A 141032-nucleotide genomic window follows, 5' to 3' on the forward strand; every position below is an offset into this window, starting at 1 on the left:
GGGATTTAAATAAATCTACTTTTAACATCTCCATTGACACTCGAGGTCTTGTCACATAGCAACTGTTCCCTTCACCAATTGACATCTTCCTAACGCTATGAGCATGTTCTCGGCGCCATGAGTCCGGACTCAGTGCCCTGAACCGGGTTAATCATGGATATTGTCCATCGAAATAGAGTATCCTGTATAATAAAATATACCCTGGATATTTATTTATTTACTCGTTTATGCGTTTGATTCTCGTTCTTTCTTTCTTTTTACTTTCACTCTTTTTTTGTCCATCTTTTTATTTCACTTAATCATGTATCATTGCTCCCTACTTCCTCTCTATTTTTTGTTTTTGTTTAGAATGTTTGATTTGTTTAAATTATAGTGATTTATTTGTTTTTAAAACATCTTAAAACAATATTACGATGAATTAGCATGTTTTATTTTTACGAGGATTCTTATTTAAAATAATCATAAACCAAGTGATAACTTAATATTTTTGGGTTCAATCAAGCGTATAAAGATATGGTAAGTTACCAGACCTTGTATTGTTAGGCTCGGCCAAACATTGAGCCTACACGCATATATAGATCTGGTCTTTTGATAAAATCATAGATATTTTCTATGTAATAAGTTATAAATATTTATTGTATATAGGTCTCATAACATTGACATTATATATTAGATATCAACCATTAACTATCTACAGTAGAAAGAATGAATTAGATTGTTATAATAAATAGATTAATCGATTATCCAATACACAAGTTTTGTTCTTAAATTCTTTAGATTTTTTTAGGATTTCATAACATTATTTATATTTTTTTTATATAAAAAATCAGATTCACTCGGATAATTTCTTTAATTTCATGATTCAAATTTAGACTCATTCAATTTCGAAGTCGTACTTTGTATCACAGTACGCGGTTAGGTACCAAGTTGCTCTTGTAGGATTTGAGTTTACCACATCTGAAATCTTTTAATTATACTTTATCGATGGTTTAATCATGTCAATAGGTCAGCTTCTTAATATAGATCAACTTCTTTGAATAAATTAACAGAAAAAAGTGATATAAATTTGTTTTATTTCCCTTGACAAGGCCCTGATCAACCAAGACACGTATCTTACTTCCATCCATTGGTTCATGATTTATATATTACGTACGTAGAGTCGAGAATCTCCCTGAGTGAGCAACAGAGATTGTTCCTTCGACCGTGAACTGCAAATAAAAAAAAAGAAACCTGAACAATATGCTCTTCCACTCAACATTAACAATTGAATTTCTGACTGGGGTCTGGTGATGGCCCGAGCACTGGTTAGCCGAGCCAGGCAATTAAAAGTTTAAAAACTGGTTCAGCTGATGCAACGAACCCACTAGGGTGACTTGACTGCCACTGTTGCTCTCCACTACTCCATTAAATATCTACTGGAATATTATACAAATAGCGAATTGAAGCTGCCATGAAACCAGCCGAGAAAAGAAAAGGATAACATCTATTGTTGACTCCGGTAATACCTCCATTTCCCCGGTCTTTGTCAGTTCAACCGTCGACATCAGCAAGGAAAATTGAACCTCTCGAATTAGACAAATCTCTCAGTTGAGAATATAGCCCGAGGCATCTCTAGTTTTCTTACCTGTTGAATAAATCAAGCTTCACCTCAAGCTCGCGTCCGTTTGTCTACTACGTGCACAGTGTGTAAAACTGTGTTTCAAAAAAAACAATGTTTTTTTTTATTCGAACCAACACTAATAGTCCACCTGTCATTGTGGTAGTTTATGTTTTTCAAATTATTCTGTGTTTGGAAAGAATATTAAAATACTTATTTTTAAGTGTTTTTTATTTTAAATTGAAAAAAATATGAAAAATTATTAGTTTAATATATTTTTAATTGTATTTAGTTTGAAAAAATATTAAATGAATATTTTTATGCTTTTGAAATTAAAGTTAAGATTAAAAATTATTTTAATATATTTTTGAAAAACATAATTTCAAGATAGGCTAGATCGGGTGAAACGAGGGTAAAATAAACTTTCTAAATGAGGCACTAGTTACGCCTAAGACCAACCAATAAACAGGAAGCTTCATGAACTTGAAAAGTGTCCAGTTCAAAAGAGTAACATTCACTCGGAAGAATTTAAAGAAAGAAATGATGGTTATTAGAAAATTCAGAAAAGAAAAAACAAGATGTTATAGTACTAGCCATCAAGGCATCGAATTTGGGACCCAGATAAAGACACCGTGACTGGCGTGATCATAACTAAAGACTCGATGCTCGCCGTTCAACAAACAAAAAGATGCCTTGAGGATTTTAATATTTTTTATATCTTTAAACAAATAGGATGAACTACGCTTTAAATTTTATTATTTAAATTGGATGATGAAGGTAAAATATTTAAGTATTTATATTAATTTGATCTTCATCATATACATTAAATTATAATCGTTTAATTTAAATTTATTAGATATAGTGACTATATCCTCTTAGAAATAAATAGAAGATTCGCACGCATGATGATTTGATAATCCAAGATCAACTTTTATTTGAACATAAGCTTCTTTACGACTCTCGACCACGAGTTCCTCGTGGAATGGTTCATTAGGAAGGACCAACGACTCTTCGAAAGTTCCTGTAACTCTCCCTCTCGACATGCAACTATGGATTGTTATTTTATTTTTTTCAGTTCATATCCTCTCTTTTTTTAATTTCCTTCAATTTCATCTTTTTTTCTTATCAATTTAATATTTATTTAATTTTTTAAATTATTTTTAAACAAGTCAAGTTATTTAAATTATATTAGGATAGCTTATCAATTTAATTTTTAATTTTTTTAGATTACTTTTAAATCAATCAAGTCACTTACACCCAGTTTAATTTTAAATTTAAATTAGCAATAACTAATTTGATCATGTTTTATCTCAATTTAATTTTCTAGTTTTTTTAGTCGGTCGGGTTCTCTTGAACAACTTTCATACAAATTAATTTCAATCTCAATTATTTTTTTTAATTTTATATTTATTTATTTTTACCATCAATCATGCTGCCTTTGAAGAAAAAAAACAAAGTTGATTAAATTATATCTAGTTAATTCTTATATTATTTAATTTTAAATATGAGCTAAATAAAAAAATTAAATCAAGAAATTTTAGTATTAATTTAATTCATTAAATTTAATAATAATATCAAATATTTCTTCACAACCTAAATATATTTTATTATATTATAAAAACAATTGTCCAACCCATCCAATGATAAATTAGGTGAGACACAAAAGTTCAAACAACAATATTAAAATCCGCAAAGGAAAACCCGAGTCTGTAACCAGACCCAGACCACTAATCACACTTTTTACAAGCTCTGAGTTACAAAGATATTTACAGTTTTTTTTTTTCTTTTTTAAAACTATGCATTTTTTGATCGTATGATTACATATGGGCATGTGGTTGCGACACTTATCCTGACACCTCTGACGTTCTGGCAGCGGCGGCGTTACTGGATCTTGGTTGCCGTAGAAGATCGATCAATGTCTCCGCCTGTCCATAATCATCCAGCACAAACCGACACCAAAACCCATCAACAATAATGCAAAGCGAAAAAATAAAGACAACGACAGACAAAATATTGTTTATTTGATTGCAATAACGTAATTAATTTCAAAATATAAAAACGAAGCTCAAAACCTAATTGAGGTTGAGTTTTATTTTAAAAATATGTTTGTGATAAAAGTGCGGTTAGTTTTATTTTATAGGATTCACATAAAAAAACATAACATATATATGTTTTTATTTTTATAAAATATAATTTATACTTTAAAAAAATTGAACCTTAAAAAAAAAACCAATCATACCTCTAAATCAAACACACATCCATAATTAGAAAAATTTTATATTATATAAAAATAATTAATGCTATGAGGTCAATAAACATATTTTAAGATGAACATGTTTTTATTTAATTTTTTCTCTCTTCTTTGTTTTTTTATAAATAAACTCAATAAAATAATTAATAGAATTTTACTACTCCATTAACAACATGAAATTAATTATGAGGTTAACTTCTATTTTTTTTATCTAAAATAATATTATTTTAATTAAAAATATGATATAATATTGTTTTAAAGTTAATCCAAAATTCTAATACCTAAACCAGATCTAATAACTACATAAACAAACTAATAAAGTTAAATATTTTAAGATAAATGTAAAAAAAAAAGTGAGCGAGGAGAAAATAAAAACCAATTTCATTTTCTAAAAAGGAGAGTGAAATTAAAGAAGTGACTGACGTGGCAAACTAATGATGTACTACCTTCAAAAAGATAACCAACAAAACGACATTGATTCCCAAAACAAGCATGCCACGTCAGTTGCAGCAGAAGTAGCAGACATGAGGTCTTGAACAACCGGAAATTTAGAATTAGGCTCACCTTCTGCTTGGCGCGATTGGTGCCGGACTGTGTCAAAGCCACCAACGCCGGAATCGCTCCTTCTCGAGCCACCATAGCTCGAAACACTAGATTATCTTCACAAATCTGCAACAATATCGACACCGCGATCTCCTTTTGCCTCTGCGACCCGACTTCAATAATTTCTACCAGAACTGGAATCCCTGCTTCTTCAACAACAGCGGTTTTAGCTTCAGGAACCGTAATCAACAGGCTCAAAACGAACGCTGACTTATCCACCATGTTAGACCCAAAATCAGCCATTAATTCCACCAGTGGTTTCATTATCCCAGCTTGGACAGCCCTGATTTTATTTTCCTTGGCCGAACATAACGAATATAGAGCAGTTGCTGCGTCTTTTTTCCCTCGAAATGCTCCGGTTTCGAGGAGGTTTACTAGCAATGGAATCGCTCCTGACCGGCCGATTGCGACTTTATTCTCTTCCATTTGTGATAAACGAAGTAGAGCGCACGCAGCGTTTTCTTTCGCCGTCGATGTACCGGTTCTCAGAGCCCTAACTAATGGTTTGATCGCGCCTGATGAAGCTATCAACTCTTTATTCTCGTCACAGAGTGACAGATTCAAAATCGCAGTGACACCGTACTCTTGAAGCTGAGAATCAGACGATGAAATTAGCGAAATTAAGGGCTTAATTGCACCAGCTTTGGCGATTTTGAGGCGATCCTCTGGTTTGTTCTTGGCGAGGAGCCTGATCTCCATGGCTGCTTGTTTTTGCTCGTCAATCGAACAGGACTCGAGATCCGATACCAGCTGGCGAATTAGATCATCGGGATTCTCCGCTGCGCAGGCTAGTAATAACAGTCGATTTTGAGACGACGCCGTTTGGAACTCCCCTGATCTGTCGCTGTTACAGTCACTGAAAGCTGAGGAATCGTCATTAACACTCAATTTACTGAAGCTCCTCCCCGTATAGTTGAAACTCCCAGAATTCTCCTTCTCCATGGCTATAATTCTGGTATATAAATTCGGGTTGGATTGGGATTGGGTCCGAAATGGATATTTGGGTTGGGTTGGGTCAGTGGTGGCTGGGGTTTGTTTGGGGACGGTGGAGAGAGCTATGTTAGTTAAGAGACGAGGGAAGGTTATAACTATGAGCGTGGAAGAGATGATAACACCTGGACAAGCGGGCGGGCGTCCTTGGAAGGTGGGCTGACACGTGCACACTTTTGACCACACCAAATCCTAGTCAGCTCTGAGCACGTGCAAAAGATCACTCTTTAAACGCGTGCATGGAAGGCTCGCTTTCCGATAAAGCTCTTCGGACGGTTTTTTTGGGTGAGTAATAAAGCTCTCGGACGTCGAGCTGACTTTGAGTGTTTTGTTTGTTGTTCTTCCTTTGCATCTAGCCCGGACTCAGTGGTACGCGTGTGATATGGTATTGGTATATATTTTGCTCAAATTATATATTTAAAAATATTTAATTACTTAATATGCATTATATTTTTATCTCAGACTCCCTCTTGGGATTTTAGTAAGGAAGAATATGATTTATAGTTTTTTTAAATCTATTTTCAAATATAAATGTAAATGTAAAAAATATTACAATATCAAACATATATTTAATATTGATGTGGATATTGATCATGATTATTGTTAAACAATCCAAAAAAATAAAAAGAAATACAAAAATAAAAAATGAGAAAGCTAAGGTTTTATTAACACTACATGATTACAATAATCTAAGAGAATAAGTTTAATCTAAATACAAAAAGATTATATACAGGCTAATCTGAAAAGAAAAGAGAAATATTATTTTACCTTTAAAAAATAAAATAAAATAACCATGTATTTCTTAACATCTTTCTTAAAACTCACGATGCAGCAACTACAAGTATCAAGAGTTTATCAATTAAAAAATAAAAACAGGAAATAAAATGCTACTTGGTAGAGAAATATGTAATCTACAAATAAAAAGAAACAAAATGCAGAATAATGATGTCACGTTTGGGATGATGACAAGTAAAATGACAATCGATTTCAATATGCTTAGTTCATTCATGAAAAAACAAGCTACAAACAATATGAACAGAACTATGGTTGTTACGATATATAAGAATTAAGTGAGAAAGGGAAACTTTTATATTTGCAAGTAACTAACGTAACCAAACAATCTCTTTGTTAGTAGATGTCATAATATAATATTCTATTTCGGTTGAAGATTAAGAAACAATAAATTGTTTCTTATTCTTTCAAGAAATAAGAGAGGCTCCTAAAAAGATACATAAACCAGTAATATTCTTGCGATATATGGAATCACTGTCATGGTTGGCATCAAAGTATGTACACCGCTCCAATAAAGAGGTGGGAGAAGTAAAAGACTCTAAAAGACTGTACCTTGAAAATATCGTCAAATACAAAAAACAACTGTCCAATTAATGGTAGTAAAAAAAAAGCAACAAATTGACTAAAACATAAACAACATATGCAATATTTAAACGAGTAGTAGTGAGATATAACAACCTCTCAACAATAGTATGGTATAAAGTAGGATATAACAAAGGTAAATCATCAGAAGAAAAATACTATGTGTTAATCTCAAAGGGAGTATCTACAATCTTATTATCAATAAGTCTAACTCACTTAAAAATATCTGCAACATATTTCAAATGAAAAATAAGATAATCTCTATGTGAGTAGGCTACCTCAATACCCAAGAAATATCATAGGGAACTCAAATCATTCACTTCAAACTATCTAGCCAACTATATTTTCAAAACTAAAATATTATTATTGTCATCACCAGTAATAATAATGTCATCAATATATAAAGATAGAACGTACAACTTGCTTTTGTGCACTTAACTACAAAACATAATCATGACTATTAGAAAACAAATCCAATAAAAAAATTATAATAACAAATTTCTCAAACCAAGCACGAGATGATTGTTTGAGATTATATAACACTTTCTTGAGCTTGCAAGCATGCTCGGAGTCATACAAAACACCAGAAGGGGGTGCCATATAAACTTCTTCTTAAATATCTCCATTCAACAAAGCATTTTTAACATCAAGTTGAGAGATATGAAGGTGAAAGTTATATGCAGTGGTTGATTGTGGAGTGGCCGAGATTAAGAGAGGATAGGATGTAGTGTGTATGTGTGTGTGTGTCAATTGAACCAGTAAAAACAATCATAAAATCATGATTTAACTTGATTTTTACGAGACGAAACGACTTGAATATAGTTTCAAGTTTTTAAAGCTATCATATGCATAATAAATATATTTTAACTCGCGAAATCATATAATTTTGACGAGTTAATTTATAATCTTAACAATATCAATTTAGTGATTCTAATTACAATCTTAATTAAATTTTATTGTAAACTATTTTATATATTAATATGATTAAACTTAGATGATCCAAAGAATTGACATGACTGGATGAACTTTAAAAAATTAAAACAACTCCATTTTAAACAAAATAATTCATCTTAATTATCCATGAAATGATATTATACCCCCCAATAACTTGGTGCCTCGACTGGGAGACCCCCTCCCACCTTCAATTTTCATTTTTTTTTTTTGAAAACTGGTCGATGAGGGGCCGTATTACCTTTAATATTAATGCTAGTATTGATTATTGTTAATTATTAGTCACTATTATGGTACAGTGAGCACTGTTAACAGGGCACGTCTAGGTATTCAGGTGCTGTTGATTGAGAGAAGCATTTCGGGAAAATTCTTCCGTTAACCGCTCGAGCTTTCCATCAATCATGGAGCATCGATACAGGCAAGGCCATGCCAGGTCAACCATAAACTCCGCTGGGTTTGTCTTGAAAATGGAGCTCTTGCCCGTTGTTTGTCTCCCTAAGGGCCTAAGGTCACTGGTGAATTAATATTTTATGCAATTAGCTTTTCGGTCTGATTTATTTGTGTATTTGGGTCACAAAAAAAACCCAGCAGGAAACCTCTTATTTGATTTTTTTTTCTCATGATAATATGATTTTTTTTACGTGTCCTTGAATTTTAATACACGAGGAAGCTAGTAGCCATGCCTGAATCATTAGCCATGTACTTCAACAACTAACCACTTTGTAATTTTTTTAAATAATATATTTTTAATTAAGAAAAATATCTTTTCATTGAATTATACCAGATTGAATCTTATAACAACAATTTCAATATTCATCTTAAATAATATATATATATATATATATATATATATATATATATATATGATACATGCAACTTTCATGAGCAACTGAGATTGTTGCAAGGTGACCGCCTGATATTTCCAGGGAGGGCTTGGGCCTTTTGGTTTCGTTTCTGCTAAAATCTTAATGGGCCCACTTCAAACTATAAAAAATTATTGAAAGAATAGATCAGAGGCCTGGCTTGCCTGAATGGGTCCATTGACCGCATTGTGATATTTATTTTTTTATTTTCTTTTAGCCTTTTCCGATTTTATTGCTTTTCTTTTGACTGTAAATGCTTTTATGACCTCACTTGTTGATTGATTTTTTTAAAAAGGAACAAAAATTTATTGCTTGATAATTCTTGCAATTTTGAATTATTATTGTATTTTATAAAACACACTCGTGTATTCTCTTGGTGTTTTAGAAAATAAAATATTAAAATAATATATAATTTTATAATCATAATTTATATTTAGATTAACTGTGACACCTAAAAAATATTGATAATGATGAATTCAATAACATTGTCAATTGTAGGGATCAAGTCTTGATTGTCTAGATTGATTGAACATGGCATTACGTTACACGTATGATTTTAAAAAAACATATTTTTTAATTTTAAATAATGTTTTTATGTTTTTTAATTATTTTGATTTACAAATAAATTTTAAATAATAAAAAATATATTATTTTAATATATTTAAATGAAAAATATTTTAAAATAGACCAAAATCACAAACAAATGAAATCTCATCTTAGAGGAGTTAAAAATCAATGATTCTAAATAGTTGTTAGATGATTTTCTAAATTTATTAAACAATTTTAAATATTTTTTATTTTTTTATACCATTTAATTTTAGTTTTAGAATCAAAGAACCAAATAAAACCAAACAAGGAATGAACCCATAATAAAATGAAGACTAATCAAATTAAATGTGTATTTGATATTGTGATGTAAAGTATATTTTAAAAATATTTTTTATTTAAAAATATTTTAAACAAAGACTGATCAAATTAATATGTATTTGATATTGTGGTGTAAAATGTATTTTAAAAATATATTAAAATAATTTTTTTATTTACAAAATCAATATATCAAAATTATAAAAAATACTAAAAAAACCATCAATTTAATACTTTTTTCAAATGAAACACTCTTTAAAAAAAAAAAAATATTACACTCTCAAACACTTACTTAAACCTATTAAAAATAGCCAAGCCAAAAAATCCATGAATTTAAATAAAATTATTTGGTTCTTAAAAATGTAAAATTGAATCAAACTGAATGTTTAATTTTTTTTTAAATACTCAATCCAATTAAATATTTTAATTTGAAACAATCAGTTTAGACCCGTACTCACCTCTGCGAGCCGCTACTCCTACTATTCCCATTGGTTTTATTTGCATTCTCTATTTCTTTTCTTGGGGCCCAAGAGCAAAAATATCGGAGGCTTGCAAGAAGTGGCCCCTTCTCCTGGCTTATTGCAGAATCCAAACAAAAATATAGTGTCTGGTGGGCGTAGCAGGCTCTTATAAACCCCAGTCTTCTCCCGTCAAAACCCCCTCTCATTTCCGTTCTTCCTCCCCAATTCGCTCCTCTCCCTGTCTGCTTCTCAGCAATCATGAGCAAGGGACCTGGACTTTTCTCTGATTTCGGCAAGAAAGCCAAAGGTAGATCTCACCCCCCTCTTTCTCTTTCAAATTAAGCTTCTTATATTGTACTGTTCTGCAGATTTGCTCAACAAGGACTACAGCCCCGACCAGAAGATAACAATCTATTCTTCTAGTTTCTCTGGGGTGGTTCGTTTTCTCATCCCTCTGCAATCTTTTATCTTATCTCTCAACTTGGACGAGCATTAGAAGTCTATTATTGTTTTTTTTTCTTGCTGCTTGGATCCAGCTCTGTATGTTGAATGCTTGCACGACTCATTTAGTTTCCGCTAAGTTCTTGGATTTGTATCTTTGATTAGGACCACGATTATTGTGCTGCTTTCATTGATGTTTAATCTCATCACATTCACGTTTTTTAAAGATTAATCTCATTGTAGTGTTACATTTGTAGTCATATGCTTGTCAGTGCTGTTGTGTACTGCTATGCTTAGTGTTCATCACAAGGCAGTAAATGTTTACGATTTGCTAAATCGAGCAAGGAGAGTCAATGCTGTGTAATGAGTTGCAGGGACTATGTACTGTCTGCTGTTCTAGCATGGCAACTAACTGACCAAGGATGTAGTTTGTAAACTCGTAAGGTAACTTGATATAACACGTTTGGAATAGCCAACTAGCTTGATAAATCAGCAACATTGAGATTTTGCATGATATTTTTTAAAAAATAAAAGAAAGTGTCAAATTTATTTTTCATAGAGGAGTAACTGTAGGATTTAGTATCTAATGGATTGTGTGACTGGAAATATCTCGCATGATAATGAACAGAAAATATCTGTGAAATAAAGATGGCAGACACTAAAATGTAGTTGTTTGTGTGCATAAAATGGATTAGGTTTTCTGCAAATCGGTATACTGCCTTGTGTTTTCTTGTTGATGTATAGGATCATCTGATGGTTCTATGTCATCTGCCCTTTTCCTCCGTTGTAGGAGACAGAATGCTCTTTCAAATTAGCATTAGGCAAGTTCAAAAACCATCCTGGGAATTACTCTGGAACAATATATTTAGTAACATTTACTTTTTTTTCTTCTTCTTCTTAATGATTGCCTAAAGTTTGGTTGAAGATCTTTCTTTCCAAATCACATATTCGTGCTGGTGCCAACGCCCAAATTTATAGTTTTACTTGTGTGTCTCCAAGGTGTTACCATGCGTTGCCAATGTTAAATGACAATTGACTGGGCCTTGTCTTTTCCTTTCTCTGTGAGTAAAAGAGCAATGATATTATATCTTTTATCTTCAGGCTCTTACTTCAAATGTGGCTAATAAAGGAGGCCTGTCTTCTGGAGACGTGGGAGCACGTTACAAATACGAGAATGCTGAATTTGATGTTAAACTGGAAACAGAATCAAATGTAACCCCCACACTGTTTCTTTCCAAAATCCAAGTTTCACAATATCGTTTTTCTAACAATACTCTGTTTCACATAACAGATTGTAACAACTCTCAGTGTCACAGATTTTCTTCCATCCACAAAAGCTATTGCTTCAATTAAACTGCCTGATTACAACTCTGGCAAGGTACTAAAGTTCACATGGTTTATATTGGACGTAAACATGATCTCGTAAATGTTTATTGCTTATTATTATTAAGCTGTCTGTCCTTTTCTATCACAGTTTGAGGTGCAATATCTACATCAACATGCTAGTTTCACTGGAGCTTTGGGTCTGAACAAGTCCCCCACTGTTGATTTTTCAGCAGCAATCGGTACTCCTAGCATTGCTTTTGGTGCAGAGGCAACCTATATAACAGCTTCTGGTGAATTTGCAAAGTACAACACCGGTGTGAGCTTGACAAAGCCAGATTCCAATGCTTCAGTGATTCTGTAAGTCTCAATTTTTATGTTCATTAACAGAAAATAAGAACATTTTGAGATACACTTCGTGTGGAGAGAAAATGAAGATGTGCAAATCACAAAAATCAAAATTGTTCCATAAAGGAATCTTGTTCCCCAACATTTTACAGATTAAGAGAAATGATTTTCTCGGCTTTCTGTATGCTAATGAAATGGCTTTCGCTTTCTTATCTATCTTTTACTATTCTTACATGGTACATCTTATACCTTGGAATTTAGATTTGTTACACCAAGATGCATCAGTACTCAATAGTTTGTTGGAGTATAAAAGGGAAACACCATGAAACAACGGCAAGGATATTTTCAAGCTTGAAACAAGGCAATATCAGTTAAGTGTTTTCTTTTCTTTTGGCAGGGCTGACAAAGGAGACTCAATAAGGTTTTCCTATTTACGTAACCTAAATCAGCTGAATGGAGGAGCTGTGGTGGGAGAGATGAGTCGTAGGTTCTCTACTAATGAGAACACATTAACTGTCGGATGTTCATATGTAGTTGATCCACAGACACTGCTGAAGGCAAAGCTCAACAACCATGGCAATCTGGGGGCTCTTGTACAACATGAGCTCATGCCCAAGTCCTTCCTGACAATTTCTGGTGCCTTTGACACCAAAGCCTTGCAGAATACTCCCAAGTTTGGGTTGGCACTGTCTCTTAAGCCTTGATCGGCCATTTTTGTTTAATGGTAGACATGATACAATCAATTTCTTTTGTAGAACTCTTAATTTCTCTCTTCACTTTTCTACCTTTTGGCATTCTAATAAACTACAGTTTTTGTAAACACCATTTGGATAGCATATTTTGCTATAGAAAAATATTAGCTGCAGATTGCTTTCCTCTAGAGTGTTGCACATATTTTTAGGTGACTGGATGAGTCCATACTTGTATATCTATTGCAGCCTTTTTCTTTTCATGCATCCTTTGCCTTAAGCGATGGTTGAGCCTGGCTTACCATGAACATTATTAATATTAACATTAAAAAAAAATAATTTTTTCTTCCTTATTTTTTAAAATTTTAATTTCTTTATTTAATATTAACAATTTTTTTTTTTTAAAAAAGAGGATTTTACTGAACTCTCCTGACAAAAAACTATTTATTGAAATAATATCTGTTTTCTTCATTTTGTTTTTTTTTTTAATTTTAATTTCTTCTTTTAATATTAATTTATTAGAGATTAAGTTATGTAATTTTTTATAATTTTTTTTATGAAGTTATTTAATCTCATGATTCAAACTGTAGGTTTGAAAAGTTAATTCAGTTGATTTGAATTTTCCTTTACCTTTTTCTAGTTTTTTTTCTTTTAATATCGAGTTGATTGAGAATTAAGTTACATGATTTATTTTTATTTACTTTTTATAAAGTTATTTCCATTTCATGATTCAGGTTATATGTTTGGCGAGTTAATCTTAATTGATTCAAGTTATTTTTTTAATTAAATCTTTTTTTTTGAACTTATATTTCAACATTGGATTAATTGGAAATTGAACTTTATATTTTATTCTAATTTTATTTCTATTAGGTTATTCCGATCTCATGATCTAATTCTCGAGTTTGGTATATTAACTTGGGTTGACTTAGGTTTTTTTTTTAATTTCATTCTTTAACATTGGATTTATTAGAAATTGAGCTTCATAGTTTCTTTTGATTTACTTTCTATAGGTTTTTATGGTCTCATGATTCGACATGCTGATTGACAGGTTAACCCAGGTTGACCTGAATCGATCCAATATGTTGTTGTCTCAATATTTATAAAACAAATCTCATTTTGAATATTTATTTTCAGTCAAATTATGTTTTTTATTGGTCATCTAAGTTGTCTTTGGACCAGTTAAATTGATCAGGACACATCAGGTTAATTCTCACATGGTTTTTAATAACTTTTCTAATAAAAAAATATGAGCAATGCCTATATATATATTTTTTATATTAAAAAAATTAATTCGACCCGTAGCGAAGTGCAAGACAATAATACAGTGTAACCACTAAATCAATGTGTCTCCATTTCAGGAGTCCTCGAAGTTTCAAGTAATCTTTATAATACTAGTTATGTGACTCGTGCTCGGTTGCGGGTCAGATATTTTTATTTCCTATAAAAAAATTATATATGCAAGTTTTTTCAATGTATTTCTATAGTTCAAAAAATCTAAGTTCAAATTAAATTTTTTATGCATACATATAATCAAATAAATCGAGAATTATATGTGTGAATAAATACATAAAAGTCATCAATGATACTTAAAAATAAAACTTGAAAAATTAAGAGATGGATGTAGATTAATATATTTAATTTTAAAAAACGAGATATTTACCTGGTTGTATTTGCTAAATTTGTTTGTTAAAATAATTTTTTTATTTAAGCAAACAATAATAAAAATAAAAACACAAATTAAATTGATCCAATAAAATAAAAGGAGAAAAAAAATCATGCAGGGCTACACATATTAAAAATAATATCTGAACATATTTTTTTTGTTTTCAAAAATAAAATTCATCCATACTAAAGATAAAAACAAATATAGATGAATTAGGAAAAACTCTTTAAATTTAAATGTATAACTTAAAAAGTAATTGTCATTCAAAAGAGACTCTTCAAACAAAATAAAAGATATAAAGCATACTAATTTAAATATAAATTAAAAAAATAAAGAAAAAACCATAAAAAAGAATCATTAATTGAAAAAAAAATTAGAAATAAAAAGGAAAAGGTCAAGCAATGCTACGCTTGGTCCATTTTGTTAGGGCCTGTGCGCAGCCTTGCCCTGGCAGGCCCATATAATTGGGAAATGTTTTTTGAAAATAATTATGATGACGCGTCGTCTAATTTGTCCAGAATTAGGGTTTAATTTTTTTTTACCAAAAAATATGTTTTTCAATTTATTTTTGACCCAAAACACCTATAAAACATCATAGAATTGTGATAAACCTATTTATGGTATCAAAAAATCAAAATTAACCCGATCTCAGATATGTTTTTTCATAAATTTTATAGGTAAAAAAACATCTAATATAAACTCTTATCATCAAATGGAATAATTTGACACAAATATCATTTGTTTTGGTGGTCTAAATTTGTGTGATTTTTAAAATTTAAGAACTAAAGTGCATCTTTTGTGAAACTTATGGCACGTCACCCATGTTTGATGTCATTTTCATTTCATTTCCTATTCTTTCAATCCAACTTTTTTATAAAAAATAAAAATCATTTGGTATTCAATTAGGACTAAATCATTGAAACAAAAAGTTTGAGGACCAAATCGATAAAAAACGTGAAATCTACAACTCATCCATAGTAATGGATGAAAGAATGAATAATTAAACTCACGTAGTGAAACTCACGTATTTTAGAATAATACTTAATATTTTGCAGTGATATCACTATATTAATCACTCATTATATATAGTAACGAGCTGGCTCCATCTTTCTGTGTTCCACCTAATCAAGTTGACTAGGTATAAAATATGATAGAAGGCTGTGGATAGTTTGAATCATTCCTGTTATATACTGATAGATTATACTCTTCCTGAACTCTCGAAGGGTTAAACGAATAGATTATGAAGAAATGGGTAGGGATGGCCATTGCACAACATGATCACGGCCAGAGGTAGATAGCTCATCTGACCTATTTTCTTCTGTAGATTAATTATGGCTAACTTGATCTTCCTAGTGTTATCTGTTGAAAAATGCAACCTTTGGTAAAGATGATGACAAGAACTGCCCCGTCCCGGATGCCCCCCAGCAGCTACAGAGATGCATGTATCATGTTAGCAAGGTACAGGTTGCCATATGTTCTGTATGCGTCCCTGTATTCCAAAAAACTCTCTAATTTTCTAACAAAGTGTTGATTTTAAAGCGGTTAACTGTGGTTAAAACTGTCCGCGTAATGAAAATTGTTGAGGGAACTATGGTAATCTGCTTTGGGATCGGTTGTTTATAGTCATTATTGTAAAACTTTCAAAACGCACAAAATTAACCCATTCGGCAGCGGGTTTAGCAGTTCCTTCCCTTAAAATCTGAGCCAGCTTTTCATCTGATGTTATACTGATATAATATCGTTGTGGTCAATGTTTTGGTCATCTCATCCGCACCGAGACAACTTATCATCATAGTTTTGAGGCTTGATTTCAGAAAGAAAAGAAAAGAAAAAACTTAGTTTATTGGGCGAGTTACCTTACAAGTCAGTCATTGAATCAACTAGTTTTATTAAAAAGATAACGTCTTATTTATTTATTTTTACGTTGATTCAACCAAATTTGAAATGAATTTGTTTGAACAATCAAATTATTGTATAATATAGTTCAACTTGAATTATATCAAACTTCAAGTCTTGAGTATCTTGCTGAGTTTAACAAGAACGCACACCAATATAATATCTTGTTTTAAATTCGAGTTCTCTCCTTTACTTGCTTCCACTAATGCCTGGATAGGCGTCTCTAGTGATCTATCATTAAATTATGCAGATTGGAATAAAGTACTTTTAAAATGCAATTATTTGCTACATCTCATCTGCATCGAAGACATCACACCAACCTAATTTTCATACTCAATTTCAGAACTCACCCAGAAGAACCTAAGATTATTGGATGGATTAACTTGCAAGTCATTAAATCAACTTATGCAATCAGATTTTATAAAATAATATCGTTTTATTCTTTTTTTTTTATGATCACGTTAATCAACTTTTATTAAATTGATATTTAATTTAATTCAACTAGAATTATATAAGCTTTTAAGTCTTGAATTTATTGCTGAGTTGAACAAGTATGCACACCAATATAATATCTTGCTTTGACTTGTAAGTTCTGTCCTTTACTCGCTTCTAATAATGCCCGAATAAATGTCTCGAGGGATCTATCATTAAATTAGGGGGAGAGAAATAAGCACTTTCAAAAAACAATTATCGGCTCCATGGATGGGTTTGGCAGATATAAAAATAATTCCAATGACTAAGACAGGTTCTATGACTGACTGCACAATGTTTCTTGTTTTATTAGACTGGGTCCTGACAAAAACCTCGTTGACAAAATGGTGTTTCACACGATTTTAAGGTTTTAAAATCCCAGTGGTCCTTCAAGTGTAGACAGTTGCAGCCGTCTATGCACAGTTGAGACATGGTGAAACTATGATTGAAAATGCAACAACAAAAAAAACAAAAGATATTTTGAACTTTCTTGATATCTAGATGTCTTCATCCTTGGAATTTTCCAAGGCACGAGTATCACAATCACCAACGCCAATCGCATAAAACAGTAAAACAATCTCAACATTTCAACTAAAAAACTAATATTTTTTGTTTTTTTATAATTTTTTTTTTATGGATTCCACGTCCAAACCTCCATTTCCACCACTAAAATAAACACCCTTGAAATCATCAACAAAACACCAAAACAATAACTCAAAACACTAAAACAATAACTCCATTTTGATGACAACATTAGCTGTTTCAAGTGAGTTTTACTTCGGCTCATAGTTATTAAACAAAACATTATTATTTCAATAAAAACAGGTAATCCAGTGATTACCAATAACCTAAACCCTTTTCTAAATATGGGCACTAGGTCGCATTATCAGATGAGCACTAGGTAGCAAGGAAAGCCCGGTGCTTCAAATGTGGGCAGCAAATGCCCGTAGCCGACTTTAACTGCTGTACAATGTAGTTGGGCAACGTTAGTGCCTGGCTAAGCAAGCTCTTGTCCACTTATTATAATCGTTATCCCACACAGGTGTATCAATAATAGCCATTTCACAACAATCCAATCCAAAAATCAGATTCCTGAGCAGAAACAAGAACAAAATCCCAACAGAACAAGTCTCATTGGCACAAACTTTATGTACACACAAGCAGGATCTGACAAGTAATAAAAGAAAATACAATTCCAGAAAGATTAAAAAAAAAAAAGAGCCTCACACAGAGACAAAGAAACACCGACAAATGCTTCAAACTAGAGCATACAGCTCTGGAACAAAAGAAAACCACCTGAAGCCACAGCTCCACTTCTCAGGCAATGAAGGGCATTTAGGGAGCCAATGCCAAGTCCTCCTTGACACCTTGTAATACAATATCTCTGGCCATGTATAGCAGCAAATACAGATCATCCCCTCATGCAAAAAGCAGTAAACACGCTCGTAGTTGTGGTAACAAACTGATAAAAACTTCTTACACATCATTTCAGGCAAACTTTCTACTTCGATCCAATTCCTTTCACCATCCAATTCCCACAATTTCATGCTTCTTGAAATCCCATTTCTCCCAACTCCACCAATCAAATAGAGCTTCTTCTCACCATCACTCACCAACCTAACAAATGTAACGTCCTCTGGCAATTCATTGTCTAATCGCCCCCACCTTCCACTCTCCAAATCAAAGCACACTATAGAAAATGGCTCTGAGGTGGTAAAATACAACGACCCTTTAAAGAACACGCCTTCTTGACGATAATTGTCACCTAAAATTGGCTCAAAGCGATCGAACTTTTGCCAAGAGTGGACTTTTGAATCATAAACAAAAACAGAATTTGAAGAGAACTTCGAACATAGCACAAAAATCTTGTATCCAAATGACATGGACACGAAAACAAATGACTCAAAAGTAAAAGGATGGCTTGGGAATTCCACAATCCTTGAAGATTTAGCCACGAAGTTGCACACAAGTAATGAACATGAACTAGGAAGAGAGAAACAAATGAGCCCGTTAGATGATGAAAGAAGTGTACAAGATGGTGAAACATTAGAGCCAGTACCAGGTAATAAAAGAGAGAGTGATAAAGCCAAGTTTCGCCAGGAGCCAACAATAGAATCATACAGAGGGAATTGCTGGAAAAACTGAGGGTGAGAAAGCAAGAGAAAAGAAGAGAAAGGAGAGCCAGAAGCTGTGTGTTTGGACATGAAAGAGGGAGAAAACAGAAGAGACTTGAAATGCTTACTAGTTGATCTCAAATTCAAGAACGTTTTTAAAGGTAAGAAAGATAGAACATGCTCCAGTAGCTCCTCCGGTAGACGGCTCCAGATTGCTGGATCCATCTCTGGTAATCTTGATGGAGACTGTAGACTCTTAGGCATCATGGGCTGGTGTCAGATCTTTACCAGAGGTAGCTAGCAACCTAATCCCAGCTGTTTTGGCCTTCTGAACTAAAACGGGGGTTAAAGACAGGTACATAAGCAGGTTAGTGTGCTCCGAGGTCTCTGTACTGTCAATGAGATCCCTCATTTTTCTAAACTTTCTTTTTAATCTAAGCCTTTTACTATTTCTTTGTCCATATCTTTAGTCTCTGTCATTAACAACGTTATTTACCCATTCAATTTGAAATATAATATTTGATGCTTGAAAAAATTCATAAAAATAAGAAATGAATATATATAATCATAATAAAGCATAACAACAAAATCTTAAAAATTATGTCTTACCAATGATTCTTTCCTCTCACATGCAATTATAAGATTAAACTAATAAAAACATAACATTAATAGCATAATCAATTTACATTAAAAAAGTAATAAAAAAACATATATAGACTTTTGTATCCATATTTTTCATGCAAACCAGACTATTACAAACCAAGAACACAGATTCTTATGTCTTTGATTTAAAAAACTCAAATTCATTATGTAGTTTTTAGTTATTTTCTATTTGATCTTTTATAGAGATGGTGGTTAGATAATGAAGAGATCTACTATCGTTGAAAATTTATTTAGGATTTAATTGAGTTTAGAGATGGAGGTGTGATAATGCATAGATTGTAGCAGCGATGATTATTTTTTATTTAATTAGTTTTTTTTTATTTCTTTCCACTCAATTTAATAATTATTTTTTTATATAAATTTATAATAAATAAATATGTAATTATACATCAAGTAAAGAAAAAAAATCTATGGACATGCTTTTTTATTTGGTTTCTTTATATATATATATATATATATATTTGATGATTAAAGCTTTTTTTTTATTCTTCGTCTATTTCTTATTTCTTAAATTTTTTTCAAATATATAAATTTTTTTTCTAAATCAAATAATACACCTAAAAGATTAAATAACACCATTGATTGATGGCGAGCGACTAATATAAGGGAGAGATTTCAAAACTGTAGGACCTTATTGAGATAAAACCAATAGTATAGGGACTTCCAAAAGCTCATAAAAGCTGTCTTCTAGATGTGCGCGTGGGTGTTCAATTAGTGTCTTTGGCTGCTTCGGCAGGCAAGAAAGAGAAGGGTTTAGCCATAGACTAAAAACAGAGGCATAAAACCCATTGACTAACTAAGCTGTTCATAGTCGTTGTTCTGATCAATTTGAAGCACAGTGGTAAAGGATTGGTTGAACCAAAAAGTGGGTGTGTTACTGGCAAGTTGGCTCTCTAATTTTGCTGATAGAATCGGTCCACTCTTTGCTTACAGATTGAGCATTTGTAGATAAAGAAGAGCACCTACTATTGACCATATTAGCGAGGACACTCCTAGACGCTTTCACCCATCTTCATGACCTTCCTTTTTCTCTCCTAAAAATGGGACCGGCCACTCGGCCATATGCATATCTACTGTGTTTGACAATGGGCCATGCGCTGCAACCAGAGCCAAGACCGAGCCGAGACCTGCCAGCCAAGTCTCATAACTAGGGTATAAGTTTCTATTGTTTCAACTGTTCCTCAATTCATGTACAATTTTAACTCGGGAGTCAATATACAAAGCCACTAAAGAAGGTACTAAAGAAACAAAAGAAAAGTCACTAGAGGAAGATAAACTAGGGCACGTGCAAAATACATAAAGGTCAGATATCCAGTACAAATCGATGCAGCAGCAGATGTCAATCGCTCCAGTTATCTTGATCCTCAGCTGGACTTGCATCCTGCATGTCCATGTCAAAACTCAGTGAGAAAGCAGCAACAAATGCTTAATATCAATATAACCCTCGATCTGAAGCAATAGTTGATAACTTAATCTATACAAACTAAACCAGTTCAGAAGGTCTATAACCTCGTTGGGAATCAATCTGGCCGGGGACCAAACTAGAATTTGTCTATCATTGCCACCTGTGTACAGTTCCTGGAACAATGAATCACCAATCAAGTAGGTGCTGTTGTAATATATAAATAACCAGTGAAGTGCATTTCTTACATGTAAAATCCAACAAGATCCTGCAGCATTGTATTGTACTAGGAATGCAAGGCACATGAAGTTTTTTCAAAGTCTTAATAGCAAGTGAGAAATCAGGTATCACAAGCCTAATTTATGAACACATTCCATGTTTCCAGATGAAATTTTGTTTTTCTATTTTTTAAGAGAGCTGTGCTACAATCTTATGCAGTCTATCACTACCTTGTCGTTCTCCAATATTAGAAACCCCGCTAACCTGATATGAGCACGCCACAAGTCTCTCCCTAGTCTCAGTATACTTGGAACATGTAATGCTTAAACTACTCATTTTGACTTCTGGATACTATGACTGCATGAAAAATCTAACTGGTAGCATGATAATTAAGCTGATAAAGCGATAACTAGAAAAACCTTGGGAAAATGTACAAGAATAGGATGAAACCTGATCTTGAGAACTAAACCAGCAACAGTTCACATACTCGTAATGGCCACGAAATGTCACATACGTCTTACCCGACCAAACATCAAATGCCTAAAAAATTCAACGGAATATATTAGGTTTCATTAAAGGGCAGTGTCACATTTACATTCACAATTAAATAGAAAACACAAGGTACATCAGGAATGTTTACTTTCACAGAGGTCATGCATGGAACAAAAACGAGATTTGAATCCTGAGCTGTGGCCAACTGAATTGGCTTGCTAGTTTGTAAGCGTGCAGTTTCAAAGTTCACAAGGGTATTGCGGCCTGATTCGACATCCCACAACCTTATTCTTGAATCTGATCCTGCAATCCAGAAGCATCATGGAGAGAAAGATGGAGTCAGATAATAATTAAAAGAAAAAAGATAACTTGACATGTACATAAGAAAAAAAAAAACTCATAAGAGTGATTGGTTACCAGTATTAATAAAATGTCCAGCATGGGTAAAGGAGCCTTAATTGATCCTTAATAACTCGTTCGCAGAAATTTTTTTTAGTTTAATGATTTTGCAAATACTAAGATCATTTTCCAAAGAAACTTCTTCAGTGACTTTCAAGAAGATGCATCCTATTTTAGCTCATTGAGTCAACACAAACACCTTCTTCAGCCACCCATCAAAACAGATATGTTAAAATACTTTAGACAACTTGAGGAAATCTTGAAGGGGCAGTCATTATGACACAAACAATATTGCTCAATTCCCTGATTTGGACAACTTCTATTGGACAAATTATAAGACCCATGACTTTATATCTCCTATCTGCAGCATCATAATCAAGGCATGAGTTCTACGTGGATCTTTCTCAAATTTCAAGAAGCAAATTAGCAGTACAAGTTATAACCAAATCCCACAATTATATCAACGAATGCAAGCTACCTTATACTCAACATGTACAGGTTCAAATTTCATGAAGCAAGCTACCTTATACTCAACATGTACAGGTTCAAATTTCGTGAAGCATGAGTTCTACACGGATCTTAATTTTCAAGCAGCCCATTAGTCGTACAAGTTACAACCAAATCCCACAAATATATCAACGTTTGCAAGCTACCTTATACTCAACATGTACAAGTTCAAATTTAATGTAAACTCTCACTTTTAAAAAATAAAACCATATCACAAAATGGTCTGTTATTAACTTTAGGTAAATAACACAACTCAACCTGCACTTAGAAGATACATGCCATCTTCAGTTATTTTTAAACCAGTAACAGCACCATAATGTGCAGTGGCACGATCCTGACTTGACAACATCCCTGGATGTAATCGTTGCTTGAGATATCCCTTGGCTGGAACTTGACCAAGAGGTGAATGCTTTATTCCATTCCCACCACCAGATTTCTTTTGAGGCATCCTTGGTTTTCCAAGGAGATTTTGGCCTTTAGATAGTGCCTTTGAAGTTGAAACCTGAGTGATAACACCCAGATATTGTTAATAGAAGAACAGGCAGAAACATTAGTCAAAGGGTTTTCCTGTTGCAAACAATTATATACAGGTGGGGAAAAAGAGAAGCAAAGACGAGAAAACGCTTCATCAACAATCAGAACACGTGCAAGAATTACAACCCTGTATTGAGTTTTCTTGGTAGCGCGACGTGAGCGTCCAGAACATATGGAAAGAAATATTAATGAAGTTGAGTGGACGATAGCTTGCAGCATGAAAAAGCTTTGTCAACTAAGGATTTGTTTTTGGAGAATCTAAAGAAGAGCACAAGAAAACAACCTTACTCAAGGCAGATCGTGCAAGCACAGGTGGCCGTCTGCCAAGCTGAGACTGGGACTGATCCAAAACAAGAAAACATCCAGCACGCCTGATATCCCAAAACCGTATGGCACCGTCACATCCCCCAGTAACCAGAACCCATTCACTTGAAGTAGACCATTCCACTGTCATAACACCATCTGCCATTAAGGAAAATAACAAAGAAGCACATAAAGTATGCATGACATAATCAAAATAAATTGAATTCATACAGCACAGATACATCAAAAAAACAGACAAATTACAAACCATAAACTGATAAACATACCACGATGACCAGATAGCGTATGCGCAAATGCCCCCGAAGCAATATCACAGAGTCGAACTTGAACATCTTCAGTTCCAGCGGCTATTAACATATGAGAAGTTGCCAACGGAGACATTGCAGTTCTATACACTTTTCCAGGCAATTTGAAATTGATAACCATCTATACCAACATCAAATACAACAATTCAAAACCTCATAATCATAACAAAAACAATCAAGCTCAAGCGTTTGGCACTAGCATAATATACCTGGGTGGAATTTGTATCCCAAACTTTAATATAATGATCATAAGAACCAGTAACAAATAGGCCCGTGTCAATTGGATACCAAATAGCAGAAGATATGGCAAATTTATGACCATTTTGATGTTGCTTGTCAATATTAATTAAAGACTTGTGCTTGGCAATAAGAGCTCCTTCTCCTCCCCCTTCAAAATCCGTGGCATGTTGAATATCAAAAACAGAAGCTGATGCATCTGATGCCCCGGATAATAAGTATCTCCCCTCTGTCAAATCAACCTGATTTTTCATTTATCAAAACAAAAACATGCTGCAGCAGCTTCCTCCAAAAATAACACTATATCATAGAAATTAATTGGTTTAAAAAAAGAAAGAAATTTCGGGTGTGGTAAGTACCTGAAGAGAGTTGATGGAACCTCTGTGAGGGGAGACAACGTCTTTGTAATTGGAGAGTTGAAGATTAGAGATCCTGGAGGAACTGACCCGGTTCCTGAATGAATTGGGGCGGGTTTTGCCCGCTTCTCTGTCTCTGATTTCCCTCCACATTCTCGAAGCATATCTTCGGCCTAAAGAAGCACGGCCTTTCTTGCTTTCTACCTTCGAAGCTTCTTGCTTTATAATTTAATTGAATCTTCGAAAAAATTAAAGTCCCAGTTGCAAAGAGGGGGACAGAATATTACTCCTAACTGTTGGTTGTCCAAGTTGTTTGCTGAACAGTAGCGTGGCGTGGAGTTGTATCTGGGTGGAAAGGAAGATTATCCAGTGGCTTGGTTTTGGACATGTAGTAGCCCAGTTGTGAAAATGGGCATCCACTTCGCTGTTGGCCTCACCGTGGTTGTTGCCCTTGAGGAGAGGTCATGGGGCGGCAATGGCTTTTATAATCAATTCGAGGTTTGGGCTTGTAAGAACCCGAGCTGGCCGTTCTGTTGGCCTTTTCTTGCTTGCAGGCCTTAAATAGTGGTAAAAACAATTCTGACTTGGAAAAGCTTAATGGTATATGTTTATCAACATGAATGGATCAGGGGGGAGATTGGAAAGATCGACGAGGCACTGGGATGATGGAGACCATAGCTATCTGACTCGGTAAAATATTTGGGTCATTAGGTTAATTTATGAATAACTAGGTTAACACAAATCAATCATTTCTTTTTTAAATGATATTATTTATTTTTTAAAAAAAAATTACCGGCTTTAATTTGTGGCCAATCGATTCGAGAAGAGCCAATCCACTAAGTTATTTAAATTTATTCGTGTTAATATTAAACCAATTTAAATTAAAACCCAACATAATGCATTCTACTTAATTAGTTGCAATTTAATTTGGATTTCATTTAATGTCACCTACATATCTTGGTGGAATCCATCTTAACTCTGATTAAGATGACAATTGTTATTTCTAAGCTCAACTGCTATCAAGGATCCTCCAATCTCCCAGGTCAACATGGCTCCTTTTTTTTCATTGTTATAGGACATGACTCGAGTCTGATTTGGTTTCAAGACTGGATCGAGTGGATTCAGAGTTGATTTGTGGGTTAAGGGATTTACTTTATATTTTATTTTTATTTTTTAAAAATAATAAAATAATATCATTTTAGATTTTTTTATATATTGTTCAAGGTTAAAAACAAATAAAATAGAGGTTTTTAATTTATCTTAACCAGACCAAATCTCATAATTAACCTACAAAACCAGACCGGGTTATATAACAATGCATTTCCCCCCTCTCCAACACTAATGAAAAACGTCGTGTCTGCGCCTTCCAAGCTTTAATTCAGGCTTTACAATCTGTCCAGGGGTGGCATGGAAGAGGTTGGGTGGTCAAATCAGCCATTAATTGTGGATTTATGGTTGAAAAGTACTTTTTTATTTAAAGATATATTAAAATAAATTTTTTTATTTTTAAAAATTATTTTTAATATTAATACATTAAATACCTGAAAATATATAAAAAATAATTTCAAATAATATTTTTTATAAAATATTTTTTAAAAAAAAAACAATTTACACGGCGTCTAAACACACCCTTAAAAAAATATTAATTAGCTGAAGGATTATACACGGTGGGAAATTAATATTCGAGGTGACATAAGATGATGTGTGACTTGGGAGCGGACGACGACGACTTCCCTTTTCTTTTTCTTTTTTTTTCTTTAAAAAGTGAAGGACTTCCTCAGAACCTGCAGATGGAAGAAATATTGGGAGAGAGAGGTCAGAGACCCTCAAGGCCATGGCTCAATCTTGACAGGAATTCCTGAATTAAAAATGCACAACACGACAACAAAAGGCATCACAAACATCTGTGCTCCTGCTTCCCATCAGTCCCACTGAAACTTATTGACAGGAGAGAGGGAGAGCACGTGATCCGTTTGTTCCTTTCTGAACCGATCTGCCTTTTACTTTGTCTTTCTAATCTCGCAACGTCACTGATCCGAAGGCTTTCCCAAGCTTTCGCACAAATCGTGTTAAGGCTTTCAGGCCACTTCTGCGAAAATGTTTAAAGCCTGTCAAAGTACATCTATGGACCATGTTTCTCAGATGAATGTGTGTGCTGTTGCATGCAGTTATGACTCGTGAGCTGTGCTCAGTCATTGAAATCACCATAATCTGGTGTTAGCGATCTAGTCCTATCGAGTCAAGATCTGGTACAGTTCATTAGAAATCTAAGTTAGATCAGGTTTGAAATGCAAAGTTTCTTGAATTAACTTGGTGTTGAATACTGTGGCATCGCAGATTGCCCGTTTACCATGTGTCAATACTTTTTTTTTTTTTTGTTAAATTTGAGAAAACTTTATTTTCTGGAAAGTGTATTTTGTGAATCCAGATAAGTAAGTAAAATTTCGGCTGTCCCAAACTCTTACAAGAAATGCATGTCCTAACTTGAACTTGAGATCTGCTGTGCAAATCTCAAACCCTTTATCATCACGCCACGTCTCATGAGGACTATGTGTCAATACTCCTCTAAGTTTCCGACTTCCTTCCGAAGAGTGGCTCTACATCTCCGATCATCCTTTGTCATTGGCTGCGCCTGTCAAGTATTTGAAAACTAATCGCTATGGATATCAAATTTCCCACAATCCGCCCTCTCTCACACAGTGCGACACAGAATGCACCTAGAAGTGCTCAATGTATGTTGACGGGGTTAATTAATCAGATTAGATCAATTTGAATCCATGCTCAGCATATTATATAAATTCATTAAAAAAAAATCAATTATTAAACCGTGAAACTAACCGTAAGATTCAAAGTCAACATTTTAACCTCGATGATTAAACCAAGTTAGGTTTTATTTTGATTTGAATATTAATATGATTAGATTTGAATGACCCAATCAAAATACAAATAAGTTAATTTTGAGATTTTTTTTTAATTTTTTTATTTAATATGATATTATTTTAATTTTTATTTATGATGATATTAATTTGGATTGACATGATGATAACTATGATTATAGCTCATATCATTAGATGATTGAAAATTTTCAAATAAGACATGAGATGGAATAGAATAGTAAAAACATGCTTTCACTAATCCGCCAATCATGGTGCTTGAGATTCGGATTAGTTCCCTGCCAATTTCTTGAGCACCGTGGAGGTGCTAGAGTGATTACCGGCTGACTTAGAATTTTGAGGCAATATAATGCCTTTTGAAACCACTCAAAAAAGGGGCGACATTACCACCTAAACTGGTAGATTTTTTAAAAAATCCAGTGCATAGCTTGCTAGTAGCTTGTTGCATAGTTAATCAGGTTACAGGTCAAATGTTAGAAAGGTATTTCAAGATTAACTCTAGTTCATTCTGTATTTTAAAAAAAACAAAATAATATTATTTTAATAAAAAATCAACGAGTTGAAAATTAAATTTTAAAATAAAATCAGATCGAATTCCACTATATTAGTTTAAATTTTTAATTGAATTAACAAAGTGTATTTTTATTTTTTCTTTAACTCAAACCATTCAAACCAGTAAGTAATCCAGTCGAGATCTTATAACTTTGTTCTCAGCAAATTTCTTCTGTAGAGTAAAGTTTTTGGAATGTTTGTCTCTTGCTGCTGAAATCAAGGTTGTCAATTCCGTTTCGGTAGGTGTTTTGTTTTTTCAATTGGAACGAAATGTTTCAGTTTCGAAGTGTTTCGGCATGCCGTTTCGGGATTGTACTGTTCATATATATATATATATATATATATATATATATATATATATATATATATATATATATATATATATATATATTCAACAAACATAATTCAAATTCAAGATAAATTAATTATAAATTATGCAATACAAACGCAATGCCAAATAAATATAATTTCAAAATTTAAAATATTTCTAAATAGTCAAGATTAAATAGATCTTTAACTTAAAGTAATTCAACTTAAACAAAATATCAAAATATTATGAAAATAAAATGTTTTAACACAAATATTTTAAATATAAAGTTAGGTCAATGTTATTAAGGCTAATGAAATCTAAAGCATCCATTGTTTTGCTCAAATTCCTACAAAGTACAAACATGAAAAAAACAACATGAATATAAACCATATATATTAGTGATAAATCTAATTTTAAAAAATTAATATCATTGTTAATGAAAATAGTAATAATAATTTTCAATGTTATTATTAATATCATTGTTATAGAAAATAGTAATAAAAAAGAGCTTTCTATAACTGGGTGGTTTAATTAATTAAATTGAATAAGGTTCAATTTGATTCAATAACTTTTCAAGAGCGGAACGGAACATGTGGAATGGAACTGGAACGTTTCGGGCGGAATTTAGTCGAAAAATCCGGAACGGACCGAGATTTAAAATGAAATGAAATTTGTTCCGTTTTGTTTCGTTTTTTGAATTGGTATGGAATGTTTCGGTCATTCCGGGTGGAACGGAACGGAATTGACAACCTTGGCTGAAACAGGTCACCAAAGCAAAAGCTAGTAATTAATATATATATATATATATATATATATATATATATATTACCAATTATATTTTTTCCTGTTCAAAACTATATATTATCGCACTGTTCAAAGCTAGCATTACAAGTAATATAGCATTATCTTGGCTAAACAAAACCTCCAATCTCGAATAGTGAACTGGAGACCACCTCCAACCACGAATCGATGACAGTACTCGGATTGTAGGGTCATTAGTGGGTCGTTTTATTATTAATTAAAAAGACGACTTTTTGGTCAGTTGATAAGAAGTTGTTTGTTGGGAAACGCGGTTAAAATTGCTTTTATTTATATTTTGATTTTTTAATATAAAAAATAATTTTTTAAAAATAAAAAAATAATTTTTTAAAAATAAAAAAATAATTTTAATATATTTTTAATAAAAAATACTTTAAAAACCAAACCCCACAGCTCTCCGAACATCATCAGCGAAGGGTGTTCCGGGGCCCAGTCATTATAGAAGTGCACGTTTTTTCAGAGTCAAAATAAATAAAAAACGCCAAAATTGTTTGAATTCAAAATTGCATGTGGATTTTGTGTTCTGTTTGGCGGTTAACTTATTTTTTAAGATATCTTTTATCTAAAAAATATAAATTAATATTTTTTAAATACATTTCATTAATTTTAATACATTGATATAAAAGATGAAAATATATATAAAAATATTATTTTAATTACAAATTATTTTAGAAAAAAAATACCTCGTATCCCATTACTGATAGAACACAATTTTTTATTTGAAAAAATATTTTTTTTTTGGTTGCGCGGGCATGAAAACTTTCCCTCAATTTTATTGTAAAAGAGGACCCTTTCTTTCCAGAAAAGACACAATAAGGGCATGTTTGGAGTTCCGTGGGATGTATTTCCCCAGATCAAGGAGTGCTCCCAATCCCTGTCCACTTAAGCAACGTTTATTTTTGTTTTTAAAAGAATTGTATTTGTATGTGTTTTAATAATATATTTTATTTAAAAAAATTAATATTTTTTTGTTATTTCACAATGCTAATATAAAAAATAACAAAAAATATAAGTTTTTTAATATATTTTTTAAAAAAAACTTTTTTAAAAAACACTTTGTATCATAATATTAAATATATATAAAAATAAAAACACAAATAAAATAAAATACAATGAAGAGAGAGTACCTGGCACTAACGATGCCCCTGCAATACAGGTCTATTGGCCCATACCTGCACTGCCAAAATCAACCTGTAACCGTAACACCTATCAACCTCAGCAAAATAAACAAATACTACTAGTAAAAAAAAAAACTTGATTTATTAAAGAAAATAGGAGCAACTTGACTTGACATATCAACTCATTGCTAATTCGATTTTTAGAATTTGTTCAACGCCAGATTTCACAATGATCTGGTTAGAAATCCAGATTCACCGTGTTAAAATGATCTGGTTTTAAATTTTATTTTTAAATTGACAGGGGCTGGTCTACTCGATTATTATGACCTTGGTTTGAAATTATAATTGAAATGTATTTTTGATATTTTTAAAAAATATTTTGAAAATTAATATTTATTTTGCTTTCAAACATGCACTTGAAGAATGGTCAAAATGAAAAGGCATAAAAAAATTGATGATTCCAACCACAGTTTCACGTTGGCATGGACAAACAGGCCTCAATTAACTATGGTATAAAAATAGCCGCAGCTTTGAAATGAAGGCTGTAAATGAACAAACATCACTGGATTGATTCTGTTTATTGGTAAGTTCAAAGCTCTGCCCTCTTGTATGCCTCGCCCCTTTCATTTCCTTCTTCTGTATTTAATTTTTTGTTGTTTTTTATATGCACTGGTCTCATTCTTGCTTGTCTCGTTCAATGCTTTCTCTGTCCTTTTGGGAGCATTTGTGGGCTTCTTTTGCATTGCTTTGTGTTGTTGGGGATCTGTTACTGAATGGGTCATCTTTGTTTGCTAAGGATATGTATGCATTGTTGTTTGAGAGAGACGTAATGTCGTGTGCCATAAATGGCATGGTTATAGCTTGAATAGTGTGTTTTATATTTGAAAGAATTGGGTGAGGACTGATATTTTTTCTTCAACTTAGCCAAAAGAAATTTGAATTTCGCCGTTGGATTTGGAGAAGATGTTGTGTGCTTGCTCAGGAGAGCAATTCAAACTTGATGAACCACCGCAGTCACCGGAGTCGCTGGCAACAAGGGATTTCTCGGCGAGTGGGCTTTCGTCGAGGACAACCGGAGACCGGGATTCTAAACTTGAGGATTTCCAAGTGGATGAAGCTGAATCTACTCTCAAAGAGGCTCTCTCATTGAATTATGAGGTGCGTGTGTTATAACTTTTAACAATGACTTCCACCAATAATACAAAATTTCTCTTTTAATGTTCTCATCTTTAAATGTGATATAGGAAGCAAGGGCATTGTTAGGGAGACTTGAATATCAGAGAGGGAACTTTGATGCAGCCCTTCAGGTATTCCAGGGTATTGACATCAGTGGTTTGGCCCCCAAAATGATTAAGGCAATTGTTGAAAGAATTCAGTATAGAAAGCCGCGTTCCAAAGGTGAAATTGTGCCTCCAAGTGTGATGTCTATGCATTCAGTGAGTCTTCTTGTTGAAGCAATCTTGCTAAAAGCTAAATCACTCGAGGAACTTGCGCAGTATAGAGGTATAATTTTTGTTGTTGTTTTTAATCTTGTTAGCAAGCTAATGTTATATCTCAAATGGGAAAATTTGGATGGGCTAAGTTATGCAATTTGAATTATTGGATGCTTTGTCTTTTCATAACTTGTTTTTGGCATAAAACATATCTTGACCCCACACATGGGACTTCATTAGAGGCTGCAAAGGAATGCGGAATTATTTTGGACATAGTTGAATCAGCACTACCCAATGGCATTCCTGAAGGCATTGGTGAAAACTGCAAGCTGGAGGAGATGTTTCACAAAGCATTAGAGTTGCTACCTGCTCTGTGGACAAAGGCGGGCTTGCTCGACGAAGCTATTGCTTCATATCGTAGGGTTCTCATCAGGCCATGGAATTTGAACCCACAGAAGTTGGCTGGAGTGCAAAAGGAATTAGCTTCTATGTTCCTTTATAGTGCTGTTGAAGCAACACTTCCCCCTCAGTTACAGCTACAGGGTCTTGCTAGCCCCCAGAGTAACATAGAGGAAGCAATTCTCTTGTTATTAGTACTCATGAGTAAGGTGGCTTGTGGGGAAATAGCGTGGGATGAAGAAATCATGGACCATCTGACTTATGCACTCTCAATTGTGGGGCAATTTGAGTTATTAGCTGAGCATGTGGAGCAGGCCCTTCCAGGTATCTATAACCGAGCTGAGAGATGGTACCTTCTTGCTCTTTGTTACAGTGCTGCAGGTCAGAACGAAGCAGCTCTGAACCTGCTAAAGAAAGTTTCTGGTTGTTCAGAATCAAAGAACAAACCACATATCCCTTCCTTTTTGTTGGGAGCGAAGTTGTGTTCCCAAGACTCAAAGCATGCCCATGAAGGCATAAATTTTGCTCGTAAGGTTCTTGACTTGGCTGATCATCAAAATCAACATTTCATTGGTCAGGCACACAAGTTCCTTGGTGTTTGCCATGGGAATGCTGCAAGAATTTCCTTGTCTGATTCTGAAAGAGTTCTTTTACATAAAGAGTCTTTGAACTCTCTAAATAATGCAGCATTAAATAGGAAGGAGGATCCAGAAGTGATGTACAGCCTTGGGCTGGAAAACATGCTGCAGAGGAACCTGGGTGCTGCCTTTGAAAATGCAATTGTGTGCACTGAAATGATGGCTGGAAACCCAGTAAAAGGTTGGAAGTTACTGGCCCTTGTAGTTTCCGCGGAGCAACGGTTCAGAGATGCTCAAACAGTTGTGGAGATTGCTTTGGATGAGGCTGGGAGGATAGATCAATTTGAACTTCTTAGGTTGAAGGCTATACTACAAATTGCTCAGGAACAGCCCAAGCAAGCAATAGAAACATATAGAATATTGCTGTCTCTTATTCAAGCACAGCGGGATAGCCAAGCCAAGAACCCTGAACAAGCGCATATCTTTAATTCTGAGGTATCTCTTCTTATGTCCTTTGTCATCTCTCATCTCTCATCTCTCATCTCTCATCTATAGTAATGAGCCAGGTTTGATATTTAAGGTCGGATGAATTTAAGAAATATAAATGTCACAAATTTAGCAGTAGTATACCAAGTTTTGGATATGCATAGATAATGTTAGTTTGTGCCATATGTCAACTTTGAAGATTTATCTCAAATCATCCCGACATCAATTTCACTAGCTTTAGTGATGCTACAATTTCAGGCAACCAACAACTCTGGAGGAAAAATGTGCTGAATGTTGTCCTCCTTTGCAGGCACTTGCAGAAAGAAACTTGGAACTGGCAGCATGGCAAGATTTGGCAGACATTTACACAAAAATTGGCTCATGGAGTGATGCCAAAATTTGTGTGGACAAAGCCAAGTTAATGGAGCTTCACTCTCCTAGAAGTTGGCACGTGACAGGTTGGTTACTGTCTCTGTAACTTAGGCACGTCAAGCACAACTTTCTATAGACGTCTGTCTACACAAAGAATGTCCTTAAACATGGTAGCTTTTAAAAAAATCGATTTCTCATGATTTTGCAGGAATGTTATTTGAAGCTCAATCACTGCACAAAGAAGCCCTTGTTTCCTTCTCGATTGCATTGTCGGTGGAACCGGATTATATACCAAGCATTGTTGCAACAGCAGAAGTCTTGATGAAGCTTGGTACTCAGTCATTTTCCATTGCCAGAAGCTTTTTAATGCATGCGTTGAGATTGGACCCCACAAATCACGAAGCATGGTTAAATCTTGGGTTGATTTCAAAAATGGAAGGCTCTTTAAAACAAGCGGCAGAATTTTTTCAAGCTGCACATGAACTCAAGCTGTCAGCTCCCATTCAAAGTTTTCTGTGATGTCTATTTCAATTATTTTATGCAGCATATCTGGACAAGGACACACTGGCCTAGCGACTCATGCCTAGCGCTTATTCCACTCATAGTTTAGTTATCAACCCATTTGATTAAATTGTATAGCAATCCTGCTGGATCCTCGAGCGACTTTGTTTGTAGCAAAGTTTATCTAATAATGACTTCAATCGGTTCAGAGGAATGAGAATACATGGCTAAAAATTTCTCCTTTACCCTGTGAATTTGATCAAATTAACCCTCCTACCATAAATTGGACCAAGTCATAATGACAAATTGAAAAGCAAAAATCTCAACGAGGAAACTAAAATATTCAATGGCATGAAGACATTATACTCAAGATTTCAAGCAAAAACAAACCCATTATACTCCAATAAGAGCTCAACTAACTGTTATGTTCTTCAGAAAAGGAGAAAAAAGATTTTTGTTATCCGATATAACAACATAAACATCACGGATGATCTACTATCATGGTATAATCGAACCATTCCACATTACTTCTGTACAACATATGTCATCATCAGAACAGTAAAAAAAAAAAAAAAACTGGCGATAAATATTGACATTTGGGATGCAGCATCTGTTGCAAAGTTATTGACAAAGCGCCTTCAGAAGGTGAGAAACTGGGAAGGCAGAGAATGTGGTTGAATTCTATCAAATGAACTGCACGGTTGAAAACACTGATGAGAAACTAGGAATCAATTTTCAGAACTATAAAGAGAAACTCCTTGTTTTGTAAAAAAAAGAGAGGAGTAACTAAGATTGTGTTTGGTTAATGTTCCAAGACAAGAGTAGATTCTAAAGAGACAGAAACGTGTGGTTGAAGAGACAAAAAAACATAAATAAGCATGTCCCTAAGATAGTTTTGAAGTGAATTTCAAGATAATTTTGAAGTAAATTTCTACTTTCAAAAGAAAGTACAAGAGACATGTCCTCTCTGTCTCCTCTATCTCCATCTTTTGACAATAACTAAATGCTATCTAATAGAAATAATTGAGGTGATATGCTCTAGAGAAGATTTTATAAAACTGCAGCCAGTATGCTCTCATGGACTAAGAATTTCTCATGGAGGATAACATGCTAGTCACAGGTAAACATCAAAATCAGAAATTCTAAACAGGCCTTGCTCAGGTCCATATTATCACCATTTAACTCCCCAATTCTGAGACTTCTCTTCATAGATTGCCCGTGACTTAGACTTGTATTAATAAATGATGCATGCCAAGGAAACAAAAATTCATCTATATGAGGAAAGATCAAACATATAATGTTTATATTCATAAAAATGTCCCTTAAAACCTTCAAAGTTAGAATTGACTTACGGAAAAAAACCGCAGCTGTACCAAGAACAGATTCTAGCTTCAACTCATCTGCCACTGCATCATTATCACCAACCAATGAGATGGTCAAACTTTCATGTTGTGTTAGTTCCCTTGACAAAATAGAATTATATCAACTGGGTTAAGAACCCATTTAAAGATTCCATATCAAAGAGCAAGTGCATCTTGGCTACAGATTAAGAAACAATGGCATTAAAAGGGGAAGCATCAAATTCCTCAATGTCTCTGTTAGGGGTTTTTGAAATTTAACTCTATAGCATTACTGTCATTTATTACAACCAACCAAGAAAATGAAAAACATTTCAAACATAAAACCTTTAGAACCGGTTCGCCTTTGTTAGAATTTGCAGATTGCTTTGCCATCCCCTGTAGCTGCGCTCGTGCAGCTCTTCCTGCTGCAGATTTTTCAAATTGCTCTTGCCTGCTAACAAGGTAATAATCTAAATGTTATAAACGAAGGAAAAATACCCTTCTAAGATCATTTGAATTGCTTCAAGTTCATTTCTTAGCGAGATTATCACCAATGTTTTCCAAGCAGCAAAAAACTTGCCTTCCAGTAGTATGGATAATCACAACATCCTAGAGAAAATCCTACCCTCATGTGCCAACTAGTTACCAATGATTGGAAGCGCTAAATCAAACAAGATTAAGTCTTTACTATTGTCACAAAGCAACACACTCAATTGAAGCATTGCATAGATCAGAAATAGCCCAAAGCAATCCATATTTTTGGCCAACAACACTTTTTTTATTATTATTTAAAACAAAACTCCGGCTTCAAATCCTAAAATACAACCCCCCATTGTTTTACACCACCTGATTTAGAGTCCAACTCAGAATCTGAATACAGGAACTAGTACAAATTTCTGAACTTTAAGCATAAATTCATAGGAAAAATTTTGAATTGGCATTAATAGCCCACTACTTGCAATTGAAAAATTAATTAAAGCATCTAAATTACATATAAAATCCACCAAAACCAGCCAAATTTTATGCAAATTGTTCATTGAAACGAGATAAAAAAGAAGATTAAAAAATGGAGTCGAGGATCCAACGAATACCAAACAGTATGTATCCAATAGGATCAGTTGAGATTACCGTTTCTGGGCAGCTTCGGCTGCTTTAGCACGAGCTTCTTCAGAGGCCAATCTCTCTTCTTCTCGTCTCTGTTTCTTGTTTCCTCCGTCGAAGCAGGCGAAGCACGATATCCCCATCTCTCCCCTCCCTCTCTGCCGAACCGAATGTCACTCTGTTTTTACAGTTTTCGCCCTTCTTTGTAGATTGCGGATAAGACTAGTTTTATTCAGGCTTTTACCGGCAATCACCGCGTGCCGCGTTTTTAATAAGGGACCTCCTTGTCTTTTCATATAGTTACCAGGTTCACGCACACGTTTACTTGTCGTCACCTTAATTGGGCTGATTAAGCCCGGCGTGAGCCCATTTATAGAGTACCGAAACGGTGCATTTTTTAGGCAATAAAAAAGCACTATAAAAAACAAGAGAGACAAAATCACATATGAGAAAGAGAGATGACAAATTTAACTACGGATACTAAACCCAACCAACCTGAAATGGTGTTTATGGTTGGATTTAGTGTGTGTGTGTGTATAAAGCTAAAACACATGTCATTTTTATTGTTCAAAAACACCATTTGTCATTTCACATTTTAGGATTACAATAGTGTAATTTTTAAAAATTTTCAATTTAATCTTATAATTTTTTATTTTGCATAATTAAATTATTTTGAGACCAAACTAGAGCCTGATTGCATGTTTTTTTTATAAGAAAGGGTTGAGTTGAAAGAAAAGGGACTGAAGTGAAAAGAAAGGTAACATAAATGGCACATTGAGAATTTCTATTAAAAATTCATTTGAGTCCTCTATATTTTTTTATCTATTAATTTATTGGTCCTTGAACTTTTACAAAATTCAATTTTAGTAGAGCTTCATTTTACTTATTTTTCAATCTTTTTATGGTTGGACGAGAGAGAAGAGGTCATCGGATTTGGGTTTAAAGAGAGAAAATGTTTGTTGGTAAGGAATTTAGCCACCAAAACGGTTGTTTTTTTTTGTGTCAAATGGTTCTATATGATGAGGAAAATTAAGATTATGTGTTTTTTTATCTTGAAAACATCTAGCAAATCAGATATGAGCTTAAAAAATATTTTTTTATTTTGAGTGGATTTCAGGTTTTATGGTAGTTTTTTAATGTTTTTTGTAATTATAAATTGATATAACAAGGTCTCTAGATTGTTTCCTAAGTGTTTTAGACTAAAAATGAGATTTTAAGTAAAAAACAAAGGGTCTTATTTTTTTGACCATCACAGTGCTCGGATTCAGGGGATGAATAAACGACACCTCAATTTATTTTTTTGATGCACGGGGAGGATGTCGCGTCGTCCTTCCTATTAAACTTAAAAAAAATATAAGCTTGTGCACGAGCCGTTGCTTGATTGGGTCGGGCACTAGGCCTGACTTGATTCCTTTTTATTATTATTATTATTTTAAATAATGCATTAGTTGATATTTTTTTCAAATAAATTTTGAGTTTATATTTTAATTATTTTGTGATGATTTTTTTAATGATATTGATTATGTTTAGTTTTAAAGAGGTAGGAATGATTCATCGTAATTTTTTTTAATTTTTATATAGATTAAATTTATGTTTTTTTACATTGATTTTTTTATAAGATTCTTTATATGGGCAGCCTTGCATTTTTTTTGTTTTTTTTCAATAAATTTTATGTGTTTTTACGTTTTTATTATATTTTTTTATATGTTTTTCTATTACAAATTATTTTGATAGAGAAATTCATTAAACACAACAAAGATAAACTAACTAAGTAGTGATGTTAAATATTTTGATCTTCACTTGCCACCTAATTTTTTACAGCATCTTAGTATTAAAGGCTGGTATTTTATTTTGTGATTGTATATTTGTTTATTATTGTAGTTAAATAAAAAATATTTTTGAAAAAAATAATTTAATTCCACTAGAGTCCATAACTCGGTTCATGGGTTTGATGTGCTAGCTTGTATTACCCAATTCATAATTTTAATGAGTTCATCTACTGGCTGGATATGTTTTTTTGGTTTTTGATAAGTTAATTATTTTTAATTAATTTTATTTTTTAATATTGAATTGGTTAAAAAATAAAATACATGACTTTTTTGTTTTTGCTTTCTTTAGAGTTATTATTGTCTCAAATAAGTTTTTAGTTTTAGGTTGATGCTCAATTTTATGAATACATATTTTTATTATATAATTTTTTAAAAAAATATTAAATTTAACTGTGTCTATAACACAATTTACTTGAAAATTAAGTTTGATCTAATATGTTGTTGGCTCAATAATTATTATTTTTTTAAAAATTATGACCTTGGAAGTTGCCTCTTTCCACTCACGCAGTAGGGTTCCAAATTAACATGTTGCTGAGGATGATGATCAAGGTAAGGATGCAGACGAGAATAGAGAGGACATATTTTCAGGCCTCCGCTGCAAGATCGTGGTTAAGTTTGAGAAGCACATGGACTTCTATAATGCTCAAAAGGTCTCATGCGGGCGCTCATTACAGAGGGTAGGAACTTGGTTTTGTCTGCGTACAGTTCGGTTGATGTTTTAGGAGTTACGTCATTTTTATTTCATCTCCTCTCCATCCTTTCTGGGAATATACTCCTGACTCTTGCCTACCTGTGCTATTACATTTTATTTTTGTCGAGGTCTTACACATCAAACAGTACCATTGTTGGACTTGTGGCGTACATATTGCAATGGTTGGAACTGCATTTGACAAATTTGGGCAAAGTGAAAACATCAATGAGATAATTTGAGATCGTATTTCACTCATATACGTTTCCCACATGCAATCCTCTCTTTTTTTTTGTTCTGCGCACGGAACTTTTATTTGTTCATCTTCTAGAACATGATAATGGAGGTGGAACTGTTTTTCAAGTTAAATTATCAGTTTGAGTTGAATTATTGCATCTTTTGGTTCTCAAAAAGCACTCCTGATAGAATGTCGTCACCTTTTCTGTAACATGCCACACTTTTTGTTCAGCAGGGATCTCGATCGAAGGCCGATTATGAGATCACCTGGGCGAGGATGGCTTCTTCCGGAATTCAAGAAGTCAAGTACAAGAAAGTAGAAATTAAAGGGGCGGCGGCGGCAGCAAGGGGACACTACAGAAATGGAGCTCCCAGGCATGAACCTGACGTCTCAATTCAGAGCTGATGATGATACACGCCGGAAAAGGTTCAAGGTCAGAGAACAACAACTCTGTTATTGGCTGTATGAATTAATGGTTCTCTAGAGTGAATTACGCTAATAATTAATATCGGAATATTTTGCTCCACCGGCTAATATAATAACGTTGACTTCCTTTCATCAAACTTTAAGTCCCTTAACTGTAGCTGCAATCAAAGTCAGTGCAGGAGTAATGGGGACGCCCAACGTTGAAAATTATCTACATATCGGGTAGAGAACTAGCGTCGTCATACCACGAATTTATAAGTTTTTGTTCCCTTCTCCAATATATTTGTACCATGTAATTGTTATTTGGAATTGCATTATTTTTAAAAAATAATTTTTTATTTAAAAACATATATATATATATATATATATATATATATATTTCTTTTACATTATGTTTTTTCAAGCCAAAAATATTTTTAAATAACAACTAAAAATAAAACATTGGACATGAACCCAATTTGCTTTACGCACAGTTAACACCATGGTTATAAGATCAGACTTGTAATGAAAATCAATTAACCCAAGATTCAAGTTAAGGGATGATCTGAATTTTATAAACATACACTATTAAGTGAGCTATCATGTTACTATGATTTTACTTACTAAATTTATTTTAAATATTTTAATTCACTCAAATTAAAGTTCCAATGAATTGAAATAAAACTTGATAAATATTTATATTAAAAAAAAAGTTAATGAATTTGACATTAAATTGGTAATAAATAAATTATTAATTTTTAGAATTAATTTTCGAGTTTTTAGAAGAGATTAACAGTTTTTTTTAGTAACATTCATTCATTTAATTCATGAATTTGACATTAAATTGAAAATTTTTGTTGTCAATATTTTAGAAGCATGAAAGTTCTTTAAATTAAAAAATTATAAATATTATTTTTAAAAAAATTAAGACCTTTTATGATTATCATGCATAATTTATAAAAATAAAATAAAATAACTTAATTTGGCAGTTTCTCATTTAAACATTATGTTTTATTTAATCCAAATCCAACCCAGGAATATTTAGTTTAATTTGCATCCTAAATCCCAATCTTTTGATTTCAATATTATTTTTAAAATTCTCCAACATAATGCCTCAAGTGGCCAAAAATATGTATTGTATACGATTTTACGAGGAGAATTTAAAATAAAATAAAATATTCAAAATAATAATAAATACTAAATATTAAAAAGAAAAGAGCACCTAGGCTACTCCGCTATGGGCCCACGTGCATAGGCTAGCAAGCCAAGCCCTTTAGGCTTTATCACGTCTGATGCCTGGCCTAACAGTCTAATCTTTTAGGATACGTAGCGATAGATCCGAATTATTACACAAGGAAGAGAAATCATTGTTTTTAAGCATATATGTGAGGCTAAGCCAGATTTTTTTAGTGTTTTAAAAATATTTTTTATTTTAAATTTATTTTTAAATTTTTTTTAAATTGTTTTGTTGTGCTAATAAAATAAATAAATTTTAAAAAATAAAAATAATATTATTTTAATATATTTTTAAATAAAAAACCATTTAAAAGGTAAACACTATAATTATTTAAAATTCAATGGCAATAAATTTAATATTTTTATACCTAATTCGAGAAATAAATACAGCAATCCCGATCAAGTTTCAACTTAAGCCAAATAAAAATTGGTTAGGTATAACTGAGATCAACTCGTCAACCAATCTACGATCTAATTCATTTAATCAAAACCCGATCAAATTCAACTGATGACAAGGATGAAAGGGGAATTGATTCGCAACCCGCTGGGTAAAAAGCTGAAAGAAGAATAACCTAAAGAACAGCCGCTTGACTTTCTTTTTTTTTTTTCTTTTTTTTAGAATGACTTAGTCTTTTTGACCTTAGCCACGACCACTAGTATACGAAGAAGATTGGAATTAATTATTTGATTAGTTTCATTTAAATACTCGATCGCTCGGGTCAAGTGTTTTGCAATGACTTGTCACCTAGGCTAAATCAATCCTTCCAGACCAGGGAAATCTTTGGCTACAAGGAACCGTGTCTGCACCTCACAAAATTGGAGACCGTTATTTCTCCGAAGAAAATACGCAGAACGGCTCATAATCAGGTATTGTGCTTTTGAGAGATCGTCAATGGAGGTCCCATGTTTAACTTCAACTGATCGAGAGAAAACAAGAAGTTTGAACTCTTCTGCGCGCGGGGGATTCTTTGACGATCGAGGCAACACAGAGTTTGGCCTAGCTAGCTAACTGGCTTCATAAATGTAATTGATGGCTGTACGCAGTGACTTGATCCAATAGCCAGCTGATCATTTATTTCTAGAAGTGATAAACAGCCTCATGCCATCTTCGGGATCTCTTATCATGGTCCTCTGGGTCTGTTTTCATTTCTAGTTTTCTTTCATTTCTTTTCTGGTTTTTCTTTCTCAATAAAAAAAAAAGAGAGAGATTTATGTTTATTTATTGAGAAAAAATGATTTTTTATAAAAAAAAATTAAAAATACATTAAAATTATATTTAATCTTCATAAAAAAATTAAAATTCATAATTTACAATAGTCATCATCTTGATATTTTATATCCGCGCTAATCTAATTTTAAAATATCAATATAATTTTATTTAAATTAAAGATTAATTATTATGAAAAATTATATTTTAACTAAGAAATCATTATATTAGATTTATAAAAAAATTAAATCTATGACACTAGCTAAATATGAAAAATTTTAAAAATAATTTTAATTTTTCATATTGCTAAAAAATTGCTTGTATATGTATTTTCTTCAATTAAAAAACAGTGAAAAATCTTTAAAGAAAAACTGTGGAGAAAATCTAAAAATCTAATTTCTAAATTTACTATGAATTTGAAAAACTACTTTTTCAGTGTTATAAATGAAAAAAAATAATATATTTGAATATGAAGTTTCAATTAAAGTATTATTCTATTTCTAAATAACTTTTAATTTTTTTTCTCTAATTTAATAGTTAGGTGTTATAGTAGTGTAGCTAGTTTGTTCATACTTTCTGCTGGTACGCTTTCCGGCTCGCAACGACTCAAACGGGCGGAGGCTCTGTATTTGCTTGCACTGCCGGCTGTTCTCCTTTAGTTAGAAGTAGAAGTTGCTCTTTGCCCCCACACTTCTAAAAAAGTATGGATTAATTAAGTGAGGAAAAAAAACTTGGTTAGGTAAAGTTACATCTTCAATCTAATAAAAAAGATTAAACAATCGACTTCGAGATTCAAGAATTCAGAAAAAAAATGCATTTTCATGGCCTGATTTAGCTAGATATTGAAATTAACAGAACAGATTGCAGACCCGACCCGTTTGCTAACAAGACCAGCCCTCAAGTCTCTGGTCCTTTGAGTGAGTGTCAATGTTGCAGTATTGATGATCAATGTCTCTACAAAGCAGTGATTTTTGCTTGAATGAAAATCAAACCTATGGTTTAAGTTAAAAGTGGAGATGACCATGTGTATAGAAGTACGTACAACACCATGCAATCCAAATACAAAGAAACATGCGGTATGGGAGCTCTACATTTTCATCAACCTAACCCTTAATACTAGTGGTATTTAATTTACAATTATGGAAAATTCCAAGGAGGGTTTGAAATTAACTTCCAAACACATCTAACATTGGAACCAAAAATTCTGTGCATCTATTAACAAAAGAAGCAAAATCTAAACCCAAAAGGCAAATAAAAGAAAAAATGGAGAGATGAGGTTGATCGATCGAACCGAACCATATTCAGAAGCTTTTTCGCTGCCCATGTCGTCGAGGCCATTTATCGGCCGAAGAGCCAGTACTCTTTCTCGCTGGAGAAGATATCCCATGATTAATCATCATCTTGGGCTCACTTAATCTTCTGACATAATCTTTCTTCTGTGATGGCTTTTTTGTACTCAATGCAGGGACTATATACCAGGCAAGAGAGGTCAATAATATAGCAACTGAACGCCCAAACAGAACCACCAATAACAAAATCAAGATGAGAGCAACTGGCATATAATAATAAGGTCTTCGCCATCGGTGCAACTTCATGTTCCATGTAAAAGATTTCTTCTCAGTCTTTTTAGCAGCTTCCAATCTTGGTTGCTCGACTTGTTTCTCTTCAACTGGTGCCTCTATTGGCAACTTATCCAAGCCTTCATTGTTGCGAGTGTTGGGGTTTTCTTTGATATCATTAGCGCTACTGATCCTGGGTTTGTCTTGCTTTTGATCTTTAACCTTGATTATAAGAGGAATACAATCATTTGAACTTGAGTAGACGAAACGAACCATGGGTACATCTTCAGGCCCCATCTGTGAATATATCTTCTGCTTTTTCTCTTCAAGTTCCGCTAGAAGTGCAGAGAACTTGTCAAGGCCACGGGACGAATACGGGTTCTTGCTATTCTTGCTAGTCTTGGAACTCTTTCTTGATTTTCTTGGTGTTGCAGAAGGGCTTGATCTTTCTGGTGTTGCAGAAGGGCTTGATCTTTCTGGTGTTGAAGAAGGGCTGTTCCATGATTCCTCTTCTACCTCCAATTGATTCTTAAAACTGCCACAGATGAATGAGCTCAACATCTGATCATAAATTCTGAATCCTGTTTTGGTATACAAGGTGTGTTTTAGATTGAGAGGTAAGCTTTGGATTGGCTATATTTTATGTGGATTGTAGTGGAGAAAGAAGGTGTCGTCTATAGTTAAAGGGATGTTAAAGAGGACCAGATCCAAGCTGCTAGCCATGCCATTAGTCAATTAAAAGGTTTGAACAAAACAAAGCCCCACAGAAGCTTCCTTGATCATTTAATTTCGTGTCGTTTGACTTCGTGGAGAGGGGGTAACGCATGAGTTATAATTTATTCCTTCCAAAGCAGGATGGAGAAAATGTCGTCTGAAAGAGAGGTATATATTGATTTCTACCTTGATGATTCCGGTGGGTTGATCCAATGAATTCGAGTTTAACTAATACCTTGTTTTATTTGAATCGATTTTAATATTGACATGACTAAACTAGATAATATGATGATGGAAGTTAACACTAAGAAATCCAATTAGATTAAAATCAATTTAAAAAAATTAAAACAATATTATTTTAAATAAGAATAATAGATTTAAATTAATTCTATGAATTGTAAATTAACTTAGTAATCTATACAATCCAATAAGATGAACCCTTTTCTAGGTCAAAATCTGGGCAGGGTTTGAAAAATATAATATGAATGGTTAAAACATGATTGCTTGGGAAAAGGGAGATTGAATTCCAGGTACAATATTAGAAGTATGACAGAACGTGATGCGATATATATATATATATATATATATATATATATATATATATATATATATATATATATATATATATATATATTATGTGGGAGAGAAATAATAATTGCAGTTCAAAGTATATTTTATTTTTATATATTGAAATAATTTTTTATTTTTAAAAATTATTTTTGACATTAATATATCAAAATAATTTGAAAAAAAATATATTAATTTTAAAAAAATATAATTTTAGTTGCATTTTCAAACATTACCTAACCATTTGAAAATATAAAAAATAATTATTTTTAAAAAAATTTAAAAAATATAAATTCAACTGTGTTCTCAAGTATTACCTAATTAAAAACATATATTATCTTCTCCATGGAATGCTACAGCATTGTTACTCGAACAACAACTATGAATTGACAAGGAGAAAATATAAAATATTAGAGTAATGAAATTATTAACAACGAAAAACATTGAACTTAGTGTGGAATTGGATTATGCTTTTATTTATCATTATTGTAACATTGATTTTTAATTTTTTACTTATTTTCTCATGTTAATTGCTTATCTCATTTCAACTACTACACGCGCGTTATACACCTTCAAAATATCTCCTCGCCCGGGGCCTTGTTAATAATAGTCAACGTTGCTAGCATCATCTCCTCAATTATATATCAAGAGTTTCTTTCTCCACAATCCAAGATCAATATGCGCCGCAGACGTTTCAATCAACGCTTTCGTAGTTTTAACCATCCTGATTCCTGATTCGAGCTAGCTGCCTGATTTTACAGGTTTATTAATTAACTAATCAATACATAGCTGCTAATTAATATATATTGGCCCACATGACGTAATATCTTTGGTAAGCATTAAATCCCCACTAATCCCATGATATGAGAATTATTAAGAAATTAAGATGGATTACTTGAGAAACAAGCATACGGTTTAGTCAACATGTCAAATAAAACTCATCGAACTTCTCTAATTGTATATGTAAATATTTGTAATATTCATCAAGTTGGACTTAGCTTCTTCACATGTGTGTCTAAATATATAGTCTGACATTTGCAAACTTCTATGTTCTTGCTGGTGAAAAATATATGAGAATGCTAGAAACCCTTTATAAATAAAAGCAATTAGAAGCGAATGGTCAGAGAAGTGACGCTTGTTTTAAATGGATTAATTCTTGTAATATGCTTGGAATCTCATTTGGTATAATTTTTTGGTAACCTATATATATATATATAAAGAATTTTATTTATTGTGATAGAAAACTAAAACATCTTGGTTTTTGAAGGGTCATTAAACTAGCTTGGTATGGTCTGATGAATTGATTCGGGATATAGTTTCTGTCATTGTCAAGTTAAAAAAAATAAGGTGGAAGTTAATTTTATAAAACATGAGTGATCGATCGAAACTAAATTTAATTTTTATTTTATTTTAAAAAATAAAAATATATTATTTTAATTTTTTAAAAAATATATTAAAATGATACTATTTTAAATTATTCTGATAAACCCACCTAACCTCTGACTAAATTTTTCATCTGAATCCCGAGTTTTACATGCCCGGCTAACAACTTTGTTAGAAAACCGTGAAACTCTTTATATGTGTTTAATAATAATAAAAAAAAGGTTCAATCACTTTCATAAGATCCTCGCTGCGTTGGCGTAATCAGTTGCATCAAATTGCTGTAGGAGTAGAAAATATCATAAATACAAGATCCTCGTGATCAATATGCAGCTAATTAGTACGGCCATAATACTACTGGATGGATGGTTGGATGGATAATTATAATTAGTGAACCATCGTCTACATGATTCCCCTTGATATATAACCGGATTATTATTAAGAATCAATTTAGATTGTATTCCAAAAGAAATTGTAATTAATTTATCAACAGAAAAGATCATGGATTGAAGATTGAATTTATTCTAGCTTGTTTGTTTTTATGTTTTAAAAATATTTTAAAAAAAAATTAAATTTTTTTTTTTTCAAATTAATATTTTTTTGTATTGTAGATCATTTTAATAGACTAATTTCAAAAATAATTTTTTAAAAATAAAAAAATATATATTATTTTGATACATTTTCAAATAAAAAATATTTTGAAAAGAAATCACAATCACACTTTTAAACTGGTTATTTAAAGCAAAGTTAGACATGTTTTGTTATTTTATAACAAGTAAATGAAAGTAATATTTTTTTATAATATTTTTTTAAAAAAATCAAAATATTTATTAATTAAGTTTTATTGAATCAACTCAATTTTTTTTTAATTTTTTTTTCTTCAACCTCCCAAATTGGTCCAGGCTTCACAATAGTTCTTAGGAGGTAACCATCGCTGCCCTAATACTATTTGGTTTGGTGAGAAAAGGATAGGAGAGGGTAAGTAAAGGTCAGGTACGGAAGGGGAAGTAAAGGTGGGATATTAACCATATTTTTTATCTGAATATAAATAAAAGAAAATGAAAATTATGAACCCCGTATTTGTTTAGCCAGAGAAAGAAAGGTAGGGTTTAATTTTGTGATTACTAAAGTATGAGCTATAATATACCTTAATAAATTAATAGTCTCAATTAAATAATACTTTTGTTCGATCCAAATAAATAATATTTTAATTAATAAATAATATTTTTATGGTCCCAAAAAAATAATTTATAAAAGTTTAACTGTATATACACTTTTATTTACCCTTCTAATTAAGTAGAAATGATACATTTGGGATTAGATTAAAAAAAAAGTCAACAAAAGCAAAAGAATTATGAAACTTAAACCATTCCCTCTAAAGATTTTAACTTGGCTTCGAGATTTATAGAAAGTCCTCCTGTCCCCCCGCAAACCCTCTCGTTCCCTTCCCTCTCTTGAAAAGTACTTGCTAAATAGAGTTTTAGGGTTCAAGTATGGAAAATTTGTTGACTTTATGAACTGTGAGGGTTCAAGTCCCTCTAGACTCTCTAATTGCTTATTTTATCCTCTCGTTTTCTTATCAATGGCTGGCCATAAAAAATCTATTAAGCATATATTAAGGTATATATTAGACAGCATTAAAAATAAAAAAATAAAGAAAGAAAAAAGGGTGAAAAGTTAAGATAGACTTGAAAGGCCGGTCACGGGACGGAAATGACTTTTACGTCATCGTCAAGACAATACGACAACGGAGAAAAACGTTTTGAGAGATATAAACAAGAACAACGACGCTTTGTTTGCTAGCAGCCTGTGCTGCCTACTTTGGCCCACTAATTAATTGCCAAATAATGACAGGAAACATATAGTTAGCTCCAACATAATTTTCAACCTAAAATTGATTTTCTGACCTGCTTTGCTACCTCACTTGTCTTCGGGTTTAATCCGGTTCAAAGTCGGAGTCGCGAGCCGGCTAAATCAACTCGCAAATAGATGGATCAACCTGTTTATTTTGTAAATAGTATTGTTTTGATTATTCGAAATGAAACAATATTGTTTTTGAAAAAAAAAATAATCATATGAGATTATATGGATTTCCATGTCAATTATAAAAGGCTAGCTTGCCGTTGGAAATTTTTTGCTTCGTCATTTTTTGTACTCTCTCTAGAAGGAGCCCGTGTATCAAATTTCAAAGAAAACAAAACCACGCGCTCTCTCTAGAAGGAGCCCGTGTGTCAAATTTCAAAGAAAACAAATCCACGCGCTCTCTCTAGAAGGAGCCCGTGTATCAAATTTCAAAGAAAACAAAACCACGCGCTTTAGGGACCACAAATAACATTAAATACACGCGCTTTAGATAACTTGAACGACGAGGCAGAAACTTCTTACAGATACGATGCATTGTCTCCTGGAAAGATGCACGTAAATTGTGTTAGGATAGATTTGTGATTCGTCATGTATAATATTTTTTTATTTTAAAATATATATTTTTTATTTTTTACATCAATACAATATCAAAACCATAAAAAAATTAAAAAAATATATCAATTTAATTTAATTTTCAAACCAAAAAAACTTTTAAAAAACAAATAAAACAACAATAAAAATGCTGCCAAACACTCATAAAGAATGGATAACCATAAAAAACAGGAACATGTTTAACTAAAGGAATGGAATTAAAAATATAAAAATAAATATATTTATTTTAGAATAGAAAAGATATATCAAAATAAATTTATTCTTTTCGGAATAGAAAAGATATATATGGATATGTATTTTCTATCCCAATCATTAATAATTAATATATCATTATCTACTTCAACTGCATCTCTTATCCCAGCCATTAATTAATATATCTTAGTATATCCTTTTCTATTTTTAATTATATCTTTTAGTACTATCACAAGAAAATAACCTAACATTATTATAGAATTATTTTTGTTATGTAGAATAGCTGCAACGTGGATGGTCTTAAAGTCTGTTTGTTTTTTAATTTTAAAAATATTTTTGAAAAAATTTAAAATTTTATTATTTTTATTTTTTAAAAATAATATTTTTTTGTATTCTAGATTATTTTAATATATAGATTTTAAAAATAATTTTTAAAAATAAAAAATATTATTTTAATATATTTTTAAATAAAAAATATTTCAAAAAAGAAATAGAAAAGTGACCTTGTATCATCATCCCAAGTCCAATTTTACATGTGATGTCTATCGGGAAAAGCTGACCGACGAGGATATAAATTAAAAAAAAATTAGAATACGAAAATTCTTAAACGAAAGAGAAAAAATAGTTTACGAGCAAGCCATTTTGGCACCGCATCTCTACGGTTTGAATCTCACACTAGCTTCTTGCAAATGGCGTATGCTTTTCCGGAGACCAATCGTAGTTTTTGCCGTCCTTGTGCTCATCACTGCATAGATATTCCGTACTATGAAGCAGGTTTATTATATTTTTATTTAGAAAAATATATCAGATGATACAAGTTTATTTTAAATTTTTTTTTAATTATTTACTCGAAATCAGAAAAAATTAAAAAGAAGTAAAAAAAAAGTTCGCGTCAAACCTGATAAATCTGTTAAATTCATGACCTGATATATGATATTAGGATAACTCTGTAAAAATAAAAGGTAAAAAAAAAAGAATACCAATTTCTTAAAACATAATTAAAAAAATAAAATTTTTTCAGGTATTGCCTCAAATTAAATGTCAAATGATAAAATTAATAAATTTAATTTAATTAAAAAAATTCCTTTTAAAGAAACAAAATTGAAAACAATTCTTAATTTAATTACTATTCTAAATAATAAAATTGTAATAAAGAGAACATAGATGAAATTAAAAAACACCTTTAATTTCATAAAGTATTCTAAATTTTAAAAACTGTAATAAATAGATTAGGGATGAAAACTTAACTATAAAAAACTTTAGGGACTAATTTGTTTTTTTAATTCCAACACAAAAATCAAACGCTGCTTATATGTGGATGTGACGCCAAGATGCTTTGAAGCCGTCTTGGAATCATGGTTTTTGCCACCGGACGAAGCAACACATGCCACTCAAAGACGGCTAACACTGTTCACCAAATTTTTTTTTAAAAAAAATTTATTTATTTATGAAATTAACCTACTGTCTTCAAGAACACTCAATAATTATCAAATTACCATATGTAAATTACAAAAGGCTCCTAAGTCAAGACAATTGTTTTAAGGTTAATAAAATTACTTGCTTGTATAAAATCAAGTTAAAGACTAGAAAACCTCTTCATCTAAGTGATTTTTTTTTGTTTTTCAATGACACTCTGCAAAGAATATACAAAAATATCATCTAGCCTCTTCCTTTCAAATAATAACCAATGTACCCCATAAAAAATAACATTATACCTCTAAAACCAATACATGCTATTTTGCCCATCAAGAGAGAAAATCAGCAGTGAAAAGCTTATGACTTTTAGTATAGAGTGTAAATAATAAACAAGTCTAGAAAAGGTAGGCTGTGGGTTCAGTTCCTCCTGATAGGTTAAAGAAAACGAATTAAATCAATCATACAAATAATACTTCACTCTAAATTGGATTATGTTTGATATGATTTTTATAAATGATTTTAAGATTACTTTTTTTTTTTTACTTTCAACTTAAAAAATTAAAGATTTATAAGTATAACTGTCAAGAAATAACTCTAACTTGAATAAGAAATTTGTTACAGAACTAAGGCAAAATTTTGATTTACTGAAAGTTTAGAATTTTGAACTTTTAACTTATGAATTACAACTTATACTACATTCCGAGTAATTTTTATGAATCATGTTTTTAACATTTTAATTCATTTTTATCATAAATTATTTATGAAAAACAATTTTTAAATTACAACTTAAAAGTTAAAAATCATAATTCAAAAATCATGCTAAATTAACTCTTAATACGTTGAACTACCTGCTAATTGCTAGCAAAAACAAAAGCATTACAATCTCAATGACTAAGAACATATTTATAGTGAAGACAACCGTCATAGATGGTTCCTTTTACACTTCCAAGCCAGAGTTCTGCTGCTGCATGTAACAGAGGATTAAATTGTACATTCCACAAAAAGGTCAGTTCCCAGTTTTCATTATGTACACCATGCATGGATGATAGTGGAGGGAGGAGGAAGTGAACGTCCTGGACCTGTGTTTTATGTATCTCTTGTCAGTAAACAATAGAATTGTAGCTTACCCACTGATAAACCTGAAGCACCTGCGACAGCAGCCAAAAACTTTCTATAAGAAACAGTCACAAGCGAGATAAAATTGGGACTGATAAATTCAATATCCAGATAATTATCTCACCAAACTAGGTTTTCAGATGTCATTGCCAAAATTTTCATCATCCTTCATGTACTTCTCTTGCACTGCTGCAACTGTGGATTGCTTGGTCAAGGAAAAATGCTCATTCTATGTCAATAATTTACTGATTACTGGGGCCATAACAAAAACTTGTGAATTATTGATGCGACCAGATCATAATTTCTAATAAAAAATGAAAATTTCCTAACTATTAAAATAGAGAAGCACAATTATATACATAATGAATATGCATGGGATTTACTTGAGCCTACAAGTTGATGAGATTCAGTAAAAATTGATGATGTAAACAAGGCAGGGTCACTAACACTTAATAGAAAGCACAATTAAACAAGAAAAATACATGTCACATAACTACATCTAATACAATAAACGTTAACAACAATAAGGATATCTGTAGTAATCCCAATCAACAGGGCGAACTGCAATCTTGCTGAATTCAACTGCACTGGATTCCACACCAGCAAAGATGTAACCATTGGTCCTGTCTATCAACTTCACAAGATTCCCTACACTCTCTTTGTCCTGAAAAGAAGTGTCCAACTAAGAACACGCTATGAACATTTCATACAAACTTCAAGTAGTGGAGAGAATTCCCATGCCTGAATGTCCAAAGTTGTAAAATCGACAAGACTGAAGTCCTGTACTACATCACACAACTCCTTTGTAAGCTTCCTGCAACAAGAAGTTTAAGAGCTTGCATTTAACAACTAAGCAGGTATTTACACCAATATGATTATCAGAAGTGACAGTATTCTCCTGTCAATGGTGCAGTAGTTTATAGACCTTCAAATAGCCTAACATAGATTGATGATCTCACAGACTAGGTTCTGAGATTAGGAACCATTATTCCTACAAAGCACCATTTTATGTATTTTAACACATGGCCAGATGTCAAATCAAACTCTTTGATGGGTATTATCTTATGTTTAAAATAAATACCACCAACAGAATCACACACTATTTTCCACAATGTCAAAGATTATGAAAATCTAAGTAGAAAAAAAAGTAAAAGGGTAGGATTGCTGGCAAGGTAAAACTCACACATTCAATGCAGCAAGCATAAGTGGTTTGAATAATTCAGGAAATGGATTCTAGAAATATAGACCTGTACTTAGCAGCACGAGGATCCTGATCAAGTTGGTGCTGCAAATATGATAAGTCTTGCACGTCTGTATAGAAATCGAGGTTAAAAGCTGCAGCACATTAAAAGACATGCAATCAGTGCTTACAGTTTTTTGTTAAAATAACATAATCCTCAAAACAGGAAAGGAAGAAAAGAGGCACACCTAGCTTGCCATAGCTCTCAATTAGATCAATCTTAGATAAGACATTGATATGTGGGAGTTCCAGATGAAGCATTGTCGATAGTGACAAAAGCAATGCGCTGACATATTTTCCAGGATCACTGCAAAGATGGGCATCAACTAAATGCACGGCAGTCAACTGCATAAGATGAGAAATTCAATTATAGTATCAAGATCACATAGAGCGGTTAACAAATTAAAATAATATGAAAGCCTTGTAAATTAAAGCATACCCTAAGGTTCAACTTCTTAATGAGTTTCATGATAACATTCTTGGCATTTGAATGGAGAAAAAACAATTCCACCTGGCCCGGAAAATCAAAAAGAAGGTAGTGATCTGCAACAGAGTCAACATTTTCAACACTGTAACCAGACCAAACATGTCCTAAACAAAGCAAAGCATGAAAAACAGAACGGCTGACGCCTATAATGTACTGCATTAACCTTTCAACAGAGGTTCCAATTTGGATTGCAACCAGTCAATATTCTTCTCCAAATAATCCATGCAATAAACAAGACCTGGTAAAAAAAGCAAGTGATATCAGCATTAGGCAATTACTAGCAGAAATTAATGACAAGGGTGTGAAATAAATAAGCAGGCTGACCTCCATTGGGACCAAGGGAATGCTCGTTCATTACATCACTTAGTTTGATAAGATCTTCAATGTTAACAGCACAATCATACCTGTAAAGGAAAATAGCAATGACCAAGTATTTCTACAACAGAAAGAAATATTGTAAATGGGTTTTCAAAGAAAGAAAGATTACGGCAATGCATCGTTTGCTGGATCCAAATTGATAACGGCAACCTTCCTGCATAAAGTTATTAACATGAAGAAAACACTATTATTAACATCACCGTTTCTTTTCTAGCTATTGGAAAATTGAACGCAAAATCTACCTTCCGATGAGGCTTAAGAATTGAGACATGCCATTGCAGTAGGTGGTTTTGCCTGATCCCGGTGGACCAATCACCACTTGCCCAAACGCCATTCTTTTTTATTTATTTTGTGCTTATTTTACTCGGAGGACAGGAAGATGGGGTTAAGGAGTATAAGGATTTCGTTGCTCCTCTGGGGTTAGGGTTTTAGCTTGAAAATTACCTTACTCGGGGAACAGGAAGATGGGATTAGAGAGAAAGGATTTCGTTCCTTCTGGGGGGTTAGGGTTTTATCTTGAAAATTACCAAAGAAAGGTCTTTTTCAAAAATAAAATAAAATAAAATATGGGCAATATGTATAAAAAATCAGAAGAAAGGGGCATTCCGAGAATCGAACTCGGGACCTCTCGCACCCAAAGCGAGAATCATACCACTAGACCAAATGCCCGTTTGCGAAGCGTCTCAAAGACTTACATATTTAAATATTTAAAACCCACTGTTCAATTTGAGATTTTCGGTAACAACAGAGACAAAAAAAGAATCAAATTATAAGAGAAATTTTCCCTGATAATAATTATAAAGTTGGTTAATAATCCTGAAAATACAAATCTAAAATAAACTAGTGCAACTTGTTTGCAAATTAAAAATACAGGTAATGAGGATTTTTAACCAAGGCTGCATGGGTCCCCGAACCAACCTGGACCTTGGTTTAAGCTTTAGATCAAAGTGGTCCACCTGATTATTTAGGGCACACGGTGATTAGACATGAGAATTATTCGATTAGTATTTCACATGGGAATTATTCTGTGAGGACCAGGCTTAACTGGATATCATATGATTCGTGAATCGTGAGTGCATGTGAGTGCACTCAACGACTCTTTTCTAAATAGATAGTTGGGACCAAGTGAAATCTTTAGCCCTCTTTACCCGTTGGCATGCAGCCCAGTGTGAAGGCGGGCTTCTATCATTTCGGCTTGGTGGGACGAGGAGTTGAAGAAGCAGAGCTTGGGGAAGAAGACTGTGGGGGCATCCATGCATTTCGGGATTGCGTGGCATGGGAAGTCTCTTTTATGTCTCCACACCCATAAATTTAAATCTAGATCATATATAGTTATAAATTCAGTCCAGTAATTTTTGAAATGTTTTTGATAAAAAAAAAACTAATTTAAACTAAAGTCTAGTTCAGATGAAACTCCAATACCCAACTAGGTTTTATTATCTTAGACTCTTGTTTTAAATTAGTTTGTTCTTGCATTTTAAATTATTTTTTTGAAAAAATTTGAATTTATTCTTGAATTTTTAATTATTTTTTAAATATTTTTACGTCGTTTTAATATAATAATATAAAAATAAATTTAGAAAAATAAAAAATAAATATTATTTCAATATATTTTTAAATAAAACATATTTTAAAACACATCACAGTACCAAACATGGTTTATGAAAATTAATATATTACATGTAATTTTTGTTATTTTGCACATTTTTTTTAAATCAAATGATGGACCTAGCTAGAACAACCTATACATTAATGATTTAACCACATTTTTATTAGCGTAACGTGGTCACGACAGATATTTCAATTTGTAAAGGATTTTTTCTTCAGGCCTACCTTGTTCAGAAGCTCAGACATTCGCAGACGATATAATAGAGGGATTAAAATGTGAGATGCGAGAAATCCAGCTAGATATTTGATAGTGAAGTGCTGGCGTGGGAAAGCCGTGGGACCCTCTAATTCTACAAGGCAATTACTTTCTAGTTTCTTCTTCTAAAGGGGAAAAAGGAGAAGAAGGTTTGAGTTAAATTCTTAAAGAAGAGTAGCGGAATATATATATAAAAAAACTCAATATATATAAATCCCAGTTTCCTAGATGGAAAATATTGTATTTGAATAGAAGTTTCTAGGGTTTTTTTTTCAAACTCCAATTTCTTAAAAGAGTGAGATATTATTCTAATTTTAAACCGTTCAAAAAACAATTTATAATTTATTCTGTCAAGGGCAAAAAGGAGAAGGTCTAAGTTCAATTCTTATGAAACCTTTATTAAAACACCCTCTGATTTTTATGTTATTTTCCCTGTTCTGTTTTGAATTGTATTTCAAATAGTATTTTATAAAAATTAAAAAAATATTTTTTAAAATTATTTTGATATACTAATATCAAAAATAATTTTTTTAAAAAATAATATTATTTTAACTCATTTAAAAAAAAATTTAAAAACATCTACACCTACACGTTGCTTTTGAACTTGAGGATCGTGCTTGAACAAGAGTGCAAGGCCATTAGCACACCCTTTTGTTTTCCCTGTTGGGTCAATTGTCAATAGCGCTGGAAAATCAAGCAAAATAGGCTCCTGAATTCTGAAATAAAATTGAATTTTCAGCATACGACAAAGTTGTATGCTACCGTGCAGGACCGGTCCAAGACTCCAGCTTTCATGGTCCCCTCTCCTTTAGCTTTCAAATTTTAAACGGAGAGCCAAACCCTAATCCTGTGGCTCATATCGGTAAGACAGCAAGGATATTTGTAGGATAATATTAGCAGGGAAGAAGTCCAACTATTACATTCAATTCATCCATCCATCTAACAAATAATTAAAGGTCATCTAAGCGGGTTAGTGCATGTATATACTATACTACTTCGTGCCTCGTTGAATTTGCATTTTACATTTTTTATAATGCAGCAAGTCTACTGTTGAACAGTTTATGACAGCCCACATACACCCTTGCTTGTGCATTTTAACCACATTAATAACACCACATCCCTTGTTATTTTTTTATTATTATTAAGATGGATGTTTGGGCTAGTTGTGCACGCCTCAACTAATTTCACGAGCCTTGAAATTAACAATCATGTAAGCCTTCAATGACTCTAAGGTTTGTGGAACTTGAACTGATAATCTCTAGAGGACAAACTTAAAACATAACCAGTTGAGTTACAACTTTTAGAATTAAATTTCTTGATTTTTAAGTGATAATCTCTAGAGGACAACTTAAAACATAACCAGGGAAAAATTATTTTTGATACATTCTGAAATTTGATAGCTTATTAAAATTATTTAAAAAATAATTTATAAATTATTTAAATGGGTGCTAAACTAATCTGTCTAAGTAAGACTAACTTAAATTAAGATTTGAAAACCTGACTAGAAAAGAAATATGAAAATAACTAGAAATTAAGAATAAGAAAAATCCCAAGCAACAATTTCTAAGCTTAATTTAAACATGAAAATGATCTCGACCCATCATAGAATTGAGTTTATGAAACTTGTTAAGAAAATATGAGTCTGATCCAATAATAAAATTAATAATTACTCATGTTTTTGTGATAAATTTCTTACATTAATTAATGCATATCAAAACGGCTCTTGAATTATTTGCTAAATATTGCTATTTGGCTATTATGCCTTTGACATCACAAACAATAAAGGAAAATCTCGACAAGACATTTCACCAAATGAGGGTAAACATTCGGAGAAAATCCAACCACACCACCAAAACAAAGTTAGGATTTCAGATTTTCACCGGTTTATTCACGAGTGTTAAGAGTACAGGCAAAAAAATAAAAAAAATCTATAGACAGCGGTAGTTAGGTGCTTCAAAGTTGGACAAAATGATTGCCATTTGCCACTAACTTCAATTATACAACACTGCTTTTGGTCTCAGCAGCATCCTGCAGCCCACTACACCTGTTCATCATTTCTCTTCCTCATCTTCCCCTCATCACTACTCTTCCACATTAGTCCCTAAACGGAAACAAAACGAAGGGAGGAGATAGAAGCATAGAGACTAAAGTTGCATCTGGGTGAGAATTCTGAAGCCATGGCATTTGCAGGAACAACCCAGAAGTGTATGGCATGTGACAAGACTGTCTATCTTGTCGACAAGTTAACAGCCGATAACCGTGCGTACCATAAGGCTTGCTTCCGATGCCATCATTGCAAAGGAACCCTCAAGGTATGCTGTAAGAATTTTGATAAGAGATCAAAAACTTGGTAGATCCATGTATTTTAGCAAATGTTAAAGTTGGATGCCTAGTTGTTTCTACTAAATACAGATTGAGCTCCATGTATTCCCAGCATTTCTGTAGCTTCTTGGTTCTAGTTTTGTCCTCCCGGTCTTAGCTATCCACCCTTCATAATTGCATACCGACCTCGACTTGTCCTGTATCATGGATGACTGGATTATCATGCTAATGTTCAAATTCAAACCCCTGCAATTTTATGAGCAGTGCGATATCACCTTTTAGATACCAAAACCCTGCAGAAACTAACAGTGCCGAAAATAGATCAGCCAACAATTCAAAATTCAATTCACTGAAGCGAACATTTCAGGTGGAGGAGCTCCTTATAGGGTACAGTGAGCTGATTTTTCTACTGTTCTGAAGTGACATGATTTCTTTCAGCTGTTCTTCTTTTGATGCATTCTCACTGATCTGTCCACTGTTAAGCGAAGTCAGCAGTTCTTATTGAGAGAGAGATGGTTGAAGATAATCAATCAAGTTGTAGTTCTTATATGCAATCTGTTGACAGATGGTTCTATTTGCAGCTTGGCAACTACAATTCCTTTGAGGGGGTTCTCTACTGCAGGCCACATTTTGATCAACTGTTCAAAAGAACTGGCAGTCTTGACAAAAGCTTTGAGGGTAAAAGATAAAGAAAATCTTTTAGGAAGCCAGTGTTGCATAAGTTCTTCATTTCCCTTTCAAATTCAAACTGATTTACTCGCATTTAACTTCCTTTGCAGGGACACCAAAAATTGTAAAGCCAGAGAAACCTGTTGATGGTGAGGTAATTTCTTTTGCCTATATTCCTGACATTTAGATGCTTTCTTATGGCTTTCAATTGAGTTTCTACCACCTCTCTTTGGTTTTGAACATGATTTGTCTTGAACAGAAACCTGTGTCAACTAAAGTCTCGACCATGTTCGCTGGAACCAGAGAAAAGTGTTTCGGCTGCAAGAACACTGTCTATCCAACTGAGAAGGTAAAGATTGCCACATTTCAAAAATACCCAACTCACAAAACGAGCAGACGCAACTTATTTCCATGTTCTATACTTTTCCTTTACTTAATCATCATGTACTAAAATTTTCTGTTAAAAGGTTTCGGTGAATGGAACTCCTTACCACAAAAGCTGCTTCAAATGCATCCACGGAGGATGTACAATTAGCCCATCAAACTACATTGCACATGAAGGTCGCCTCTACTGCAAACACCACCACAACCAACTTATCAAGGAAAAGGGAAACTTGAGCCAACTTGAGGGTGATATTGAGAAGGACTCCATGAACAACAAAACTAATGGAAGAGAAGTTGCTGCCGAGTCATAATCTGCTGAACGATACATGTTCATCCTGCATTTTCCTGCCTTATGATGTTGCTGTCACCCTCATGGTTCACACTTTCCCTGCAGTCCAAATGTCTTTATGCTTATGAGCTAGATTAAAATCATGATATTTCATATTTCTCATTGAAGTGTGTGAGCTTTTTTTGTTGTTGTATTTGGATTTTGTTATGCTATTATGGATGCTCGCATGAGATGAGAAGACTTGTATGGTTATAGTATGTGATATGGTGAGCTAAACTCGTGTAATTTGTGGATTCTTATTGCTATCTATTGACTTCCAATAGATGCCGATGATCATCATTATTTTACCCTCTAGAGTCTCTCAGTTATCGCTGGTTTTTGTCCATTTAGATGCAAGGTTCCCAAGTCAGGCTGGACTTGACTGAGCACCCGCAGTTATGCATGTCTCATCACTTGAATTTAGGGGGCAAAGCAAAGACAATTCAGTATAACTGCTAGCAAAGACAACGCTATCAAGCTTATAATTTGGCAAAGCTGGATTTGAGCACACAACTACAATTATGCTGTATCATCATATGCCACAAGATAATATTCCAACTTCCTGTCCTCACAAATTCCCTTCAGTGAGAAGCAGGAGAGAATGTGAAGAGTGCTGTGAAAAAAGTCTTCGTATCTCCATCATCTTCCAAGCAATATGGCAGGAAACATATTGAAAGATGGCAGAATGCAGGGACGGGAGACAACTGGTCATACCACAATCACCGCAACCATAAAGAAATCAAAATTAGGCTAACCAGCAACACCAAATTGGGTCAAGTTTCCCATTCAACTTGAACTTTGATTCCAAAATTGAAGTTTTATCTAATGGCAAATCTTTTACTTGACAAGGCCACAAATAATGGATTGGTGCTTTCGTTGAAACATGGCATTGTTATTTCCTTTCGAACGGCAATGCATAGCAACAAACTGCGCCGTTGTAGTGCTCCATTACATTCGTAGAAAGCATGGAATTATTTTGCATAGTTATCAGACATGGTCTAGCTTGGATCGTGTGTTTGTTAAGTCATTACATAGGTTACCAGTTCAACTCGGCTCTAACCCAGAAAATATCATTTTAATTTATAAAAAAAACTTAAAAAACATTATTTTAGACAAAAAAAAAAAAATATGAAAGTTAACCTACCGTATCACCCACTTTACCAGGTCAACTCTTCTCGGAACATCTCTTAATTAGAGACTAGTTCCAGTTGTAAGAGATGGTGCTTCATATTTTAATATGCTTTTTTTTGTGTTTTTTGGTACATTAACGTTTGAATATGCTATAAATTCACACGCAAAACAGAACAAGGGAATCCTGTTCCCAACAAAGAGCTACATGTCGCTAGTATACGACCTTAACCTTCTCAAATCCTTGCTCTCACCGTCAAAGGAAGATGAAGTCCCTCCACGTGTCCGGTGCTTTGAATTACGACGCTTCAATTTGCCATCGCTGCCGTTGAAAATCTGATCCAACAATCCCTGGACTGCCTCAGGTTTAACATATGATTTAGATGGCAAAGCACTTGAATAAGCATTCAAGAACTCAATGTAAGCAGGAACCACTAGCTTCACAGTGGCTTCTTTGATCTGCTCTCTCAGATCAACATCATGAATTGTGTAAGACCCTGATCTATGCCTTTGTGAAACCTCGCTAACGCCCTTCAAGAAACCTTCCATTTTCTCTCTGATCAAAGCCCTCGTATCCTCATTGTCACTTTTGTTTTCTCTTTTCAATTCTTCCTTGTCAAGCAATCTCACAAGAGGTTTCCAAACTTGCCTTTGATACATGTAAGCTGATTCCTCGGCAACAACCTTGTAATTCATTTTCAAGTACTGCTCTCCTAATAGCTTCCCAAGTTCCGTGTTTCTTGTTCTCATGTAAATGTACCAATATGTGTTCATGGCAAATACTTGGGGCAGGATTCTGTCCTTGTAACGCAGTTTTTTCGATTCCACATTCCTTTGAAGTGCCTCCATGATGTTGGTAATTGCATCTCTGAGTAAGTTCTCTTCAGGTTCAGGTTTCGATAAAATTCCAGCTTTCCATATTTTTTCTGTGAGGAGAACTTTGGCCATAGGTGCACTATAAGTTTCTGAGGCAAGGTATTTAAGATAGTTAATGGCATATCTTACAAGTTTTGGGACTGAACCATCTTGTGGTGGAGGGAAACCATCTGAATTGCCTTCAATTTGGAGACCAAACTCCCAAAACACTTTGCTTGAAGAATGGACGAGGAGTTTTTCTAGTTCCCTAAATCTTGTACATATATCAGCACCAGCTTCGCCTTCAAAAATCTCAGAGAACTCCGTCTTAAGCTTTTCTAAGGAGTCAAACATGTCTAAGAGCTTAAAAAGCTTCTGGGGCTCTTTATTGCTCCTTGCAACACCTTCTCCAAATCGAAAGAAGACTGCCATGATTTTATCTGCAATCTTGACAAAGCATTCTAGCCAGACAGCTCCATCCAAAATCCCTCCCAGGATTTGGTTTGAAAGCTTCTTTTCGGACACAAATACTGTTCTCAATGCAAGTTCAAAATGTTGAATCCAAAGGCTTATCGCTGTCTCTAAAGTCCCCCACTCCATTTCATCAATTTCTTCAGGAGTGTAAGTCTTCAAATAATCTGGGTTTAGCCGCATCAATGCTTTCGCTGCTCTTACATATCTCACCTATCGAAGAAGAAGAAATATATAAGACTTCAGTTGCTAGATCTTTAGCAATTTGCGTTATATATTAATACCGTGATATCTTATGAATGATTTATTAAAACATCGAATTGTTTGAATTTGATGTGTTCAAGTTAGAAGTAAGCATGGCTTCATATTTCTCTGCTATGCTTTCTAGAGGTCAGCAAACTTTTTAAGAAAAAAAGTTTATTCGTCACATACCTTGACGTAGATATCAATGCATATGTCCAGACAATCATTGGCGGCTAGAGTTTCTGAAATTCGTCTGAGGACTTCAATCTCCAGCTCTGTTCCTAGATCAGAATCAGCCATGTCAGGTTTATTATCCCCCTGGGATTCATCAATATTATGGTGCTTCAGTTTCTGCAGTATGCTCTCATGCTCATCTTGCAAATTGAGTAAAGCCTCGTCAAGCAACCCATCAAACTTCATTGCATCAATCTCTGTCTCGTAAAGAATCTTGAGTGTGATCAAAGTCTCTCTTAATCTATACGCCCTGTACTGATCCGTGGCTTTGGTCCTGCTCAAGAATTCCACCACCTCTTGCAGCTTTTGAATCACTGGCTCACCATCTTCACTAATTGTGTTTATGACTGCATTTAGCTTATCAACACAATCAACAAGTTTAAGCAAGAGCTTTAGCCGTTTCTTGGGATTTTTATCTGCAGATAATTGGGAGGAAACCTCGAGGAGCTTCTGTTGGAGAGACTCACAGAGCTTGAAGCTGTCAAGGAGGGCAAGGGCGGGAGAGACAGCTCTATTGATTCTGGTTTCAAGGGCTTTTGCAGCCATGGCCAAAGAATGCAAAGGAGCTACTCTTCTTGAGGATGTTGAGAGACTTTCATCTATAACATCGAACTTTTTATCCATTTTTTCTAAGATATCTTCAATCTTGGAAGAGGCTTGAAGCAGTGTTTTCAAATCAGAACATGCTAAATTCAGCTCGGATATCAATGAATCCTCTTCATGGAGTGCCATTAATGAGCTTGATATTCACAGACAGAGAAAAAGACACAAGGGTTTCTAGTTTATAGTATGCTGCGATGGGAGGTTTGCTGGGCTATTTGATCAATGACAAAGCATAAAGGGAGTAACGAAGAGGACGAACAGTGATTAATTTGGAGAGTAGCTCTCGATGCTACCTAAATAAAAACTGGCATATGCTGATTGGAAGCTGACAAATGGAGAGAAGTAAAACTAGGAATATACAGCCGGTGTGCTTTTGAATCCCCGCCAGCTATTGACTCGACATTATTCTGCACCCATGGCTATTGAAAGCTTGTTTTGTGAACACACCTGTTTGCAGCTTTTGGACACTCTCATGGGTAACGGGCTAATAGACAAGTGTTGCGGTTATTGGTTAACAAGAAAAGACAATAGTTCTTTGTAGAACACACCAACATCGCAGTCAAATACTATAAAAAACAAGTTTTTATTTGTGCAAAACCGGGGCCTTGGATCATGGATCAGAAGGTTGATTTAAAATATAAAAAGAGTTGATGATTTGAAGTCAAGTTTAGATTGGATTAAAGAATCAACTCTTATTTTTAACAAGATTAATTAAGCTTTTTTCTTTTTTTAACTTTTTAACTCTGACTAGTCTACATTTTAATTCGACCGCTTCTCGAGTCGACTTCCCAAGTCCTTTCAGGTTCTATCACTATAATTACAATTAGGGGTGAAACCTCAGATCAGGTTGGAGGGGCGAATAAGAAAATAATTGATTATTTGGGAGCCAAACATAAGGATGAATATTGTGAATGTTTAAAAATATTATATTATATTATAAACTATACATTGCATCAGTGTTTTATTGTACACTGCATAATACAGTTCCCAATAAAACACTAAGCTGTTTTTTATTTTAATTTAAAAAAAAAAATTGTTTTTTTGTTTTTTATGCCTTTATGGGTTTTTTTTATTGCCTTTTTCTTTGTGTTTTTTTCTTTTAATGAATTTTTTTGTTTAATTTAGTTTATTAATGTTAATTTTTTAATTTATTTAGTTATCAGACTTTCATGACACAAATCCGGGTTTGACGGGTTAACCTGTTTTGACGAGTTAACCTGGAATTTATTTTTTTTCTTTTTTTCTTTTTAATAAATTTTTTTCGTTTGATTTAGTTTTTTAATGTTAAATTTCTTTCTATTTAATTATCAGACTTTCATGTCACGTATCTCAGGCTTGACGAGTTAACCCGTTAATTTTTTTTTCTATATAAGTATCAAACACCCATGACACGTATCCCGAGTTTGACGGGTTAACCCAATTAATTCATTTTTTTTCTTCATTAGTTTTTTCTTCTTGTTTGTTTTTTTTCTTTATTTTTTTTAATTAATCTATTTAATTATCACACTTTTATGACATGATCTTGCAGTCAGAGCTAAACTCACTTAAACTTGAGTCATGTAAGTTTAATAATATTATACATATTACTATTAGGTCAAGCATATACATATTACTATTAGTTTTTTCTTCTTGTTTGTTTTTTTTCTTTATTTTTTTTAATTAATCTATTTAATTATCACACTTTTATGACATGATCTTGCAGTCAGAGCTAAACTCACTTAAACTTGAGTCATGTAAGTTTAATAATATTATACATATTACTATTAGGTCAAGCATTGTAGTTAGACTCAAGACTCCTGAATATATATTTGCAAAAAGATCTAACACTCTTAGATCTTAACATTTTTTTAATATTTTTTATGCAAGAAAAAAAAATTTAACCCGTGGTGTATACCTTTATTTTTCTTTCTTTTTCTTTTTAAGTCTTTTACTGTGGACTGTACGGTGCAATCCACGATGAAAAAGATGATGCCTTTAGTTTTTTTTTATCTTTTTTCTTTTTTTAATTTAGTTTCTTAATATTAAATTTTTTTTGTTTAATTATCAGATTTTCATGAAATGAATCTTAGGTTTGACAGGTTAACCCAATTGATTCAGATTTTTTTTCTTTTTCTTCATTATTTTTTTCTTCCTGTAAGTTTTTTTTCTTTGCTTTTTCTTTTTTATTTTTATTTTTTTATTTAATTCATTAATATTAAATCTTTTTTTATTTAGTTATCACACTTTAATGACACGAATCTTAGGTTTAACGGATTAACTTGATTTGACAGACTAACCCAATTGATTCAAATTTTTTTTCTTTTTTCTCATTAGTTTTTTTCTTCCGATCTAATCTTTTAATATTATATGTAGTTCACAGTGAAAAATTTAATGCCTTTATTTATTTTTTCTTTTTATGTCTTTCACGTTGGACAATATATTACAATTCACAGTTAAAAAACTGACGTTTTTTTTTTGTTTTAATTAATTATTTTTTATTTAGGTTGTTGATATTAAATGTTTTTCTATTTAGTTATCATACTTTTATAACACGGATATCAAGTTTATTTTTTATTTTTAATTAATATTTTTTCTATTTAATTTAGTTCATTAATATTAAAAATTTTTAATTTTTTCCTATTTAGTTATCTGTTAATATTTTTAGTTTTTAGTTTTTTTATGTTTGACTGTGGACTCATAATGCAGTCTATAATAAAAAAAACTGATGCTTTTTATTATTTTTTAATTAATTTTTTTATTTAATTTAATTTATTAATATTTAATTTTTTTATTTAGTTATTAAATTTTCATTATATATATCCCGGATTTAACAGATTAACCTAATTGACAAGTTAGCTTAATTAATTCTGGATTAACCTTTTTTTTTTCAATTTATTCTTACTATACACACAAATTCAAGGTTTGACAAGTTAATATAATTTTAAGGATTATGCTGGTTAATTTATTTATTTTTTTCATTATTTTTTTAATTAATATATTAATTACCACACCAAACTACTTAAAGTTAAATTTAAATTAAACTAGTTTAATATTATTATTAATATTATATATATATATATATATATATATATATATGTTGCAGAACACTTAAATATACCTTTGCAAAATAACCACACTTTTTTAATAATAAAAAAAAAATTAACCCATGCCAGATTATGCAACTAGTTTAATGCAGAGAATGTGATGTTATTTTGTACACAATCTTCAACGATAAACATAGCTTTTATATATATATATATATATATTGTTATATTTTTAATTTTAGATGTTTCATGTATTTTTTTTTTACATTTTAAAAATATACATACAAAATTATATTTTTAATATGATGGGGGCATCATTGCGGTTTTGTGTTAATTGGAAATTTTTTATAAAAATATCATAATAAGAAAATAGAAACAAAATTATATTATTAGTATTGAATATATATATATATATATATAATAAAAAAATTTCAAAGAAATAAAAAGAGTTACAAATGTTTTATCATGAATTAAAAAATTATAATTTTACTACTTATCATTAAAAAAATAATGCCTACGTAAAAAAATATATATAAAATTGTCTTTTCTACAGTGTTTCCGTTTCTTTTATAAATTGTATAATCTCTCCAGCACCGGTCACAAAACCAGTTTTTATTTTCACTTTCAAAACCCTCCTTTAACCATGGACCATGGATAATACAACCCGATCCGAACTTTCTAACCCGCCTTCATCTTCTCCAGCTCCTCCGACTCTGGCTCCACCTACTACTAATTTGGCTCCTCATCCAGTTACATCTCAATTACATCTAAAGTAATAGCTCCAAATCAGGCGTCAGTTCCTGACCCGACCCCAAACCCAGCGAACATAGTTCCTACCATTAGTCTCATGTCTAATCCTATTTTACAACAAATGACGAGTTTTAGTATATACACCTAACAAATATGCATACCCATAAAGAGTCATTAACTGCAGGCAGAGCAGAAAAACACAGGCCAGGCTATTCATTGGGCTACAGAACAAGGTGATGCTTGATTCAGAGGAATTGCATCAGTAGTAAACCTGCATGTTGCACAAAAACGAGCTTCAAAGAAATGAATGAAAGTACAAAGGTGTTCATTCAATATGAATGAAATGATAAACTGAAATAAATCAGCCTTGTAAGTTTAATATAAGTACATTCCACTACAAAAAATCAGTTTACTTCCAGAAAAACAAAATTTCAGAGATGGAAGGTGATCCTTTTGTATCAATATTATCTTCGGGTTTGCTTCCAGAAGATTAGTTCTTAGCAAACTGCACAGATTGATCGTGTAAAGATGAATTATGGAAGTTGGTTTATTCACTAAATTGTCAAACCCATAAAGCATTTAGAAAACACATTCACATGCAAATCCAGAAGAAGAATTCAACATATGATCCATCACAAGCAAAAGATCACAGCAGCAAGCGCAGAAAAAGATGTTAAAACTTACCGGGTATCAGCTTCTTTGTTAGCCTTTTTCTTGTTCTTCCTCCTCTTTTTGGCTGAACCAGAACCAAAGTCAACACCCAGAGGCTGTTCTGAAACAGGGTGTAGATCTGGTCTTGGTCTCTTGGAGTCCTGGTGGGAAGGATGCATTCCTGAAGCTGCAGGTGGAATTGCACTCACTGGTCGTATTATCCATGGTTAAAGGAGGGTTTTGAAAGTGAAAATAATAACTGGTTTTGTGACTGGTGTTCGAGAGATTATACAATATATAAAGAAACGGTAAAACACCGTAGAAAAGGCAATATTATCCTCAAACTCGTGATTTGTTGTAAAATAGGATTAGATATGAGACCAATTCTATTCGATGGGTTTGGGGTTGGTTCATAAACTGGTGCTGGTGCTGGGTTTAGTGTCGGGTGAGGAACTGACACCTGATTTAAAGCTATTATTTGAAATGTAACTGGATGTGGAGCCAAATCAGGAGTAGTACAGGAAGGTGTAGCTAGAGTTGGAAGAGCTGCTAGAGTCGGGAGGAGCTAGAGAAGATGAAGATGAGTTAGAAAATTTGGATTAGGTCATATTATCCAAGGTTAAAGAAGAGTTTTGAAAGTGAAAATAAAAACTGATTTTGTGACTGGTGCTGAAGAGATTATATAATATATAAAAAGAAACGGTAAAACAAACACAGTAGAAAAGGTAATTTTATAAATTTTTTCAGTGATAAGTAATAAAATTATATTTTTTTTAATTCATGATAACTTTTTTAACTTGTTTTTATTTCTTTGAAATTTTTTTATCTTGCTGATATATATATACACTAATAATATAATTTTGTTTGTATTTTCTTATCATGATATTTTTATAATAACACATTAAAAAAAATTCCAATTAACACAAAACCGCTATGATGCCCCCACCATATTAAAAATACAATTTTGTATGTATATTTTGAACATGTAAAAAAAAATACATCAAACAAATAAAATTAAAAATATAACAAAATAAACATATATATATATATATATATATATAATCTATGTTTATCAGTAAAGATTGTGTTCAAAATAACATCACATTCTCTGCATTAAATATGTTAAAACTTGCTCAACTAGAGACTCGTCGTCATCCTAAATCTATGCAGTGAATCTAAAGTCCAAAAAAAATATCTTTCTGAATATTATCAATGCATAGTATGATCAATTTGGTAAAGAAGCAGTCAAGACGCAAATCCTAGAGGGTACGAAGCTCGGTAGGGCACCACCTATCGCTCAACTCGCAGTCCTACCTCCCCCGTTAAGGTAATGTTCTCCTACTGCTGCTGCTTGGGGAAATGACACTTTTATATATTTACTATGTTCTGAAACATTAATGGGTGGTTTGAAATCAAACTACTTTGCTGGCTCGCTCGCTCGCTCTCCAAGGGAAAAGATCTTCCCCTACGTACATATAATCGTCAGTGCATAAAAGAATCAAAGATTCGTCAACAATGACCGTACGATCTCATCAGTACTCTCTCCATAAAAATATCGCAGTTGATGCAGGCGTATCTGTGCTAAGAGAAAACATGGGTGAAAAGCCTAGACGGCAAGCAAACAAAACACAGTAGCTGGTAGTAGAGGACGTACGTTTACATCAGGGTTCAGACACAGGTAGATACCAGTTAAGCTCAGGATGAAGAAGCAGCAAAACCACGGGAAAATGGCAATTATTTGCTGAACCCCATTCCCTTACGTTTATTTTTTTTTAAGTTATTTTATTTTTTTAACTGTTTTTTTTTATACATTTCGGGATTTTTTTTAATAAAATATTTTTGTTTAATTTAATTTGTTAATATTAAAAAAAATTTATTTAATTATCTAATTTTCATGAAATATTTTTTCGGTTTAACGAGTTAATCTAGTTTGACAATTTAATCCAGAAATTTTTTTTCATTTTTTTCTTTATAATAACTTTTTTTTTTGTTTAGTTTAGTTTGTTAATATTAAATTTTTTTTTATTTAGTTATCAGACTTTCATGACACATATCTCGAGTTTCACGGGTTTAACCCAATTAATTTTAGGTTGACCCGTCAATTTTTTTTTGTTTTTTTATTTTCATAATTTTTTTGGTTTAATTTAGTTTATTAATGTTAATTTTTATTTAATTATCAAACTTTCATGACACAAATCCTGAGTTTAACGGGTTGACATGGTTTGACGAGTTAACCCAAATTTTTTTTGTTTTTTTTTCTTTTTCATTAATTTTTTTTCGTTTAGTTCAGTTTGTTAACGTTTATTTTTTTTTAGTTATCAGACATTCGTGACACGGATCCCGGGTTTAACGAGTTAACCTAAAAAAATTTTTTTGCTTTTTTTTCTTTTTAATTATTTTTTTCGTTTAGTTTAGTTTGTTAATGTTAAATTTCTTTCTATTTAATTTTTTTTACTTCTTAGAGGGTTTTTTTTCTTTTTAATTAATTTTATTCAATTAATTTAGTTTATTAATATTAAATTTTTTTCTATGTAGTTCTCGGCTAATTCCTTTAGTTTTTCTTCTTCTTCTTCTTTTGTTTTTTATACCTTTGACTATGGACTGCACAGTGCAGTCTACAGTGAAAAGGTTGATGCCTTTTTTTTTTGCTTTTTTTTCTTTTTAATTAATTTTTTTGTTTAATTTAAATTGTTAATGTTAAATTTTTTTCTATTTAGTTGTCAAACTTTCATGACACGGATTCCGGGTTAACCTGGTTTGACGAATTAGCCCGGTTAATTCTGGGTCAACCCATTAATTTGTTTTTTTCTTTTTAGTTATCAAACTTTTATGACTTGAATCTAAGGTTTGACGGGTTAACCTGATTTGAAGGGCTAACCCAGTTAATTCATTATTTTTTTTCTTTATGTTGGTTTTTTTCTTTGTTTTTTTTCTTTTTAATTAATCTATTTAATTATCATACTTTTATGACATGACCTTACAGCCAGACCCACGCCCAGTGCTATTAGGTTTGGTATTGCAACCAAACCCACTTAACTTTGGGTCATGCAAGTTTAATGTTATTATTAATATTATAGATATCACTCTTGGGTTAGGTGTTGCAACCAAATTTAAGACTCTTGGGTATAACTTTGTAGAAAGACCTAACATTTTTAGATCTTTTTTTTTTTTTGAAATGTAAAATATAATTGACCCGCGACATCGCACGAGTCATGTAACTAGTTTATGTCTATATAGTTTACGTTTGTTTTTTGAAAAAGTGTTTTTTGAAAAACTAATTTTTTAATTTTATTATGTTTATTTGTTATTGGAAAATTTATATTTTTCAAAAATGAAAAAAAATTATTGTTAAAGAAAAAATTAGATTGATTTCTAGGATTCTTTTACTTTTATTTTGGACAGAAAATACTTTCTAGAAATTATAAAAAATTTAAAATATCATATTATTTACTGATTAATTTAAATTTGGTCCTCAAATTTTTTATTGCTATATATTTTGTTTGAATTGTTTTTCAATTTTATCCCTTAAAATTTAATTTGATTTGATTTTTATATTAACTTTGGTCATTATTTTTATGATTCTTATTTACTTTTCTCTTGTATTTTTTAATTGAAATTTTTTATCTATCAAATTTAGTTATTATTCTTTTGATTGTTACTTATTTTATTTAAAATAATTTATGAAATTTTAATTATTGTTATTTTAATTTTATCATCTTTCAATTTTTTTATCTGTTATATTTGATATCTATTATTTTGATTATTATTTATTTTATTTGAGATTCACAATTCATTTTCCATAACATAACAAAACACTGGAAAATATTTTCCAATTTATTTTTCATTACACTACCAAACATCAAAAAATAATTCACTTTCCAAAAAGATCACTTTCCAAAAAAAAACTATTTTCCTACAAACAAACAGGGCCTAAATACGATATGCTTAAATCCAAAAGAGCACGCACACGTGTGTACGAGTCTTTCATACTGCCTTGTGTGGTACTGGTTAAAGATTCAAATTGTTTTTTTTCATATATATTTTAGGAATTTTTTTATATATTAATATTAAAAAATAAAAAATAATAATTTTTTTAATTAATTTTTTTTATAAAAATATCTTGTTCTTAAATATGTGTTTCATTTTTTTTTATCTTGTTCCTATTTATTTTAGTTTTTTTGTGATCTAGTTTTATAAAATAAAGTTTTAAATTATAGTGGAAAGATAAGATTCAAAAAAAAAACAATAACACAATATAAAACATAAAAAAAATAAAGGATATAATTATTTATGTATATAATTTTTTATTTATTTGATCAAATACAAGCGATAACTTTTATATTTAAAAACAAAATTCTTTAGGCTAAAAAAATGTATTGATAGTGTTTTTTTTTTATTAAAAAGATTTTTATTCAATCTGAAACTAAGTAGAAATAAAATTACCTAATGCTTTTTAATGAGTAATGACATTTTATTATAAAATTTACAATTAAAATTAGATAATATTTTGGGATCATGATTTCACCAAAAATTTAATAAATTAGAATTCCATAGAATACGACAATACGTTCATCAAAGTTAGTTATGATGATACAACTAAATTCTTTTACTTAAAATATAATTTAGTTTTGATTAATAAAATGATTAGTTTACATATTATACTTGTAATGAAATAGAAAACAAATAGTTATTTGACTCCGCTTCATTGCAGATTAAATAATTTTTTTTTCAACAAAAACAATTGAATATATAGGTTTTTTCAACGTGTTTTTTTGACATAAATAATCCTAAATATAAATTAAAAATTTTATGTATGGATCTAATTAAATAAATTGAGAACCATTATATCAATTAATAAATAAACAGCATTAACGATAATTAAAGACAACTAGAAAAACTGAAAGATGAATATAGATCTAGATGTTATGTTTAATGACTTTATTTGTTAAAATTAATTTTTAATTGATAAAATGATAATAAAAATAGGCACTCATGAAATCAATTAAATAAAACCAAAGGGAGAAAAATATCATGCAAGGTTACACATATTAGAAATATTATCTAGGAATAAATATTTTTTTATTTTTTTAAATAAATTTTTTTTATATTTAAAACATAAAAAAAATTATAAATGAATTAGAGTAATCTCTTCGAGAAGGGCAGTGGCAGTGACAGTCCAAAATGCTATTTGAAATTTTAAGTGAGAGTTGCTGGATTTCCTACTTGGTAAGTCTGCATCTTATAATTCTGTTTTTTATGGTTGGAAATAATATTTATTAGAGGGACATATACATCTCCTCTGTTAACTGAGTTTTAATATCAAAATTATAAATAATAACAACTCAAAATTAAGACAGTAACATATTAAAATTACAAAAATAACATATCAAAATAAAAACAATAATAGTTCAAGATTAAAGACAGAAACAATTTAAGTCAAAAGAGTATAAGATCAAAAAATAACTGTAATAGGTTAAAAGTCATATATTAAAATTATATAGTAATAGCTCAAAATTAAAAGAGTAACAAATCAAAATTGAGAGTATAAGTTCAAAATTAAGATAATAACAGTTTAAAATTAAAACAGTAATAGTTTGAAAACTATATTATGGAAAGTAAATTTAAAATTAAGAAGTAACTCGGTAGCGGTTTGTTATACTCAATTCTCAATGTGTGAAATCATGGAGTGCCCCATGCATATTATGCCCATTAGGCAGCTTTTAGGGCTCAGTATTACATTAGGGGCAAGGGTGGAGTAAAGAAATTTTCCTACCACAGGCTATTAAATAAATATATAATTTTTTTAAGATAAATTATTTATTTATATATATGAATTTTTAAAATTAATAGTAAAGTTTTAATTCAAATACACTACTCAAAATATTAAAAAATAAATTTGAAAGTACATAAAATTAAAGTGAAAATAAAAATAAACTCATTATTGAAGTTACATCATTCGATGTTTGTGGAATATAATTTATCTATAATCGAATCTGAATCGATACTATAACAACCCCTTAATCAGGATAAAATAACAATCTCATGTTAACTGAAAAAAAAAGTAATTAATTTTGTTCTCTCTTTCAATTCTTCCTTTCTTCACTTGATTCTTCTTTAGGTTAGTGTTTTATAAGTTGGATTTTGTTAGTTTACAAGGTTATTTTATCAGTTTTTTTTTTCTTGGATTTTTTTAATGTTTTTCCCTTACTTTTATTTATTTCTCTCTCGCCTTTTCTTTTCTTTTCTTTTCTATTCTACTTCTGCCCGGTCGACAACATATAAAAGGAAGAAAGAATTGATTTGTTTTATTTTTTAATGGCAAATAATCATTTTACTCTTAATGAGCCGTTTTGTTTTTATTTTGCGGTCTTTTTTTTTGTTAGCACTACCAAACTTTATTCATCTTAAAATTTTAACAAGATTTTATTCAATATATTTTAAGATCCCTCGTAAAATTTCAACTCAATCTGATGGTCGGATTGAAAATTGCACCAATAACATAAAACTGACCAAATTGTGATTTTTTATTAAATTTCTGAATTTCTCTAAAAATTCTGAAATTTTAAATCAAGTTAAAACATCATATCAGAAGGCTTTTCAGAATTTTTTAATAACTTAATCGAGAATTATAATTTTTTTCTATATAAAACTAATAAAAAAATATTAATAAAATATTGACCTGAAATATAACCCACCCAAACCTTCGGATTGCCTCGTCCCTTGATTGAGGGTGGACCATCAGATTGTGGTTCTACTACTGGTGCGACTGGGAGGAGTGTGGAGGGCCGATCTCTGTTAGAGAACAATATAAATCATATATTGAGACCTCACGAACAGCTTAAGCTATTAGGTTGAGATGGTTTTTTAACGATCTCTTTCTGTTCTCAAAGAAAATGTCAAGGATGTTATGTTTTATTGTTGATATAGTTGGCCTTTCTTTTGTGTGGCCATTTGAGACTGTTTTGCAGAATCCAACCAGCTTGTGTACATCAATCGACATGCATTGTAGTTGTGGATGCGGAGAGATCAGAAAAAAAAAGGCATATACAACAGTTTTTTTGGTTCAGGTTCGGTTTGGTTCGGTTTGGTTTTTTTGGTTTCAGTCTTAAAAAATCAAAACCGAACCGAACCAGTCAATTTTTTTAAAATTTTAATCAGTTTTTTTTACAGTTAGATTTTTTCAGTTATTTTATTTTATTTTCTTGATTTAATCAGTTTTTCGATTTTTGAACACTCCTATAAAACACTTCTCTTGTAGGATGCTAAATGAAGTACGGCTAAATCTACAGGATGAAAAATCTAATTTACCGATTTTTTTAATAATTTCAACAACAAGTCGGACGTGGCAGCATGGAGATGCGCAAGCAGAGAAAGCGCGAAACTTCTAGTAAATCTGGTGGGAAACAAATTTACACACCTCTCAAAGCATTTCCGCAAACATTCAAAGATTGTCGACGAGACCCAAGCTCACCAGCAGAAGTCGCATGTGCTCAATTAGCATTGAAGAAACCTGATCAAGCAAGCTCCAAAAAATGGCGGTTCGTTTTAGTACAGTTATCGGACTCCGTTTAAAAAATGATTAGAAAAAGGTTCGATTATCGAATTATTAAGTTAATTTTGCAAGTTACCGATAACTCGAACTAATTATTTTCATTACACTAACATCATTTTATTCTTTTCTTCTTAAAAAACTCTTCGATTTTGATGTACCGAGATTCGAACTAGATTTAATCGGGTTAATTAAATCATTAAAAATCTAGTGTAGTTAATTAAAAATCCGACGTGGATTAGATTCTAGATTACAGTCCTTTTGCGTCGGGTTTAACGATTATGCTCTTGAAACGCCTTATTGAGGTCGATCCCATCAAGGTCTGCGTGATCTTTGAAATTCCTGAGCAATACCTTAGTACAAGAGTGAGTTTCGTATTTATTTTGTTTTCGTTGTCTTAAAACCTAAACCCTTTTCTGGTTTAATTGTTTGGCTATGGAGAAGTACAGAAAGAAAAGCAATGGATTAATTATTCAAGGTTTGTATTCTTTTCCCCGCAATCCATTTTCTCGAGGATGAATAGTTGCTTTTCCTAGAAAACTAGGGATGATTTTTGTAGCTACTGCAAAATGTTTTCCTATTTATATATCTGTCTTTTGTTAGGATTAGGAATTTTAAGAGCCCTCTACTGAGAAATTTTGACTTTAACAGCCCTCTGGTGAGATTTTTAACTTGGTGGTATAATTTGTCAAAGGATGGAGGGTAATTCTTAGACGCCTTTGAACTCCCTTTCAAGGTGCCCATGATTTCTCTTTGGTAGCTCTGTTTTATCTAACAGCCACCAAAATCTTGACATTTTGATGACTTTTTTAATGTGCTAGAACATGATAGTTCAGGATTAGGGCATTGTATATTCTTGTTTGCTTCTTGACGCTATTTATACGAGAATTGTTTTCGTTTCCAATTTCAGCCTAAATCGTATGCTGACAATTTCAAGTGGAAGGGCCCAAGTGAATCAAGAGCCGAGGATGAATACTCCGTAAATTACTACAGTTCTTCGTGTGACAATTGAAAATGTGTAAGCATATCCTAATTTATCATGTCTGATATCTGTTCATGTGTCATGCATGTCGCTGTTCCTGCTAATGAAAGCAATCAACTCTTTGTTTGAGATACAATCCTTGTGCTTGCGTGGTAAATATCTTTTGTTTGGCGGAAGGGATCTTGACAGGGATATTCTAACCACCGCTTGTCCCAAGAAGAGTCAAACGGAAGGGAAGATCTTATAAGCATTTAGACATTCACTATTGACGTCTTATGTATACATCTACCATGGCTGCGCTTTCTAGGAAACTACTGCATACAACAAAACAGTTAAGCATCGGTCTTGGACAGAGAATCCTTGCTAGTTCGAATGTGGAACCTCCACCTAAAGAGGTAATCCTTGGACTCGCAGGATAATCTGATAACATCACAAAAAGTATTGATCACATTACTTTTTACTTTGTTGCACCATTCTATCCTCACCCAGCATGAAAACCCATTTGAAGATTCTGGCACTCTCAAATCAGAGAGATGAAATACCACCTCCCCACATATCCTCTTGCATGAGCTGCCTGCAAATCGTCCATCAGAAGTCATCAATGAGCCAAGCCAGGAACATTCTGGCTGACCCACCATTTCTTTGTAAGCAGAATTTGCTAGCCTCACTTTTTTGTTGGAATCAGTTATCACTATTGGCAAGACCTCGGACTCAACCTCTTCCTCAATTTCCTCTGGCTTCTTTGGAACTTTCACAGGTGGGATGGGGCTTGGGTCTTCATTGATGCTGGCAACGCTTATGCTTGAGCATACCGGTCGAACGGGTTGAGGTGCTATAACATTGCTGGTGCTAGGCTCCTGTAATTGCTGTAGGGGATCCCTCTCTTCGGAAGTTTCAGCCACGGTGTTCAAATCTATGACTTTGTCTCTATTTGGTTCCTGGCAACTAAGTTCAGGAGCCGCTGCTTGGTTTTCAACAACAGCAACTGTTGGACTCTGAAGAAGTGGAAGTGTTACTAGATTTGATGACACGGAAACTGAATTTTCCATGCCGCAGTTGATCCCAACCAGGTTTGGAACTGGAAGCTGAGTAATTCCATGAGCAAAACCCTGCAAGGAGAGATGTTTGGCAGAGTATGTTGCATGACTAGGAGAAGAGAGTCCCAGCAAATGGGTTCTTGGTCGTTTGATGGTAAGTGGTGATACGGCAGCTCTACCTCTCTTCCTGGTTCTGGTAGGCCTAGCCTGCATTTGTGGCCAAAGGGTCCTTAAATATGGAGGCATGGATGAACTCTCATCCATTGAACCCTCAGGCTTTGGAGCTATAGGCCTGTACCTTGACATAATTTCAGCTGTTTTTGCCGTGTTAGAGCAGGGACTCAGAGTTTTGATCATGGTTGGTAATTTCTCTTTATGCTTGACTGATTTTTACCGACGTTTACCTTGCCTTCTCTAGCGAGAGGAGCCAAGAAGCCCCGAGTGTTTTAGAAGAAAATGCTGAATGATTTTCTAATTGTTAGAGATGCAGAGAGTTTAGAGGCAGGGGAGAAATTGGTTGCAGAGAGGGATTGATGGGTTCTGGGGCAAATTTAAGTGTGGTTTTGGCCAATGAGAGAAAGGCAGCATGAAGCAAAAGAGGCAAGGAGGTTGACACTTGGAAATTGTACGGTGGGATTTGGGGCAAATTTAAGTGTGGTTTTGGCCAATGAGAGAATGAGAGAAAGGCAGCCTGAAGCAAAAGAGGCAAGGAGGTTGACACTTGGAAATTGTACGGTGGGATTTGGGTGCTAGTGGGCTCCATGCATGCATAGACATTTTGGATAACTGAGCCCCAAAGTCAGTTTTAAGACTTCTGGGTTTTCCCACTCGTACACCAATCAGAAAGCCCTTCTCGCTATAACGCGTGTGGAGTTGGCTGCCATGCGTGGATACACCGATCAGGATTGGCTTGGCCGTTTTTGTTTTTAGCATCGCTTTAACCAAAGTAGACTCTGACATGGGAGACGAGTGCACCCTCTTCCTTTTTCCTTTTTCTTTTCTGTTCGGTAATATAGGATGAGTGAAAGATCACACGTGGCTTCTGAGCACTAAAACGTGATGTTTGCCCTTGTCAGGTGTGCCTCTTTCCCTGTTAGCGTCGCAGCGGTGCCTTTGCTGTTTGCCACTTCGAGTGTGTTTGACAGTGTGGTTGCGGGTGTTTTTCAAATAGCTTTTCATGCCGAAATGCATACCAATAATATTTTTTTTATTTTTTAAAAATCATTTTTGATATCAGCACATCAAAACGATCCAAAAAGTACAAACCACACTCAATTTTAACAAAAAAAAAAAATTTCAAATTTTAAGGAAACGCAAGTACAAATGCAGTACCAAACGTTCCCTTCATCTAGCCATGGCTACTGAGGCTCAATAGGATCCAACTCCCTAGGTGAGAGGGATTTTAGAAACGAGAGAGTGATGGCAAGGTGCATTCCCTTCCACATGAGAAATTCACATGAAAATATATAGGGTGTCTGTAGCTGCGTGGAAGTGATGAAAAAGATACAACAACAATAATGAGTTTCTTTGATTAATAAACTGCAGTAAGTCTGCATAAAAATTGAAGGGTTGGGTGTTTTTTTTTCGTATGATAATGAGGATACAAATTTAAAGAATAATCGGAGGATTTGCTCCCTTGTGTTTTTAAAATCTTCATCAATAAAAGCATTCTTTACCCTACGCATATCATACAGGCAACACCACTGGTCAAGACACCTGGTAATAGCAAAGGTTTTTATATTAAAAATAAAATAAAAAATATATATTATTTTAATATATTTATAAATAAAAAAACAATTTATCAAAATATAAAAACGAAAACAAGCCTTATGGCTTTCATTGGTTAATAGTTTATGACTAGAATAAACTATAGAATTATACAGAAAAATACAGCTTTCCTTTTGCACTAGCTTCGATGTACGTGAGGCATCAATTAGGCATATTGGGTGATAGATATTGTGATAATTATTAATTTTTAAAGTATTTTTTTTTGTTTAAAAATATATTAAAATAATATTTTTTTATTTTTTATAATTTATTTTTTATACTAATTAAAATGATATAAAAAAATACAAAATTATTCAAAGAAAAAAAAACTTAGTTTTTAAAAAGCACGTTCTCATAAAACAAAAACTTCTACCTGCATGTAGGATGGGAGAATTAAGAACTCCAGAATGGACAGAAGGCTCGTAATTCTTTCCGGAGACCAGAAGCACGGTATCCTGTTGCGGTGGTGATGGCGAAATGCTTGATGTTGTGGTGCTTCCTGGATAGCTTTAAGTGATAAATGGGCCCTTAATTAACGCCAAACTAAAACCAAAATCTGGAAGGAAGATTTAGCCCATTTTCATGTATATTCCGAGGATAGCCTTGACACGTAAGAGCCAAGAATTTTAGTTAGGGGGCCAAATTAAGGAAACAATTTTAGAGAAGGCTGGAATTTAAAATCTTCTAATTTTAAGGTTAAGAGTATGAATTTATAGAAGAGTACCGGAAAAAACAAATAATTGCAGGGCGGGGCCCTTGCTTTCCGCCCCACTTGTTTGTGGAGGAATGAATATGATACAACAAACATGGCACACACAGGCTATGCAAATAAAAAGAGAAGATGCATTTGAGGGTCCAGTTGCTGTGGTTAATTGTATGACTTGTTCTGTTCTCGTCTTGGGTTCGATTTTGTATGTGCATGCCTGTCACCCCTGCGGTGCCTTACCTGCTCCTGGGCTTGCAGGATGTCCAGCGGGCTGTGGGGAATAGTCGTGGTGCGCGCAAGCTGGCCAGGACACCTCACGTAAAAAAAAAAAAAAAAAAGCTAACGTGGGCCAGTTCAGTCGGGACCAAGATTCTCGAGTGGTCACCAGTTTTACTCACAATAGTTAAACTAGGTCCCTCCCATCTGCTTGATACGAGAAATTTAGGGATTCAAGATTTCATTCGAGCCGAGTTTTTTACAAGACATCGACTTTATTAAACTTACTTGGTTTTGCCGAGTTTTTAATAATTTAATTAAACTCGGGCTAAATTTAATAAATTAGCATAATTAAAAAAATATAAAACATTGTTGGTTTAATGAAACTAAAAGTTAATCTATTAACTCCATAATCTAGATACTCATGAGGTATGATCACTATGATTTTACTCATAATTAAGACACTTGATGCAAAAATTGAGTTGATTCAAAGTTTGAGTCCCATGTTAATTATATTAACTTGAATTAATTTAATTTTTTTAAATAACTCAAAACAAAGGTGTTTTTAAAAAAATTAAAATTTTTCATCAATAAGTAATCCATCAAGCCAGACCAGTTTCAAGGCCATGATTTTACTCTTCCGGACTAAGCAAAGACTATTAATATAATAATGCTAAGCATAGTTGTAAAACCTATATTAATTTAATTTAGGATATGAATTAGCTTAAGTAAAAAAATATTTTAAAAAAAATAGATTGAAAGGTTAAAACTCAACTCTCAATTTATTGATTTTAAAATAAATAATTAAAATAATATTATTTTATTTTTTTTAAAAAATAAAAATTAAAACATTAATCTGAAATAACCCGGACCAGCTTAAATAAAATAAAATAAAGGTTTTGGCCCTACATGAATAAGAAAACCGACCCACTGACATTTGGAATCAACGAAGACGACATGACATGACTCGCGAGGGCAGTGCCGTTATTTACTAGGACTACAAGGATCATTAAGGAATTAAGAAAGAACCAACATCTCCTTTCTCAGCAAGTTATTTGGTATAAGACTGCTACAATGGCAGTCTTCCAAATCGCCTTTCCTCTCCTCTTCAAATTTCCATGGAAAACAACATCGCCACCAAACAGGCAAATCTGCCTTCAAATTACGTGACTCTGGCTCAGCTCCAAGAACGGTGGATAAAAGAACAGCAGAGGAAACAAAAGGAGAAAGAACAGCAAGAGGAACACGACCACAAGAAGCTTCACAACGAAGTAGCAGAGCCAGGGCACCTGTCACCTTTAGTGTCTGTGTCTGTGTCTCCTCCATCAATTCAAAGAAATTCCAACCGGAAATATCATCGCTGGAATTTAGTTGGCACAAATGTCGAGGAATCGAAGGCTGTGTCGGTTGCTGTTCTTGAAGAAAACGTGGATGAGAAGAGAGAAGAAATGAAAACGAAGAAGAGGAGCAAATGGAATGAGAGGAAGGAGAAGAAGAAAGGAGAAGCTAGGGCACAAGAGGAGGAGGGGGAGGTGACGGGGAATTTAATTGGCACAAATGTCGAGGAATCGAAGGCTGTGTGGGTAGCTGTTCTTGAAGAAAATGTGAATGACAAGAGAGAAGAAATGAAAACGAAGAAGAAGAGCAAGGGGAATGGAAGGAAGGAGAAGAAGAAAAGAGAAGGCAGGGCACAAGAGGAGGAGGGGGAGGGGGAGGGGGAGGGGGAGGTGAGGAGGAATTTAATTGGCACAAATGTCGAGGAATCGAAGGCTGTGGGGGTTGCTGTTCTTGAAGAAAATGTGAATGACAAGAGAGAAGAAATGAAAACGAAGAAGAAGAGCAAGGGGAATGGAAGGAAGGAGAAGAAGAAAGGAGAAGGCAAGGCACAAGAGGAGGAGGGGGAGGGGGAGGTGAGGAGGAATTTAATTGGCACAAATGTCGAGGAATCGAAGGCTTTGTCGGTTGCTGTTCTTGAAGAAAATGTGAATGATAAGAGAGAAGAAATGAAAACGAAGAAGAAGAGCAGGGGGAATGGAAGGAAGGAGAAGAAGAAAGGAGAGGCCAAGGCAAAAGAGGAGGAGGGGGGGTTGACGGGAAGCGGGGCGCAAGCGCTGCTAGTGAAAAGTGAGAAGAATAATGTTGGATGTGAGCGAAAGAGGGAAATGCGGGTGGAGTACAGGGCAAAGGCTGAAAAAGCGGCGGAGGAGAATAATCAGACGGTGGAGATTGAGAAAGAAATCGGGGATCTTTCAGTTGAGAGAGAGAGTGAAAAATCAAAGACGCCAAATAAGGTTATTAATGGTAGAATTAGTAATAGAGAGTCTAAAGATTACAATGGCTATGCTAATAGAGGTCATTGGAATTACAGAGGTTATGATGATGGTGGTTATCGTGGTAATGGGCAGTATAGGGGAGGTTATGGTAGGTTTAATGGAGAAAATGGGCGGTATGCAGGAGGGCATGGGAGTGGACATGGAGAGTGGAAGGAGAGACATAATGCTAAGGTTTGGATGAAGAAAGAAGAGGTTGGTGATGGTGGTGATATGGCTAGGAATCAAAGCTCGAGTGTTTCTTCGAAGGAATTGGAGTAATTGGATTGGTAATGACTCCCTTCCCTGTTGTTAATTGGCCTGCAAAGTTTTTATTTTGTTTTTGTTTGCTTATATTGCATTTGCTTTGTTTTGTTGGGATGTAGAGATCGTGAATGTTTGAGAGTTGGCTATCGTTAAGCTAGTTGATTGCTGGGTTTGGGAATTGGTCTTATACGGGGCAGTGGAAACATTGAAGCTGTGATGCTGTAGAGCCTGTAGTGAAGGAATGGCATATCGGATACTTTATTATAAAGGTCGAATTGTGTGAAAATTATATGGAACAATGAGGGGTAGTTTGATAAAAAATATTAAGGGATATGATGTTTTGAAGATATAGATAGTTTACTTTGTCTTAGGAATGATTATATATCTGACTTGTTTAAGGTTCTAAGTGCTTTTCTGAGTTCCTCGTCGCAGAAAATATTGTCTGTGACAAAGGGATAAATCATAAACATGTTTCACTTTAGTATTATTAACATTTTCCAACAATAGAATTTGTGCTTTCTGATACACTGTGCAATAGAATGTGGTATGTGACTTTGTCTTGTGTCTTGTCTAATTCGAGGGGCTTTTCTGAGATCCTTGATATTTAAAAAGTTCTCTTTGGTGAATAGATAGATCGTGAACATGTTTTACTTCGATGAATTATAACAGTTTCCAACGAAAATCGAATTTGTTCTTGCCTCATAATGAGCAATGGTTTACTTAGAAACAAATCATACAAACACACGTGGTGTTTACTCATTTCATTCCCATTCAATCATTTAATCTTGATACAAACTCTTGCTGCATGCACTTGTGTGGAGTGTTGGTATGATTTCTTTGCATGCGTAGCATTTTCCTTCTTTTAAAGGCCTACATTTACGAACTGTGCGTATGAACACGATGACATCATTTCATCCTATTGTATAGTGCAGGTAACTTCACAAGTTTCTGTGGAGATGTTAGAATAACTGTGCTGTGTAGTTATTATGATTTTAATAAATAGAATTACTTAATAGTATCTCTACAATTACCCTGTGGATTTACCTGCTTGTGAAGCGGCAAGATGTTGCTGATTCATACCAAGAAGCAAAGTATAAGAGTTCTATAACTTTTGGAAGGTTACTTGAAGCTACACTATACCATAAGTTCCTGTTACACTTAATGCCTGTATAGAGAGAATAAGTTCCCAAAGTTTTTAGAAATTTCTCTAGAAATTGAGGACAAAGATATGTCAATACCATCAACGATTGTTATTGGTACTGCTCACAATTCCTTTTGCCATTTTAAAGTTTGTGTGGCATCTTATGCTCCTATTGAACTATACCGACGACACAGAATTACCATATATCACCAAGTGGTCATAGTACCGCTTCAATGGAAAAAAAGATTGTGAAGAGCATGCCGTTGAGTTCATGATTTCTACACAATCTAGGATAATAACTTAATAGGCATTGGTGTGTGTTGATGAATTAGATGAAAGATACAATTTTCTTATAGAATTTTGATGTGGGGAAGAAGGTAAGTGATATGGTTTGATGTTTTCGATCATCGTTGCCATTATTTTGCTAGAACTCAAAGAGTTCTTGTGTCACTTATCGAGGTCTTTTTCTAGTGCTTTAGCAATCCAAACAATCAATATATGAATAGAATGATTAATGGAGCTTCCGGGGTGATGAATGAAACGGAGAAACGTGGAATACGCTTTTTACAAAGAAGAGGTTCTCCATTCCCAAGAACTCGAAGCCTACCAGTAATTTCCATGGCTTCATATTCATCTCCATAGCTCATCTCCTTTTGATTATGATGGGCTAATTTAATTAATAAAATATATAAAGAAAAATGGAAGACAAGGGGCAGCAAGTATGGTAACACGCTTAATTACGGTATTGGAGTTGTGCTTGTGCCATTGTGAGGATCCATGCGGTCGATTTAGCAAACAGGTAGTGTGCCTGCCCTTGGTGAAGCAGTCTAGGCTTCTCAAGCCTTTTCCAATAAAATTCCAACAATCCAAGCAAAACACATGATTGGTTGAAGACTGGAATTGGTGGAATATAATCTGAGTATAATTATAGGGGTATAAGATGAATGGGAGAATTGATAATGGGCTTGCAAAGCCCGGCAGATTCACGGCTTGTCCTCAAACTAGCATTTCTCATGGGCTGCGGGTGTCTGGGTGATGGTGGTAGATGCAGCGGAGCGGGGCGTGAATTTTGAGATGTTCATGGTGGGTTTTGTTGATGTCTAAATCATAGATGTGAGCCTGTGAGGAAAGAAGATAGAGTATGGAGGGTGTAGATGGGTCTTGCTGGATTAGCCTTTTGAAATCTGAGGATAAATTTAGTATTTTCACATGAAAAAAACGGAAAGGCTGTGCCAATCATTGTTGAAAAACCTGATCCGAGTTCAGAGTTCAAGGCCGAGTCCGAGTTCAGGTCATAGGGCCTTGTCTCAAGTCAGGGTCAAGTTCTAATTTTTTTTTTTTTTTAAAAAAAAGACAAAGGGTTGAGTTTTCACTAGATCAATCATAGTTTTATCTAATCAATCAGATTTTGTTTCTATTTTTTTTTTCAATCTAAAACGGTACATGTTGGGTTAGTCGGGTCGATACTAGGCTGGTTCGGGTTCCACAACAATGATGTCATAGCCTCTCCCTTTTTTTTCTTGTATTCTTTCTTCAATAGTTAAAAATATCACCTGTTTATTTGTTTTTTTTTTCTAGAAAAAAACTTTGCAACTTATGATATAATAACTATTAAAAAAATTCATAATTATCTGTCCTATATAAAAAAACATGAAGTAGAAACATATATCATGAAGACGGGAAAAAAAAAACAACTTATGTTACAATAACCAGAAATTTAGGATAATCTATTATTACAAAAGATTTTTTTCTTACAAGTACATGTATGAAAATCATTGATGATCATTTAAGGAATTAATTATTCTTTATTGCTTAAAGATTATGATTCGACACCTATCATCAAGGAAAAAAAAGATTATGATTGCACATTTATTAATCAATTTTAATTTTGAATTCAAGCAATTAATAAATTTAATAAATATTTTTAATGCCTCACATAATTGATAGTAGTTAATGCAAAAACGTAACAGTCATCCTTCCAACAAAGAAAACAAAAGTCGATGCTTTTACAATTCCCTCTTTAGCGCGCAACTTACACTCTCTGCTTACCAACGGTTTAAAAAAACATACATTGTCTCGGCAAATCCTGCTCTGTGCAAGTGTCTAAAATAAATACATGGCCCAAAGTTGCAATACTTGTTTCGGTGGTGGCATCAATGTTTGTTTTGGTGCTGGTGGTGGAGGCAGAGGCAGAGGTGGTGGTGGAGGAGGAAGTGGAGGAGGTGGAGGTGGAGGTGGAGGTGGAGGAGGTGGTGGTGGTGGAGGTGGTGGTGGTGGAGGTGATGCCAACAAAAAACCTGAGCTGCAACCATATCCAGTGAAAGAGCAACTACCCGGAGTCCAATACTGCATAAATAGTCCTCCTCCATGGCGTATGCTCTATAATCTCCTTATTTCATGCATTTTTTAGGGTTGCTTTCTTTCTTTTTTCCTTTCCTTTCCATCGAGTTAATTCTGATATCAAATTTCATAATTATGCTTTGAACAATTTCATTTAAACTTTGTTTGATAGCATAGCCAACTGCGCGGTCGACGGTTGGCCGCGCTACCGAACAAGCACTTAATCGTGTTAAAAGAAAATCAACCATTGTATTTCCTGCGTGCAGCTGAAGCTCTCATATTAGGTTTCCAACATTATCTCTTGACTCTTGGCATGACTGTTATGATACCGAGCATAATCGTTCCTCGAATGGGTGGTGGTGATGTAAGTAACACAGACATTACGATGTATATTTTGTATTTCTCAATACATTTTCTTGTATTTTTTAGAGTTATGGATCTGGTTTAAATGTCACAGGCTGAGAAGGCTAGAGTAATACAGACCTTGCTCTTCACTTCAGGATTGAGCACACTTTTTCAAACTTTATTCGGTACCCGTCTTCCTTCGGTAGCAGTGGGTTCATATGCATATATGATACCGACCACCTCAATTGTCCTTGCTAGCAGACATACTTCGTGCTTGGATAACGATGTGGTGAAGCTTCACACTGGTTTTTCTTTTCATTTCAATTGACTTTTATTGCACTCTAGTCTTACTGGGTCTTTTTTGTGTGTAGAGATTTGTACAAACAATGAGAGCAATACAAGGAGCTCTGATTCTTGCAGGTTGTTTTCAAATAATTATGGGATTTTTGGGTTTATGGAGAAATGCAGTCAGGTAAGTTGTTGAAAGTTCTTTGATGATAACATTTAGAATAACTAGTTGATTAACAATTAACAAAATAAACAAAACAAATGATAATTTACTATATTTTTTTCACCGTGCACACACGCTCATGCGTTCTTTATATTGTTATAGTTTTTTAATTGATATTTAAGAAGGGGATAAAAATTATTTTTTAAAATATTTTTTATTTAAAAATATATAAATATTTTTTTTATTTTTAAACATTTAATTTTAATATCATAACATTAAAACAATATAAAAACATTAAAAAATAATTTTTTTAAAAAACATTGTTGTAAAACACTCTATTAATCATCTCAGAACCTGTTTTTTTTTTTTTTTAATTCCACCATTCCATAAATTCAAATCATCGTTTAGGTTGTAGCATCATTTGACGTGGACTTTTTTTCCTTCTTTTTTTTTTGGTTCTTCAAGGTTCCTTAGTCCTATTTCTATTGTTCCTTGTGTAACTTTTGCTGGACTTGGGCTCTACTATCTAGGCTTTCCCACGGTATTGCATTCTGAATCCTATAGTTCATATTCTTATATTTTACTCAATCTATTGCACAAATTTCTGGCATAAATTCTATTGAATTGAACTCTTTTATTATCCCTTTCATTTAGCTGGCGAAATGTGTTGAGATTGGGCTTCCAGGAATGCTAATAATGGTTTTTTTCTCACAAGTAAGTATCAAAAGTTATTTTATTTATTTATCTATTTATTAATTCTTTGCATCATATACTTAATTTTGCTAGTGCAGAAACTAAGGGCATTACCAATTGCTGCTTTGGTTTTTTCTTAATTTCCTTTGATGCCAAGTGATTTGGTAATTTGTTTATGCTTTTGCAGTATCTTCCTCGTTATGTACAGTCAAAGAGGCCTATATGTGATCGTTTTGCAGTGTTGTTCACAGCTGCAATCACATGGTTATTTGCACTAATTCTAACTGCAAGTACTGTGTATAATGACAAATCTGAAATCACTCAGTTGACTTGCCGCACTGATCGTGTTGGACTTATTCATGCCTCGCCCTGGTAAGACTCCATACAAGGGGAAACTAGCTTAACTTTTAAGGACCTATTGTCATGCTTTTTTAACCCAATTCGACAGTCGTTATGGCATAAGATCTGGTTCATAGATTAGATAGGTTGATTAAATCGATGTTCGGATAGGTTGATTAAAACGATGTTCGGCTTAAGTAAAAAAATTAAAAAGATGTTATTTTTAGTTTTTTTTTTTAATAAATCCGGTTTTTAACTTGGTTGTGGATTAACTCTCTTGATCGAATAAATTAAATTGAATCAATTTGATTCAATTCTAAATTGATTATTTTTTTTTTACATTCTCAACCTAAGAGGTTAGGACAGAAAACAGGTTGATCGAGTCTCGAATCGATCATTCAAGTTGGACCGAGTTTAGTAATAATATTTGATCTTAACTTTTTAGTACCATGAAAAATTACTTATCCATTATATATCCATTATATATGTAAGTTGTGTTTGATATTATGATCCAATTATATTTTTAACTTTTAACTTTTAATTTTTTTAGTTTCAAATTAATTTTTTTATGTGTTTTAAAATTATTTTAATGCGCTAACATCAAAAATAAAAAAATATTATTTTAATAAAAAAAACACTTTAAAAAACAATCTTTAACGAGCCTTCAAGCATTCACTTATTTCATATTACATTAAGCTTGGATATGATTGTTGCTGCATGATGCCTATTTATATTTGCTTGTCTATTCCAATCTCTTTTTTTAAGAGAGAGAAAAACCCATTACAAAGTATAATTTGAGCTATAGTAAATTATTTGTGCATGATTGACTTTAATTATACGATAATCTATAATTAAATGCAGGATATATATTCCTTACCCATTTCAGTGGGGAAGCCCAACATTCAAGGCTGGTGAAGTTTTTGCAATGATAACTGCTTCTTTCGTTTCTCTATTTGAGGTGCATTTCTTTACTGGGCTAATCTTTTGATTAAAGAGCTAGCTAGGGTTAGTGCGATAAATCATCTTTTTATCATCTGTAGTCCACTGGTACATTTTATGCAACATCAAGATATGGAAGCGCCACTCCTGTGCCCCCTTCAGTTGTGAGTCGTGGTGTTGGCTGGCTGGTATGATGTTCTTCAAAATGTTCATTAAACTTGATTTTATTGTGTTTTGGGATATTTTAATCAATCATTAAATGAATTTTCTTTTTGAATTTTCAGGGAATCGGGGTTTTACTCAATGGCTTTTTTGGTTGTGTGACAGGCTTTACTGCTTCGGTGTAATGAATTTAAATTCATGCTTTCTTATTTTGGATTAATATGTGTTATCGTCTTATATTTACTGGAGGCACGATAAACATAGACGTGTTTCCATGTGAAATTTACTCTAAAATTATTTTGAGATATATTTATTTTATATTTTTGTTTTTATATCTCCAACCAAACATGTTAGTTTTTAACATATTAATTTTGATTTTATTTGTTGTCATGGAAAACTAGCAAAAATTTAGCATGTAATTCAACAGCATCCGATTTCGTTTATTTCTGAATGCTCAAGGAAACATTTTCAAATATTTCAAATATGAAATTTATAAACTGCATTGTCAGCACTGTTCTTTGGTCTCTGTGGTATAATTCATCTATTATTGGAAATTTAACGTCCTAACGAAGCTATTTGAACAGGGAAAATGCAGGTTTATTGGCATTGACAAAAGTAGGAAGCCGGAGAGTAATTCAAATATCAGCTGGATTCATGATTTTCTTTTCTCTATTTGGTATACAAATTTAAATTTCTTGTCAAAGTTAATTGTTGAATGCTGTGTTAGCTAGAGTTTATGTCTTGTTTGATTGCCCTCCTTTGCTTTTCAACTTCTGTGTTTCTCGTGATGGCTAGTTGATGTCCTTGTCCAGGAAAATTTGGAGCATTCTTCGCATCTATACCTTTGCCGATCATTGCTGCTGTGTATTGTGTTTTGTTTGGTTATACCTGTAAGTAGATTTTTATACCATTTAATCAAGAATATAGTCATGTGTGAAATAATTGAATTCCCATCTTGTATTTATAATATATTATTGATAATCATAGAGAAAATCCAGTTCTAATACTACTTGCCATTAAATTTTATACACAGCTTCTGCAGGCCTCGGTTTTCTCCAATTTTGTAACCTAAATAGTTTCAGAACAAAATTCATACTGGGGTTTTCCTTCTTCATTGGCATTTCGATGCCACAATACTTCAGAGAATACTATCAGTATGTTCATGTGCACGCCAGATACAGATGGGTAGGATTCTTGTGATGATCTTTGTACATTTGTTAACCCTAGAGTACCATTGACTTTTTATGTGATTTTTTTCCCTTTTGTTCATTGGAATTACAGTTTCATGATATAGTGACTGTCATCTTCATGTCCCACACAACTGTGGCTGCTTTGGTTGCGTTGTTCTTGGATTGCACGCTGGCAAAAGAAAATGATGAGACAACGAACGACACGGGCCTGAAGTGGTGGGAGAAATTCAGTTTATACAGTTCAGATGTTAGAAATGATGAATTCTATGCACTTCCATGCAAGCTCAATAAGTTGTTCCCTGCCCTTTGATTTTTGTAATTTTTCTCTGCGGGATCAAGGGAATGAAACACTAAAAACAATGGTTTGCTTTTGATCTTAATTTCAATCTTGGATTCATTAGTATCTTCAGCTCTTTTTTCTTTTTTTTTTGATAACTGGGTTGTTCCAAGGTGTTGTAATTATCATTTGTATTCTCTTCCAGATCATACAAGATGCTGTGTTGCTTCTTAGTTTTTGTTACTGCAGTGATAGACGTCTCTTGTTAAATGGAAGGTGGGACTACAGCAAATCTAAATAGTGTTACTACACCATTCAAGCACGGGACCTGGCTCAAACCGGATTAAAAAAATAGTGGAAATTTTCCTGGTTAAATTCAAATGATCTGACAGTTTAACTCGTGAATCAATTGAGCTGAATACTATTTTGATTAACTCGGTTTAACTCAAGTAAACATGTCCATGCTCTGATCTATCTTTAAACCGAGTGGGTTTAATAACTTTATCTCCGAGTCTTCTCTGGCTTCTTCATTTCTCTTGCATTATCAAAATTCTATTGACCTGAACTGTTGACTTCAATCACCAACAATAGCCCAAAAATAACCCGAGTCTCCTGCTTTAAAATCTACGTCCTATATGCACAGTATCCTTTGTCTGGTAGAATACACTTTATTTACAGGCTACAGTATTTCTTGCGGTGATTCTAACTATGAATGGACCTGCGATAACAGTCGTGCAATTCTAAACTTATTCAGGAAAACCCTCTGCAAGGGAGATCGATTGCACAAGTTTGACAGCTTGGATACCTGACACCGGCTTCACAGGAAGATCATGGCTCCTCAATCCTCTGTACCATTTGACAAAAACACAGTTTCAAGTTCTGGAGATCCATGTAAATATGCCATACCAAACATCATTCTCAGTTTCTCCCGCGTCAGGTTGCTTTAGCCCTTGGTCTATCTAAGGATTTAGCCCCCTTTAAAAACGGGTGCTCTAACCCATAGTTATTAAATCTAGCTTTTCTTGCTCTGCATTTAGCTTTTCCTACAGGTATATAATATTTATTTTCTTGCTTTGAAATGGAACAAGCCAAGGGGCATTCATCTGGCAACGGCCGTTTCAGAAATCTTTTATTTTAGTAGCAAACTGCAATTAGAAGATAGTTTTGTACTTTATTTTCAAATTGTGCACGTGTGTGTTTGATTTAATGTTTTCAAACTCAATCCAGACCAAGGTTAGCGTAATGGGTTGAGGAGTCGGCAATTTAACTTGAGTTAATGGTTTTTTTTAAAATAATATTATTTTAAATTAAAAAAATAAATTTAACGTTATTTTTAAAAAGAATTAATGACTAAGCCTCCGACATGTTTTGATTAGATTATGTAAATAGTAAGTTGACCGACAAATCTATCAAGTTTTTCAAAATTAATTATACGGTGAATTTGAATTAAAACTCGAGTGAATGAATTGCAGAACCGCACCGCGGTTCAAGAATAGTGATTTGATTAGTCTTTTCATTTACAGACAGACATATCGTTTCAAAATCAACCGTCTTCTCTTCACTTTGGCTGTCACACAGTACAAGAATAGATGAACGACATGTGGTTGTGCAGCTGTGGGGTTAAAGCTAGACCGATGAAGGTGGCTTTACATGGTTCTGCGAAGAAGAGGTGATGTCCTCTTTCAAATTGAAGGAAGACTTCAAAAGGTCTTCTGATATTTTATGCTAGCTGTGGCTGTGGCTGTGGCCACAACTCCAATCATGTAAATTCATTGCACTGCCCAAACAAGATTCCTACCAAGTTCAGACAACACTAAAGTCTAAACAGGAACCTCTCCAATGGCGAAATAATTTTGCCTCGAGTTTGGATATCGAAAATGTTATGTACCTTTAAAGAGGAGATCAGCAAATCGTAACCGTAGATTGGCCAGAAATTATATGGTGACATATGGTCGTCCCTTGCTGCTGATCTTATCTTGTTTGCAAGCCGTAAAATGGGACGCCTAAAACATTGCGAGTTGTATCCGGATGGCCTCCTCTTCTTTTCCATCGCAGCCTCACCCACCGTAGTGGTGGTGTACTTGTCCGTGTATCCTGTGTTAAAGTTTATATATGTATATATATATAATTCATAAAGTAAAATCTCTTCAATTACAAATTTGGGATTCATTTAGCTATATAAAGTCTATTTTATTTAGCTATGTAAGCTCTCTTGTGTTCTTAAATTTTTCTATTTTTTTCAAGTTCAAACTTGATTTTTTTTATAAAGATTTTAATATTAAAAAATAATATAAATTATATTTTGAAATCCCATTCAATTTATTAAAATAAAGTTTATTTTTTTAAATAATACAAAACTTTAATGATTAAATTGTTAGAAATTCAAATCTTACCTCTTTCTTGAATCTTAAAAAGCTTTCAATTAAGAAATTACATTGGAGAATAATTATATTTTAAAATATCCCATAATTATTTAAACTTTTGAATTAAATCAAATGGTACGTACTTTTCCTTTTTTAATTCTCATCCGGAAGTACCTCAGAATCTATTCTCCAGATTTCTAGGAGAGAGAAAGAATTTTTTTATTATTTCTTAGAAATCATGCTGTTTTGAGCAGAAGAATGGCAGCTCATCGGACTGGCTAGGCTAGCCTCACCGACCGAGCTATAAAAAGTTGTTGATAACACCAAATTGATGGGGCCAAAGATTTCAAGATCTCGAGCTGGTCAGCACCACTACATATGCCTTTAATCTTGAAATGTCGATAAAAAAAAACAAGAACAAGAAGAACATATCCCACTATCTTACTTAGTTACTGTTTTGTTTGGTTTGATTGATAAGAATAACGTAGCTGTAAATCACCATTGACAAGTCAAGAAGTGGGTTAATTAACATTACTAATGTCAGTTTGAAACCGACCAAGTCGTGCATTGGAGCTCCTGTTGAAGGAATGGACGGTCACTCATGAGAATGACACTTAATTGGTGTGTTAGGTGCACTCGGATAATCTATTAGTGTACACTGCTCGCATTATTGGTTCATAAAGATTTCCAATATCTATGTTGGACTCATCAAGAATTTACAGTGAAAAAAAAAAGTATTAGCTATGTCGGCACATTTTGATTGCGCAATGACGTGCCGACTAACGTTATTAAACCTGATTTAGTTTGACATGTTAATTCATAGACCTGATTAATAACTTGAATCATAGACCTGGTCAATAATTTGAATAGGATTTTAAATTAAATTGGTCGGGAATTGACTTGATATATAACCGGATCAATTTAATAGGTCAGCTCGCAATTCGATATACCTAGTTAAAATTTAATTTAATTTTTTTAAAAAAATCCAAAATAACTTTGTGATAATATATTTTTTTTTAAAAAAATAAGATATCATTTTAAGTGAATTAAGATCAATTTAGGTTATTCCGCTCAACCCATGAAACCAAACATTATACGGTGTTTAATAGCTGTAGTGGGGACATCTTTCATAGTTCTCGGAGACAATTCTTGTCAAATTCTTGATACATACCTCGGTATCCTAATTAATAGCAACCGATAGACAATACACACGAATGAATATGATTAAGTACAAGCGCCACAAGATTGATTAGGATATGCACGAGTTTGGAAATTTCTGGTGGAATTTGTGGACTTTACATTCTTGTTTCTCCAATCATTTAGAGGGTAGGAGATAAATAAATAAAGGGTGACAAAGTGATGTAGACGTATAAAGTAAAAGCATCGGGGAGGAATTCATCACTGTTAGCATGAACATGGGGCGACCTTTTTGTAACAATGGCTTAAGTTTTCTGTGAAAGACAAAAGCATTAATGGATGGAGATTTGACTTTCATTTTTCATGGACAGAGACTTGGGCTTGTTTGCTTGCTTTAGCTGTGAAAAAGAAAGGAGGTAGAGATTTCGTCCTGCAAGGAAGGGAGGGGGAGTCTGAGAAAGATGGCGGTGTTTCCACGATTCACACTGTCGCCACTGGCAGGATTTTGACCTTCCTGTTGTTGTTGGGACCATCTTGGCAATCCCAACTCGCCACTAAAGCCCATACTTTAGTGATTTTTTTTATTTGTACACGAGGAATCTACAGTGGGATACTGTTCTATAGGTCAGATTATAGGGCTAAAACCTTTCAAATTGATGCCTCTCAAGTTTCAACATGGTAGGGCTTGTATATAATGCAGCTGAGTATATAGAATCTAATAGTTCTAACACTCGAATATAAACATACTATTATTATTTTTTAATTTTTAATTTTTTTTATTAACGTTGGCATTCGGGTCAATTTGCACGCACCTCGACTAATTTCACGGGTCATGAAATTAACGACCATGTAAGCATCCAGTAACCATCATATTAGCAACCATATAGCTCAAACCTGAGACCACAGAGAAAATAAATCTTTTAATCTTAAATTTTTATTACTGGACCACCTACGAGATGATTAATCTAATACTGTTATTATTGGATCATAAAGATATTCTATTATATTTGTTTATGAATCTAGAGGGGGAAACTAAATCTAGAAAAAAATATCTTTACATGGGTTGAGAGACTAGCAACCACGCTCGAAGCTGTAAAAGGAGAGATTTTTTTTTTAACCAACTGTAACAAAAGTAGAGCAACTAACCAAGGTGTAAAACAAGAAAAGTCTTGAACCAACGGAGTCCATACACTTGAATTACGGATCATGGACTGGCAAAGGGCCACAAACTAACAAAGGGCATGTGCCCATTGGTGCATGGGACCATTTTGAATCAGATGAAGATCTTAACTTGGCCCCATGATTGATCTTTTCAACTGATCAAATTTTATGATTCCTGTAATCATCTGCCTCAAAAGTCATCTTCCTCTTCAGCTTTATATATCTACTAGGAACTAAAAAGAAAAAAATTGGACCGACATTGTGTTCTTGTGATGGTGAGGGATCGAAAGTTTATCATTTAAAAATTAGAAGACAAAAGTGAACTTTTAATCCAATTTCCAATTTCCCACCTATTTTCTTCTTTAATTTTATTTTAATTCTTTTTCTCTCAATCTTGCTCGTCCTTAACAAATCTAAAGCTATTAACTTTTAATTTGGCTATAAATAAATGAAATCATTCAACATAAAACTTTGATGATCAAAATAAAATAAAAAAACTCGCAATATTTTTTCCGGTGATTAGTTTTTTTCTATATATAAATAAATAAAGAATAAGCACCTCCGAGCTAGAGATATTTTTATATACAGCTACTTCCATGAAAATTAAGACGTGCATAGGTTTTGAGAGGACAAAAGTGTTCAGCTAAAATCAATACATTCTTTTATATTGTAAATCATGCAGTTTGATATGACTTTTGAATTATAACTTTTAATTTTGAATAATAATTCAAAAACTATTTTTCATAAATAATTTAAGGTAAAAACAAGTTACCGGTGATTAGTTTTTTTCTATATATAAATAAATAAAGAATAAGCACCTCCGAGCTAGAGATATTTTTGTATACAGCCACTTCCATGAAAATTAAGACGTGCATAGGTTTTGAGAGGACAAAAGTGTTCAGCTAAAATCAATATATTCTTTTATATTGTAAATCATGTAGTTTGATATGACTTTTGAATTATAACTTTTAATTTTGAATATTTTTCATAAATAATTTAAGGTAAAAACGAGTTAAAATTATTTGAAGTTAAAAAAATGTTTAGTAAAAGCTATTCAAAGCAAGTTTTTTCGGAAAAAAAATGTAGGATAAATTAGAATACATAAGTTAAATTTTTTTTAAAAATTAACTTTTAATTAAATCAAGATTTTAACAATATGTTATAGCAAAATTTTTATCTTATGTTAAAAATTATTTATGATCAAATGTACTTAATTATGATTCTTTTTTCTAAATCAAAATTTAAAACAAAAATTAAATCAATTTGCGGAAATAACATCAAGCAGAATGATAATATCTCGTAAAAACGTAGATTTCTAAGAGAATTTCGACCGAAATCCAAGATAGTCAGACGATTTCAGAGAAAATATCAACGAGAGATCCCAACAGGAATAATTGTCTCTATTTAAAAACTCTTTTTTTTTTAAAAAAAAAAAAAAGGAAAGAGAGATCTATATCGAATTGTACGAATTAATCTCGACATAATTTAGTGGTACTGATAAAAAGAATCACAACATTATTGTTAGGGTCCCTTGAAGAGAGCACCTGAATGCTCGACGGAGGATTTTCTACCTTAAAATGGGATAGTTTTTTGTCATCGAGCAAGGCACACCGAGGTGTATATTTGGTTGAACCATGGAAAGCTAGCCGTGGCCGTGCCACTGCCGGCCCCCTTCGCTGTTTTCCATCTCTACATCAACATTTTCATTATTGCACTCCTTGTTTTAAAAGCTTCAACAAATCTTCACTTCATCTTGGTTTGCTTCACTAACAATAAATAACACATGATGGATAGAGATGTTACGAGAGAGTTTGATTATTATTTTTTTTTTGTCCTGAGAATTAAAAAGATAAAGGTTTTTGTTGGGCCAAAACTCAAATGAGGCTAGGCCCAACTAATGATGAAACTCGGTTGGGCATAGACTCGATTGTGTTTATATTTTTTTTATTATTATCTGTTTGTTTATTTTTGCGTTTCAAAAGCGTTTTTAAAAAAATTTAAATTTATTTTATTTTTTTCTTTACTTTAAATTAATATATTTTTTAGTGTTTTCAGATCATTTTGATGCGTTGATATAAAAAATTATTTTTAAAAATAAAAAAATATTATTTTAATACATTTCGGAGTAAAAAACACTTTGAAAAGCAACCACAACCACTCTTCCAAACAGATGGATGAGTGAAAACTATTTAATTCCTGATAAGAGGTTTTAAATTGTTATTAAATTTAAATATAGCTCATTGTAATTAAATTCAATATGGCTCGCATATTTATTTAGTGATATATTGACTTCGAAATAACTCATGTTAGGTTTCAAATTAAACCATATAAGTTAATATTATCAAAACTTGATTTGATTTTATATTAAAAAAATAAAAAAAATCATTTTATTTTTAAAATAAATATTATTTTGAATTGATTTAAACTAGCTCATTTAACTCGTGAACCTAATATTAAGATGGGTCATGCCGGACGAACTATTAAAAACTTTGATATAATTGAGTAGTGGGATTAATGTTATAGTCAATAACAAATCACGTGGTCAGGCGCGCGAGTTGGAATATTGAGGCGCCTAAAAAGACCAAGTCTCCTGTCCAAGAGAAGTTAACAACGTAAAGGTGAGAGTGAGTGAGTGATTAAAGCAACATGGACTCACACGCGTGGGGACCTTTTATTTTCTTCTTCTCCTCCTCTAATTTGTTGTGTACACTCATGGAATTGTATGCATTTAAAATTGTGTCGAATTGGATAAAGAAAATTTAGGCATTGCTTTCCATCGGGCTAGTTGTTATTTTTTAAAATATTTTTTTATTTATAAATATATCAAAATAATATTTATTTTTTATTTTTTAAAATTTATTTTTAGCAACGGCAAACCAACCTTAAAAATTATATAAAAAATAATTTAAAAAAAAACATAGAGAAACTGCAAAAAAAAACAAACAATTCTTAATCGTTCGTTAGAGGCACAACCAGCCAGAGCATGATTCTGCTGGTGTTGAATTTGAAGAGGAGGTGTCTTCATGATTGAATTTGCATGTGTCAAATGCATGGTCGAGTGTGGATAAACACAAAGTTACCCAGTATTACTTTTCAAGCCTCGAATGTTGAGAAGGATAAAGAGAATGTTCATCTCATCATGAAGAAAATTCAATCATGGCTGCTGGTATCAGTCCTGGCTTCATGATTTATTTATTTTTTAATAAACTGTTGGTATCAGTCCTGTATTTTATTCCTATAAACAAAAAAAACACTCAAAAAAAAATAAAAATAAAGAGGTCCGTCTCTTTCAAATATACAACATAAATTCTAATAATTTAATAAAGTTGGTCCACCCGGATGAATTATCTTTTTGATGAAAGTAAATCTTTATTTGGTTAATAAAAAAAAACTAGTCTGAAAAATACTCTAATAATTAAAATAAAAAAATATATTAGAGAATTGATAGTAACTAATGACTTGAAACTGCTAATAGCATCCTTGTATAATAGGTTAATTTTCATAGGTCCCTAGTAAAAAAAAAAACTCAAACCAATAGAACCTTGAGTTTTCCTAAATTCCTCAATAGGTACTTCTGTTAGTAGTTTTTTTTAAATCTAGCAAATCTATTAATAAAATTTTTGAAATGGCCCCAACCTCCTTCAATGACCAAAAAAAAATAATATCAGGATTATTTTTTTGTTTTTTCCTTTCCATTTCCATTTTTTTTCTATTTTAAGTTCGGGTGAGGATTCTAAGAATTTTTTAACCAGCATCTCATTTTTTTGTTAGAAATTTTAGGTTTTTTTTCTGTGATTATTTTATTTGCTAAGTAATAAGTTTTAGGGTTCTTAAAAAATAGTTTATTCAAATCTCATGTGGGTTTTTTTGTCACTATTCAGACTAGGGGTATTTTGATTTTTTTTTAATAAATCCATTAAATTTAACAAATATCACCAAAATTTAGAATAGATGTGAGACCTCTACTATTATCTATAATTATTAGGCTGAAATACGTACCAGTTAACCTAACTTGGGTTAATAAAATAAATTAAAATAAAATAAAATTATTTAAAAAAAATTAATGAATTAACTTATGGAATGAACCGAGTCAACTCTATATTAAGTTTTTTTTAAGACCTAATCAAACTAAAAATACAGGTTAGTGGAGTCTCTAAGTGACCTGTCTGGTAAGTCGGGTCAGGTTTAATATGAATGCTATTTTGTTGATCAAATTTTGCCATAAATATATCAAACAACAAAGAGAGAGAGAGAGAGAGAGAGGGGAAATGGCACTAAGCTAATAGCCTAAATCCTGATATTGACCCCATTCAAGCAAGTTCCCTTAGGGTCAAAAGTAGAGTAAGCTGTACATTAACCGTTTCCCTTGTCACAAAAGTTTACCAGTTGGTGTAGTTTGCTCTGTCACTCTCCCATATACATACATATACAACTGGCAATTCTGATTGATCCACAAACAGATAAAACAAGAGGGGGGGGGGGCGAAAGGATAGGGCAAAGGACAAAAACAGTCTAGGATTTGAATGTGATTCCTTTGGTTTTTTCTTAGTCCTGCTCTACTTTCTCTTCTATTTATATGGAGAAGAACCATCGAGTAAAGAGGGCAGATTTGCATGGTCATTTACTGTTAGTAATAAGTAGCCTTTGTAAGAAATCCCATTTGGGGTTTGGCTTCAAAAAGAGAGGACTGATAATGAACATATCAGCTTCTCAATATAGTGGTAGTGGGTGCGAATCTGGTTGGACATCATACTTGTACCAATCCTCTATTTCAAAAAATCAATACCAGGGTTTCGGTGGATTTGTTGATGGGGATTTTGCAAGAGTAGAGGATGAACAAGAGGAGGATTTGTCTATGGTTTCTGATGCATCCTCTGGACCTCCTTATTACTGTGAAGATGACGAATTCTGCTGTGATAAACTAGCCAAGAAGAGCAAAAACAAAAAGAAGAGCAGAGAACATGGTAGAAGCCAACAGTATTCATATCTTGATGACACTGCTAGCTCTCCTGCATTGAGCAAGGCAAGTTGTTCAAAAGAAATTATATATAATTTTCATCTCTCACTTATTAATTTTGAAACACATTCTTATATATTTAGACATGGCTTCTTGATATTCATGCAGAAAGTGAATAATGAATGTTCAACAGAGCATGTCCCTGAATTCTCCCAAGGTTTTTCTGCTACACATTTTAAGGTACTTGTCGGTGTTCCCTTTTTTTCAGATCCCCCCCCCCCCCATTTCTTTGTAGCATTCTCTTCACCTTTTTCATATAATATGTATGTGATTCGGGCCGAATCTGTATAGTGTAAAAGGGGGGCAGTTGCTCCATATATATTTTTCTAACTTCACCACTGCAAAATGACCAATACCATGGCATTACAGGGGAAATCTTCACTCAAGAAGCACCTTGGATTCTTTAAATCCTCGCATGCTGAGAAGGCAGCTTCAAAAGAACCAGGTGTCAGACTTTGTTCAATTCCTAATTGATAATCATTAATCTAAAACTATAAATTTTAATGATTCATTAGTAGTTCTATTTTCTCAATTTCTAATGATTAATATATTGGCAGGTGGTTTTCAGGCAAGAAAATGGAATGACAAATTGTAATGATGGGCATCTTTTGTATCTGCCAATGCAGTTACTCTAGACTCCGGAGAGAGAATTGGAAGAAGGGTGAAAGAAAAAAAGGTCATTGGATCTCAAATGGATTTTGTTCCTTTGTTTTTGTCCAATTCTACTCCTTTTTACTATTTGCTCCTGTCAATGCAGTGGGAAACAATATTAGAACATAAAAAAATAAATTAGTTATCTGTCTTTAAGACACTTTTTCTTGTTCTTCTTTTGTCACTATTGTAGTGATCACATAAGGAAACTAATAGGTCTCCTGTGCAGTCTTGCCTCTGGCCTCCTGTACTTTTACGAATGCAGAATCAAATTCATCAGCTTGCTGAGAGGAATTTAACATAATATGGAAAGCAGAAAGCAATATGTCTAATATGGAGGCTCAAGCTTTAGTTGTTGTCGATCTAGTTGTATTGTTAAAGAAGTTTAATTGACCAGGAATATTCAGGAATTCAGGTCAGAAAGGTGGAAACAAGAAGAAAAGCTTGGTTAAAAGATTGTGGTCCTTCGAAGAACAGAGTGTCTCAACATTTGGCATTGATGAGAGGGGTGTCCATTTCCACCCCACACAACCACACACACATGCACAGATTGAGAAGAGAGGGCCGTGACCAAGCATAATGATCCTAGAGGCCAATAAGTGACCCACCTTTTGCCTCTTCTGTAGTTACCAGCCTAGCTTTAAACGGAGGTAGGGTTGGTAAAACTGGCAATCGATACCCTTCTAGACTCGAGCCAGACAATTTTTTCGGATGGAAGGAACCAAAAGAGAAGTCTCATTTTCCACCAAAAAAGACCTAAAGAAGCAGCACCCCACCACCCCTTGATAGGAATGTGATCCATGCACAGTATTGGTTTCAATTATTGAATTTGTTTTGGTGGGTTTCCTTCAAATCTTTATTGAAGGGGCTCCTGTCCTCAGAATTAGAATTCATATATTGGAAAAAAGACTTAGATTTTAGGAAAAGGACAAGACCCTCCCTTATGTCCTGCCAAACCTCCTTTATTATGGTTTCTTCTTCATAAAAATATGTTGACACCATCGGACATCTGTTAAGATTAATGCCGGGCCAACTATAGGATAATTGCATGATCAGATAACTATAACTAAAGAAACAAGGCTAGAATCATTGGAGGAGAGAGACCAATATTGTAGCTTTGATAGATAATTATTCTTGGCAATCAGATCCTGTTGCAGGTAGTTGAAATCAAGAAGGAATAGGAATTGAGTACAGGAATCTTTCATATGGAATTCAGGCCCTACACCTACTTACAAGCAATTGTGATTGCTGATTAATCAGGAGGTATTGGCCAGGCAACTTCTTTGGACGCACTTGTCATGCTCTCAGAAACAAACAGCAATAATTGGAATAGTTGCAACTAAATCGTATCCATATCATAAGACTGGCTTTGGATCTCGTGGATGAATGAGCACACACGGTTAAACAGCAATATATATTGCTTTGCATTGCATTGATTTACCATAAAAATTTTATTTCAATTAAAATCGCGTAGACAAACAGGCATTTAAGATTTGACTTGAAAAGAGCACCCAGCTGCCATTAGCCTATTGCGATTTCCACTTGAGATAAATGACTAACATTTTAACTGAAGCCGGCTTCTGTAGCAAGTACATCCACGGATAGAAGCAAAACTGGAACAATGGCAATCAATCATCCCGAACAGATATGGACAAAAACTAAAATATTGCCCAAGTTTTCTTACGCCCCTGCAACCATTAGCAGAAATAAGGCGCGTAGAAGCTCATCAACTCCTGGGGTTGGGCATGGAGAAACAGGGTTCAGTGATAATATTTAGTGCGTGGCGCAGCCACCTACGCGGTGGTAAAAGCTTCAACTCCTAGGGTTGGAGATGGAGAAATAGGGTTCAGTATTAACATCTTAGGGCGTAGCGCAGCCAACCGAGCGCTTGGCCACACCACCAAACAAAGCTTCTCCAACTCCTACCTTGCAACAACTCAATCTAGAATAAAAGAAAACATAATTTAGCAAACCCCTGCAACAGAATAGATATGCGAGGTCCATTTGTCCATTTCCTTTTGAGCAACATTTATAATTTTGATTCTCAATACCTGACTACTGTTGTCCAAAATGAAAAAATACAAAAGATAAGTGAAAAAAAGAATTCACTACTGGATTGGATCTATGAATTTACACATCAAAACCCTTGTATTGAACAAGGATAAAATATGGTTTAAGACAAAATTGCTAATTTAACAAGTTAAAAAGCAATTATTTTAAGAAATACATTGAACAACATGGGACCCCCCATAATCCCGCCTCCACGGCTCCACCCCCTCTTACTGTAAGAAAACAAAATTGTTATGGCAATAGCATGGGATCGAATTGCCAAATCTTCATTCTCCATCGTGCCTGTAATTAACCCTTGACATGGCAGTTACGTCCCAAATATATGTCTGTGGACAGGTTGGGCATCAAAAGTTTTAACCACATCCATCCATGGTTTGTCCATGATCAAGATAGAATTTTCTGAAAGGTGGCCAATAAATAAAACAGGATCTCTGAAAGCAAGAATTTCAAAATTTTTCCTAAGTTTGGTCTCTGGTTGGTATTCTTTCAACCTACGTTTCAGTCCCCCATTCATGGTAGTAGTTTGTAACTTCTTCAGTGGAGAATGCTGGCCGTTTACCAAGTCACTATCTTCCTCTCGATCCACTGGCATCCCAAAGTCAATCAAGCACATTGCCCTACATCATAGACAAAATCTCAAAACATTATGTTTAACATCAAAATAGTTAGCAAAAGAATGTTGTGCATGTATGCTTCTAAAGACCAACCATGGAAGATTGAAGTTTAATCAATCACGAGTTATGAGCCAACTGTTTTACACTTGAAATAAACTAAACTTCAATTACCTATCATTAATTACATATTACAAGGGAACTGCTATGTAAATCCTGTTTAGATCCCAAGAAGGAGAATAAACAGAGCAAAAAACAATTGCTAGGAATTAATTCAGAAATGCTTTTCCCCAGCCAGCATCCTACCAAACCTCACAAAAAAACATCTACGAAGCCAGTAACTATCCCATGGTTGAAATTTACACCCCTCAAATATAATGTTTGGAAAACTGTTCTTGGAAGAGAAGTGTGGGAATGAATGGATGAGAATGACGCCCATTCAATTTTCAAAAATAAAATGGGTGACTAAAGATGGACAAATTTACACACCAATCCATTGATGTAATCACAACTGAGAATACAAATAAGGAGAGAAGAGCAGCACCTGGCACTATAAATGATAACAGAAGGAGGGCTTGACATAGGCAGGAACGATAGCCCAATGACCTCCCCAGGAAATTCTTGGTATCTCCTTGGTAGAACAAATGTATGCCGTGTTGACCATTCTCCTAACTGTTTTGCCTCCACATCAAATGCATAGACCTGATTTGAAGAGGTTGTGACTACGAGCACATTGTTCTTTTGAGGGGGGAAACCACCAGCTGTTACAGAGGCACCATCCAATCTTGCTATAAACCAGTGTTGCCTGTTTTAACAGAGTAAAATATAATTAGTCTAGTAGAAGAAACCATGAGACTTGCGATCGCTGCATGGGACTCATCAGGTTTTTTAAATCCAATAAAAATAACCAACCAAGCAATAGGTTCCACGAACATAAGAAACCACAGACCCACATTCTACAGAACTTTCTTGAATATCAAGGGTCTCAAGTAAATTACAGGTTGCAATGAAGGGAACATACTGCAGCTACTAAACATCATTCAGAGAAAAAGTGGCTTGAAGTGCAAATAAAGCTGCACTTTAAAGAGCCTTTAAGAAGCTAGATTCCATACCTTTGTGTCTCCAGATTAAAAACATATATGTCTCCAAAGCAGTTGATGGCAGATAACCACTGCCCATCACAACTAGTAAACATTTTTGTTATGGGAGGCTCATTGGGTGGTAATTCCTCATCATTTCCCTCACAACGTGGTGTAAAGGTATGCACTAGCTCTGTGCTGCTCACATCCACAACCTGCAGCACCAAAAGGCAAGTAGGAGTATTAAAAAAAGGTCAATAACAACATGATCTATTCAAGCTCCATCCACCTCAACAGCTTGATCTAGGAAAAGTGAGGGTAACAAATAAATTTGTGAAAGACAAGGGCACATGTTTTCACCAGAACTAAGCAGGATGTTCTACCATAAAACATGAACGCCTTAAGTCTTGCACTAGCTAATTGGAAATACAAATTTGATTGGTTCTATTTAAATCTTGCCTCAACACATAAGATCCAAGAAAATTAGGACATTAGTGAAATTTCCAGTAACACATAAGTTAAAGAAAAAGGATGATTGCTGAAAAAAACTTACATATATCCTTCTATCATGCCCTGCTATCATCAATCGAGATGAATCAGCACTGAAAACCATGGAATGTGCATATGGCAATTTCTGAGGGAGAGGCTTTTTATTAACAGTCCACGCACTTTTTCTGACATCCTTCTTCAATTCAAAAAGGTTGGGTTTAACATGGTCTGAGTAAGCAAATAGAACCCCTGCATTAGAAATTGTGCTGCAAATAATTTTCCGAGATCCCTTAGTCTTAATTCGAGCTAGAATATCAGTTGTTGCACGGCCCCTTGATGGACCAGGACCAGTCATGGATCCACCTTTTGTTTGAACACAGAGTATATCTAACCAGGAAGATGACTGGACTAGAAGCAAGCAATTCTGGTTGAATACAGTATTAAGAGCCAACTGAATTGGCACTCTTTGGGGTGCTGGGCAGATATCATGGGGTGAGAACTTAGTGAATTCCTGAGCAGAATAGGCAAAGAGCTTTGTGTCATCACCAGCAGAGATAAGCATAGGAACTCCCAAATGCGCCCACTTACTATAACTAAAATCAATGGGCTTTTTTTTATGACGAATTCTTTTAATTTTATCATCAGCCAAAGGATCTGTCATTTAGAAGCATGCGGTGTCAGTAAGTGAGAAACATTAAAATGCAGAATCAAAGGCAAAAACAAATAAAGCATACACAAGCATTTGCAACATGCATGGTACATATACATACTAAAGTACCATGACAAGTACGGCACAAGGTAAAAGATACTACACACACCTTCTTGACTAATGGGTACTGCCACTGTCAAGGCTCTAACATCATGTGTATGAGCTCTTACATAACCAACATAGATCCATTTCTTCAACATCTTAGAAGAACATATGTCATTACCAGATTCAACTGTCTCACTAGAAAGCTTATAAAGAATAACCTGCAAACAGAAGTATAGCAAAACATTAGCCAAATAGTAAACTCACATGACTTTTATTGAATGGATGGAAACTGACATTTTTGTGAGATAACAGCAATAAGAGTATTACATGGTAATATAAAATAGAGGTTAGAAACCTCAAGGACTGAATTTATTATTTGCATCTCTTAATGGAAAGTGACACAGTTAGAAAATTATAGCACGTTTGAACTTCAAATATAAGAAATATATCTGTACCTGACCATCAGATCCAGCAGAGAACACCCTGTTATGACTAGGTGCAGCTGCCAGAGCATTCACATCACCCTTGTGAGAAGTATGCGCCTGCAAAAGTGTCCCATGTTGAGAGTCCCAGAACTGAACAGCACCAGTACTGTCTGCACTAACAAGGGTCCCACATCTGAAATAAGAAACAATTATCAGAATGCTTTAAGAACTACAGCATGACCTCAAGTAATCTTGCACCTGCTTAGCCACATTGAACAAACAAACATGAATCCTTCTGCATCTACCTCAGGGCAAGTAAAGACCAAATACAAAGGTCCGGTCCGCTACCCAAACCACCAAGCCCAGCTGTAATCCGGTATATCTCATTACCCAGCTTAGCATCCCAGCACCTTATAAACCTGCACGAATGCTGACGTGCATAAGGTGGTATATATTTAAAATGAATATCATGAAAAAATGCTTTAGAGAGAAAAAACTACAATATTCCAGAAACTGTTAGCTAATTTTAAGATTACATCTGAAGGTTTTGAAGTCAGATTCACTAAGCTACACATGGATGACAAGTTGCAAAGAAAACTAACCCATCACTACTGCCTGAATATATTCTACTCGCATCAGGACTCCATGTCACACTTAAAACACGCCCTGCAAACAATCAAATGAGCAAATAGTTCTTCACAAAGAGGAAAGCAACAACTTGACAGGGGGTTCAAAGAGGTGCGGATATCTCACCACTGACCCTGGGCAACGTTTTATTGTATGTTAACCCATCTGATTCAGGAACAGTGTATATCCGAACACACCCATCATCGCAAGCAATTGCCAGACATGGATCCTCAACAACTATTTGCTCACGTTGTTCATCCAAATCTGAATCATCTTCACTCTCACTGCTGTATTCGGACTCTTCACCACCTTTGTGTCTACCATTTAAGTACCCATTTCCAAGGTGCGGTGGCTTATGCTCTGTGTGAATAGCTGAATTACTAGAAGGCGCCACTGCCATCTGCCAAATTGAGACCCCAATTGACTCCAGCACATTCTGCCAACGAATTCAACAAAATATAGGAAAGTTATGGAGATTGTAAAATCATTAATTATTAGTATTAAAGATCACTGATTCGTGGTTCATATAGCATACATTTTCAAGTATAAAAACTACACATCAAAACTATTGATAGAAAGTCTTCAAAACAGAGAATGCAGGCAAAAATTCACCTTCTGCTTCAAATGAAAAAGATCCCACTCCGAAACTGAACCATCAATGCTAGACGAAAACAATCTACCACATGGCAATCCTTTCGAGCCAGCACGACACCACGCAAGTGACGAAACTCTCGAATTAGGGTTCCCGTGAATTGTCTACACATAATAAGTCGCAGAAAAAAGAATAAAAAAAGCTTTTAACTGATTAATTAAGTTACTTTCATAAAACAAATAAAGAGTCAAAGTGAGACAGTGAAGTACCAGCTGGTTGTGCCAACCGACAGCGCCAGGAGAGACGAGCCAAATCTCCAGTGAGCCGTCTTCACGGGCAGCAGCGACCTGAGACTCGTCGGCGCTGGTGGCTAGGGATACAACTGGAGACGGCCTCCACTCGATCGAGCTGTTCCTATAAGCAGCTCCTAGCATTTCTAAAAGGCTAACCTCGAAGCCAAAAGAGAAATCGGCGAATTATATTATCTAGGGTTTAAGTAAGTAGGAAGTAATGAAGCGGTGAGAGAGAGGGACATGAAAGAAGGCGACGCGGTGCGTCTTAGGTTTTTTGCGAGGGTTTAAAGCGAGGTGATCGATTCTTTCTGTATTGTTTATACCTGGACCGGCTCGTGGACCGGTTTGTCTGTCAAACGACAGTGTTTTTTAGGTTACTAGGTTCGCTCGGGCCTCTCATATAAAATATTTTGGAAGAATAAATATCAAAAGTCCATGATTCCTTAATTTGGGCCTCTGGGTGTCCTTCAATTTTAAGACTTCCATTTATGGCCCAGTTCTCGGAAGACTTGTATGAACTGCGCGCTGTGCGGAAAATTTACTAGATACAGGAGAGATGAACAGGCTATCTAGAATTATTTTGAATTTTAAATAAAATTTATTTTTAAAAAATAATTCCAAAAAAAATTAACAATTAACTCCTCTGGTCCATAAAAATGATAAAAAATATCTCTCGTGTTAATAATTATCCTTTTTATCTTCTTTCTATTTGTTATATCTTGGTTTTAGGTTTATTTCTCGTGTTTTAAAAGTATCGAATAATTATAATGCAAGAATTGTAAATTATATCCATGTACTGTTGCGAGTGCGTTAGGACATAAAAAACTTCACTTCAAATTTAACAACGGTGAAAAAAAAAGAGAGAAAGAAAAGGTCCACGGAGAATATTAAACAGATTAGATTAAAATCATGGGAATAAAAGGTGCACGCTTTACCTATATTTTACATTCAACTTTTTTTTATGTTATTTTAATTTCAATTTATTCATGTAATATTTCTTCAATATCAATTTACTATCTAAATTTTAAAAATCCAACCTTTTGTCAAAATATTAGACTTTTTTCTCTATACTTGATATATTCATCACTTTACACTTATATGTTTATCATTATTATTTTTATCTTAATTTCAAAAAAAATTTAATTTCTCTTTTTTTGTCTTTACACTTTTTAAAAATATTATATTTATTCTTTGTATCTTGAATATTTACCACTTTAGACTTGACTTATTTCTGTTTTTATCTTTATTTATTTATAATTTTAGCAAGAAAGAAATTATAATTTTCAAAAACCCATGTTTTTTTTTCTTTTTTAATTATGTTTTAGATATCCACGTGTAATTTGTTTCATGTCCTGATGCGAAGATATTTAACACGTAGCATTCAATATAATAGATAACAGAAAAAAGGGTGAGTATTTCATTTCTGCTTGATTTTCATTAAAAAAAAATAATTAAATTAATTTTTTTAAAAAAACTCAAGATCAAAACCAAACCAGAATAAACACGTGAATCAATTTCGATCCACTAAAAGTCTTCATGGACCACTTGTCGCGCGAAAAAAAGAGTGAACTATAGGGGAAAGGAGAGGAGAAAACAAGCATTTATCAAACAAACATGGAGAACATGACAATAATATAATTACAGTGCATTGAAATTTATAATCATAGAAGGAATAAAATATATCCAATGAGCATAAAAAAGCTAATAAACAGTAAATATCATTTTTAAGTGACTGCCGTAACCACAATTTGCCCCATGAATCTCAAAACCCATCAAGCAACTCAAAGATAACAGTTATCTTTATTGCTTTGAGTTTCATGTTTTATAAACAGGTCGAGGTAGTTGCATTCATGTCATGATTCACTGCCCTCCAATAGCATCTGTACTTTGGCATGATCATCTCACCTTCCTTCGTTTTCTCTGCAGCCAAACAAAAAATATTATAATTTTAAGAGAGAGAGAGACATGAGAGAGCCCGGGGGCTCTACTTTTTGGTTTGATTCAGGGCTGTGACGTCGGAGAGATGAGAGGCAGAGAGAAAGTTGCGGGGTAGGGGGCAGCTACTTTGGTTTAGTTATGAAAAGAAGATTGAATGTTTATATTTATTTTAAGTGTTGGTTGAAGAGTTGGTTCAGTCGGTTTCAAATATTTAAAATTAAAATTGAACTAAATCATTTTTTCTAGGCTTTGTAATTGGTTGATTCAATTTTTTTGGGTTTAGTTTTTTTAATTTTTTTGATTTAATCGATTTTTTAGATTTCATACAGGTAGAATGACAAAAGTAACTCAGTTAACACATGAAGGCTTTCAAACAACTGACGGCAGAGTTTGCCATTCCTTCTGATGGGCTGGGTTCTCCCGTTGACCTTGTGCATATTTGACAAAAAAATAAACATCAAGCACGCTGCCCATCACTGCCCTGATTTCATGCCCCAGAATTAGCCCAATTGCAGGCTTTGCTTTACGTTCAAATTCAAGCATTCGAAGTTCTTCGACTCCCACTCAAGAGTGCAAACGTTAGCTTGCTTAAGTTCACCGTCCGCTAAAGAATTAAGGCAGCCTTTAATCACGGTACGGAGCTCTCCCGAAAATGTACACGGAGCTGTAACTGACCGTGATATCTGTTTAATTAATGAAAAAAGGATAATATAAAATAATTTATTTTTTTTATCCCTTACTATTAATTTGATTTTAAAACAATGTTATTAAAACGGATTTGGTTACAAAGTTTAACTTAATAACTTATTGATTTTAGATATGCTACGTTTCAAATTAAACTAAATAGAAAAACAATTAAATCAATCTAATAAATTAATTCATAACCTTTTATTTTAATATTTTTAAAATATTTGTTTTTTAAAATCTTTAAATAAAACAATTCAAATTAATTTAGCACTATCATACTTTAAAGGTGCTATTTATTTTTGTGTTGTATGTTTTAAAAATATATTTAATTTGAAAAAGTATTAAAAATATAAAATATATAGAAAAAATATTTTGATTTATTTTTAAAGTTAAAAATATTTTGAAAAATGTTTCGCAATAATAAATAAAATATTATTATTTTAATTTTAGTTTATGATTAACATTAATAAAAAAAAACTTACTTAAATGCGTAAATTTTGAAACCAAACTGTTTATCAGATCTCAGACCGAAGCCAACTTCACTATAGGAATGTTTAAAAGTAGTAGAGACTGTAATAAAATTTGTTAGATTCAATTTCTCAGACTCTCAATGGAAGACGCGTACGCTAGATCCATCACCGAGGTAACTAATCTCGTTCTCTCGATTCTTTTACGCTACAATATTGGCTTAACAATGGAGGGGATCAAGTTGTAACAAGCCATGGCTGCTTTCTCTCTAGGTTTTGGATTTTTTCGGGGTTGACCCTGGAAAGGGGCTCAGCGATTCTCAGGTATGCGTGCTTCTCTGTTTTGAACTGATTTTTCTTGGCGAACAAGTGAAACAAATTGGCTTGGATTTCCCCCCTCTAATTGATTATTAGGGTTCAAGTTCAAGTTTTAAGATTTATTATTTTTGTTGATGGTGTTGTTGCAGGTGGCGCTACATTCAAAAATTTATGGTAAAAACGGTATGTTCAGACTCTGATTTTTTTAATCCAGTTGAATCTGCATTTCAAGATTGTTTCCTTGTAGGTGTTGGTTTTTTCATTTACTTTTAAAATGTTTGTTGGTTATTTTGTTCAAGTGCTCGTAATCTGCGAGTATTTTGATATATCTATGTAGTGCTACAAAACATATACTGATTAAAATGTTCCATCAGCAACTATCCTCATCTTTGTGACATTGGATTCTTTTTCCTGTTTGTCAAAAAAATAAAAAACTAAAATTTATTATGGATTTTAACTCCCTTTTCTTTTCCATCGAATGGCTCGTGTCCTTTGGCTGGACGGTTCACTTGTGGTCTGCAGTGCTGCCTGAAGAGACAAGTAAGTACATGGCACACGCCACTGGTTTCCCTAGATTTTGAATGCTTAAACTGCATTTGTGTTAATCATATGAAACTTCCTGGTTCATCTGTTTGCCTTTTGTCTTGTATGTTAGTCACATGTGAATTTTTGTATAGTTGCTGGTTCCTCTCCATCATGTTTGATCTTGGAACTTAGTTGTGTTTAAGGCTTAGTTGAGTTGAGTTTGTGGATATTGTTTAGGTACTACTTGTTCAGGATGGTTGAGTTAATATGGAATCTGAACTAATTAAACTAAAATATGATCAAGAGGGGGGGAATGAAGGGAAGAAAAGTATGGAGAGAGAGAGTTTCTTGGACTGCAGTGGTACTATTAACTTCCTAATTGAAAAGGTTGAAAATTTATATAGTTGCTTGTTGATCCTGGAGGTTGTTTGGGTTGGCCTACAACAACCTTGCTTTAAAATTTGCCCAAATATGATGCAGTCAAAGTATGTCCGTGATGTAGCATAAAGCGAAGATAAAATTAGGGTTCTCAAGCTATAAAGTTATAGACCTAACTATAAAGAAATCAAGAGAAAATTCTTTGATATTTTTATTAAATCTAAATAATAGTCTTGATCTTCATAAAATAAACCTAACATCCCTATTTATATTAGTCTTAGAATCCTAAGGATTCCTAAATAGTAAAATACTTACTAAATTAAAAGTCCTAAGCTAAGTAGGAAACAAATAATTATAATCCAAATTTAACTAAGAAAATAATTAAAATAGGAAAACAATAACCTTGGGCTTCATATCACATGCTTTCGGGTTTCTTTGCGGATTTCTTTTCAGACTTGGCCTTGTCAATCTGGTCTATAAACTCTTGGTATAATTGTTTTATGTCAGTTTCCTCCACTTGAGAAAAATTCACCCTTGAGTTATCTGTCATAAACTGAACTTTTCCATGCCAAGGGAACAAATACTTAAAATATAATATCGTAGCTAACTTATTCACAAAGTAGCATCTTTGACTTGTGATTTTCAAAATTTAATTTATGGTGCGTGTATAATAAGGAAAAATCCATATTTGATGTTATTCTTTCCATTCCTATGAAGTTCACTTGCAGTTCATTCCCATATTTTTCTACTTCAAACTTGAGTTCAATGTCATCTATGTCCTCTAATACTTCAACTATTGTATTTAAAGGAAAGCCAAAATAATCTTCCATAATATCTCTAGAAGACTTGACAGAAATTACCGGGTCCTTCATGTCTTTGTTTGCAAGATCTTCATCATCATATTAATCTTTTCCATAATCTCCATCAAGTTCGCATTGAGCATCCTTGTCATCAAAAGGTCTTGCTTATACCAACTTTGAATCACGTTAATTGATTCTTGTCTCTCGGGTTATGGTTGTTTGTCTTGATCTGAAAAGGTCCTTACGACCCCTATCAAGTTTATCTTCATCAACACCCTTCACATAGACAATTTGTTGTCTTGGTAAAATTTTAAGAATAGGTCTAAGATCGGCCTCGATGTAAGTCTCCAAGCATGTTTCTCTCCTCTTTGCAATTCCTGTTTGTGCCTCTCATCAGCTGAAATAGATCTTCATTAGATGAATACCCGTAATCATACTGACCATACCTGTAATTACACGGGCGTCATCCTCGGCACGTGCCTCTCTTCTTCCTCAGTTCATTCTTGCGCGCAACCTTAGTGCCTTAAGCCTGCTTGGTTGTAAGGTCATCAAATATGGTGTTAATGTCGCCAAACCCAATTTGCACCCGCCTTTCTAAAGTTGTTATCACTGCTGAATGGTGATTTAGCTGATTCTAAACAGCCTGCATCCCTTGATCACTATCATACAGATGGTTGCCATCGCCTTCTCCACAATTCTCTTCACGGTTCACCATTGATCCGAATGTTGACCCGTTCTGATATCACCTGACGCAACGTAAAACGAAGATAAAAATGAGGTTCTCAAACCCTAAAGTTACAGATCTAACTGTAGAGAAATCTAGAGAAAATTCTCTGATATTTTTATTAAAACTGAATAATAGTCTTGATCTCCATAAAATAAACTAAACATCCCTATTTATATTAGTCCTAAAATCCTTTATAGATAAGGATTCATAAATAGTAAAATACTAATTAAATTAAAAGTCCTAAGCTAAGTAGGAAAAAAATCATTAAAATCCAAAATTAATTAGAAAAATAATTAAAACATGAAAACAATAACTTCAAGCTTTATATCATATGCTTTCGAGTTTCTTATCAAACTTGGCCTTGTCAATCTGGTCCATAAACTCTTGGGATAATTGTTTTACATCAATTAGGCTGGGTCTTATGGTTTTTGATGGTTTGATGCAGTATTGGGTTAAAGTTAATTGCAAGAGACTTTCACAAATTGGTCAAAGATAAGCTTTAAATGGGGTTATTGGTGCCGAATAAGGCTTTGGCTGATGTTTGGGCTATTTTCTTGCCCTTTGGAGGGTTGGGTTTTAGAGAGGAAATAAATGGAATTTTGAGATGTGGGGAGTCATCTATTCAAGACAATAAGATGAGTTTCTTGAGAACTCTTTATTTGTGTCTCTTCAATGCATCATCATTCATGGATGTGATCCTGTTGAAGATTCTTGATTGGCAATGATATTTGGATACTCAACTTGTTTCGTCCTGATTAATTGACGTCAATTGAGGGTCAATAATTCTGCTTCTTATTGCATTTAAGCTATCTGTGATAATGGATGGTTTTATTTAGAAAAATAAATACCTTCTCGAGGCTTATATGTCCCACATTTCTCTCTACGCAGGAACTCCCTTTTGGAAATTGGTTCTAAAACAGTTTGATGATTTGCTTGTTAAAATATTGATTGCTGCTGCTGCTGTTTCTCTCGTTTTGGCTTTGATTAATGGGGAAACAGGCTTGGCAGCTTTTCTGGAGCCTTTTGTAAGATATGATTTCTCTCCTTTCAAATGAATTGATTGCTGTTACATGCCAACAAACCGAGCTAGTGTACTGATACTTAAACTCATGTAAGCTTTACATTGGATGTCACACGGCATGGAAAACCAAAAGTTTCATCCTTGTCAGGATTAAATTAAAGTCAGGTTGCATATGTATATTGTTTCAGTAGTGACATACATTGAACAGTGTTCATTAGTGAAAGATCAGACATTTTTAAGGAAATGCGTCAACTCTGGATCCTTACTGTTTTAGAAAAGGTTAATATGAGAATCCCTGCTCTTCAGTTGTAAAAATAAGATCTTCTCCTCTTAAAAAGGTCTTTTGTTGTTTTACTTTGAATGCACGATATTCAATGACTTCTCATCCCTCCATTTTTTTAGTTTCATATATACAATGACTATGATTTTGTATTTTGAAATTTTAGATGCTTTAATTACATGCTGCAGGGCATGGCAAAAACCAAAGTTTCATTCATGTGAATCAAATTAAAGTTGTTTTTTTTTTCAAATAATAAATGAAAGATACGTTTCTGCTTTCACATTTGGTATAAATGAAAGATACGTTTCTGCTTTCACATTTGGTATAAAGAGATGATAATATGGACAAATCATCATGAGTTCCTTATCAATGATTAAAAATAACAACATTTATATTGGTAATGGAAACTGCAATTTTCTAGTTTAGGATGGTATGCTCAATGTTGGCCTATTGTTGAGTCGGTATTAATATTATCCAATTTAAAATGAGGTATCATGGGCCAAATAATTTTTGTTGGTTGCAAGGATATGGAAATATTTAAAGTACTTTATGCAAAGAAACAGGCTGATGTGATCCGGAGTTTATTTTGGTGTTTTATCTATATCATTCTTCCTTATTTTTTGGTATGCATGGTATGTAGTAGTTGGCACAATATACAACTCATATATATGGTTTTTCTATCACTCAGGTTTCCATGTCTACATACTTATTTTTTGGTTGATGGTCTAAGTATGTTTCTCTGCTGATTTTGTTATATGCACAGGTCATCCTGTTGATTTTGGCTGCAAATGCAGCTGTAGGTGTAATTACAGAAACAAATGCTGAGAAGGCTCTTGAGGTGAGTTATGGAGTTCTCATGATTCAAATAAACAGTAGCTGGCATCTGGACATGGATGCTATAGATATGATTTTTAATTGTTCTAGTAAATAACAATCTATTAATGATGTAATTTACATAATTCTCTACACTCTGCTTGTCCTTCTACACATTTTGTGGCAGCTGCCTGTTCAAGCTTTGAATGAAATTGGATGAATGCAATGTACTTGTGCATCTCTTGTTTTCACCTAGGAATGTTGGTGCTTATTGGTCACTTTGATAAATTTAATCTACCCTCACAACTGGAAGGACCATGGTACTGACATCTTGCATAGAAAATGACATCATTCTGCAAAGATTATGTTTTTGGTCAACAGAGGTTCATCTTGTGTTGATTATGGTTATCTCCCTCTTGCTTGCAGGAATTACGTGCCTATCAAGCTGATATTGCTACTGTGCTGCGAAATGGTAAGCCAAAAATTTAAAGAAACAACTAGATGGTTGTGATGCTGGCCTTGTTATAATGATATTAATTTCTTGGTGCATTGTGTGTGCTTTTTTGTTGCCGTTGTAGAGATTTTTCTGTCAATTGTTTGGGATTATTAGCTTTGGATAAAGTTTTATTTAGTTGTTTGCCCTTTATCTATGACAATGCTACTGTGGTTCTCTCAATGATATCACTAGCCGCTTTAGCATTAAACCTTTTCCTAACCATTTTATGGGCGGGGCTGTATTTGGTTGGTTTCTAGGTGTACGTTTTACTCTTGAGGGTAATTAAAAACTAGCAATCCATGTCAAATTCTTGTTGCCTTTTCATTGAGTAAGGTTTCCTGTAGTCAAGAACCCCAATGAAGAACATTTGTCCTCGTGTTTCTTTGTTTTAGGGAGCTGTTCTTCCTGGTTGAACTCATGTAAGTCTGTGGGTTCTTCAATTTTTGACTTTGTCAGATTCCTCTTTGTTGGAGTGTTTGTGGTATTTTAACTTTCGATGTATTGAAGTTCATTGACTAAACATATGTTGTTCAAGGCATGTCATTTTCTGTATACTCTCATCATCACTTATTTTACTGGCTTAAATTTTGCAAGTCCCACTGAAATCTGAACCTAGACTTCTTGATTTGACAGTTGTATACTTATATGAGTGGGTAGTCGTGTTGTTTGTAATTGTTAATTTAAGCCCATGCTACATGTTTTTTCCATCTGTTTGGCTGAGAGTTCACAAATTATATATTTGATTCACTAGATATGTTGGGTTTTTTTAAACTTCGTGTCCATCTATTGTCACAGGTTGTTTTTCCATACTTCCTGCTACCGAGCTTGTTCCAGGCGATATTGTGGAAGTCAGTGGTATGTTAATCGTATGGTCTAGTGATCAGAGTTAGTAATTTATTATCATGAATGAAAATGCTGAGGATATGACATCAGGTTCTTTTGTTTTCTAAAATAGTGGGATGCAAGGTTCCTGCTGACATGAGAATGATTGAGATGCTAAGTAATCAGTTACGTGTTGATCAAGCAATCCTTACTGGTACAACAGCCTTTTCCTTGGATAATGCAAATGATTTGTTCAATTACATCCATCTAGCTCAGACAGGGGAAGGATTAAGTTATTCTTTAATCTGAAGGACGCCAATATGGGTTTCTTCATAAATAAATTAACGTGATTTTTGTGCTTCCATTGCCATTCTAGTGTGGATTTACACTCGCATGCTACTTGGCTATCTATGTCCCATGCTCACAGCCACTTTTTTGACTGCCTTTGCATTCATATAGTGACTCGTATATGGACTAGGCCATGCATTGACACACCTCAATCCTTTTCAATTTAGACCATGTCATGTGCCATACACTCCATTGCCACTCTTGTGGGCTCGGCGATATGTTACATTCCCCTAGCATTTTGTTGTGGGCAAGGTCAAACACCTTACACTCCCATGATCATTCTTTCTAGGCTAAGCATCTAAGCCATGCCTCTTTGTACTCCCAACGTTTCATGGGTGCTGCATACAGTTTCTGTTTTATTTACTACAGATAATCATACAATTTTGAGTTGACTTTTTGTTTATTTTGTTGGCATTTACATTGATGAATTTGGTGAATTATGTTAATAATTGACCAGGGAATGCTTTTCTTCTATGTTTTGTTTGGGATTCTCTCTAATTACTTATTTTTGAAGCGTGACAGGATTTGGTTGAACTGATGATTTTGTTTGATGACTCCAGGTGAGAGCTGTTCTGTTGAAAAAGAGCTTGAGTCCATCATAGCAACAAATGCTGTGTACCAAGACAAAACAAATATTATTTTCTCGGTATTTTCTTACCTTTGTTGCAGTTTTCATCAAATTCACATACAGGATGTAACTATTGTTTCTTTTGTGATAACTCTTTCCTGTAAATTGGGTATGCTGCATATGACTTCTACTACTGCCCTTGTTTCTCTTGTGATAACTGTTTCCTGTAAATTGTTTATATTGTATAAGACTTCTACTACTGCCCGCCCATGTTATACTAAATATTGATTGTGTAATCTGGAGGAAATACTTTATATCAGGAGCATTCTGTTTCTTTTTTTTAATGAGCCATAGTTTGAGTGTTTTTTCTTCATCTGGAAATTTCAACCATTATTTTTTTCTTCTTCTTTAGAGCCATTGAATAAATGTATTTTGACTTCCAGGGTACAGTAGTGGTTGTGGGCAGGGCACGAGCTGTTGTTGTTGGAGTTGGGGCCAATACTGCCATGGGGAACATCCGCGATTCCATGTTGCGGACAGATGATGTAAGCACTAACAATTTTCTGTCTTTTCATAAATATCTGATTTGCAAGTAAATTGTTAACTTTGTTTTAAGCCTGTCCTGTTTTTCCCGGATATCTTATTTTCACCCCACGACTTCCTCTAGAATCTTTAAGTTTGTGCTTTATGTAATTGGATTGAACCCTATTTATGTGACTTGCTGATGAGCTATAACTAGACAGGGTGAAGTGCCATAGTAAGATTGTTGAGCTTTTGGCAATACTTCTTGTAAGCTAGGTGTTTTCTTGATGTATATGAGTGATCTCGTCTCATGACACACATTTTTTTGGTGAAAATGTAATTTATGTATCTTTCTAGTTGTTCTGTGTCTAATGGTATAATGTTTCCTACTAGAAGAGAACTCCTTGGTTGAAATTATACATTTTCAGTGTTTATGTATGCTGTTTGTTTCTGCAACTCTTTTCAGGAAGCAACTCCATTGAAGAAGAAGTTGGATGAATTTGGCACTTTTTTGGCTAAGGTATTGCTCATCAGCTGGCCTCTCTCATTTTGTGCATGGCAACATTATATTTTGCTTTTGCTTAAGTGGAAATCGAAATGGTAGCATAATTGTTCTGCCATCCCGTACTTCGAAAAAGAAAAGGAAAGTTCCATCCATACTTGTCAAAAAACAGGAAAAAAAATAGTAATGATCCTCTCTCCCATAGCCGTCTTAGAGTTGGATAAATGGATTTAAACTGCTGATATTCTGAAAGCTTGGTCTAGGTTGGGCTTATCTATAATGACAAAGCAAAATGCTCCTTTCATGTCAGATTGCAAAGCCATGTTGCATTTATTGCCGGATTTATCAAGACTGCTTGATCCACATCCAGTTTTTCCTTTGTTTTCATGCCAAGGGACAAAGTTTGGCTTTGGCTGTTGGTAACTGTTTAGGAAATACATTTTCATGTAAATCATCTCTTATCTATCTGCTGTTTAACACCGTCTGGTTGGCATTGTTCCATAGATTATCAGAAATTTTCCCTTTGTATTAATTGACACCAGGAACTCTTTTTTCTTTGCAAACATAAGCCGATACCTTTGAAGTATTATGCTATGAATTGCATACTGAATATTTGGTGCAAATTTAGGTTATTGCAGGGATTTGTATACTTGTGTGGATTGTAAACATTGGTCACTTCCGTGACCCTTCTCATGGCGGGTTCTTGCGTGGTGCAATCCACTATTTCAAGGTATTGTTCTGTGGATGGGATCTGATCTTTTTCTTTGCTGTCAGAATAGAAACCATTTCTGCTTTTTCTACTGTGGTATTTGTGGATAATTACGTGGTCAAAGTCCCACCAATGGAATAACCCCATAATTTTACCACGCCATTAAAAAAGTCCCTAAAACTTTGAACTACTTAGTTACTTGAAACTCACCCCTATTTTGTAAGTTTGTTTCAGTATGAATCTGTTGAATACTCTTGGGATGTCTTCTCAGACATGCACGTGCACAAGGGGTTCTGGTTTAAATTTCATTTCCACTATGTGAAAAATAAGTAAATTAAACCTCATCATCATATTATTATTAATATTACTTTAATTCCATAATCCATATCATACTTTGTATCTGGGTAGCTGAATTGCTCTTTTAGTGGCCTTTGAACTACTTTTCTGTTTTACGATCCACTTCTACCACTACTGTTTACTCTGAACTACTTGATGTGCCTACCTAGATTGCAGTTGCCCTTGCGGTTGCAGCAATTCCTGAAGGGCTTCCAGCAGTCGTTACAACGTGAGTGCTTTGTATTTTATTTCAGTGAAATAAATTTTCCATGAAATTTACACGGCTTTTATGATCTTAATGAATATTACGTAGGTGTCTGCTTGCTGAATGGTTCTGATGATGTGTGCGCGCACATGTATATATTAAAAAAAGAATTTTAATTTAAGTATAGGGAAGAATGGAGAAGTACATTAAGATTTAAATGAAAGAGCTTTCTGATCCTCCTGCATATCCACTAAGGAGGCACCTTGAAAACTCCTGAAACGTAGCACCATGGTGAAGCCAGAAAAACTAATTTATCTATAGTAAGAAGGAAAGTTAATCGCTTAATCTGAAAGTTCTACATTTACCCTCCCTCTGGTACACAATGAAGTCATTTCTAGATAATGAAGTTTTGAATGCTTTCTTAAGGCCATTCATTTTATCTTTTATTGGTATAACATGATCATATCACTTTGGAAGATTAGCAAACTTCATTGTATTTCTTTCTCATTTAGGTGTTTGGCTCTTGGAACAAAGCGTATGGCTCGGTTGAATGCCATTGTGCGGTCTTTGCCATCTGTGGAGACATTAGGCTGCACTACAGTAATCTGCAGTGATAAGACCGGAACATTGACAACTAATATGATGTCAGTCTCAAAGGTAATCAGCTCATAACATGTAAATACTGAATGCAAAGTTATGAGTCAAAGGGACAATATCGATGTTTGAGTCAGAGCATAATGGGAAACCTAAGCCATCCATTTTTTTTGTCATTGTACGTAATTTTCTATGGTCTTGATCTCTGAGATCTGTTGAGGAGCCTTTATCATCTAATTCTCAGTGAGAGAAAATAGTGATGATAGCGATGTTTGAACTAGCGAGAGGGTAACAGGAATCCTAGGCCATCCAATTTTTTTTTGTCTTTGTATATAATTTTTCAAGGGACACGATCTCTGAGATCTATAGAGGTTAGAAGATTCTTTAGTATCTGATACTCTCTGGGAGAAAACAGCAACATTCATTCCTTTGTCACAGCATTTGATTCAAGACATTTTCTGGCTGCACTTTTTTTCTTGGTTTTCTTAGTTAGATACCTTGACCAATAAATGATAAATTTCCTTCTACTCTGTCTTCCCAGATATGTGCTGTTCATTCTGTTCATCGCGGTCCAACTATTGCTGAATACAGTGTAAGTGGGACAAGTTATGCTCCAGAAGGCATGATTTTTGGCAGCAGTGGATTGCAGGTACTTATTTTGTTTTTGATTGTTGGGATTATAGTGGAAGGTTAGTTTAAAGGTCTGTAAACAGTTTATGAAGGCCTGTTGTGCTTGTGCTTTCTGTTTTCTGTTTATTTGGGAAAAAAAGAAATAGGAAGAAAAGCAAAAGTTGGGTTGTTTTTTTAAACCTCAATCCTTAGTCCCTTCTAACTCTGTCTTGTTTTACTTTCACCTTTTTACTCATTGACTTTACTTTGATAATCATGCCTGCCTTGGTCTTGTAACCACTTGGCTACAGGTTTCAGGCCTCTGGGCACCCATTTTCATTTCAAACAAAGAAAAAAAAAATGTTTTGGAGTAAAACTATCTCTAGAGTTCGTTTTTTTAAGCTCTTGTAACCACCATGGAAAAGAAATAATTGTCATTAGAAGGTACTTTAGATAATTATGTGGGGTTAGTCAAATGTTGCGAGAATTTGTAATGTGTTCCATGTGCAGAGAAGTGAACGATTGTGGTTGTCTAGTGTGCCTTCTAGTTTGAGCTTGGCTTGCTTGATGTTTGGCATGCATAGATTTTAGGTCTCCATATACAGAAGAATTGTATATCAGGAGATGAAATCCAGACTGATCGAATGTTGATTTCAGCTTTTATAATTGAATCAGATTATATGAGCAGCAGATGTTTCGGACTAGGGAAAAAACATTCAATGGGATAGTCTCATCTATTTGATCTTTATTTTTGCCTTGTTTTTTTCTCGTAAGAGTTGCCAGATTCACTACCACCATTGCTAGTGCTAATTATTTTTAATTTAAACTACAAACTTGAGCACAATGTTGCCTGGATTCCTTGTAGCACTGCTGCTCCTGAATTATGGTTGGAATTATGATACGAGTCTTCAGAATGCTAGGTCTTTTCAACGAGCTATGAAGATTATATACGGAAGCTCAAGTATTTTGTCACATTTTGCTAACACACCATGACAAAATATTGAATACACTTTCTGCAGCAAGCTAAAAGTAGCTGAGGGGGAGGGTTGTTCTTCCTTGTCCTTTTTGTCAGATAATTGGATTGGAAATTAAGTATCTGGTGCAGAGTTAATTCTTTGTTTTGCTCACATCTTTTTCTCTATAAATTATGGCCCCTTGATGCCATTTTATTCGATTTGTCTCACTTAAAAGAAATACACTTGCAGTGTTTATTCCTTATGGAAACATGCTATTAGTTGGTTTGTGTGATCCTTTAGTATTTTTTGTCAGTGATGCATCCTTTTGACCTTGATTTTTTCTGCAGATTGAATTTCCAGCACAGTTGCCATGTCTTCTTCACATTGCAATGTGTTCGGCTGTTTGCAATGAGTCTATCTTACAATATAATCCAGACAGGGGAATCTATGAAAAAATTGGGGAGTCCACTGAAGTGGCGCTTCGTGTTCTGGCAGAAAAGGTTTGCTGTTGTAGCTGGGCCTTCTATAGAGCAGCTAGACATTACCTTAGCTATTCACTTTTTTCCTTCCCCCCTTTCTCCAATTATGATCTCCCCTCCTCGCCTTGTTAATGAATTTGGGGTAAACTCGTTATTTTTGCCACATCTTTCCAGGTTGGCCTTCCTGGTTTTGATTCCATGCCCTCTGCACTGCATATGCTGACCAAGCATGAGCGCGCGTCGTACTGTAATCAGTATTGGGAAAGCCAATTCAAAAAGGTTTGTTTTTGTAAATTGGATGTTGTGCAATTCTTCCTTATTTTGAGTTAGTAGGTTAATTCAGTTTCTCTTGTATAGTATAAGAATGGTGAACATGAATGGCAATGAAGAACATGAATGATAAATATTTTTTAAATGGATTGAGATTTGTTTTTTGTGAGATCAATGATGGATTGACAAAGGTGAGATTAGAAATCAAGATCTCCCCTCTCTTACTTGTAAGAATACCTATGAGCTACAAGTTTATTTGTTGTTTCAGATTCTTCTTGATTTTGAGATTGTCTACATGTTATCTTCTGGTTCATTGGCGGTTGATTTGTGAAGCAATTGACTTCATACACTATATGTCCAGTATTGTTTTCTCTTTTTTCACCTTTTTCTCTATACTCTATTACTTATTATGGTATATGTCGTCTCATTTGCACTTATTTATTTGTTTTTCAAGGCATATTGTGCACCATTTCTCATTTATTGATATATTTTTCTTTAATTTTTCTGTTTGAAATATTATAAGTTCCTTAAGGCCATTGGTTGTATAAAATTTTTGTTCACATTTTAAATTTGGCTGTTAGGAGGTGATATCATAAAATGGACCTTGAGGAATAGGTTATATTCTGTATTGCAGCATTCACTTTTCAGCTGTTCATTAAAATAAAAATCTGACTGCTGACACAAGCTTAACATTTTGATGCTTTATAGGTTTCTGTTTTGGAATTCTCTCGTGATCGAAAAATGATGTCTGTCTTATGTAGTCGGAAGCAGACAAAGATTATGTTTTCAAAAGGTGCTCCAGAAAGTATTGTCTCTAGATGCTCCAGTATTCTTTGCAATGATGATGGTTCTACCGTACCATTGTCTGTTGCTGTCCGAGATGAGTTAGAGTCAAGGTTCCACAGGTTAGAAATGATGCTAACATTTTAATGGATGTTACTTGAGCCCCAATTGCTTGGCGCAATATGGTGAATTTTTGTTCTGTAAGACTTGGAAGTACACACATGTTTCATTCTGGGATTTGTTTGGTGCTAGCATTCATTTTGGATATCTTTATACTACATTTGAAGGATGTGTGAAGAATACATGTTATGGACTGACAACATATTTGAAGTTTTGTGATGAATTTAGAGATTTAGTTCATGTAATTTCTAAATTATATCATGCAAGTTCTTGGGGTTTGAGTTGATTTATAGTGAGCTGTCTAGCAGAAGATAAACATCTAATCATGGCTTTTATTAGAAGGGTTAATCTAATTGGCTATATTTCACAAGGTGGGGTTATGTTCCCCTATTAGTCATTTTCCTTAGGTTCCTTCTCTTCACCGCCCTTCTATATATTTATCTTCCCCAAGTTTCCATAGAGCTAAATCATCCGCATTGATGATTCCCCACTAAGGTGGTGTTTTTAGCAAAGTTTGACTTTCACTCCTTCTACTCCATGCTTACTAATTTCTTTCACAACCATTGCTGCTCTCATAAATTCTTCTAAGACGAGCCAATGACTTGACTATCATATTTAAGATCCATGGTGCAGGCATTTTTGTTCGCAGTATGAATGCCATGTTGGTTGATCAGTTTTGCAGGAAAAGAAACATTGAGGTGCCTGTCTCTAGCTTTCAAACAGATGCCCATTGGTCAACAGACTCTCTCCTTTGAAGATGAGAAGGACCTTACATTTATTGGGTTGGTATGCTTTCTTTTACACTAGATTAAGTGATGTCTGTGCTTAATGCCCTTCATTTGATCATTTATGTTTATCTATATGCATTTCTCTTAGCTACCTTCATTTGTACTACGAGGAGATGAAGTAACTTGTGTAAAAATAAATTTCATGGTGAACAAAGGTTTTTGCAGGAAGGAGGTGGTTGAATAAATGAAGAAGAGCTGCATCTGATTTGTTTTTTACCTTGTGTCATCCTTTGAATGAGAAAACATGAGTAGGAAAAATAGACCTAAAGTTCTGAAATTTTGTGACTACACTCTGAAATCTATGCAGTTTCCCATCATATGTTTATGCTTTTATGTTCTTAGAACCTTCTCTTAGATCCAGTTTATTCTTTTGCACTGCATTACATATGGTTGTGGGTACATGACCATTTGTGTACATCCTGTGGGCCTACGTGTCCTTGTGCAATAATGCAACCCCCCTGTCTTTTCTGTATTTGTGCTTCGGAATTCCTGCGCTTTTGAAATTTGGGTTTCTTCTTCCACTTCTCACCTTTTCTTTGCATTTTCACCTTTACTTCAATAAAAGGTTGGAATGCTTGATCCACCTAGAGAGGAAGTGAGAAATGCTATGCTTTCATGCATGACTGCTGGTATACGTGTTATAGTTGTCACTGGGGACAACAAGGTAACTTAAATTGAGCAACAATTATTTATGTAATATGTTATAAGTAACAGTTTTTCTTCTTTCTGGTTGCCTTTCTAATACATTTACTTCCTCAGTCAACGGCAGAATCACTTTGTAATAAGATTGGTGCTTTTGATCATTTGGAAGATTTTGCTGGACGCTCATACACTGCTTCTGAGTTCGAAGAGCTTCCGGCTTTGCAGCAAACACTGGCTTTGCAACGCATGGCACTTTTTACCAGGCATGGTTGATGTTGTATTTTATTACTATCATAAATTTCATTGGTATATTAAGCGTCATGGCATCTTCTTATTTTTTAACCTTGCCGTCTTTTCCTACACAAATGCTTGTTATTTTGCTGGAATTTTACAAGCTTGTTTGGTAACATCCTCTTTTCTCTGTTTTGTTAGGGTTGAACCTAGTCATAAAAGGATGCTGGTGGAGGCCTTGCAACATCAAAATGAAGTGGTAGGCCTAGTATTTGCTTTCAGCAGAATGTGTATCTATATTTATACAAGCAAATATATGTGTGCAATGCATGAGCTAAGCTTCGAACAATATCTATGCTATTATTGAAACAAACACTTGTGTTGTTTTATGGGTTGTAAGTTTTGGATGGTAAAGTTTGAATTAGAAGTAAAAAGAATTAATTACCATTTTAAGAGTCATACAATGGACAAAATTTCTCGTGGGATATCTTGATAGGTTAGTCTAAGAAGGTGATGTGGGGTTCCATGTGAGGATAAATCACAAACCAGTAACCTATCAAAGCCAAGTCATTAAGGACATTTTAGAACTCTAAATAATGTGTTGTTTTTCCAGAATATGTTTGGCAAGATCCAGTTTTTTGTATGCAGTATAGATTAATAACTTCTTAGTGATATAAAGATGAGATCCTGATAAATAATTGGATTTGTGAAAAGCTTGTGCTAGCAGTTACTGAGAACAATTAGAAATGATAGCAAGAACCAGTTTCCACTGTGAAAAAAATAATGGTTACTGTAATGTAAGAAGCTGCTCAATTAACATTGACGGTTACAAGGCAATGATAAAACAATAGAAAAGAGTATGGTGTTGAGGCAGTAAATATAGAAACGGTGTCTCTATCCTGGATGGAATACAGGACAAGAAAGCACATGCACATCTGAATTGTGGTGTGAAGGACCTGGGGCTTGTTAAGCAGACGCATGAAATGACAGTTGCTCTGGTAGGAATATGAAGCTGAGGATTGGATGACACATTAGCTTTGATATTTACATAAAAATAAAAGCACACCTTGGTTAAGCTTATGTTTGTTGCAGTGCTTCAGCTGACCAAAATTTCCTGTTTAAGGTATTTTTGAGTGACTGTAGGACTTTTGATTTATTTACATTTATGATTTATTTCAAACATGTGGTGTGGTGTTTTCTACTTTTAGTTTTTTCGTGTAGTTATATTACTTTCCCATCTATGTTAAAGATCATTAATCTTGACTTGTTTAGGTGGCAATGACTGGTGATGGTGTCAATGATGCACCTGCACTAAAGAAAGCAGATATAGGAATTGCCATGGGATCTGGAACAGCAGTTGCAAAGGTGAGCCACCTTGTATGGATGCATTCAATTGTACATTCATGGATGATAAACTGTTTCTGTGCGTTGTCCATAAATCATGTCTCTTCTTTACGATCTCTGTCTCCACATGCACATATAAATTTATATATGGTTACAAATTTTAACAAGCTGATGGAACTTAATCAATTGATTTGGTTCCTGTGTCACCTAAATGAACTTTTATTATTAAGAAAAAAATGTCTTCTGCAGAATTGTAACCTGAATGACTCAGTGCAAAGATTTTTTTTCAGTTCTTAATATAATGGGGAAGCTACATGTGGTGGTGCAACTTAATGATCAGCTTCATAGTTGTACATGAATAATATCAGAAGATTTGTGTTAGCTGATCCAGTTAATAGCGTAAAACATGATAAATTGTTATCAGCAGGCGCACGCTTTATCCGATTCTGTTATTTCATTATCCCAATATTTTTATTGACTGCAAATACCCCTTAAGTTTCTGACCATCTGTATCCTTGTTTCAGAGTGCTTCAGATATGGTTTTGGCGGATGACAATTTCGCTTCCATTGTTGCGGTATAGGAGCCCCCTCCCCCTCTTATCTGCAGTACTGCTGCTTATTGATATTTCTGTACTAGCTGCTGGTTCCTATTGTTTTGTAATTGTTTTTGTTATCGAGAAAGGCATATTATACAGCTAGACTATAACATATACATGTCCTAAGATTGAATGTTAGCAATTCTCCAGTCATCAGTATAAGACAACTACTCCATACATATAGCTCTTCAAATTGAACTTGATATCCTATGATCATAAACAAGTTTTTACCGAACAGTTGGTTAGAGCATCTGCTGTATCCAATTAACTTAAAAATTGAAACCCGTGACTTCTCTGAATGATGCATTAAATTTAATAGTTGATCTGTTAAAATTGGATAATATAAAATGTTACTTGGAGGTTTAAGAATTGTCTTGCACCAAGCGTAGGTGGATCCCCATCAATAAGTACCTAAGTTTTCGGATATTGTTTGTGCTATTCTATTTCTTAACAAGTTAATTCCTAAGCAGGCTGTTGCAGAGGGAAGGGCTATATACAATAATACAAAGCAATTCATTAGATACATGATCTCCTCAAATATCGGTGAAGTAGTTTGTATCTTTGTGGCAGCTGTACTTGGAATACCTGATACCCTTGCTCCTGTGAGTGCTTTAGCTCACTGCTTTAATATTTCAATAGTGCACTCATTTTGAATAAAGAAAGAGAGGGAAATACTTGGGATTAAATAATTCTACATTGAGTTAGGTAGAAGATGCTGGTCAGTTGAAAGAGCTGTAATTTAATTTTTGTTTATCACATCCAGGTCCAACTGCTCTGGGTCAATTTGGTTACTGATGGGTTGCCTGCCATTGCTATTGGTTTCAACAAGCAGGATTCTGATGTAATGAAGGTTAAACCGCGAAAGGTATTGATTTCATGATTTGGACAGCGTTAATTTATTTAATAGATCTGTCTAACAGGGTGGGTTTATTTGTTTGTATGATGGTTGCCAACACTCATCTGGTGCATTTTGCAATGCAACCCAACCCCTCAATAAAAGTGAGAAGATGAATAGATCGGCTGGCATAAATGAAGTAATGAACATTAGGTGGGCTGGATAATAGACAATTTGTTTAAGCTTAGGACTTATTATGTGGTGATATACTAATATGCCATATGATAAGGCTAGGGTGTGGATGCTATGTGCCAAAAGGTGCTCCATGGATATTATTCTGATAATTTGAACACTTAAGTAGCAGTAATTGTTGTTAATCAATGCCATATATGTACATGAGATGGTTATTTTGTGAATTACCTTTGGGTTGCTGGATTGTTTAGAGTTTTGTTTGTTGTTATATATTTTCCTTGCTAAGTTCTCCACTAAGCTTTGAAATAGTTAGTAGTAAGCATGAAGGAGTATTACAAGTAGGTGGGAAGCTACGTTAGGTTTGGCCTGATGCTTGTGGAGATTGGCTTAATGAATCTTTGAAGGAGGGGAACATCTGTTGATATGGTCTGACCTACATGTTTAGTTGGTCAATTTTCTTTCATCTTCACAGATTTATAATTGTTGTTCACCTCTTCACCTTCTCGTAAGATTGTTCCCTGCAGTAGACTTCTTGTAGACAGGGGCTGTGCCTCTGACCTCTTTAATTAATTTTAATTACCTTGAAGAATAAAGAAAGAGCTAGATAACCCTCCCTCTCAAAGAAAAGAAAGAAAAGAGAATTGAATAAACAATGGAATGAAAGGCTAGATAGTTTGGTTTGACAGTTCCCTTTTCTGTGTGCATATCTTCGATTTAAAGTTGAGCACACGTTCACTATTCAAGACTCCATGTTTTATAAGTTTTTTATAGGTGAGATGTAGTTTCTACTCTCATAGTGTCACTCTTTCCGGTTATCAGTCTTGAATATCAATTTTTTCAATTTAATGTGCAGGTAAACGAAGCAGTTGTTAGTGGGTGGTTGTTTTTTCGTTATTTGGTAATTGGAGGTAATATATAATGAATGATAAACCTATTGCATGTGCATTGCTATCTTACTGATCATATGCGTTACTTTTGTATGATTTGATAATTTCATGTTCCCTGCAAAGTGATTAACTCAAGGTTGTATTTTACCTGCATATGACATGAATGCATCACCATCATAGTGAAATTCACACATTCACATTATAGTGAACAATTTATGAATGATAAAAACTTTTCTTTGAATAATTAAATCAAGTGTTTGAGAAACTAATTAAATTAGGACAGGCAATTAAGGGTAATTTAAAAAAAAAAATTACAGGATCTTTTTTCTGAAAAATGTTTGACGCCTTAGATTGGTATGATACATAATTAGGGATTTCTGCATTTCATCCTCAAGCTCATAATGTACTATGTAGGAATCACAATCTTCAGGTCCTTGTCAGTTTGCAATTCTGGAAAAGGAGAAATAGTTAGCCTTTTCTTCTGATTATAATGTGCATGATTCAAATTTGAATAAATTTAATGCTGAATGCTTTCGAATTCTAGCAGTGTTTGATGCAGTATCTGGTTGATGCAGCTTATGTTGGCCTTGCCACCGTTGCGGGATTCGTGTGGTGGTTTGTATATTCTGATACGGGTCCCAAACTACCATACAAAGAACTGGTAAGATTTAATTGTTTACTGGGTGTTCTTTCTGATAGGCCAAAGTTGAGTCTTTTCTGGGCACAATCTCCTTATATAATTTGATCTGGAGATCTGATCATCAAGGCAATGGTTAATAGAAGTTAAGGTGCAATTTTGTGCCCAGACAATTCCCATAATCAGTGCCCTGCAGGTGCTTGTTTACTTTCAGTCTTTTGAGTCCCTCTCTAGAGGCTTGAATATTTCCAGCTTTCTGCAACTCCTCTTCTTCTGTTATTATTCATTATTTCGAGATTAACATTATTAATTCTTCCTTGAAAATCTCGTGGTGCCAAACTTGAAGTTGATATTAAATTTGTTTAGTTAAGTTTTGTGCTTATAATAATTGATGGGATCCTTTCAGGAAAAAAAATTAATAGAAAAAAACTAAATGACTAGTACTAGGCCCTTTTTTCAGTTAGCATGGAATGTCTGGATTTTGGTTTCTTTGTGCTCAGCATAGATAAATATATTTCACTTTTACTAGTGCTGTGCATGTTCTTCAAATTCCATGTCAGAACTTTTATGTATTCATTTATCGCAGATGAATTTTGACAGTTGCTCAACAAGGGAGACAACTTACCCGTGCAGTATATTTGATGATAGGCATCCATCAACTGTATCCATGACAGTGCTTGTTGTTGTTGAGATGTTTAATGCTTTGAATAATCTCAGTGAGAATCAATCTCTTCTGTGAGTATCCAGTTTAATTGCTAAGTTAGTGAACATTTAGTTCTTTAGTTGCATCAATCTGCTCAGTTGCTTAGAATGCATTGCGTATAATTTGATGGTAGTTGGATACATTAAAATTTAGTATCAACATTTGTCATTAGATTCTCTACATTTGCATCAACATTTGTCAAATTTGATCACTTTTTTTCCCATTTAATTGATTATTTTTTTCCTTTCCCACTCTTTTTCACCATCAAAAAATAAAATAGAAGTTGCATTTGGACTGACTTGGTGCTGTAATGTTTTTCCCCTTTTATTACAGTGTTATCCCTCCCTGGAGTAATTTATGGCTTGTTGCTTCAATTGTCCTGACTATGCTCCTTCATATACTGATCTTGTATGTGCACCCGCTATCTATTCTTTTCTCTGTAAGTTCTCTTTCCTTGCCATCCCATGAGTTAATAATTTTATTTTTACCCATAACCATAAGGAGCTTATAGAACAATTTGCAACATATCTTGTTTCAGGTAACGCCATTATCTTGGGCTGAGTGGAAAGTTGTCTTGTATCTTTCCTTCCCTGTATGTAGTGAATCTTAACTTTCCCAGTTTACTAATTTCAGAACTTGTTTTCCTCTTTGCTGATACGTATCTGTGTTTTGATTATAATTTTGTATGCAATGAGATTCTTGAGACATTGAATATAGTTGCTGGAATTTTGCTCAGAACCACGTTGCCTTGTACTGGTTTTACCTTCTAATATGGTAAAAACAATGACATCTTGTCAAGGTTCCATGGTGGGTGATATGTTTTCTTATGTTTCATGCTTCTGTCTTCTTCATAGATGTGGCACAAGTACCGTTGGACTAAGATTTTAGTGGAAGTTGGGTTAGGAGTTTGTATAGTTTAAGAATACTGCATACAAGCTAGGATCATGGCAACCCCTTAGTCAGTTTTCTCATGAACTTGATGCCACTGCTATGCCCCTTTTGCTTATATATTCTATCCTTGGATGAATTAAAATAGAGACAGGTTACCTTTCCTGAATTTATACAATGTAAAGCCATTTGCATCTTTGATTTTTTTTTTTTTTTTTTGCTTTGTTGGACGAATGTAGTGCCTGATTGAATGCCTTTCAAATATCTTAAGCTCGTTTTCCCTTTATTGTACTTCTAATGTATTGTTTTTCGTGTAGGTCATAATTATTGATGAAATCCTGAAGTTCTTCTCAAGAAATTCCACTGGTAAGTTTGTTGTTTTGCTTTGTCATTCTCTTTTCAACATCTTGTTCTTTGGTGGGAGATTTTATTAAGATAATAATTACCAATTGAAAATCAAAACTGGACTAAGAAGAGAAGTTGTCAACTCCCTCAACTCCCTACCCCTCTAGACAAAAATTTACCCTCTCATAATACTCACCTTATGCTTCTGACTTATGATATCTCGATGAGGAGTTGAAATACAAATCTAACCAATGGTGCCACAACACAATGCAGCAACTTCCCAGTCGAGCCTCTAATAAGAGAAAAATCTAGAGTTCTTCAGACACTGGTACCAAGATCCCTAGGTTGCAAGCATTTAGGCACAAAGACTGAGATGTTGCAAAAACTTCGAGCCTCTAATAAGAGAAAAATCTAGAGTTCTTCAGACACTGGTACCAAGATCCCTAGGTTGCAAGCATTTAGGCACAAAGACTGAGATGTTGCAAAAACTAGCACAACTACCCCCATAATTTTAATTCAACTGAGAATCCTTTGAACAAAGTGGTCTTCAATCAAAGTGAGTTTTCGGGTTACCCCAACACAAACCTCTTCAACCAATGCCTTCTGTGCATGTCAAGTCACATTTTAGTATTGATATCTGTGTCACTTGCTTTGCTTTCTCCTCTGTCTCTCACACATCAACACATAAAAGCTGTTGTGTGGTGGCTGCACCCATTTTCTTCCACTTGCGCTCCCTAATCTCTCAGCTCCTACCCTCGGTTTAAGGATGTTATTCACTGCTTTTCTGTCTTCCCTCCAAAATGGGCAACATATGCTAAGTTTTGTTTACTATTAACCCACATCGTGTTTAGCTTCTCCATCATGGTTGCCACGTCCATGAAGTATAGTATTCTTAAGAAACTGGAGCGTCTACCTGTTTCACCCAATCCCTTGAACACAAACATGTCACCATCCACATGCTTCAAGGGGCTCTCTTACAGGCAGGATATCCCACTGGGGGTGGTAGCATTGAGCCTTTATTAATAGAATGACGTGAAAGAGATGGGGTGGAATGAGGGTTGGTGTGAGTGGGTGAATTGTGTTAAGGTTGGGATAGGGGAATGAAGAGGGGGTTTCGAACTTGTTCTGGATAATTCTGCTGCTGCTAGTTTCTTTAAATAAGGGAGGGGGTAGATGATTAGATGTTCACATCATTGAAGTGGTTCAAATACGATGGGAGCATATAAATGCACGAATATTTATTTATTCATTTGCAGGCACTTGCACTAAACACACACACGCAAATGCTGGTAATGGTTGAAACTCGATTCTGTTGCAAAATATATAGTGAGTAAAAGAGTTATCAAACAAATTGCTAATAGTTCTCTGCTCCTACGTTGCAGGCCTGAGGTTGGGTTTGAGATTCAGAAGACCTGATTTGCTTCCAAAAAGAGAATTGCGTGATAAGTGAGAAGGAAGCTTTGTGCAATCAAGTTTCGTACCTGCGTCAAGGCCTACTATACACAATTTTTCCTTCCATTAATACATTAAAGTTGAATGAACCTTCAACTGGTTTCCCTTTGCATGTATTTGTCTGCAAGGATGGAAGTTATAGAGAATGGGGTTATCCAGCACAACTCGCAATTTGTTTCCTCGCACCATGCAAGATGCCTTATCGTTGTACCAAATAGCAAAATAGGCCCGTTTATGTTGAGTTTCCATCATCAGGGCCCAAAGAAATGTTGGTGTTAACTGGTTGGGCCACCAAGCTTTTTCTTGAAGTTATGGATGAACAGATAGTGATTTGCTCTTGGAAAGGAAGCTTCTGTTGATAAACTGGGCCATCAGTCCATAAACCCTAGTCAATTGTCATGCATTAAATTATTTTGAGAAAACAAGAACGACCCAACATACGAGAAAGTTATATGCGTTACAGGATCCCTTATTTTTGCATTAATATAATTAGTCAAGTTTCATGCTCTCATCCATTTATTTTTCTCTTATCATTCAGGCTCCTTTTCTGAACTTTACATGTTAGTCTTTTAAATAATTATCTTTTTTTTAATTATCCAATCAAAACTGGATAATCGTTTGTATTAGTAATTCCTAAATTTAATGTTTTTTTTTCAACTATAGGTCATGTCTACTTATGAATTTTACATATAATACCTCCAAATGCTTACCTCTGTGATTTCCAAGTGAGTTTAAGCTTAATGGTACCATCCTTTGGCTTGTGTGGAAGAAAGGAGTTCAATGGAGGAATTGAGGGGGGTTTTTTATATAGAAAAATACTTACAGGAAAATGTTTTTCCTATTTGAAATTTCCTATCAATCAACAGTTGAATAGATATACATGTAATTGTATATTCAATTCCCCATTTTAACCACCACAAGAACTGCTATTATCACCACCATGAAGAAGAACTCTTTAACTCGGTGAATCCCTCTCAAACAAATCAAAAGGCATTCCTTCCTTTTCCAACAGCATAGCTTCTGCTTCTTGGACCCAACTGTGGCTTGAAATCAACGCCAACTTCTTCAAAAACACATGATTTGTCTTCATCAATCCTACCCATGCAACGCATCCCAACACTGGAACTCTTTGGCAACACCTTTTTGGATCCCATCGTCATCGATGATTGCTGCTGCCTCAATTGCTGCATGTACATCTCGATTTCATTGCTGTGACCTAATCTCCTGGCAGAAGCAGCTCTAACAAGCTGTCTGTAATCTGCACCGTCATCAGACCTTGATGAGCCAACACTGAAACTCCTGGGCAAGGGAGGGTGCTGTCCTGTTAGCAAGGCCATGGAAGGGCCATTACTCATCCTCATCGAGAAGTCTGTCATGCTTTTAACATAAACGTCCCTTGCTTTACACAAAACTCTCACTGGGATTGTCATGACTCGCATGAACTTGCTTTGGTTCTGTGCTTTAGTCTTCATGTTGGATTCTAGCTAGCTAGCTAACAATAAAGGGCTTTGGAAAGTGATCAGGGTAGTGGATTAAAATGGGATACTTGAACAAAAAATTCGTTGCAAATTTTGAGAGGCAGGGAGAGGAAGAATTGGCAATGGGATTAGGTTTGTGGGTTTGGTTATACATATAGAGGAGATGATGACAACAATTATGCTACAGGTATAATCGAAGGCAGCCGGCAGGTGTTGTATTTAGACTTCTTTTTTATGTTTATTTTTCCAGACACACAGGAGAAGAAAACCTAAGAGAATAACATGTGGAGAGTGAGCAGATGAAGCAGAAGCAGACTAAAAAGGACACATTGCCGGATATCATTTGGACAATGGGATTAACATTCGGATATCATTTGGACAATGGGATTAACATTCCATTTCAGGCCTGTCTCGCTACGGACTCATCTAGTGGTGAATATTCATTCGGACAAAAGTATTTACTAGTCTTTAGCGTCCGCCCTCAGCTGCGGGCGGATCAAAAGTTAAATTAAATGAAAAAAAAAATTACAAGTGTTAAGCTTTTTAAAGAAAAAACTAAGGAAATTTTCAAACATGAATTAAAAACTTAACATTTATGTTTAATAAAACTAATCATAATCATATATGTCAATAAGTATTAAGAAAAATCAAATGTAATCAAAGATTAAACTGAAAAACAAAGATATTGATATGGATAAAAAAAAAGTGATATCCTATCATGTCATGCTATTTAATTATATATTAATATATTAATATTTCAAAATAATAAAAATTCAATCAAAACAACATAATTTTCTTCCATGATTTCTCTTAAACTTGTTAATTTAACTTGGTCTTACTAGCTATTTATCATTTAAATTTCAAGTTAAATCGTGTTGGAATTAACTTGATATGGTCATTCGATCTAATAAATTTAAACATGACTCAATTATTTTGTTCACTATTTAATTTGATTAAAAACGATGATAATAAATATTTTTTAATAGTATTAATTTTGAAAAAAAAAAGATTTTTAGAAAAAAAATATTATTTTCTTTAAAACTATCAACTCCTTTTAACACTATCACCTTATTAAATACATTGTATTCTAGAATCCATGCACGAGGAGAGAGACTTATATATATATATATATGTAAACCTATTGCAATTGTTGATTGCAATAATTTAAAAGGAAAATTTTCAGCTACAAACTCTCACTCTCAACAATCACTTAAATTGCCACCATCATTTTATCACCCTTTCAACTATCAAGGCTTCACCATTATTCTAGTTATAAAAATAATACAAGAAAAACAACAACCACGAGATTATAATTTTTTTAAAAGAATGAATCACATAGAATCTCTAGTTCATAATTTTATTATTAAATATATCTTTTTAAATAGTTTATCTCTTTAAAAATTTTACAACTCTTTAAATAAATATAAAAATCAACAAGCTAGGAAACCTGAAAATATAAGAAAAGTAATAAAACTCCTAAATAAATTAGAAAAAATAGAATTATTAAGCATATTATTTAATTTTCTAAAAAAAATTGGAAAAAATAAAAATAATTAAAGAAAAATATTTTTTCATAAAAACTTCTTACATTACTCTCTCTGGGTTGAAAAAAAAAATCATCCTTGAGTTTAAATTATTATTGTCTCGATCTCGTGGATGTACAATTAAGGATCTTTAACTTTTTTTTTTTTTCTTTAAGTGTATAACAATTTTAGAAATCAACTTTGATCATTCATCTTAAAATTTATATAAGAAACAACAATTAACAAATTATTTTGTTTCCATTGACTTATAGAGTAGTAGATTGCAAACCTCAAATTTGCTTAATCAATATCTATTATATCCACGTAACTCTTAAACACATCTATCTTAATAAGAACAATAAACTTGTAATAAAAAAGATCAACATAATTTAAATAAATAATTTTCTTTTGTTAAGCTCCATGTTTTTTTTTTTTTTGACGCTCAATCTCTAAATTATCAATGAGGACATCATTAATCATATTATCATTATCATTATTTTCATTGTAAATGATATAATTATTAACGTAAGCATCGTCAAAATAAACAATATAAATTGGTAGAGAATACTAATACATACATACATATATATATATATATATATATATATATATATATATATATATATCAAAATCTTCATGATACTCATCTTGTTTAAGAAGTTGTCTATTATGCTCATGTCTCTAAAGCGATACTCAAAACTAGCCATGGATCCATAACCACTCCCCTCGTATTCCTAGTTTTTTCTCATTCATTTATGTTAATTGACATGACTATTCTTCAGCTTGTCTTTGCAACTTTATCACTACTAATTGGCGAGACAATTTTGCATTTGTCTTTACATGTGTTCTATCATTAGTTTTTAGAAGTCTCTTTCTTGAGGGAGAAACACTTCATCACCTCCTACACAAGCATATCTTGTTTTGTGACTACATCTTCAATGCATGATTATTCAACAACACACAACAACTAACCACCAGGAATTATTGGGTTATGATACTAACTAACGTGAACATAAATAATAAAGTAAATACTCAAGTACAAGAACATAAAATTTTCAAAAGAAAAGATTATACATAAACCCTAATTCATAATTTTATTATTGAATATTTATTTTCAAGTGGTCGGTCATTTTAAAAGATTTGCAACTCTGTAAATAAACCAAAAAACAACTTAAACAAACTAGAAAACCTAAAAATAAAAAAAAAATCCTAAAAAAATAGAAAGGAATAAAATTATAAGCATGTTATTTATTTTTTAAAATTAAATAGAAAAGAATATTTAAGAAAATATAATTTTCATGTCAATAACTTTAGCTAACATCACCATTAGTACTCCAATATTATCATTATTGTAACTAGCACTGCTCTCACCATTAATACTCAATCATTATCATTATCATTATTATTATCATAATCGTGCATATTCACCGGTTCTAGTATCATGCAACCTCCATATCAATCACTACTAATGAGTCAGACTTTTTTACTCGATATTTTGATCTTTTGTGAAGAACATGAACCCATCATAAGGTGATAAACCAAGAAAATATGGATCAAGCAGGCTGTCAGATCCAATATACTTGTGTTTAATCATGTGTTGAGCTCAAGTTAATATGAATTTAATAAATTATTAAACCCAATATATTAGGGTTTTGTCATGTGTTGAACCCAAGTTAGTATAGGTCTGGTGAGTTGTCATGCCCATTACATTTGGGTTCAGTCATATGTTGAATCTAGGGTTATATGGGCCTGACAACTTGTCAGACTTAATATATTTAGGTTTGGTCATGTGCTAAACACAAGTCAGTTTGGGCCTGACAAATATGTTTGGATTTAGCCTTGTGCTTAGCCCGAATCAACATAAGTCTAACAAGACTTGAGTTCAGTAACTTGTCAAACTCAATATACTTGGATCTAGCCATTTGTTCAGCTCAAATTAATGTGGATCTAGAAATTTGTATACTTGGGTTTAGCCATGTATTAACCCAAAGTCAATGTGATGGTAAACTAACAAACTCATATATCCTGAACTTTTTAATGCGTCAAACCCTGTTGGTCTGGAAGTTGTTAAAGATTCATATCATAACCATAGAGGTTTATCTTAAGCCTATTAATATGAATTATCAATATATAGTCACCATCCTACATCTATAGATGTATAAAAAGTCTTCTAGTGACCTACTATATTTTCATATCATTAATGATCTGTAAAGGATATGTATCCTTTATTAATGAAGTGTTAGAGATTTTTATCTCTCGTTAATATTATTAGGACCAAATGACTCTAATCCATCCCCAAATGACTCCAATCCATCTACTCCATCAAAACAAAAAGTTCAGGACTTCTTTTGTTTAATCTAAAGCTCTTTCTTTTGTTTATTATAATCTCCTTTTAAAATTACAGACTTTATCATCGAAAAGATTTCTAAATCTCATCGAAAAAGACTATTTTGCAGATATCAGAACTTTTATCATCAATTATGTACTTCTTGGGCTATAGAGAAGGAGATATTAAGATGAACGTTTAATTAATCACTATTCAAACATCAAATAATTTTGTTCCTAAGCATATTGAGACACAATCAATTACTTTATCATTACTCTTATTATTATCACTTTAATATCACAATTATCACAAACATGTATCATCCTTCACCACAATCCCCACATCATCACTATTATCTCCGATTGATCACTTCACTTATCCTTACATGAAATTGTTTATTTTTCATTTGAAAAAAATATTTATTAAAAAAAGAAAATATCTTAAATATAGTTATTGAACTTGCAAATATTTTATTTTTTATTTATTTTGATAAGAGAATGATAAAAAAAAATAAGAGAAAATCTAAAGAGGAATGGAGTTGAAAATAAACAATGAGATGATGCTCTTCATTCTTCTTTTCTTGGATATGGATTCAAATTTCATTCATTTGAATATACAAAGATGCAGATATTCCCTCCAAGAACTACTACTACAAAAGCCCAAAAGCCTTAAACCCAAATTCAAATATTTCCATGTTGAGCGATCATTACAGTCCATTACTCAATCATCAACAACAGGAGGAAAGAACTGAGACAAATTAACCATGAGGGAGAGCCCTTTAACTTACCTCTCCTCATGGTGAATCCCTCAGAAACAATTCAGAAGGCAACCCTTCCTTTTCCAACAGCACAGCTACTGCTTCTTGGACCCAACTGTGGCTTTACATCAACAACACCTGCTTCAAAAACACATGGTTTTTCCTCGTCAATCTTGCCCATGAACCCCATTCCAACACTGCAACTCTTTGGCAACACCTTTTTGGACCCCATCATCATCGATGATTGCTGCTGCCTCAATAGCTGCATGTACATCTCAATTTCATTGCTGTGACCTAAGCTCCTGGCAGAAGCAGCTCTAACAAGCTCTCTGTAATCTTCACCGTCATGATCAGACCTTGATGAGCTAACACTGAAACTCCTGGGCAGGGGAGGGTGCTGTCCTGCTCGCGAGACCATGGAAGGGCCATATCTCATCCCCATCGAGCAATCTGTCATGCTCTTAACATAAACATCCCTTGCCTTACACAAAACTCTTAATGGGATTGTAATGACTCGCATGAACTTGCTTTGGTTGTGTGCTTTTGTCTTCATGCTGAATTCTAGCTAGCTAATAAGAATGGTTCTGGAAAGTGATCAAGATTGTGAATTAAAATTAATGGGATATTTGTTAAAAAAAATATCGTTGCAAATTTTGAGAGAGAGAGAGAAGGAGAATTGGCAGCGGGGTACGTTAGGTGAGGTGGGGTTTGGTTATATATGTAGAGGAGATGATCGATGAAAACAAGTAGGCTGCTGGTATGAAACGAAGGCGGGCGTTGGATTTAGACTTTTTTATTTTCTTTTCTGTTTTTTCAACGCACACACTGGATAAGAACGTGAGGAGAATTGGGTGGATGAAGCAGACTAAAACGGACAAGTTGCTGGAAAAGGTTGACTAAAGACGAGTTTTATCCTTGAATTTTGTAATCAGCATTCCATATCTTGCCTGCCTCTCTGCTGACTCGTCTAATGGATGAATATTCATGTGGACAATAGTCGTTCTTTCCTAATTTCTCATAACCACCTTGAAAATAGCCTTTTCATATAGTTGTTATATTCAAAGTTTTAAACTTAAAAAAATATATATATTAAATCAATTAAACTCAATATTCTTCTGATAAGTTGAGTTAAAACTTAGTTTCTTTCATCTAATCTAGTTTAAACTTGGTTTAATAAAAACTATATATTAACACAATTTAATTTAAATTAATCTGATAATTTTTGAATTAATTAGATGAATTCATTATTTTTAGAGCTTGTTTGGTTTGGTATAATAATAATTACTGTATTTTAAAATATTTTTTTACTTAGAAATATATTGAAATAATATTTATAAAAATATTTTTTTTTAATATTTAAGATCTAAAATCATTAAAAAAATAATTTAAAATAAAAAATAAAAAATAATATTTTTTAAAAAATACTTTTAAAACATAAAAATAAATAAAATATTATCATCTACAATTAAGAATTTTAGTTGTCGTACGGCAGCTGAAGTTGGACATTTATAAGTCCGACTGGTGAGTTGTCGTTGTAACTTGTATTCTAGAACAACGATATGGCTACATGGCAAGCTACCGAGTGTCCCAGACTCACCCGTTAACATTTAATTGGACTAATTAATAGCTATCCCTTTGCCATAAACACTCCCGTCTCAACTGTATTATCTAATATTCTACCAAATAATTTCTGCTAATTTAGATAAATCCTCTCATGCTACCATGCTAGAGATAATGTATTAAAATGTACTAGTTATACCAAATTATTAATTTTGAGCTCAAAAGAATCTTGTTCATGGAAAATCTAAAGCATGAAAGTATTAACACTGTGGTAAGGGAATTTAATATATTAAATTATTTTAAAATTTAGATCGGTTTAACAGGTAAACTTAGAATTTTATCGATTTATAGCCTGAATTATTACAAGTTAAAGAAAAAAAAACTCAACTGATCTGGTCAATTTAGGTTTAATGTGTTCAAAATTAGTTATTAATCCATTAATTTTTAAAAAGTACTTTTTTAATTAAAATAATATCATTTTAATTATTTTAAAAATATTATTATCGATCTTTCCAGCCCATGACGCAAAGATTGTTATAGGTCAGGTTGTAAGAGTATAGCTGAGAAATAATACATTTTCGTGCAAACTGTGAAGCTAAAAACCGTGTGTTTAATGGCTGCGAAGTCTTGATACTCAGGAGCAATGCTGAGTAAGTAAAGCATATACAAGTTTTTTTTTCTTTTTTTTACAGAAAAAAGGACTG

At 33.5% G+C, this 141032-nt stretch overlaps 17 protein-coding genes, 1 non-coding gene and 1 pseudogene across 21 annotated transcripts; 7 read left to right on the forward strand and 12 right to left on the reverse strand.

Annotated features, from left to right (window-relative positions):
• Window positions 1–3178: 3178 nt before the first annotated feature.
• LOC133681792 (U-box domain-containing protein 4-like) lies at window positions 3179–5749 on the reverse strand. Of its 2 annotated transcripts, none has more exons than XM_062104940.1 (2): window positions 4295–5749; window positions 3179–3522 (listed from the first exon to the last, which is right to left on the reverse strand). In XM_062104940.1, the coding sequence occupies exons 1-2, from the start codon at window positions 5391–5393 to the stop codon at window positions 3479–3481; spliced, it is 1143 nt and encodes a 380-aa protein (XP_061960924.1). In that variant the 5' UTR covers window positions 5394–5749; the 3' UTR covers window positions 3179–3478. The 2 variants fall into 2 exon arrangements, with proteins under 2 accessions (XP_061960924.1, XP_061960925.1); XM_062104941.1 differs by having other exon boundaries at window positions 4413–5692.
• A 4326-nt stretch (window positions 5750–10075) lies between these two features.
• LOC133681893 (mitochondrial outer membrane protein porin 2-like) lies at window positions 10076–12946 on the forward strand. The gene is made up of 6 exons (XM_062105079.1): window positions 10076–10261; window positions 10323–10390; window positions 11497–11607; window positions 11687–11773; window positions 11870–12078; window positions 12464–12946. Exons 1-6 carry the CDS (start codon window positions 10213–10215, stop codon window positions 12768–12770), a joined length of 831 nt encoding a protein of 276 aa, XP_061961063.1. The 5' UTR covers window positions 10076–10212; the 3' UTR covers window positions 12771–12946.
• Window positions 12947–17896: 4950 nt separating this feature from the next.
• Window positions 17897–19308, reverse strand: LOC133682259 (F-box/kelch-repeat protein At5g43190-like). Its single transcript, XM_062105544.1, has one exon. It carries the CDS (start codon window positions 19164–19166, stop codon window positions 18042–18044), a length of 1125 nt encoding a protein of 374 aa, XP_061961528.1. The 5' UTR covers window positions 19167–19308; the 3' UTR covers window positions 17897–18041.
• Window positions 19309–20701: 1393 nt separating this feature from the next.
• On the reverse strand, window positions 20702–24778 carry LOC133681427 (WD repeat-containing protein ATCSA-1). 2 transcript variants are annotated; one of them, XM_062104471.1, is made up of 9 exons: window positions 24341–24778; window positions 23954–24223; window positions 23706–23865; window positions 23399–23562; window positions 22840–23083; window positions 21824–21978; window positions 21634–21723; window positions 21072–21140; window positions 20702–20943 (listed from the first exon to the last, which is right to left on the reverse strand). In XM_062104471.1, exons 1-9 carry the CDS (start codon window positions 24488–24490, stop codon window positions 20902–20904), a joined length of 1344 nt encoding a protein of 447 aa, XP_061960455.1. In that variant the 5' UTR covers window positions 24491–24778; the 3' UTR covers window positions 20702–20901. The 2 variants fall into 2 exon arrangements, with proteins under 2 accessions (XP_061960455.1, XP_061960454.1); XM_062104470.1 differs by having other exon boundaries at window positions 23399–23577; window positions 24341–24774.
• A 5651-nt stretch (window positions 24779–30429) lies between these two features.
• On the forward strand, window positions 30430–34044 carry LOC133682689 (protein NPGR1-like). Its single transcript, XM_062106164.1, has 6 exons — window positions 30430–30613; window positions 30955–31188; window positions 31275–31533; window positions 31704–32935; window positions 33237–33384; window positions 33507–34044. The coding sequence occupies exons 2-6, from the start codon at window positions 30994–30996 to the stop codon at window positions 33815–33817; spliced, it is 2145 nt and encodes a 714-aa protein (XP_061962148.1). The 5' UTR covers window positions 30430–30613; window positions 30955–30993; the 3' UTR covers window positions 33818–34044.
• Window positions 34045–35276: 1232 nt separating this feature from the next.
• Window positions 35277–36461, reverse strand: LOC133682690 (uncharacterized; annotated as a pseudogene).
• Window positions 36462–42186: 5725 nt separating this feature from the next.
• LOC133682185 (uncharacterized) lies at window positions 42187–44176 on the reverse strand. Its single transcript, XM_062105462.1, has 2 exons — window positions 43140–44176; window positions 42187–42536 (listed from the first exon to the last, which is right to left on the reverse strand). The coding sequence occupies exon 1, from the start codon at window positions 43961–43963 to the stop codon at window positions 43145–43147; it is 819 nt and encodes a 272-aa protein (XP_061961446.1). The 5' UTR covers window positions 43964–44176; the 3' UTR covers window positions 42187–42536; window positions 43140–43144.
• A 6846-nt stretch (window positions 44177–51022) lies between these two features.
• Window positions 51023–53910, reverse strand: LOC133681782 (GPN-loop GTPase QQT1). The gene is made up of 11 exons (XM_062104921.1): window positions 53610–53910; window positions 53477–53521; window positions 53314–53393; window positions 53153–53227; window positions 52942–53045; window positions 52691–52847; window positions 52510–52597; window positions 52004–52076; window positions 51795–51926; window positions 51387–51458; window positions 51023–51294 (listed from the first exon to the last, which is right to left on the reverse strand). Exons 1-10 carry the CDS (start codon window positions 53699–53701, stop codon window positions 51399–51401), a joined length of 906 nt encoding a protein of 301 aa, XP_061960905.1. The 5' UTR covers window positions 53702–53910; the 3' UTR covers window positions 51023–51294; window positions 51387–51398.
• Window positions 53911–53964: 54 nt separating this feature from the next.
• On the reverse strand, window positions 53965–54036 carry TRNAP-UGG (transfer RNA proline (anticodon UGG)). The gene has a single exon. It is a non-coding gene; the product is annotated as a tRNA-Pro (tRNA).
• A 3101-nt stretch (window positions 54037–57137) lies between these two features.
• Window positions 57138–59242, forward strand: LOC133682574 (LIM domain-containing protein WLIM1-like). The gene is made up of 5 exons (XM_062105968.1): window positions 57138–57543; window positions 58135–58231; window positions 58333–58376; window positions 58482–58571; window positions 58690–59242. The coding sequence occupies exons 1-5, from the start codon at window positions 57409–57411 to the stop codon at window positions 58915–58917; spliced, it is 594 nt and encodes a 197-aa protein (XP_061961952.1). The 5' UTR covers window positions 57138–57408; the 3' UTR covers window positions 58918–59242.
• Window positions 59243–60054: 812 nt separating this feature from the next.
• LOC133682576 (exocyst complex component EXO70I-like) lies at window positions 60055–62815 on the reverse strand. The gene is made up of 2 exons (XM_062105969.1): window positions 61821–62815; window positions 60055–61601 (listed from the first exon to the last, which is right to left on the reverse strand). Exons 1-2 carry the CDS (start codon window positions 62595–62597, stop codon window positions 60267–60269), a joined length of 2112 nt encoding a protein of 703 aa, XP_061961953.1. The 5' UTR covers window positions 62598–62815; the 3' UTR covers window positions 60055–60266.
• Window positions 62816–75568: 12753 nt separating this feature from the next.
• LOC133682180 (uncharacterized) lies at window positions 75569–77270 on the reverse strand. Its single transcript, XM_062105456.1, has one exon. The coding sequence runs from the start codon at window positions 76815–76817 to the stop codon at window positions 75756–75758; it is 1062 nt and encodes a 353-aa protein (XP_061961440.1). The 5' UTR covers window positions 76818–77270; the 3' UTR covers window positions 75569–75755.
• Window positions 77271–80178: 2908 nt separating this feature from the next.
• LOC133682767 (uncharacterized) lies at window positions 80179–82250 on the forward strand. Its single transcript, XM_062106283.1, has 2 exons — window positions 80179–81748; window positions 81845–82250. Exon 1 carries the CDS (start codon window positions 80268–80270, stop codon window positions 81738–81740), a length of 1473 nt encoding a protein of 490 aa, XP_061962267.1. The 5' UTR covers window positions 80179–80267; the 3' UTR covers window positions 81741–81748; window positions 81845–82250.
• A 2732-nt stretch (window positions 82251–84982) lies between these two features.
• LOC133681573 (putative nucleobase-ascorbate transporter 10) lies at window positions 84983–89635 on the forward strand. Its single transcript, XM_062104656.1, has 14 exons — window positions 84983–85238; window positions 85473–85570; window positions 85664–85840; window positions 85923–86023; window positions 86468–86543; window positions 86657–86716; window positions 86883–87067; window positions 87896–87992; window positions 88075–88161; window positions 88258–88316; window positions 88720–88811; window positions 88948–89025; window positions 89169–89320; window positions 89417–89635. Exons 1-14 carry the CDS (start codon window positions 84983–84985, stop codon window positions 89633–89635), a joined length of 1737 nt encoding a protein of 578 aa, XP_061960640.1.
• A 9095-nt stretch (window positions 89636–98730) lies between these two features.
• Window positions 98731–100235, forward strand: LOC133682073 (protein SOB FIVE-LIKE 5-like). Of its 2 annotated transcripts, none has more exons than XM_062105323.1 (3): window positions 98731–99460; window positions 99650–99725; window positions 99849–100235. In XM_062105323.1, the coding sequence occupies exons 1-3, from the start codon at window positions 98840–98842 to the stop codon at window positions 99863–99865; spliced, it is 714 nt and encodes a 237-aa protein (XP_061961307.1). In that variant the 5' UTR covers window positions 98731–98839; the 3' UTR covers window positions 99866–100235. The 2 variants fall into 2 exon arrangements, with proteins under 2 accessions (XP_061961307.1, XP_061961306.1); XM_062105322.1 differs by having other exon boundaries at window positions 98739–99460; window positions 99838–100235.
• A 1784-nt stretch (window positions 100236–102019) lies between these two features.
• LOC133682673 (WD repeat-containing protein PCN-like) lies at window positions 102020–107160 on the reverse strand. Its single transcript, XM_062106137.1, has 11 exons — window positions 106848–107160; window positions 106599–106742; window positions 106113–106422; window positions 105962–106025; window positions 105665–105778; window positions 105390–105552; window positions 104999–105152; window positions 104245–104834; window positions 103725–103906; window positions 103157–103417; window positions 102020–102618 (listed from the first exon to the last, which is right to left on the reverse strand). Exons 1-11 carry the CDS (start codon window positions 107010–107012, stop codon window positions 102309–102311), a joined length of 2457 nt encoding a protein of 818 aa, XP_061962121.1. The 5' UTR covers window positions 107013–107160; the 3' UTR covers window positions 102020–102308.
• Window positions 107161–109994: 2834 nt separating this feature from the next.
• Window positions 109995–133195, forward strand: LOC133682485 (calcium-transporting ATPase 3, endoplasmic reticulum-type). The gene is made up of 34 exons (XM_062105832.1): window positions 109995–110139; window positions 110237–110287; window positions 110431–110464; window positions 110804–110821; window positions 113600–113736; window positions 114776–114850; window positions 115252–115297; window positions 116117–116176; window positions 116277–116357; window positions 117052–117137; window positions 117503–117604; window positions 118048–118101; window positions 118712–118813; window positions 119299–119357; window positions 119846–119990; window positions 120469–120576; window positions 121840–121992; window positions 122146–122250; window positions 122950–123146; window positions 123819–123930; window positions 124498–124596; window positions 124692–124837; window positions 125007–125064; window positions 126078–126170; window positions 126674–126724; window positions 127216–127347; window positions 127509–127610; window positions 128626–128680; window positions 129235–129320; window positions 129883–130031; window positions 130333–130438; window positions 130538–130591; window positions 131205–131253; window positions 132615–133195. The coding sequence occupies exons 1-34, from the start codon at window positions 110107–110109 to the stop codon at window positions 132680–132682; spliced, it is 3006 nt and encodes a 1001-aa protein (XP_061961816.1). The 5' UTR covers window positions 109995–110106; the 3' UTR covers window positions 132683–133195.
• Window positions 133196–133465: 270 nt separating this feature from the next.
• On the reverse strand, window positions 133466–134492 carry LOC133682486 (uncharacterized). The gene has a single exon (XM_062105833.1). It carries the CDS (start codon window positions 134154–134156, stop codon window positions 133668–133670), a length of 489 nt encoding a protein of 162 aa, XP_061961817.1. The 5' UTR covers window positions 134157–134492; the 3' UTR covers window positions 133466–133667.
• A 4057-nt stretch (window positions 134493–138549) lies between these two features.
• Window positions 138550–139655, reverse strand: LOC133681931 (uncharacterized). The gene has a single exon (XM_062105137.1). The coding sequence runs from the start codon at window positions 139319–139321 to the stop codon at window positions 138830–138832; it is 492 nt and encodes a 163-aa protein (XP_061961121.1). The 5' UTR covers window positions 139322–139655; the 3' UTR covers window positions 138550–138829.
• Window positions 139656–141032: the final 1377 nt, after the last annotated feature.

The sequence above is a fragment of the Populus nigra genome, chromosome 2 (genome assembly GCF_951802175.1).
Source record: "Populus nigra chromosome 2, ddPopNigr1.1, whole genome shotgun sequence".
Lineage (NCBI taxonomy): Eukaryota > Viridiplantae > Streptophyta > Magnoliopsida > Malpighiales > Salicaceae > Populus > Populus nigra.

Coding starts and splice junctions, on each gene's coding strand:
- LOC133682574 (XM_062105968.1), top strand. CDS start 57,409: ATGGCATTTGCAGGAACAACCCAGAAGTGTATGGCATGTGACAAGACT. Junction 57,544..58,134: donor ATTGCAAAGGAACCCTCAAG/GTATGCTGTAAG, acceptor TTCTATTTGCAG/CTTGGCAACTACAATTCCTT. Junction 58,572..58,689: donor CTGTCTATCCAACTGAGAAG/GTAAAGATTGCC, acceptor TTCTGTTAAAAG/GTTTCGGTGAATGGAACTCC.
- LOC133682259 (XM_062105544.1), bottom strand. CDS start 19,166: ATGATGCCTAAGAGTCTACAGTCTCCATCAAGATTACCAGAGATGGAT.
- LOC133682689 (XM_062106164.1), top strand. CDS start 30,994: ATGTTGTGTGCTTGCTCAGGAGAGCAATTCAAACTTGATGAACCACCG. Junction 31,189..31,274: donor CTCTCTCATTGAATTATGAG/GTGCGTGTGTTA, acceptor AATGTGATATAG/GAAGCAAGGGCATTGTTAGG. Junction 33,385..33,506: donor TAGAAGTTGGCACGTGACAG/GTTGGTTACTGT, acceptor ATGATTTTGCAG/GAATGTTATTTGAAGCTCAA.
- LOC133682185 (XM_062105462.1), bottom strand. CDS start 43,963: ATGTTGAGCTCATTCATCTGTGGCAGTTTTAAGAATCAATTGGAGGTA.
- LOC133681573 (XM_062104656.1), top strand. CDS start 84,983: ATGGCCCAAAGTTGCAATACTTGTTTCGGTGGTGGCATCAATGTTTGT. Junction 85,239..85,472: donor AAATAGTCCTCCTCCATGGC/GTATGCTCTATA, acceptor TCCTGCGTGCAG/CTGAAGCTCTCATATTAGGT. Junction 89,321..89,416: donor TGCACGCCAGATACAGATGG/GTAGGATTCTTG, acceptor TTGGAATTACAG/TTTCATGATATAGTGACTGT.
- LOC133682673 (XM_062106137.1), bottom strand. CDS start 107,012: ATGCTAGGAGCTGCTTATAGGAACAGCTCGATCGAGTGGAGGCCGTCT. Junction 104,835..104,998: donor AGTACCCATTAGTCAAGAAG/GTGTGTGTAGTA, acceptor TCTAAATGACAG/ATCCTTTGGCTGATGATAAA. Junction 103,907..104,244: donor GGCATGATAGAAGGATATAT/GTAAGTTTTTTT, acceptor TTGGTGCTGCAG/GTTGTGGATGTGAGCAGCAC.
- LOC133682180 (XM_062105456.1), bottom strand. CDS start 76,817: ATGATCAAAACTCTGAGTCCCTGCTCTAACACGGCAAAAACAGCTGAA.
- LOC133682767 (XM_062106283.1), top strand. CDS start 80,268: ATGGAAAACAACATCGCCACCAAACAGGCAAATCTGCCTTCAAATTAC.
- LOC133681931 (XM_062105137.1), bottom strand. CDS start 139,321: ATGAAGACAAAAGCACACAACCAAAGCAAGTTCATGCGAGTCATTACA.
- LOC133682073 (XM_062105322.1), top strand. CDS start 98,840: ATGGAGAAGAACCATCGAGTAAAGAGGGCAGATTTGCATGGTCATTTA. Junction 99,461..99,649: donor TTTCTGCTACACATTTTAAG/GTACTTGTCGGT, acceptor ATGGCATTACAG/GGGAAATCTTCACTCAAGAA. Junction 99,726..99,837: donor GGCAGCTTCAAAAGAACCAG/GTGTCAGACTTT, acceptor ATATATTGGCAG/GTGGTTTTCAGGCAAGAAAA.
- LOC133682576 (XM_062105969.1), bottom strand. CDS start 62,597: ATGGCACTCCATGAAGAGGATTCATTGATATCCGAGCTGAATTTAGCA. Junction 61,602..61,820: donor GCATTGATATCTACGTCAAG/GTATGTGACGAA, acceptor CTTCTTCGATAG/GTGAGATATGTAAGAGCAGC.
- LOC133682485 (XM_062105832.1), top strand. CDS start 110,107: ATGGAAGACGCGTACGCTAGATCCATCACCGAG. Junction 114,851..115,251: donor ATGCTGAGAAGGCTCTTGAG/GTGAGTTATGGA, acceptor TCTTGCTTGCAG/GAATTACGTGCCTATCAAGC. Junction 118,102..118,711: donor TTGGCACTTTTTTGGCTAAG/GTATTGCTCATC, acceptor GTGCAAATTTAG/GTTATTGCAGGGATTTGTAT.
- LOC133682486 (XM_062105833.1), bottom strand. CDS start 134,156: ATGAAGACTAAAGCACAGAACCAAAGCAAGTTCATGCGAGTCATGACA.
- LOC133681782 (XM_062104921.1), bottom strand. CDS start 53,701: ATGGCGTTTGGGCAAGTGGTGATTGGTCCACCGGGATCAGGCAAAACC. Junction 53,228..53,313: donor TTCCCTTGGTCCCAATGGAG/GTCAGCCTGCTT, acceptor TTTTTTTACCAG/GTCTTGTTTATTGCATGGAT. Junction 52,598..52,690: donor TGAGAGCTATGGCAAGCTAG/GTGTGCCTCTTT, acceptor AATGTGCTGCAG/CTTTTAACCTCGATTTCTAT.
- LOC133681893 (XM_062105079.1), top strand. CDS start 10,213: ATGAGCAAGGGACCTGGACTTTTCTCTGATTTCGGCAAGAAAGCCAAA. Junction 11,608..11,686: donor AACTGGAAACAGAATCAAAT/GTAACCCCCACA, acceptor TTCACATAACAG/ATTGTAACAACTCTCAGTGT. Junction 12,079..12,463: donor TCCAATGCTTCAGTGATTCT/GTAAGTCTCAAT, acceptor TTCTTTTGGCAG/GGCTGACAAAGGAGACTCAA.
- LOC133681792 (XM_062104940.1), bottom strand. CDS start 5,393: ATGGAGAAGGAGAATTCTGGGAGTTTCAACTATACGGGGAGGAGCTTC. Junction 3,523..4,294: donor TGTTGGTTATCTTTTTGAAG/GTAGTACATCAT, acceptor GATTATGGACAG/GCGGAGACATTGATCGATCT.
- LOC133681427 (XM_062104470.1), bottom strand. CDS start 24,490: ATGTGGAGGGAAATCAGAGACAGAGAAGCGGGCAAAACCCGCCCCAAT. Junction 21,724..21,823: donor CATGCATGACCTCTGTGAAA/GTAAACATTCCT, acceptor TGAATTTTTTAG/GCATTTGATGTTTGGTCGGG. Junction 21,141..21,633: donor GGTTTAGTTCTCAAGATCAG/GTTTCATCCTAT, acceptor TCATTGTTCCAG/GAACTGTACACAGGTGGCAA.